The 144,179-nt window shown below is 39.1% G+C and overlaps 5 protein-coding genes across 9 annotated transcripts; 2 read left to right on the top strand and 3 right to left on the bottom strand.

Annotated features, from left to right (window-relative positions):
* Positions 1 to 43,700: 43,700 nt before the first annotated feature.
* Positions 43,701 to 49,247, bottom strand: lg16h3orf38 (linkage group 16 C3orf38 homolog). Its single transcript, XM_085249913.1, has 4 exons — positions 49,015 to 49,247; positions 48,615 to 48,790; positions 47,280 to 47,482; positions 43,701 to 47,092 (listed from the first exon to the last, which is right to left on the bottom strand). The coding sequence occupies exons 1-4, from the start codon at positions 49,139 to 49,141 to the stop codon at positions 46,729 to 46,731; spliced, it is 870 nt and encodes a 289-aa protein (XP_085106039.1). The 5' UTR covers positions 49,142 to 49,247; the 3' UTR covers positions 43,701 to 46,728.
* Positions 49,248 to 49,289: 42 nt separating this feature from the next.
* LOC146556983 (uncharacterized) lies at positions 49,290 to 59,951 on the top strand. Of its 3 annotated transcripts, none has more exons than XM_085250489.1 (11): positions 49,290 to 49,303; positions 51,270 to 51,517; positions 51,651 to 51,768; positions 54,743 to 54,895; positions 55,017 to 55,205; positions 55,975 to 56,048; positions 56,359 to 56,556; positions 56,649 to 56,786; positions 56,869 to 56,958; positions 57,173 to 57,316; positions 57,446 to 59,951. In XM_085250489.1, the coding sequence occupies exons 2-11, from the start codon at positions 51,278 to 51,280 to the stop codon at positions 57,572 to 57,574; spliced, it is 1,473 nt and encodes a 490-aa protein (XP_085106615.1). In that variant the 5' UTR covers positions 49,290 to 49,303; positions 51,270 to 51,277; the 3' UTR covers positions 57,575 to 59,951. The 3 variants fall into 3 exon arrangements, with proteins under 3 accessions (XP_085106615.1, XP_085106614.1, XP_085106616.1); XM_085250488.1 differs by lacking the exon at positions 49,290 to 49,303 and adding an exon at positions 49,689 to 49,857; XM_085250490.1 differs by lacking the exons at positions 49,290 to 49,303; positions 54,743 to 54,895; positions 55,017 to 55,205 and adding an exon at positions 49,691 to 49,857.
* Positions 59,952 to 60,036: 85 nt separating this feature from the next.
* Positions 60,037 to 77,022, bottom strand: LOC146556982 (zinc finger protein 654-like). Of its 2 annotated transcripts, XM_085250487.1 has the most exons (12): positions 76,653 to 77,020; positions 74,496 to 74,641; positions 73,885 to 73,966; positions 73,538 to 73,673; positions 72,619 to 72,821; positions 71,294 to 71,430; positions 70,285 to 70,426; positions 69,739 to 70,023; positions 68,256 to 69,593; positions 62,522 to 63,297; positions 61,280 to 62,355; positions 60,037 to 61,173 (listed from the first exon to the last, which is right to left on the bottom strand). In XM_085250487.1, the coding sequence occupies exons 1-12, from the start codon at positions 76,776 to 76,778 to the stop codon at positions 61,169 to 61,171; spliced, it is 4,452 nt and encodes a 1,483-aa protein (XP_085106613.1). In that variant the 5' UTR covers positions 76,779 to 77,020; the 3' UTR covers positions 60,037 to 61,168. The 2 variants fall into 2 exon arrangements, with proteins under 2 accessions (XP_085106613.1, XP_085106612.1); XM_085250486.1 differs by lacking the exon at positions 60,037 to 61,173 and having other exon boundaries at positions 61,266 to 62,355; positions 76,653 to 77,022.
* Positions 77,023 to 78,896: 1,874 nt separating this feature from the next.
* On the bottom strand, positions 78,897 to 107,615 carry htr1fa (5-hydroxytryptamine (serotonin) receptor 1Fa). Its single transcript, XM_085250491.1, has 3 exons — positions 107,520 to 107,615; positions 82,106 to 82,228; positions 78,897 to 81,702 (listed from the first exon to the last, which is right to left on the bottom strand). Exon 3 carries the CDS (start codon positions 81,699 to 81,701, stop codon positions 80,502 to 80,504), a length of 1,200 nt encoding a protein of 399 aa, XP_085106617.1. The 5' UTR covers position 81,702; positions 82,106 to 82,228; positions 107,520 to 107,615; the 3' UTR covers positions 78,897 to 80,501.
* On the top strand, positions 93,819 to 95,872 carry LOC146556981 (uncharacterized). Of its 2 annotated transcripts, none has more exons than XM_085249435.1 (4): positions 93,819 to 93,951; positions 94,769 to 94,915; positions 95,324 to 95,498; positions 95,643 to 95,872. In XM_085249435.1, exons 2-4 carry the CDS (start codon positions 94,861 to 94,863, stop codon positions 95,791 to 95,793), a joined length of 381 nt encoding a protein of 126 aa, XP_085105561.1. In that variant the 5' UTR covers positions 93,819 to 93,951; positions 94,769 to 94,860; the 3' UTR covers positions 95,794 to 95,872. The 2 variants fall into 2 exon arrangements, with proteins under 2 accessions (XP_085105561.1, XP_085105562.1); XM_085249436.1 differs by lacking the exon at positions 93,819 to 93,951 and adding an exon at positions 94,059 to 94,311 and having other exon boundaries at positions 94,814 to 94,915.
* Positions 107,616 to 144,179: the final 36,564 nt, after the last annotated feature.

Raw genomic sequence — 144,179 nt, 5'->3', positions numbered from 1 at the left:
TCAAAACATTTTCGACAGTCTCTATTGTTATGGAGCCTGACAGGACAACACGCTGCAGTAACTGGTATTATTTTCACCTTGTGGGTCTGCCTGTCATTGCATGTTTGATCATAGCAGAATGTGGTCCTGGACACTTGTACGATTGTGGGAAATACCACAAAGGTCACTTTGAGTGATACAGCAGGTGTTTGTATGTTCAGATGTCTGTAAAGACATATTGTTAAAGCAGTAGTGTCACAACTGTGCAAGTAAACATCAGAATATATGACAGGTTCAAAGATGGTCATGGTCCAAGTATTCACTGAGTATTTATGGGTCAGAATCACAACACGATGACATCCATTGTAGTCGGTGTACATTTACAAATATGAAGAAACAGCAAGTCTGCCTATAGGCTCAGAGAGGCAAATACTGTGTACGGAGGGATGCTTCTTCCTTTAAAGTACAGCTACGCTTTTTTTTTTTTTTGTTATATTCTGTTTGTGAGCAATGAATTATCCCACCCACTGTCACAGTTGTGTCCAAACAATGATGTGATGCTCTTTGATGATACATGGATTCTCTGCCAACTTTCAGTCAAAGAAAATTAATTCAATAAGAGGTAATTTGTGGTAGAACAAGCACCCAGATTCACCCCTGCCAGTGAGTGGAATCATTCCCTCCCAGTTATATTGTAATCACATCCAATTAGCGGAATGACAAAGCAGTCTTCATTGTTTCGGGGGGGAGGAGATGTGTCATCTTACCTTCTGTATGTTTTCTGGGGATAAGCTAGCTCCATCATCCCTATCGTCTTGCCAGTGTTTTCCTTTTCACCCCACCCCCTTTCCAAAATTTCTCTTTCCAGTTTTCCTCTGGCTGTCTGGCCAAATCTTCAGAGAGCAAAGCATGGGAGGAAAAACTCAACCATATTGACTACCCTCTCCTGGCAGGGATTGTGATCCAATAAAGGGTATACACAGTCATATTTTGGGGGATGGGGTGGTAGTAGAGGGTCTGCGGTTACGTCTTAATTTTTTTTATAGATTATGAATGTTACACAGTCACCAATGCACTGTATAAAAATATAGCCAACATTTATGTTTACTGGAATTTTGTCTTCCTTTATGAAACTATTTCTGGATTTTATGAGCTATAGCTTTTATGTTACAATTTCTAACCATCTTTAATGGGTCATGAAGATGACGCCAATTTTTACAAGAAGGTTTTTAGCGTAACTGAAAGGTAATGTGCAGATTTTAAAAACACTGGATGATGGGAGAGTATAAACATCAGGCTAAATTCTGTATAAACAATTTAAATCAATATTTCTTAGAAAAACAATGGACAAATTTACATATAACAAAACAAAATGAGGAGAGAGAACCACAGAACCTCAACAAACCAAGGTCTCATCTATGGTAAAAATGGCATATTGACTTCAAAACCAGCAGCATATCATTTTCAGGGTCTTTGATGAGCAGTTCACACACAAAAAAAAGCCTTGAAAGCTTGAGATTCCTTTCAGAAGAAGAACTGGCGCACGGAGAACGGAGCGAGAGCCAGCCAATATGCACACCTACAATAACCCGCATACATGTCAGGCACACAAACTGAAAGGAATGTGGATATTTCACAAGTCCTACAGTATTACTGAACAGCTGTATTGAAATATATCGACTAGAACGCATACACACACTGCATTGGCCTGCTGTATTATTGATGTAAGTCATTGTTCTCCTCTCAGCACCGTTACTCCATAGACAACCCTGGCCAATAGGGGTGCTGTTGGTGAGACTTTAGTGACCCCATCTGGCAGAGGATTGGTTCAAACGTTCAACCAAAGAGAACAGAGTATAAAAACAGATAGACCACCCACCAACGACAACAGTTACGATTGGATAATCCACCCCTATGTCCAATTGTTAGTTATCTTCCTCACTCAAACAAGTTTGCCTTTGTTGTTGAAGGGTTTCTTGGTAGTGTGTGGGCTCAAGTGTGGAGCAAAGAGGAAATTGGAAACTGCTGATCTCTGTCTGGCAAATAAAGAGCAGCAGTCTACATCGGGCTGTCAGCTTGGTTATGCCACCCACTCTGATAGCACTGCCTCTTCAGTTAAGAGCAGACTTTCACTGAGACTGAATTTGAGGCCTTCGGCTGGATCAAATGTAAGATTTCTGAATGGTTTTTGTGTATACACGTGGTTGTGGATATTTATGAAGAAGACTGAAGTGTACACCATGTGCTTGTTTACATTCATATGCATATGGAAATGTGTGCTTATGTAAATTCATCATCTTCAGTGGTTCTTTGTTTAGGGTAGTGTCTTGATGACTTGCAAAATAAATTCAAATCAGAGCAACTCCAAATTAAGTAGTTGCCTTCCTGGAAAAGTTGATAAAACTAATTTAAAACAATTCATACAAATCCTGCACTCCTAAAAGCCTACATAGTAACGTCTGAATTAGGACTCATCAAAATGTGACAAGATAAATGTTAAGATGAATAAAATAACAGGAAGGAAATGGAAAAATCTTTTTACTGCATTTCATGGTTAAAAAATAATACTGCATTCTGTTATTAAGATACAAATGAAATAGAATATAATATAGGCAAATGACTTGTACCAAAACAGAATTTTTCCATGAATATTGTCAAAGTACTTTTTAGTTTAAATACATACATTGGGGGGGGGGGGGGGGGGGGAATAGACTAATCTCTGTGTTTGCATGGCTATGTGCTGTTCCATGCATTTTTCTTCTTGTGTATTTAGGAATTACAAGTACATTTAAAGAATACGCCTACTTTTATGAATGCACATATATCTGAGGGCAAATGCTATGGACAATCCTGCCAGTGCAGTTAGCTGGCACTGTGACTCTGCTGTGGATCAGGAAAGGTTGTCTGAAGGTAGAGGAAGGATTAGAGCACTTCAAAGCAATGCTCACTTCTAAGCTGGCTGATGCAAAATCCGCTTTGTGCAAATGGACAGCCGGCACTCCAAAAAGAAAAAAAAAAATCCAAGCCCGAAGGAGTTGAGGACAACTCGGCTATATTCTCAATATAGCGTAATGCTGACGTTACTTGAAACAGATACTATTTGAAAACTTATGTGTGAGTATAAATTTTTTTTTTTTTTTTTTAATCATGAACTCAATAAGTTTTTTGGTTGGATATAATTTTGTACTACTATTAAAATGTTTCTGCAATTAAGGTTTAAAATGACCAAAATAATTTTGCAAGAATTTTAAATATCCTTAAAAATCAAAGTTTTTGTGTTTTTTATTTGGCAGCATTGGAGCACCACGTAAGAGTAACCAGACATTGTGCAATACAGTTTCAGCAGGTGATAGAAAGATCCTGGTCAGAATACAGTGGCCAGCAAGGCCGCTTCGGTAAGTCTTAAATCACTGGGAAACAAGACCGCCGCTCTGATGGATGTGCACAGCACACCCCGAATCAAAAAACCTCTTATCTGTCTCTAAGAAGAGATGCTTAAAAACAGACATGTGGGCTGAGTCATGCATACAAGAAGTGCACGTTTGCATGCATGCAAATAAACATTTGCACAAAACTACACAAAGAGTCACACGTGTAGTAAAAAGAGGAACAAAGCATAAGCAAAACAGTCCAGCAGATTTATGTGACTAAAGGTGCTGTGGTCAGGTGAATAAATTGGTTAGCTGGCAAAGTGGGTGGGTTCAGTAGCTTCAGTGGCCAAGACAAACCTTCTAATCATTCCAATAGACTGGCAGATTTATGCTGATAAATTATATCTGGGAATAAAATGCATGTGCAATAAGAGTCCTGCACAACTAGGCGAGATCAACAGTAAGGGTCCAAAGAAAAGCAGGAGGACGATGGTTCCAATGAAAGAAGCAGTTTACTCTTCTCCCAATAGAAATGCAATTAAAGCAAAGGTCTCTCAGCAAACTTTACCACATTCAGCAATTCCTGTTTTTCCCCTCTCTGTGTCTTTGTGAGTGCTAACAGAAATATTAATGTTGGGGACATAAAGATGAGAACGGTGGTGTTTAAGTTTTATGTTTTTTTGTATATTCACTGAATTTTTGTGGCTGTATCAGAAAATGCTTGGATACAAAATTAGATAATTGGTAATGATGTACAGAGGCTATAAAGTCAAATATTGATTTACTCGTACACTTCAGCTGTAACACCCTGTATTAACCAAACCTTCAGTTCTGGTCCCAGTCAAATCCTGTAGGTAAATGGTATGTCACTAAAAACAAAATCAGTGACCAATTTACTTACGAGTTTTCCTTTTTCCCCACTATCCCCAAATCTGAGCACCTGCAATAACAAATAAGCAATATGTTAAACTATCTAGTGTTGGAGTACCTCATTCACATAACAGAATTACACTGTAAATGACTGAAAGTGAACTGTATCACAATAACTGTATTAAGTTTAAAGCGAAAATGTCAAAAAAAGAAGAAAAGTAATAGAAAAGTGCTAAAGTTCCATTTTTTAAAAAAAGAAAGAAAATATCAAAAACAAAAGGACTTTAAAACAAGCCAGGCCTGGGTTTTGTTTTTTGGTGCTTTTTTTCCAGGTGAAGATTTTTTTTCCTGTGCTTTTTTCCAGTGTGAACAAGCTGGATCCTTGCCAGGCCTTTACAGTGCTGTGGTATTTTGGACGAAGTCAATATGGAGTAGCGCTTATGCATGTTGTGTTTATCCAAACAGATCTGATTTCTGCCAGATTTTCCCTGCCAGCTCCTCTCTTTTTATTCTGTACTTTGTTTTTTCAGTCAGAATAAGTTAAAGCTTCTTTGTGGAGCAAACTATCCCATGCAGACCCAGGAAGCGTCTTATAATGAGCATAGAGCCACAACAAAAACCTTTTATTTAAAACAAATATTTCAGTCTGTTAATAATTATAGTAAACATTTTAGTGTTTCTCCATAGTCCCAATTAAGTGTGTTTTATGATTAAAACATTCATGACTTTTCTGAAGTTGGATATTTATTATACTTTCAAACCCTTCCATGATTTGTTATTGTGGTGAACCCTGTGTATATTCCCTGTGGAACCATAATGGCTCGGTAACCCATTGATTAATTGTTAAAAAGGAGTATCTATAACACAATTTATTTATGTTTTTGTACTCACGTAAATCAAGCAGGGCAGAACCCAATAATTGGGTGAAATAATGTTGACGCTGCTGAGTTAACCCAAAACTCAGAAATAGCATCACATCAATAGAAATGGGCACACTAACTTACACAAACAGTAGACGTAGATTAAAAATGGTTCATGCATCGTTGTGATCTGCATGTTATATGTAATGGCACAGTTTAAATGAAAATTGACATTTTAGATATATATGCAAAACTATAACAGTAAAATTCTTCTGTATTCCATTAAGGCATATTTATTGACAGATCAATCTACAATCAAAGATGTAATAGCAACGAGTAAACCATTAAAGAGACAAATTATTTTATGCTGAAATATTTCATATACCGTAGGTTTTCACTCAGGATTCATAGACTTTGCATTAAAATACAACTGATTTTAGGTTCTTTAGTTTTCTTGAGTTTTTCTACTGATCAGTACCGAAAGAGTCTTAGATTAATTACATGTTAATTTTCCTCTGAACTCATGTGTGTATAGGAATACGATTTTTTTTTTCTCTGATTTGCTTTTCTAAAAATGTGCGTTGTGTTACAAAGCCTGACCAGTTTGAACTGTCTGAGACAGCTGGCCGCACCAAAGCAATCTCAGCGATCACTGGACATGTCGTCATCATTCTCCTTATGTCAGGCCCCAGAACGAAGAATCCGTGGGATTAGCGTGGTTTGTATTTGTTGACAGACCAACGACAGGCCAGATCGAGAGGCAGGGTTTTATACTCTTCCACACCCAACACTGCACTATATTTGGTCTTTGAAGGGTGAGTGATTCCATATTGAATGAATATACTATATTTTCTTGCCAAAAGTGAGTGGAAATCCCCAAATATTCTCAGTTACTGTGAGCTATTCATGGCCAGATGGGAACTACAGGCTGTTATGAGGAGTCAGTTGTTCATCCAACAAAGAAAAAAAAAGTTTTTTTTCAACTGTCCATCAATAAATTTTTTCTTTTTCCATCCATTTCTTTTCTAAAATTATTATTTTTTGGCATTTTGGCCTTGACAAGGGATCATACTTATAGTTTGTGTCTTGTATTTTTTAGGGCACATAAATAGTGCTGCGACATGTAACAAAACCAGCATCCAGTTTAACCCTTAAGACTACAGAATATGACACGGAAAAATAAGTGGCTACACAATAAGCAGGGCTGTAAATATACAGTAACTACAGCACGCACTGCATTGTATGCAATAAAGACATATAACACACTTTCCCCGTGATTTATTTTGTCACTTTCAAAATCTTTAATGGAATTGGAACCACTTAAAATTTTTCAAATGCCACATGTCATGTTCATGACAACACATCAAAGAGCAATTATAGTAAATGTGATTTTAAACAGTTGCAGATGTCACTTTGTATGACACTGATCTATAGTCCTGCTCTGTGCTACCAGCAGGTAGGCAGCACCAACCTTTAACTGAGTCACCGTGTGCATGGCTGCATTGATTAGGTGTGACTACTCCGGTCAGGGGCCAATTTGGGGTCGCCAGAGGGTCAAGCGTGTTGTCCAATATAACAGCGGGATCTCTGGACTGGAATGGGCCAGTATCCTGGCAACAGGCACCTCCTCCCCACCCCGAACCACGAGAGTACCCATCCCGTGGTGATTGAGAATGCAGGGCTCCATTCTCTTTTCATCAGCTTCAGTTCATCTGTTCCTATAACTTGGCCCAGATGAATTAACCTGAACAATGGAGGCAGAGGGTCAGTAAAGTGTTCGACATTGTCAAAGAGCGCAATTAAAGTGAATGTTCAGTTTGTACCGTTTTTGTGTGAAAACACGTTTAATGCTTTCCCTTTGTAGTTGTACTGTGCAGAACAATGAAACAAAATCAAACTGACATTCATTTTTTTAATCAATGACTGTCTCCAAAAAAATCCGTTGTACAGATGCCTTGTGCCTAAACTCTATACAAAATGTACAGAATACTTTGATGCCATGTTTTCTTATTCCACAAAGAAATATAAACCTGACCTAGAATAAATCGTTCCACCATACATGTGTGTTTTGTTTGTGTCTGCTTTGTAAATTGTAACTCAAATCTCAGCGAACCAAACAGCCACATTGCATCACAGGCCTGTGCACTTATAGACAATCGCTAAGTAAACTCAATGCAGTGCCATCAAAATGTCCCACTGATTTGTTTTCAAGCTACTCAAATAAGTCATTATATTAGAATAACATATGTCTTGCTATCTAATAATGTCAAGTGAATTACAAAGTGATTTGAAATGAAGAGGAGTCAGCAATTCCAGGATTACATGCTCAGTTGAATTCAATAAGCCAGTGTGTACTGTAATAGGAAACCACAGAAAAATCCATACTTACCGCATCATCTGATAAAAATGTCTGCTTGCTGCTCTGCAGGCTTCTGTTAAAGCCATTAAATACCTTGGTTTTCCTGCTAATTCCAAAATAATATTCTGAATACAAAAGAGCATTAACAGACAACAGACGTAAATGATCTTGCAATAATCAAATATTTATTAAAAATGCAATTAACTACAGATCATTAACACTGTCTGCCTGGCTGGACAACAATATGAGAAACAGAAGGATAAAATGCATTCGTTTCAGTGATCTTTCCACACAAAAGGCTGTAAAAGTCAGAGGGAGAGAAATATGGGACTTCAAGGAAAACTCTATATAACCAGTATAACACCTATGACTATTTTTAGCTTATTACTGTTAAACTAACAAAACTAAACCTTTTCCAAAGACGTGCATTCTCTAAATTTGTTCTGTGAGGCACAACTTTTAATTTGAAAGTCTCCAATTCCAAAGTGCATTGTTTGGCTAGTAGTTAGCAAGTATTTGCAGACAAATCCAATGGGCAATTACTTCCATCCACTTCCATCCAAACGATGGACAATTATGGCACCCAGAATTAACAACAAAAGGACTCACAAGGAGGTTTTTGGCACAGCACTTTGTTTGCGACCAATTTCAACTGGTCACTAGCAGCAACCTCCAGAACCTGCTTAGCAACATTTCAAAGAATACATGTTTTCTTTCCTAGAGAGGATGATAAGACATCCTTGTGATAGAGTAGAAACTCCCACAACACGTACATGGACCCCTAGTGAGGGACTACACCAAGCACAAAGCCTGACCTCTTGGAACACTTGACCAGGAACAACCAGTCCCTAGTTCATGATACTAATAAAGCTAATGTCTGTCAGCTGGTTTACACAACCATAAGTGCAACCTATCTAGGCAACCCCTTGTTTCCAAACGTCTTTACAGCTGTACGGCTCTTTCTTTGGCATCCCCTTGAAGTCTGTGTATGAGTGTGTGTGTGCGTGCGCAGATAGACGAGTTGCTACATCTGTATAAAGACTGTGATTTGCACTTCTTTATTCCAAATATTTGCTCTCCCTGTATCTGATAATAATGACTATTTTCTCCCAGTTCCCTCAGATTGAAATCGGGTGTGTTTGACCGAGTGTGTAACTTGAATATGTGCGAGTGTGTGTCCAAGTTAGTCTCAGTAATTGGGCCGGCTCTGCTCTCCCGGGGAGCTCCCGAAGGTAGAAAAACTCAACGTTCCATTACATCCTCCTGTTCGCTCCTTTCATTCAATTCGTCACACACCTCCTCTTCACCCTGCAAGTGTTTGCACCTGCGTGTATGTAGTGTTTGTGTACGTGTGCCTGGTTATTGAGTGTGTGTATGGTTATGAGTTTGCTGAGAGTGGTATGTCCTTGTTTGTGCGTGTTTTTTGGGGGTTGGGGTGTCTCATAATGAAGCCATATGGCCTGTCTGTTAGCATGCGAGCTGCCAGCACTCAGAGCTGAGATGCTGGCAAAAAGCACTAAGATCAGACGTGAGTGGCATACTCCTGTCTTCTTCTCTTTCCCATCCCTGCTCTTCTTCTTTACCCTCCCCTCCCTTCTTCTTCTCCTCTCTGTGCTCCTCCTCTTTCCTTCTGTTGTTTGCTACCCATCTTTCTGTCCCTATCTCGTCTCGTGCCTACTCCCATCATTCTTCTCATCATCTCATATGTACTTTATTCATTTGTGCATATCCCCAGTTTTTTCCCCCCTCTATTTCCATTTACTCGCATCTTCCCTTATCTTTTTTGTGCTAACACCCACTACTTAGTTCTCCTCTTCCCTCCTTTGTTCTTCACATTAGACCCTGTTGTTTTCGCGTCTCCCTCTCTCTCTTCCAATCAGATTAACTGGTGTGAAACGATCCATTTCCACATTTTCCTCTGAAGCCTGGAGAGGAGACTGTGGTCTGACCTAAATTTACATGTAAGGGAGGGAATCTAGATGACAGCACATGAAGGAGGGAGAGAGAGAAAGACCAAGAGATGAGGAGTGGGTGTCTCTGTCCGTCAGGGACTTTCTCTGGACAGTAAGAAAAGTTTTATACTTCTGTTGAATACCTTCAATCAAAATGTCAAAATAATGAGTCAAAATAATGAGTCCAACACCTGCCAGTTGTTCTATTTTAATATGAGCTCGTTAACTGAGCCTAATGAATGTATCACATTTTAATTGTAGTAGGAGAAGAAATATGATTAGAAATTATTTTAAAAATAGGGTAGTATTATTTTAACTTTTTATGTCTAACTATGTCTAACTAAATGAAAGCATTAATATATTGTAACCTAAGTTAGAATCATTTTTTATTATTATTAAAATATGTATTTAGTACGTTTGGGATCAAAGGTGAGAAACAGCTTACATTTATTTACCTTTTGTAAATAAGAATCAGAAAATAATAATCCATAAAAACCCTCAATAATATTTATCATTACTTATTGTTACTTGTTGTAGGGTTTTACCTTACAAGATAAATCCCGTAAAACGACCGATGTTCTGATTTGACACTAAAAAAAATTGAAATTAATTAAATTGAATTGAACGGAATAATTTTCAGCCTGCATTTTCACATAAGTGGTCGTATTTATTTGCACAGAGTAGTTGTTTTAACTTAAATTAGAACTTTCATTTGAATATTTTTTTTCTTTTGATTTGACACGTTTAAATTGTGGCATGGAGGTGAAAAAAGAGAGAAGCAATTAAAAGAAATGTTACATCAAACAAGAATGAGGACCCTTAAGTTTAATTTTGAAGGAGGGCAACCTCTTTACAACCAAAATTGTTTGTGCATAAAGAATTTAAAAGAACAGAAGATATCGATTTAGGTTTTATACTTTAATAATCTTTTACCTGTAAATATTTTACTTTTTCTTCTGGGGGATGTAGTTTAGATTAATTATTATTAATTATTATTATATTAAGTGGTATAACTGTTATCAGTGTACATTGTGACCAACACATAACATTAAAAAGTTTGCAGTTTATTACTATTAAGATATAACTTTATTGTTATAAAATTTATTTTGACTGTACGGGTTAAGCTTCACTTTTGAATCCAAATTGCAGAAGAGCAACTGAACAGTTTTAGAAATGTATACGATATTTTTTGGTGGAGAGAAAATTTAACTCGTATAGTTAATTTAATTGTTTGCTTGTTTTTTCTAAGTCTGTACCAAACCTGTTGCAGTTGAACACTGCCTATAATTATGTTTAATATTAGTCAGGTAAATATCAGTTGATTGAATCACATAAATGTGAGTTGATCTGTTGAAAATATCTTTGAGTAAAGCTTTTAGTAAAAGAAAATACATATTTATGTATTTATTGGTGTAAGCTAGAATAACAGGATTTAATTCAATTCTTAGTGACAGAAAAAATGTGAAAGTTAACCTAAACATCCATCCCATAAGACTGGAAAATATGTCCTGTCAATCCACAATGTATTTACAATAAAACACTTAAAATGTATGAGGTGTGATAAATGTATATGTTATGTACAGTGCAAGTTTTTTTGTGTTTGTGTGTTAGTGTGTGTTTTTAAGTGATGTACCTCGTGTGAAGTACTGTTGTACAAAGCAAGAGAGTTATTCAGAAGAAGAACTTTATCCAGGAACTATCTCTGTGTTTTCTTAATCTGTTCATCTCGGGCTCTCCCTCTTTCTCTATTTTTGTCTGCCATGTGTTCTCCACAGGGAGCAGGGGAGGTAGACTGCTTTCGCATGCATGGGTGTGAGAGGAAGATTCAACACCCCTTCACTTGCTGAGACACACATGGATGACTTAGTTTGTGTGAAAAACCCTCACGCAATGGAACGAGACAGTCTGTCCCAGAGTCAGAGGAGAGAGTGGGCCTTCCTCTCTGTACGTATGTTGACTATTTGTTAGCATAAGGCTGCTACTGTATGTATGCATGTATGCGCCTGTGTGTTTCCTTTTCAGCTTCCTGGCACGAGCAAGGCCCGTGTTTGCCAGTGTTCCTGTATGTGGGATGACTGCAGCTTGCGTGATCAGAACAAAGCAAGAGAGCATGACAGAAAATCCCTCAATACCCGGCCTTTAAAAAATGCAGGAGGCCAACGCACGCAGAAGCAAGTAAGGTAAATGTATAAATTATGGACCAAAAAAGTCTGCTTCAAAAAGAGGGAGAGATCCCCCACATGAGGCAACAAACTTTATTGCATGTGAAGACAGAGCACCGACAGCTGCGGAGTGCTTGCTAGAGTTCCTTCACTCCGTCTTGCTAAATAATGAGCCAGCACCTTTCTAATAAATGGACCGTGTAGAGCTCCTCTTGCATATTGTTGGCATTTAGCCAGTACAGTTCACATACACACTGGCCTGCGAGAAAAAGTTGAAATTTTGAATGTAGTTTCACTTTTGGCTATTTATCTGCAAACTTATAAAAATATGTTGTTTATAGTATTAATAAATATAACTTTACATACAGAAATGAATCTAAACGGAATATTTTTTAAAGCTTTGAACTAAAAGAAAAGTACATTAAAAATATATATAAACCGATTAGAAAAATCAAAGCAAACGTTATAAATATATATGTGGGGCTCGGATGTTTTTTAAGCAAAAAATAAAAAGGTTCCTATTTTAGTCTTTTAATATTGGAGTTTTTAACAATAGTATATAACATTATATTGTGGTGTGTCAAAGAAAAGTGCTTTTGAGTATTTTGCTGGTAATTTGCTGCCTTACCAGTTTTTTTAGGTAAGTATTTAAGTATTTTATTTTTTTAAATTCTGTTTTTTTAATCTTAAAAAAAAGAAATATAAAAAAAAACACTGTTAGACCTGAAGAGAAGGATTACTAAAAATCTACCGATAAGAAAATTGTTGTTAATGTTAATTTTCTTTTTAAGACATTATAAGAAAATAACATCTATTTCTGTATTTTAGAGTAGTTGTTAGTAGTTGTTTGACTTTTTAACTGTTTCTCGCAGTGATGGTCGACTTCTACATTGCAGAGTTTCATATTAGAAGAGAAGAGACTGGCTTGTTGAAATCAAATTAAAATTCATTTTGTTATAAAATATATTTCTAACTAAAATATCGTTTTCTGATGGTAAAAAGGTCCTTTGCTGTTACTGATCAATGTTCCTGTCTTTCCTTTAACAACTAATTATCCAAGAAATTATGATTGCTGTAAACCTTTTTTACTACATGCGCTGGACAATTTATTTTAGTAATTTTACCTTAGATGAAGAATTCTTAAATGTACATAAAACTGAAATGTGATCTTTAAAAAACGAACAATTTTGAAAAGCATTTTAGGGGAAGCCCTTAACTACATCACACACTATGTTGTAGCTTACACAGGGACTTACATTTACCCATTTCATTTGTACAGAAATGAATAAGGGGACTGCAGTATAATAAATGTATAACTATTATTATATTCGCTTTTATTAGCTTTTATTAAGAGCCCATAATTTTTCTTTTCTTTTGGGAGAAATTGTTTTTTGGGGCATTTCTTTTAAAAATTGTAAAATGACTATGTTTATGAATCAGTACACAAAAAACTGTTCTGAAATCACCTCATGAAAGCACATAACCAATGCTTCATGTCAGACTAGCAAATGATGCAGCCACTTTCCCTTTATGCTCTCAGAGTCTGTGTGTTATTTTGTGCAAACGTGCAGAAAATGTGGGTTTGTCCGTGTATGCGTAACGTGCACATGCGCATTGGACAGGCTTCCTGGAGTCCTCTTTAAACTGTGCATCAAAGCATGACTAACAAGTCAGCACACAAGTCGGTCCTTGCCTGCCATGACATTGTGGCGTCATCGCTGGGATTTAGATGTCACCTATCATCGTTCAGGCAGGGTCGGAAAATCTTCACCATACATTTGCATGGCAACATACTGTAGCAACTCACTTTACCATTATTACTTGTGGTAAAGAGATTCATCTCAAATAACATTCATCAACACAGTAAGTCAACCCAAATCTAACTGTATTTGTCTCATCCTCCATCACAACCTAACAAATAAAGAGCACCTGAAACAAGAGAAGAAGAAAAAACCTATATGTATTGTAGGGATATAACTGAATTAAATAGACATTATTAACATAAATGATTGTAATGTGTATGCAAACCATTTATTAGGATATTTAGGAAATTTAACAGTAAAAACAGGGTATTTACAGTAAAGTGTTGCTTGGAGCTGGACACAGGGGTAAGGTTATAAACAATAACAATAACGATTTCACTCCTATGGTACTTAACATTGTGCAGAAGTTCTCTACTCACCTTTCTGAAGGTGCAAGTTGCAAAAATATTTGTTTGATACGTAGGGCTGTGAATTATTCAGGAATTATTTAATAATGCAGAGAAGTGAGGAGGAGACTCAAAACCATGGCAGTAAAAACTGCTCAGGCTGGCTGCCTGTAAGCTCTTGCCACAGATACAAAATGTATTGCCCTATCTCTTTCTAATTGGCAGCAATACCTACTCTTTGCAGACATGCAATTTTCACTCACACTTCATTTTGCACTTAAATAGTCTCTTACACATGCTCCATTACTAAGCAAAGTAGAAAAAATGCAAATTTGCTCATTTGCTTTTCCCATAAACTGGATGTCCCCTGAATGCACCAGGAATAACACATAACTCAGTAGCACTAAGTGCACAAATTGCATTTAAGTGTGTGTGTGCACTTGTGCGTGCGCGCGTGTGGGCATCTGCATTAATCTGGGGATCCTGCAGATACCGCTTTGCCGACAAGCGCTATCATTATACAACAGCTGTACTTGTCACCAAACAGAAAAGGCCCAAGAAAAGTAAAGCTAAGATGATAAAACATCCCCTCCCACATATACACACACGCATCACACATATATACACACGTACACACACACACACACACAACTGGGTTGATCTGTTTAGGTGAGTCACCACTTCTTAAAGCAGCAGTAGGTGGTTATGGCAGCAGCTTTAAATAGACAGCATAAAGCCCTGAGTCAATTGGTAAAGTAACAGAGAGTGACAGAGAGAGGGAGAGGGAAAGAGAGAGAGAGAGAATTAGACAGTGAACACAGGAAAATGAGAGATTGGGAGTGTATTTGAGTTGTGCTGAGTGTGTCGTGCTGAGCTCGAGGGCTAGGAATCATCTCACATCCGTCATGGAGGCTGGTTGTAGGGTCAAACTCAGTACTGTGGCGAATGGCCCTGTTATCACACAGCTTTACATTCGCTGCGCTGCCTTTTCTCAAAGGCAGCAAAACAGGGCTGGAAGAAAACCAAAAATAGAGACGCCCAATTAGAACTGTTCCCAAAGCTTTGATGGAATTAGCAGTGAAAGGAGGCTTGCATAACCCACCCTCCCAAAATGTGCAGACAGCATATGCAACACTTGTCCTATTTACTGGAAATGAGTCCTGGGTCAATTTTATGGTTCTGTGAAAAAAAATTACATAAACAAAATGTGCGGCAGGTAATGCCACGTTGTTGTCGTTTAGTTTTGTGAGACATATTTTGTCTATTGTAGCATTACCTTTGGCCTCATAAAATGCTGACCAGGAACTGGTGTAGCTTACAAATATAAAGATGTGAATCCTGGTGTAGATCCTGCTCATCAGCAGCAGCTTGCCTGGTTGCCTCAGGCAATATAGCCTCAGACTGCTGAAGAAAGAGGCTCACAGATATTTCATCAGATTCATTTATATATATAGCACTTTTAGCCAAGGACTAACACAAGTCTAGGCCCAGGCAGCAACACTTTATTCTACAGGGAAAAGCAGGAATCAGATTTATTAATATAAAAATGAATACTGAAATAGCATATTTGAAATCTGTGCATAACACCTTATAAATAAGCTTTCGCACACCGAAAAAATCTTTCAATTGAATGAAAATTTGCAGAATTAAATTTGTGATTATAAGGCATTTTTGAATGCAACATAAGTTGATGAATATTGAATGGCTGTTTACATTTTACAAGGTTCAACAAAAGATGTTCATCCACAAAGTGACACATTGTGCACAAGCACACAGACACCAATGCAAAGACCTTAGGGATTTGATCATAACTCAGAGGGCAGCAGATTGTATGATATATATATATTCCAGTGGGAGTTGTAAAAGAAATACTTTTTCAATCTATAATAAATAAAACTGATGATAATGATCAGCTGGAAGATGAAGGTTTTTCCCATGATGTATCGTTTTTATAGATTTTCGGTGGCTTGTATAGTTAAAAAACATGTAAATGTACATTTTTCTTTTTTTACAAGTGTAAGAAGTAACATGTATGTATCATGAAATGTATTAGTAATCAATGGGTGACCGCTGACAGGAAAATAAACACGACCATTTACAGTTGTGGTCAACAGTTTATCAATATCTGTTGACCTTTGGGAGTTTTAATTATTTCTTTGAACTCTTATTTTTCTGTGGTGGAATGATTGTACAACATGTTTATCTTTTAAAAACAGAGAATTGGATGTGCAGGTTTGAATTTATTCAGGATTTTTATAAGCTCAGAGTTCAGGTAATGTAATCTTTTTTTTTCTTTATTAAATGTTTCAGTTACTTGTATTTATTTTTTTATTTGAGACCATCCCCAACTTTCATGACAAGCTGGTAATAAAGGTAACGTGAAAGGGGCCAACTTGCTGGTGTAAAGATTGGACTTGATTAGCCCAGCAGAGGCCAAATATGGAGACATATAAAAATGGAAGGGTGAGGAAAAAATAGGGAAATATTACAGCAAATAACGGGTTAAGTTTGAAGGGGCAACTCCCCTCCTCTTCCCTACCCAAGCAGACAAAAAGAGCGTGAGGGAGCAAGAAAATGAAGATTTTTGGGGGGCATCCTCCTCCTTTTTCCAAGCAAGGAGTTGGATGTGGGTGGTGGAGGTGGAGCAAGTCAGGGGGTGGCGAAGAGCGCCGCCGAGCATGCCTAATCGGACAGGACAGTTCCTGCTTATTATAGAACCAAGCACAGATAATAAAATCTGAATCAAACTGCTAGCTGAGAGCCGCGAGAGAACCGCCTCCTCTTCAATTTTTAAAGTTATGGCAGCGCTTGACACTGGGGTGGATCGTATAACACCAGTTTGCGTGCAAATACTTACTTAGCGAGCCAACACAGCCCAAATCTGCAAGGCCGACATGCAGGTGAGCGGCACTACAGCTCTCTAATTACACCACAGCCCCAACAGCTCTCTTCTTCGTAGTTTGTCCCATCACTCCCCTGCCTCACCAACTCACCAACAGTCACGATTTGAGTGTTGACAGTTTATTACCTTCTATTACTTTTAGTGAGAGTAGTGAATCTGAGGATGAATTCATGTTTCGGTTGCTGGGAACTGGTAGCACTCGAATAAACACTGAAGTGCCCAAATATACAAGCAGACAGGGCAGAGGAGAGCAAGTAAGAACAGAGGCACAAACAGTCAAGGGGAAGCTGGCAGCTCTGTGTGAGTTGCAAGCCAACCTTTATCTTTTTTAAATTATGCTCATATGCAGCTGATTTAAATTAGCAAAACACATTTTCCGAAAAAATGTAAAGACGCCCGGATGAAGTTGTTCATCTGCATATCAAACCCAGCTAAATCTGCACTGCCAAAGCTTTTGAATATTTTTTTTTTGTATAAATTGGTTGTGGCAACTCTAGTATGTTAAAGATTAGTTTATACTGTAGGAAACCAGACACAAATTTGGATTGCTATGTAATGCAGACAAACAATTTGTACAGTCATCTACAGGCGCAATTTACACCCATCTCTTTTACTCCTTACTGCTTACGGGACAGTTAACATGCATATGCTCTGACTGTTATATATTGAAGAGTAAAAAAGCAACTGAATACATGAAGGGACGTTATAATTGGACTGTCCTGCAGAACTGATTTACTTCAGGGAATTTTATACATGACGAGTTAGGCATCATAACATCTTTAAGCTTAATAGTTCTGAAGTAATGTCTTATGTACATGAGTATGGGTTATGTAAATCCCTATAAATAGTAGTCTTTGCTAACCTGGACTAGATCCACTTTTTCCTTTGCTGTAGTGCTAAGTGTTATTACAGGTCTAATTTATGACATAACTCATCAGTGAAGCTCAGTGTATAGTTTAGAGGTATAGTAATTGTTTCCAGTTTGTGAATAGAATTTGCATAAAAATCAGACCTTTTATTTCAGTCTGTCCTTTATTCAAGGCAGTTAAGCCCAAACCTATGGAATATATTTTGTTTTTCTGTAAATGCACGTCTCATCAAAATCCTCATGCTGCAGCTCTCTTTGGTCTTCAGCTGGTGACTCATTCAAACTTCTCTTGCTTGTAGTGAATTAAGTTTAAAAAGTAGATACCTTGTATTATTGTTCTGAGTGATGTTTAAGTGTTAACTTGAAATACAATAGAATGAAATAGAAAACGTGTCTATGAATTTATTATGAATCTTCTTCTTTTTTCATTCCCATTCCCTGCTATCATCCATTGTATTCAACAACGGCCAACTTTTTGCTCTCCTGGTGGTGGGTGGGTGTACCAACTGTGGATCTGCCATCAGCTGCAGTGCTTAGCCAGTCCCAAACTATACATTTTGTTTTTCATCATCTCTCTTCTGCATATCCGACTGTGTGTCTGTTGGTATATTGTACATTTAATGCCAGTAATAACTGCCAGAATCCACAGAAACTTTTGTTTTTGGTGCTAGATCTGAAGATGTGCCCCCATGCAGGGCTGTATGCATCTGGTGGTATAATAAAAGTTAGCTACAGTGAGGGTCGGAAGAACATTCAGTGACTCTTAGTGTGGCATCATAAAGGATACTTTGGATGTTTATAATTAAAATAATGACAAACTCCCGCTCATTTTCTTGTGCCATAGAAAAATCAATATCTGGTACGCGCTTCAAAGCACTCAAGGGTGGGGATTTGCAAGGGGTGAAAACTGGCAAACAAACACGGCATTTAAACTGGGTTGTGAAGATTAATCATGTGTTCAGTATGTATTGCACTGAAGACAAAAACTCTATTCATGAGTTACTGAAGAGACGGAAATTTCGGAGAGTACTTATTTCATAGTGGCCCAACTGGAAGTGTTATTGCTGTAAATTAGGACAATGTAGTCGAATACATATGCAAATAAAAGCTGTTTATTTGTTTGTTTGTTTTTCTTTGCAAACATAATAAAAAAAATGATGTATACACGATAAAGACACAGCTGAAAAATTCTATGCTAATACGTTACATCGATAATTTGTTGGACAAACTTTTGCAGTTTTGTAGTTTTCCTTCTGTACATCACCACAGCAGATTGCTGTCCCCCACAAAATTAATTGTATAATTGAGTGAAGGCCTGTTGCCTCAATATATTACTACTATATTACAGATATAACTTCTGGAGTTGATATCTGATGTCTTGAATTTGTATTTTATAGTTTTTTCCACTGTAATTTTTAAAAAGACACCCAAAGAGATGGCAGTGCAAGTGATTAGGCTAAAACAAAATAAACCTTACAGAGAGAGAGAGAAAACAATAATGAAAAACTGAATGCAGAAACACCCACAAATAAGCAGCCACTGAAGGTGGCTACAGTAAAGGTCTGGCAGTGCATTTGATGATAAATATCAATGGCTGCCTAACTAGGAATCATTGATTGCAATGATTCTCATCCAGGTATTAGAAACAATCCTTATATATACAATTATGTTAGTTTGAGTCTGAAAATATAAAAATTAAAGGTGAAAGCCTGCACTTCAGTTACACATTGATTGTCAGGTCTTAAAATCCATTGTGGTGGTATACAGAGGCAAAACTATAAACATCTGTCTTTGAGCAACAAATGGGCCCAACTTTCTGCAGACTTTGGAATTAATCAGCATTTACATAATACAGCTATTAGATTTAACAGAGCTTGAGATGAAATGCTACATATTCAAATTTAATTGAATCTGCTCTCAGCAGATTGCTACACAATGCACTACCATAACAATCCATGTAAGTCCCATGCATGCCAGTGCAATAATACACAAAAGCACCAAGGTATGTTATTTTACTTGCTCTATGATGAGATCAAATGGTCAAAATGTCAGGATAATGACAAGTATGAGCTGTACAAAACCCAGAGATGGATAAAAAAAAAAAGGAACTAAGATATAAGGAAATGAAAGAAACACACACTCCTTTTAGTGTCTTTTTCCATGTGCAAAGTGGCCAGGTTTTTGATTGCTATGATAAAAAAGTTACAATGACTTTTACAACAACATTGCATTGGGAACACTACTCTCACACTCTGGAAGACCTATAACACAAAATTCAGTTCACACAGATAAAAATGAGCATCCTCCGAGCTCGCAATTTTGAATTTCAAACTAAGTTTACATTTGCAAAATAAACATTTTTTAAAATGGTACTCTGAGCTGTTCTTTTTCACTGAAACTTACTCATCCGTGCAGATCCCAATCACTGCCACTTCCCAAACTAAATGAAGCACTTCACACTAATATAGCATTGCTGACAGATTACTTTGAAATGCCAAGAAAAGCCAGTGAGAGCAGAGGTGGCAAAAGCACAGTCATTTTTCACTTACATTAAGTAGAAGTACAGATCCTTGTTTTAGAAAAGCTCAAGTACTTATTTGACTTCTTTACATAAATAAAAGTCAAAGAGTACTACACTACACAAAACTTAAATTCTAATTCTGTTGAATGTACTCAACTTAAACATCTGTTATGTAGAACAAAAGCAAAGAAAAATAAAGTAAATTTTAAAAAATGCTCTATTTCTTGTTGCCTGCATTGTAACTGTTTAGGTGTCAGGGTTTACAGTTGGATTCAGCAGGTGTGGGAACCCTACATTTGGCTATAGTGGTGCAGCCTCTGGGTCACATTAATTTCTACTATGATCAGGTAAGCTGTGGATTTAGTCAGCTGGTTTAACAGATATTACAAGAGCATTACATGAGCTATCATGGCTGCTTTCTCTCCCCTAGACCATATAAATCTAATATAAATGTGAGTGAATCTAATCAGAATCATTACCTTAAATTTAATTTGATGTCTGCTACCCTTCACGAACACCATATCTGATCGGCACCAGTCCAACATACCACATTATTGTAAACTTTACAACAGTACTGTAAACTAGCCAGCATAACCTACATTGAACTTCCTGGTTTCATCCAGTCCTTGAATAGTACAGAGTTAATATACTTAAGTTTGTTTTGCAAGACACAAAAGAAAACATAGTTCAATAACACATCATGTATAGTTCCAGTACCTGTTCAAAATAACTCTAAAGTAATTGAGGGGATTATATGTAGGCTTTATCTAACTTCCAGTATTAAATGTCACCGAGCAGTCCTAAACTTTAACAATAATCTCTCTTCTTCTTCTCCTGTACTGACTTTCTTACATTTTTCTGTATCACTGAGTGAAGTTATCTCTTGCTTATTTCTCCCTGGGAAATTCAGCAGCAGTACCTTTAGCTTGCAGACTCACTCTGTGACAAAGTGCACAAAAAACCCCTGCTTGCTGATATTTTTTGAGTTGTTTGAAAGGCTGCGTTTGAAATTATCTGACACTTAAAGTACGTTATTCCCTTTATGCTTGCTCCCTTTTTGTACCACTAGCTATACCCAAGTACTGTGACCACAACTTATGGACATATGTAGGAAAAAAGCCATTCTGGAAATTCTTGTGTTTAGTGCAACGTGATGCATGAATCATATATTTTTGCCTATTTCATCTTGTTGTTTGTGATAAGCTCTGGTGTTGGATACATCAATAGGATTGTCTTTTATGTTATTGTCCTTCTATTTAGGTTCAAATATTTCAAGGTACACAGTGACAGGATAAAAGTCATATCAGATGTCTTAAATATAACACAACAAGCCTATTCTGAAAAAAAGGAGTAGCAAGTGTAGGTGTTTGTGTAAAGAGATTTTTTTTTTTAAAAAGTTGCCAGAAAAATAAGTGAGTATAAAAATCGTGATTCTCAGATTTCAGATAATCAAATCTCAATTCAGGTCATTAGTCCTGAAATGAATCAATAAGACAAAATAAATGTAAAACACAGGTTTATATAATAAGCACAAAGGAGTAGAAATTAAATGGGGATAATTAAAATGAGAAAGGAAATTTACTTGGCTTGGTTGGATAACGTGCCTAGAGTGTCTTACTATTTGCAAAATAAAACTAAATGAGGCAAAATGAGATGGGACAAAATTAAACACGGAGGCTGCAGCCCTGTTAAATTTTTTTTTTTTTTTTAAAGCTCACCGACAACTTGTAATCACATATACAAAATTGAGGAGTCAAAAAAAGGAATGAAGTCAGAATTAGACTAGATGAGAGGCGACAAATCAAGAAGAGTCAGAACAAGATGAAATGAGATCAGATGAAAGAGCAAAAGAGGATGTAATCTCCTGCAGGCTCACTGATCCCTTAATAAGCGAGATGACAATAAATAAAACAAGATTAACCAAGGTGACATGAAAAGAGAGAGACACCAAAATGAGGACATGGCTCTGAGTGCCTTTGCAGTTACCTAATGACAGAAAACAGTCTCCAAGAAGCCAGCAGATCCTTATCAGTAAACTGCGTCCTGTCCCCCTAATCACCGCAGATGTGATAACTGAATTATCCGTCTCCTCTGATCTTTCCATCTGATAGAAAAACTACACTTCCTTCTCTCCGGGGCACAATTCAATTCAAGTGAACTGCCACCATTTCCCAGCCTCACATCTGCACCCCATCTCTGATCATATCTTCAGAGTTCAGCAGGAGGAAAAGAGAGATCACATAGAGTCAATTGCCTGTCATGATACATTGGTTAAGAGCCAGCTGTGAAGACCAATGGTTTAATGTATGTCATGGCTCATAAGCAGCACACATCTGAATCAGAGCGTCACAGTGGTAAGTGGTCAGAGGAGATCAAAGTAGTGAGCACGAAAGGCATAAATATGCCTCCAAGAAGAAACAGAAACAGATTTTACAAACGAGCTGAGGTTATCAGGTTAGCCAATAAGCACATTATTATCAAAAAATTCATCAGTGAGTAAATATATAATACATAGAATTAGAGGGCAGCACCTCTTCATTTTCTTAGGTTTTTATTGTACATAGACATCAGAGCAACTAGTGTTCATGTCTACTATTTTGACACCATGAGTGGTGTCAAACTTAATATCTGACCTCCATGATTGTCTGCTGGAGAAGCTACACAATCTTAGTGCATACAAGACTTCCAGGCCTCCAGATGTTGGAATCAGCTAATGCTGGAGGTCAGCAAATAGGACATCAGAATTGATGTTTAAGGGAATATAAATGCAATGAGCAGGTCAAGTTGGATTTACTGGATTTACTATTTCACTCACTGACTGTTTAAACTGTTTTTTTTAAGTAACAATTATGGATGCTTTCCCTTTAAAGCTCATTGAGCTGAGATTAAAACCAGATATAATCTATATAGCATTCTCTGTTGTCTAGTAGTGCTTTGCCTTTTAATCCAATTCACAGTCACAAGGTAACGCTGTCTGACACCCCCTAGTTGTCTAGGGCTTTTTGTGATTGAGAGTAAGCTATGCTCTGCGATGGATACATATTTGCCTAAATAAGCTCTAAGCCCTCATTTTTTGATCATCTTCACTTTTAAAACTAACAAAGGCTTCTTGAAAACACTATTAATAAGGCATTGATATTTGTTTGGCTTACTGTCAAAAAAATTTATTTTCTATCCCAGAAAACATCCAAGATTGTTGACAATAGGGCTGCCACAATTAGTCAACTAGTCACGATTACGTCGACTATCAAAATTATCGACGACTAATAGTCAACGCGTCATTTGAAGCTTTAAAAGAACCCAAAAGACGCAGGAATAAGTAGCAGGATTTAAGAGTGTAATAACGGACTGAAACAGAAGATGGCAGCACTGCATGTACAAGGATGCCAACTGCCATTAAACCCCGAAGAAGAAGAAGCAGTGTCGTAGCTGTGTCCAAATTCAGGAATCACATCCTCCTGTGCCCGCATCTGTAGCCCGATTACGTTACAGCAACACGACAAAGACTAACCAAATTCGAAGACTCCGATTTGAAGGATGGGTTGGGTGTATACTTCGGGGCCCAAACTATCCCAGAATTCATAGCGCAGCCCTGCTCAGTCGCCAACAATGGCGGCAGCTAGTTAGTTTTAATATTACTCTTATTATTCTTTCTGGGTCACAAAATAAACGTTTAACATATTTTCAGCTGTGTAAATTTCAAATATCTGCTCAGTTTATCAAAACACCACATATTTTCAAAAGTGCTCCGATGTTTTCAGAGACGTCTGTTACCCACCAGCTCGATAGCTAGCCGGGGTTCAAGGCTCAATAGAGCCAGTGAGAACACCGGACTCCCGGCACATCGTTTTCAAACCCACCGCCGTCTTTCGATACTCAGGTTAAACATGATATATAAGTCACTTAGATAACTTGAAAATGTTATTTTTGGCTTTTTTCAGTATTTTATTTGTTCCTGAGTAAATCGGTTTGGCTGAGATTAAAGTTATAGTTTTTACACCGCTGAAAAAACGTCGAGCAGACAACTGATTATCAGAAGTGTGAGATGCTCGAGAATATACTCCGGTGTCCTGTTATATTTTAGATAGCAAGGAGCAGACGGCTGAGATTATTAAACTCCACTGAAACAATCTGCAAATTTCATTATCATCTTGTCTTTCTTTTTAGTTAGCACATACCTTAAACACTTCAAGCTGTTAGCTAATGATAGTTATATAAGAGCAGATACATGCTGGTACAATAAGCTGTACGTTTTATGTCCAATGGATGCATGATCTGATTAGTCGACTAATCGCAAAAATAATCGGTGACTAGTCGACTATCAAAATAATCGTTTGTGGCAGCCCTAGTTGACAATAAAGCACGATGAGGAATAGGGATGGTAAATGATAAGAATTTAGCAATTCCAATTGCATTATCTATATCAATTATTGATTTGATTCATAATCGATTCTCATTGGGTTTTTATTGGATCCGCTTTGAGAGTTACCATCATTGCTAAGAAGCATTTCAAAAACATTATATTCTGCAAATTAACTGCATGCTGTGTGGTCAACCATTTGTGCATGTTGGAGGTATTACCCCTCCTTGTTGTCATCAGTGTTGGGTTGTTACTCAAAAAAAGTAATGTATTATAAATATTACACAGAACACTTTTCTTAAAAGCAATGCAGTAAGTTACTTAATTACTCCAAGCAGAAATTAATCTGTTAAACTACTGGTAACATTACTTTTTTCTGTACGCTTGACCTGAACGCTTTGTCTCACAATAACCATTTAACAGTATAAACCTATAGGCTACAGTCCCATACATCAATACATATTCCTATCCTAATGAGGACATATATATGATCTTTCCCTTAGTTTTAGGTATGAACATAAACCGAACAGCACAAAGCAAAGATGAAAACTAACAAACAGAGACTTCAAAGTAATTGCCACACTGATTCTATTTTAGAAACATAAACAGGTACAAAAGGAGGCGGCAAGCCTGACTGCTCATCAGTTTGTTACCTGTTGTTCAGGGTCTGGCTGCTGGGCTGTGGTCGACATTCACTCGGCTTTAACGTCACACTGGGTTCTTGGCTAACTTAGCGTTAGCATGGGTTAGCATGCCTGCAAAGAGTCAACATTGTTTCTGTTCTGGACGCAGTTTGTAGTTTACTATTGCGCTCTTGTCCTTTATGCAACATTAATAAACGTAATCTTCATATCCACGCTGTAGACTGTGCAACTATTTTCCTCCTGAAAACTAAAATCACGTGATTGTAACGCAAGTGCAAATGGAACTGAAAAGCTGAATCGACAGGCAAGGAGACTAACAATTCCAACTCCTGGGAACGGGTTCAAGAACCCACTCTCCATTCCCAGCCCTAGTGAGGACACAGAGGCAACAACTGCAGAGAAAACAAACTCTGTTGCAGTACGATGCTTTCCAGCTGCTAATTGAGCATCTAATCAGAAATTAGTTTACATTCACTGCAACTATGACTGTGGGGCCATTTCCAAATTATTTCTTTGTAAGTAACATCAGTAAAATGTGCTTATGTAATAAATTATATGTTATAATTAATTAGTGAGATACAGTAGTTACATGGCAAACTGTTCTGCATATTTAGTAGGTCACTTTCAAGAATTAAGACCACAAATATAACCTGCATAATTTTTACTTTTTGAATTTCTATTCATAATATATACATCATACCAACTAGCGTTATTAATTTTTACTACTCAAAATAATATCTGCAGATATCTCGGACTTCATTATGACTTGTCTGATTTGTTGTGTATGGTGGTCTTCTTGTGAAGCTTTCAATTGAATCTAAAGCAACGAGTCATTTGAACAGTGGTGTTATTAACAGAAGCAGCTGGGCCAAAGAAAGATCATTAGAAAATGCCATGAAATACAAAGAGCCTATTATTAAGGAATCTGTTGTGAGGGGGAACCTCATTCTGTTAAAAGCTTTTCCCCATTTGCTCCAGCTATGTCATTTAAATTCATCTAAACTCTAAATCATAATGTCTGTAATCACATTTAGACCAGGCAGGAGTACACTTAAACGGTAACACTCTATAACAGATAGCTTTGATTAGTCATAATTAAATCCAGGATATCTGTCTACATCACAATGACTTGTCAAAACTTAGCATGTGCTATCTAATTACTGCAGTGACAATATTACAAATTCACATCAGTTCAAGAGATCTTGAAGTAGAAGTGTGAGCAGTTAGAATTAAACTGAATGTAGCAAAACGACGAACTCCATGAACAGATATGGCAAAGGTGACGCCATTTCTCCTACAAAGGACGAAGCTCTGCGTGAAATCAGAGTGGTGGTTTCAATGACAATAATTAATCAGATCTAAAAATTCCACAATACATGTTTAAAAAGCTTCATAAACAGCTCAAGGATTGCTACGTTCTGACACGATATGGGCATTGTCACTAATGAAAACCTCGGTTCAAGCGAAACATCACAATGATTTTTACTCTATAGTTTGAATTCTGTAATCAAAATCTAAAAACATGTTATTCAACTTGCTTATTTCTGAGCAACTTATTGCTAACAAACCTCAAAATCTTAATAGAAATAAAAAATAATAATGACCATATAATTATTGACATCACTACCAATTATCTGCTTATGGATTTGCATCATAGCATAAAATAAACAAGTTAAAAGACCCAAAGATAGGGACCGTTGTCCGATCCTATCTTTGTCAACTTTACTTGCATGTGTAGAATGAACTGTGTTCCATCGAGCAGGCATAGCTAGTCCACCATCAAATATCACTGAATTATCTGCAACGTGCATGCCAGCAGAGCCAAGAAAAAACAGTTTCCCTCTCTGCTTGACAAGTTCCCTTATAGGGTTTGTCACAACATCTTCCTCCATCTCACCCAATCTCTGGCATCTTCTTCTGTCACAAAATTTTTCTGCATGTCCTCCTTCACTACATCCATGAATCATGGGAAAGAACTAAAGTAGATCTCTAAAGTGAAGCATGGCGTGAACTTTCTAGAAGCATTATTATTATTAAAGATCGTGTGTCTGTGAATGACAGGCATCCTTTAAAGTACTGGGACCCACTGACCTGCTTTGAAATCCAGAAGTTTGCCTTATTGAACCTCATTCTGCTTTGCTTGATAAAAATGCCACTGCTGTGGTACAGAAAATTGATTATTGCCACATAGCCCTCCACCTCTCTCATCCCCTTCAAAAGAAAGATGCAAAATGATAACAGATAGGCAGTTAATGAAGCATGAATGATTAAAGAGCCCCACAGGGAGAGGTTGTCAAACACTGCAGACAGTAAACCTTTTTTTTTTTTTTTTTTTGAGTCATCCTCTGTTCACTTTCACTTTCAGCTGGGGGGCATCAGATACACAGAAAATACTAATACAAAAACAGAAAAGCAGGGTGCCACAGGGTGAACTTCAAGAATAGCAATCAAATTTGCAAAACAAGATGAATTAAAAGAATAAGAGGCAACATAAAATATTTTTTTCTCACTAGCAAGTGCCAAGTAGGAGGTTTAGACCAACTAAGTCCTTATTTATAGTGGTATACTCAAAAGGCCTTGGTAAATGACCTTTAATATGAGTTCAGAATGGCATGAAAAACCAAACCATTATAAGCTTTTCAGCTTAATGCGAGCCATTAGACCCCCACAATAAACTCCCCCACATGCGCTTACTCTATTAACCCTGCGGATCCTTAAACAGACACCTACAGTGACTCAGCTTTCCTAGTCTGCTACTTCCCCTTTATTTTACGTCTCTCCATGAGACCCTCGAACTCTCCCTCCTTCCTTTGATCAGGAAACCTTAGTAAACAGGGGCAGGATTTACATCAGTGGAGGCAAGCTGCTTTCATCACTTTGCACTTTGCTGCCAAAGCTTTTTCTATCAGCAAAGCATTTGAGGCACCCAACAAGGAGGAGAATTACATCAGCTCTTAGGGTGCAGCTTTTCTGTCAGCTAGACTATGACTGTTTCTCAGCGCTAGTAAATAACTGCTCCTTATTTGACCTCAGATTGATTATAATAAATAAATCACATTGCTGTCCACATGAGAATTGAAACATTATAATGCACAAAAGCAGTCTGTTGTAGCTTAGTAGGTGTGTTTATGCCAAGAAATCAAAACATATGATCAATGAAACATAAATATAAATCAAACATGGAAACAATGAACAATAAAACTGGCTTTGCGATTTTTTTATTTATGTTTGCAGTCCCCAGTTATTAAACTAGGAGTTGTATTTCCCTTTTACACAGCATGTTATGTGGCCGTAATTTAAAGCCACTTTAATTTTCTTACCGTTCACTTAGGAAACTGTTTAACTATCAAGTTTTACAGGTCTGTTTTTTCTTTTTTGGAAAAAAAGCACTCCACATGACCTCGGGAAGTGTCTTGTCTTATCAAACAACAAAGATACTAGTGCAAGTCTGCATTTTCACTTCCAACTTGTCACATAATGACACATGAACAGTACCCCTTCTTGTCATGTTGCAACATTATGGATACTCATTTAGCTTCATTTCTGATGCACAGGTAGAGCTCTAGAATAGCATGTTGCTGAATGAAAAAGTGAATTAGGAGTCAGGGTTTGATTTAGGCACCAGAATTGTTTGGTTTAAGGAAAAGATTTGGAATTAAACGAAATTACACGCTTTCATAGCATTTGGTACATATTAAGGAAAACTTAATGTGCACTCAAAATGTACCATATCTTAATATCTGCAACACTGCCTTCTCGATGTTCTTTGTTAGTATGAAGAACCGTGACGGGGATAACATCAGCAAAGAACATTTCGCTACGGTTTCATGTAGACAGTTTCAGACATTGAGAGATTGTTAAAAAAATTATATTGAACATTCCAAGAAATGCTAAGTCATCCTACCCACACTACATGAGCTAAACGAAAGGTGATGCTCTACACCACCCCTGCTGGATGCCAGCTTGTTCCCACACTCACCCAGCTATCGACATAATGGAGAAGAAAATGCGATTCGTGAGACAAGCCCTTTTCTATTGCTTCCTCTCCAGTTCTGGCACTGGCATGCCCATTGTAGGCACATTCAGCAGCAAACAGGGCTCAGCATGGGCATCCTGACCAGTAAGCTGCTACACAGCTCAATACAAGCTATGATGCATTATGCGGTACTCTTTTTTTTGTCAAGATTAAAGTTTTTAACAGTTTGTGCTACGGTAACTCTTCTGTGGCACCACATGGGCAAGCTTTTCCGTTCACATGCACCATAAATCACTCTGTTTACTGATTATCCTGCGTTTGTTTCCTGCTTAAAATACACAACTTCAAGAACCTAATAAATTGCTGCGAAATTACCCAACCATATGAAAGTTGCCTTTACTATAGTATAATCTGTTTTTCTATATATTTTGCCTCTAAGGAGTTTTAAATCTTTGATCAGTGTATATGCACAGTATATGGGGAAATGCTGTAATTAAATTTATTAATTATTTCTAAAAGAGGACCTTTTGTTTATTTATCTATTTTTGGTTATTTAACATATTGGATGTCTCTTAATATAAGTACTGTATGTGCACTACATCTGTTCTATATTTTTAGCAGAGCAGATGGTTGCAATTCTGCTAGGGCTAACTAGCGCGGAGCGATTATGTGTGATGATAACTTGCTTCTCAGTTGAAAACCTATCATTAGGGCTTTAATTAAAGCAGTAGCCAGGGTGGGTGACACGTCTGCCGCAGATTCCTTGTACCCATGGGGGGAGAGGGGCGTCTCACAGTCACTCGTTTTCTGTCAGAGCCACGTGGTGCACATGTGTCCCACATGAATCTCTTTTTCCTTTTGTGCGAGTAGCTTGATATACACAGACTCAGTAGCACACAGACACACATACACAGATGGCAGTGTCTAAGACTAGGGGGCAGCCAGTGTCGCCTTGTGTGGTCGAATGTCTAGACGTAGTGCATGCCCTGTGGCATTTATGAAGGAGATGGCTGCACAAGGACAGCAAAAATTCCTATGAATTAATGCAGCTTTTTACTGTTGTTTTCACACAAGTATTGGGAACTAACTGTAAATGTGTTTGTGCAATACTGTGTTGAAAACTCATATTGATAGAATGTGCATCCATATGGCAGATACTCAGCATCACAGCGCCCATCTGAAGGCCTTACTTCACTTCCCTCTTGTTCCCCGGATAGACAGTTCTCAAATAAGGCCATTTAACGAAAGTAGAAAAGCAGACAAAATCATAAACATGTAATACTATCCGTACAAAGGACAAGAGAATAGTCTGAGCTTTTTGTAACTGGCCTAGTTTTGGGGAATGCAGATGGATTAATAAAACATAGCTGGGAATAGATGTCACACCCTAGACCTGATTGGAGAGTCAGAGGAGGACAGAGTTGCCTTTCAGGATTTTTAATATTTTTGGCTAAAGGGCTTTGATCCCACAAAACATCAAATGTAGAAAAGATTTACTGATCAGTAAACATCTTTATAATATGTACTTTTTTTTACCTGCTCAACACCAGACTGAAAGCAAAATTAAAGATGTGAAGACCTGTCAAAGTGTCTATTGGTTGTAGGCTTCAGCTGGGACTGTATTCACTGCAGATGTTGTGAAGAATCCATCATAAAAATTTCTTCCAATTATGTCAGCAATATAAATTCCATGGGAGTTAGATAAAACCATTTCACAATACAAGTAGCAGGAAGGACTTTATTTTCCAAGGTAAAAATAATAAATGTGTCACTGTCCAAACCCTGTGTCCCCAGTGAAAAGACAGTAAATTGTTTTAGAAATATCACATCATTTATTTCTGACCTTCTTTGTGCCTCTTTCCCTTTCTCTGCATCCGACTGTTAAGATGAGAGCCCTTTAAAAGCATGAGCCATTTGCCAGTATCCACGATAAAAGAATATGCAGTTAACTATAAAGCCATCAATACCACTATATAAAGTGTCAGCATTCTTGAGAGGCAGGGCATCGACTGGTGCTGGGATAAAGTGATTTAAACCTCTGTAGTATTCAGTTGTTGTAGAAGTTACTACACAGATACTCTAAGAATACTAAGAAAAGGCATGTGAAGGAAAAGCTATGATTACATTTTATAATGCGAAAGAATGTGATCACTAAAGCTTCAATCACAGTAAGTGATAAACACAGGTTAACCTGATCCCTTATTGAAACAAAGTTTGACTGATGGATGCCATTTCCAAGCTCTGAGCTGTGTTTTGACTTGAATGGAGCGTTGTTATCCAAACACCTCAATCTGTTTGAATTAATGCTGTACTGCACAACAACCACCATGAGAAAATGAAGACGGATGAGTCAGCTATGAAAAACATTTCATGGTCAAAGGCCACAGAACACCCAACAAGGAGTTTCCACCACCGCCAAGACGCAATCCATTCTGACAGGCGCAATACGAATATAATTCTATCTGCGTGGACTCTGTAGTGCCTTGTTACATTTAAAGGGTTTCAACCAGTAATACAAGACTGTAGAAAACAAAAAGGCAATGTCAAAGATGATGTCATGTGTTTGTGCAGTTGAGGTTTCTCTTTTAACCCAAGCCACTGTAAACTTTTCTGTATCTGTATCTTGTGGGAAGTAAACAAAAGACATCTAAAATGTTTCAAATCTAATTGCATGTAGAGTAATTCAGTCAAGGTCATCATCTCTGCTATTGCCACTGCAGCTTTTGAAATGAAATTTCAGATTCATCTTGTCCTCCATTAGTTAAATTCTAGGAAAGGTCAAGGCAACATGTGTAAACTTGTTTTACTCTCCTTCTTGTCATGCAGAATGAAGAGATGCACCTTTGTCCAAGATGCTGGGAAGTTAAACGTTGCTAGGGACTGTGCATGGAAGTTACCTGCTACTTATTCGGATTCTGCCTCTTCACTTTCCTCATTTGTCTGTTTTGTTCTCTGTCTTCCTTCCTGACTAATCCCCAACTGCAGTGTAGACAATTGATGTCTCCAGTTTGATGATATGAGGCCCAGAAATGTTTGGTTTTCCAAATGGCCATGATATTACTGTGATTTTCAGCTATTAGCAAAGTGTTTCGTGTTTACACTGCACTTTAATGCCTAAAGTGCATAAATATTGTTCACTTCTGTATTAATGTTACCGCCGTGGGCTATTATTGCAAACCACAGTGGCTTGGATAGCATCACTTAACAGAACCGTTACTGAGCAGCAAGCACAGCCACCACATATTTGAAAGACACACTGGCTTCCCTATGTAAGCACATGGGCTGTATACTTGAAACCTCAAAGGTTTTCATGAACCTCATATTTTCTGTAGAAAAGGGGAGACTTTTAAAGTATTTCTTTATTGTATAGTCAAAGCCTCACATTTTTCCCTTGAAGCTCCACAAAGATAAAACTAAATAATTCATACACTACATTTATATCGAAGGTGTATAATCCTATGAAACAGTCGCTTTGCTCTCCAAACTGGCTATAATTATTTTGTCAGCACAGCCAGGTTTGGACAGAAAATGCTTAGGTCTGCTTGCAGAGCTCCACCCTCCTAAGAGTTCTCCCTCTTAAAGAAAACAAGCACTTCCTCGAGTGTCTGTACATCATTGCAAGTACCTCTCTCTCACAACAATTGGGAAACACATCATGGTGTGCTTGAGTTATGGCTTAAAGTGTGAATACAGAAAAGACTGTATCCCGCAATGGATATTCATTGGAAAAAAACAGTAATAAAATGGAGATTGTTTTGCTGACACATCTGCAGCGGGTTACTGTGCTGCCAACTGGCAGCTATGATGATGATGACATATTGACAGAGGCTCCACAGAGATACTCCCAGCTCTATCACTTTCTGGGCTTGGGGCAGGAGATTTCTTCTTTAGGGTTTCATCTGGGGAAATTTTCGACGGGTCTGATGACGCCTGCAGGTCTCTTGGATGAGAATGGATGAGGACACTTGGCTGTCAGTACATTGAGGAGACCTATCTGGCTCTGTCAAGGGTCCGCAAGGGAATGAGAATACTCCAGGGTTTGTGGTCTCAATAGGGTAATGTAACCATCCTCCCAAGCATTTCTCAGGGTGGAGTTTGTGGTATGTCTCACATACCGCATACCCAGAATGTTTATTTTTTCAGAGGAATTCATTTTTCTTTGTCGCAGATAGCTACTTCAGTGCAGTGGGTGCTAGCTTGAAATGTCTTTAACAAATCACACTTTTTTTCACTGGAGCTAGGTGCAAATAGATGTGCCAAGGGAGCCACTTCAGATGATTGGGAAGAACTTATAAGAGCCCTTGGTGAGAAAGCCATTGATTTCACTGTCTTTCTCTGCCTGTCTGTGTTGTTCAGGGCCTTCAGGCAGCTGTCTGGTATCCCACAACAAACACACCATGGGGGTTGAGCAAGCCACAGCTCAATCCACAGGGTGCTTTATCAATCAATATGACCTTCTAGAGCACTGATTCTTTTGCCTCACCCTTCAGCATCTTCATCCCCATAGCATACTCTTTCCACTGGGTAGTGTAGATTTTTCAGCACCCACAGAGCTGATGCAATCTGTGCTCATTATCTTGGTGCCCTTTAGAAAGATAGCAGCCCATTAACAATGATGTAAAGTACTCAGGCTTGTCTGCAGGATTCTGAAAAGTCAGTAGTACAGTATATTTGTCAGCCCACTGCCATGATATTGAGTTGTTGAGTCATTCCTTGGTGAACCATTACAGCCAGTCCTAGGAAATCTCAGGAAGCAGGTGAAACAAGAAATGTAATATTGTGGAGGTATGTAACAACGACAGGAGAGGTCTCAGTGTCTCACTCCAACAACTTTATTAACTGACAGAACTTCACACTTCGAGGCTGGTGAAGGCGAGCAGGAAAGGCAGGAGGAGGCTCAAACGTTGGTGGTCCGGGGGTAGTCCTGGGGGGAAAACCAGAGACTGTCAACCCCAGCGCAGGAGGTCGGCCACGGCGAGGGGCCTGGGCCGGCACTACATCACTGTCCGGAAGAACATGTGCTGGTTTAAGTCTGTCAACACACACAGTCTCCCTTCGACCCCCAAAATCCAAAACAAAATGTTTCTGGCCCGGTTCAATAACCCTGAACGGGCCGTCATACAGCGGCCGCAGCGGTGTCCTGTGGGCATCGTGCCTGACAAAAACAAACTTAGCAGTCTCTAAAGTCTTTGGAACAAAGGTGTCAGGCACGCAATGGTGCACCGGACCAGGAACCCGAAGCGAGTGCAAAAGCGGGGTGAGAGAGAGCACCGATGGATCGAAGCAGGGAGGAGGATTTTCAGGCAAGAATTCTCCAGGCACGCGGAGAGGCTGACCAAACACTAGCTCAGCTGGGGAAGCGCCGAGATCCTCCTTAACCGCAGAGCGCAGCCCAAGCAAAACCCACGGGAGGCGGTCAACCCAATTGCCATCCTTTAAGGAGGCGCGAAAGGCAGCCTTCAGCGACCGGTGGAACCGTTCACACATCCCATTAGCCTGCGGGTTGTATGCGGTTGACTTTAGCCCCCAGTCCATCAGCCATGGCCGACCAAAGCTCGGAAATGAACTGGGGGCCTCTGTCTGACGTAATGTCCGCGGGTGGGCCGAAACGCGAGACCCAGGTCGACAAAAACGCCTTGGCCACCACTGCTGCGGTAGTGGACGCCAGGGGGACCGCCTCCGGCCACCTGGTGGTCCGGTCAACAACAGTCAAAAGGTGCGTAAAACCTTGTGACTGCGGCAAGGGACCCACCAGATCGACATGCACATGATCGAAACGTTTGCCGGGTATGAAGAACGGCTCCAGGGGCGCCTTGGTGTGTTTATGAACCTTCGCGCGCTGGCAGGGAATGCACGCCGACGCCCATTCCTTAACAGATTTGCGAAGGCCTGGCCAAACAAATTTAGAGCTGACCAGTTTAACAGAGGCCCGGACCCCTGGATGAGAGAGTCAAAAACTTGACGACGCCAGGAAGTGGGAACCACAGGGCGAGGGCGGCCGGTGGAAACGTCACAGACGAGGAGGGGACCACCGTCCTGCACGGGTCTGTCCTCCAGTATGAGGCCCGTCTGGGTGGATTTAAGCGCGAGGATGTCAGGGTCACCGCTCTGATCGGCAGCCATGGCGGAGTAGTCTATGCCGAGAAAGACGGGAGAAACCAGCGCACGGGACAAACAGTCAGCCACATGATTGGATTTACCAGCCACGTGCCGAATGTCCGTGGTAAACTCAGAAATGGCTGCCAACTGGCGCTGCTGGCGTGCACTCCATGGATCGGAAACCTTGGACATGGCAAACGTCAAGGGTTTGTGGTCCACGTATGCGGTAAAGTGACGACCCTCGAGAAAAAAAACGGAAATGACGAGACGCCAGGTGGAGCGCCAGTAGCTCCCTGTCAAAAACGCTGTAATTGCGTTCGCTGTCACGTAGCGTACGGCTGAAAAAGGCGAGCGGTTGCCAGACACCCGAGATTCGCTGTTCCAGCACCGCACCCACCGCTATGTCCGACGCATCAGTGGTCAACGCAATCGGCGCTGAGGGGGATGGGTGGGCCAGAAGGGCAGCATTAGCTAATGCTGACTTAGCATCAGAAAACGCTTGGATGCTGTCCGGAAACCAGTCAACGGGGTCATTAACTTTTTTACCCTTTAACGCCCCATAAAGGGGCTTCAGCAGATGTGCCGCTCTGGGGAGAAAACGGTTGTAAAAATTCACCATCCCCAAAAATTCCTGCAGTGCCTTAACAGTCGTGGGACGCGGAAATTCCGAAACAGCTCGGACTTTGTCAGGCAACGGAACCGCGCCCTCGGCGGAAACACGGTGCCCAAGGAAATCGAGAACGGGCAACCCAAACTGGCATTTAGACGGATTAATAATCAGTCCATGCTCCGCCAAACGCTGAAAAACCTGACGCAGATGGAACATGTGCTGCTCCTTCGAGCTGCTGGCCACCAGTATATCATCAAGATATACAAAAACAAAGGGCAGCCCGCGCAAGACCGAGTCCATCAACCGCTGGAAGGTTTGGGCGGCACCTTTCAGGCCAAACGGCATGCGCAGAAACTCGAAAAGGCCGAAAGGTGTAATTACGGCGGTTTTGGGGACATCCTCCGCGCGCACGGGAACCTGGTGATATCCCCGTACCAAATCGATCTTAGAAAAAACCGAGGTCCCCGCAAGATGGGCGGAAAAATCTTGGATGTGGGGAATGGGATAACGATCGTTCTCCGTGACATTATTAAGACGGCGGAAATCCCCACAAGGTCGCCACCGACCATCAGATTTAGGCACCATGTGTAACGGAGAAGCCCAGGCACTGTTCGAACGCTGCACGATGCCCAGACGCTCCATGGTGGCAAATTCTTCCCTAGCGACAGCCAGTTTGGCGGGGTCGAGGCGGCGCGCGCGCGCGAACACCGGGGGCCCTACTGTAGTTATGTAATGCTCTACCCCATGCTTCGTCACCGTGCTCGAGAAAGTGGGGACAGTGAGTGAGGGAAACTCAGAAAGCAAACACTGAAAAACGTCACCCGAATCTACTGAGTTAGCATGCACCACGGGCTGAGCACCCCGAGTCAAACAGGGTAATGAGGAAAAGGACACAGCATCAATTAAACGTCTGTTAGCCACATCAACCAGTAGTCCGTGAGCACAAAGAAAATCAGCGCCTATTATAGGCACAGAGCTAGCAGCAACAACAAAGTTCCACTGAAAGTCACGGTCGTGAAAGCAAACAGTCACCAACCTTTCACCGAAGGTTTTGATGGGAGAGCCATTAGCCGCTGTTAGCAATGGCCCGCAACCCTCAGCTAGCCTGTCCGAGCCAGCCGGGGGAAGAAGGCTCTTCTGTGAGCCGGAGTCCACCAGGAAACGCCTCCCCGAGCGTGAGTCCTCTAAGAAAAGCAGCCTTTCCTTGTTGCCAGCGGTCGCGGCTGCTACAGAGCGCTGACATGCCCGTTTCCCTGGGTCTGGAAACTGCAAGGCGGGAGGCAGCGCCGTGCCTTCGCTCCAAAACGCTGGTGATAAAAACAAAGCCCCTTTCCGCGGTGCCGCCGTGCAGCGATTCCGGCCACAGTGGACGAGTCGGAGGGCCCGTGGAGCATCGGTGAGGGGGAGGGGGAAAACGCTGGTGGGTCCTGAATAACCGTCTGGACGCCGAAAGTCCTGGTAGCCAGGAGGATGCGATCCACCTCTTCCGCAAGGGAGCGGTAATCCTTCGTGGCCAATAGCGGGGAGTTGGCAAGGCCAGCGCGCACTGGAGCCGGCAGCTGTCGAAGAAAGAGGTGGGTGAAGAGAAATCCTCCGTCCTCCGCGCCCAGCAAGGACAGCATGCTCTCCATGAGCTCGAGGGCGGTGCCGTCGCCCAGGCCCGCGATGGAAAGGAGTTTCTCGGCCCGCTCAGCATCAGAGAGGGAGTAACGCCGCAGCAGCAGCCCCTTGAGGGCGGCGTACTTGCCCTGGGCTGGGGGATCCCGGAGGAGAGTCATCACACGGCGGGTTGACAGCGGGTCAAGTGAGGCCACCACATGGTGGTATTTAGTGTCGTCGGCTGAAACTCCACGAAGAGCAAACTGAGCTTCTACGTGCATGAACCATGAAGGAGGATCGTGAAGCCAAAAATCCGGCAATTTAAGCGCCACAGCAAACGCAGCCATCGGCGGAGGTGAAGGTCCGGCGGCCGCCGATGCTTCCAGGCCAGAGCTGGCTTCGTCGTCAAGCCTTAGCATGTTCACTACAGGGGTCACCAATGTGGAGGTATGTAACAACGACAGGAGAGGTCTCAGTGTCTCACTCCAACAACTTTATTAACTGACAGAACTTCACATATAGTCAGCGCCAAAATCTCCACCCCCACACTTCCCTTCAACTTGTGTGTGAGTGGAGCCACCTGGTGGTCCGCCACAATATACCAATACAGCCATCTTGGGAATTTGAGTCCGGAATGTTTTCATTTTCTCCTACTGAGGACTGGTTCACTAATTGGGTTACGTGGGCTCAGCAAGGATGTTGTCAAGCTTCAGAGGTTTTTATTTGTGCCTGGACACCAAATCACAGCCCAGTGCAGCGACTCTAGTTATGATGCCCCCACGAGGCCCTTTAAGGTACAGCTGTCTGATGAGTCAGTCCAGAAGCCCCACTTTCCCAGAAAATCCCAAGTTCTGGGGTGATAGGGTGACAGAAGGCAAAAGGCCACACAGCTTGGTATTATGAGAGCTTTATTGCTCCTTACAGATTAGTGGCTGCTGAGGAGTGGCATGGCATGTTAGTTTCCTTTTACAGGGGAAAAAAAACAAGCTGAGTGCTGTAGATTAAATACAGTTTGAAGATAATGTACACAGAAGGAAGCACCTGAATGGAGCCACAATGATTTTGATAACATTTCATCCAGGAAATAGCTGTGTTCTGTTTTTTTTAGAATGGGAGATTTTCTGTGGTTATTAGCAAAACTGGTTTTTTTTATAGAATGTATTTAGATCATATTTTTAAAAGGTGCTGTAAACCTAATTATGCAATAGTTATGTAATGGAACCTGATTGTGTATGGCCTTGAAAATCCAATGGTACATTTTCATAGCTGTTCTGATCCACGTCTGTGCAACTTACAAGGCCACCATATGACTCCAGATGTTGGGTTTTACTGGCTGTGCTCCACCTGCTTGAATGGGGACTTCAGCATATAAACAGCAGCACAGTAACTTTCTTCGTGAGGGGATGTATAAAACAAAGCTACTAATGACATAAAAATGAGAAGGGTGATGCTTGCATCTGTCCATATGACCATTGTGCATATTTGTAGATGAAAGCAACAGCAGTAACCATATTTAGCGTTTACTAATGTGGGAACTGATCAACTGTGCTCTCAAGAGCTCACCTGTGGGAGCTTCTAGTGTAGCCAGCCAATATCTAGATATTCAGATAACTGATTTATGGACAAAGAGATCATCTTTTTTTTTTTAATACTACGTGCACTACAAATACCAGAAACCTTTAGCATCAACAATATTCCCTCATCTACGGGTTCTTCATGTTCTAATATCGGATCATCGGATTATGAAGATAACACTCCATTCATTTTCTTCCACTTATCCAAGTCAGGGTCATGACAGGGCTGGAGTATAGCTACCATGGGGTAAGTGGTGAGGTACACCCTGGACAGGTCACTGCACTTTTGCAGGGTGAATATAAAAAACAAATAACCAGTCAAATCTATGGCCAGTTTAGATGTGCATGTCTCAGGACTGTAGCTAGAAGCTGGAGTACCTGAACAGAGCCTGAACCCAGGACCTTTGTCCTGTAAGGCTACAATGCTAACCCAAACATCACTGTGCTCCCCAAGGATAGACGCTGGCAGACTTAAACCTACACGCGGCGCACATCTGATCTAAAAAACCCTTTTATCACTTTTAATTGTGGATGTTTGGAGCGCTCCATAATCACACTTCTCCTCCCACTCAACTACAGTCACAGTATGACGACCTTCCCCTTGTATTGCAGTATAATTGCAGCATTAGGTATGTGTGCAGAATGAGAACATGCAGGTCTTAAATACAAATTCACACTTAAAACATAAATTTGTGTCCATCAGAATATGCTGACTGTCCACATTGGCTGTCCATAACCATATATACAGAAATATGAAACAGTGTTGGCAGGCTTGCACTAGTTTGAATAGCAAGGGCAGGATAAACACTATGTGAGCTTTGAAATGAAGAACACAGAAGATGAAGAGATCAGATTGACAGGTTTATTGCAGCGCTGAGCAGTAAGGATGATGACGACTGTTAGTTCACTGTTTTCTCTAAACAAAGGGATAAAAACATATGGCAGTACAGTTCTAAGTATATTACACAGAGTGCTGAAAAGCCATTATCAGCCACATACACTTGCACAAATGTTTAAAACATTTAAGCATGGAACATTAACACAGAGAACAAAAGAGCTCATATTTACACACTGAAGCAATCGACATTGAAGCATCAAGCTGCTGGTGATCAGGGGAAAAGAGGCCACACGTGAATCCCTTTCATATGCTGCTCATCAGCCATGCTTCCGGGGCTTTTCAAAGCAGCCATTTTGGCATGTCATCCCAGGGTAAACACAAGGGTAACTGATAAAATAAATTACGGTCTCATTCTATTTAGTGTGTCACAGTCATTCCGATGAGAAAGAATGTACAAACCATGCCCTCGCCCATCTAAATGGAACAAGGCCATAATTAATGTCATTAATTACACCTGTGTTTACGCTGCACTGACACGTCTGCTTTGAAAATGGCCTATTCCAGTCTCCTCCTCGTCCCTTCATTTGCAGGTGAAAGCTGACCCTTTCCTTGCCATGCTTCACAACAATACATGTAAGTGTGAATAAGTGCATAACTGTGTATGTGTGTGTGAGTCTGTCTGAAGGCAGCTACTGTAGTAGGGGCGTCCAGGGGAATTGAAATTAATGAGTGTAATCATAAGCAAACAGCGAGCCAGGCAAGGGCAATTAATACAAGCAAAGCGAGCAGGGCTGCTGGTTTGCTCGGCCAGGCATGGCTGGAGCTGAAGAGATGGAGGATTAAGATGCAACCACAGACAAACTCCACAGCTTTCCCACACACAGCAGATGTCCACAGAGAGAAGGCGCTGGGAGCCTGGCATCAACACGCATCCGCCAACAGGCCACTTGGTCAGCCTGGCCCAATACAAGCTGACAACCTCCTGGCAGCATTTAGATAACACCATCTTCTCTGTTTAGTTTGAGAGCCAAGGGAAGGAACTCATGGGGGCCCCTGCACTGCATACGAAAGGGACTCATTGCAAAGCAGCACATTGGAGCCACTATGTGTGAAAGAGAGAGATAGAGGAACACAAAAAGATAAAGTGAGAGAGAAGTGGGGAGGGCATTGTGTGCAAGCTCAGCTCAAGTACATCAAGTACAATCTGAGGGACATTTTTGTTGCCCCCACACTGCCTCCATGTTTTTCCGATTGAAACATCCTTGAATGCATGCATTCTTTCAAGTATGCATATTTGCTTAAGTATAAATAAACACATCAGATCCAGATGCCTTCAGGAACAGGTCTGCTTGTTGTTTCCTCTAATTGACGCTAAACGAGAGTGTCACGGCCCAGGATCTTTTCACTGAGCCCTCGCTTTGTTGCCTTGAATGACGTTCGTTCCCCCAGCGGTCTCTCATTTCCACTGTTTACATGAGATAATGATGCATGTGTAAGGATACACTGCCAGGCCAAGTGAGGGGTTTGTTATGAACTGTGACGGCTGCCTCGTCAGGTCCAAAGCAATTTGTGTTAAAACGGAGCAGTGATGTCAGTTCAAACATACCGTAATAAAGTCAGATCCTGCAGCGTTGTTCTATAATGGACGCAGAGAGCAATTAATCGCTCATGCACATTCCCAAGAAAGGCTAAAAGGCCACGAGGTCAAACATGACTCTACAGATGGGACGATGTTGTTGAACTTGTTCCTCGTTTGTGTAATGTACTTAAAATGTAAATGTTTCCAGGGGATTACAATTACACTGTAGCAAGAAGTAAGTGGATAAAATGGGATTTAATGACATTCTCATTAGCTTCATTTATTTGGATTTGCATTAGCCACAGCAGTTAGTTTGCTTGAAAATGAGCGAGGTGTACCTGCTTTCCTCTATAAGTTTAACTTCCACACCGAACCAATGCTGTCTGCTGTGGATTTCAGTGATGCTGCTGTTGTGTGGACAAGAAAACTAAACCTGACAGTTGTTATACCTTATTCTGCCTGAGTCTCTCTTAGGAGCGGCAGACCATATCGCTCAGCAATACTGCAGATGAGCTAATGGCATTCTTATAACAAAGGGAGCAAAACAATTAACATTGTTATACCTTTCGCAATTTTCTAAATGATGTTGTCAATATGCTCTGACCACGAAACCCAGTATGCAATTTCTATTCATTTGATCTTATTGACTTCTTTGTATTTTATATCACCAGATATACAGCTGCTGGCTAACCATAGTCCCCTCCCACCAATCACAGATTTTGATTTGAAGGTGTCCAAATCCTATTATTCATATTGACCCAGCATCCATCAATTCCTGCTTTAAGACGTTCGATGATTCAGTGCAGTTATCAGTGGGAGAAAACGTGCTGAATAATCAGCATAAATTGCACAGCTGTGTGTCAGCCCCGCAAAAAAAAAAAAAAAAATGGAACCCTTCCACAGAACTGGATGAAATATGGCGTTGCAGAACGACAGAGTGAGACTTTAACACCAAACAATGTTGACCTCATTTCCTCAGCCTCAAGTTATGTAGCTGTTTCTGTGCAGTTTTAGTGTGTGCAGGTTTATGAAACACTGCTGGGTTGGAGGGCAAGTCCAACAAGATGATAAAATAACTGTCAACCTTTGATTGAATTCTCTTCTAATGTGTTTTGTCAGCAGGAGAAATGTCATTGGCCACTAGTTGATTTTTCTTTTTGCTTTCAATTCATAAATCCTGCTCTTTGTTGTCCAGAGAATGCAGACCGCAGAGAATATTGTGTCAAAGCTGTCTCTTAACACCTTCACCGGTCCAGATAAATTACTGCCTATGAAAGCCAACAGTTCTCTCTTTTAGAACCCCATTACTTTAATGGAGGACAATTCAAGCTTGAAATATTTACAGTTTTCCTCACGGATGCAGCCATATAGAAATTGCCCAGTAACATAAGCTCAGCTTAGATTGCTCTTATGAATTGATTAGTTTCCTCCGTGATCTTAAAAGTCCTATTTTTTTCCTCTGCTTTTTGTGACCTGTGGCTCAGCCTTGCCCTTTTTTTGTGGAGTTTGAGTGCCCCCTTCTGGCCTCATGTTGTCATGAGACTACAAGTGCACTGTAGTCTCTTCCAGTAAAGTAAAATATCAAGATCATTTTTATACATGTATAAAATGCCTGGAACCAATTCAAGGATTTGTTAAATGGTTTGAGAAGACACTGGGAGTCCGTGGGTTCAACTTTAAACATTACAGCTAAAGCCATTTAGGAAGGGAGGGGAAAACACCTGGGCATCAATAAATCTGTAAATCTATCAGCCTATCAGCATTCAGCAATAAATAAAGTCACCCCTAATGAGGTCTCTTCTAGGAGCACAACATATATCTCAACAGTTGTAAAAGAGAAAAAAAATGTAATTACAATTAAAGAAGCAGTTTCTATGGTTCACCACCAATAAGCTATTTCAAATAACTGTGGGTCTGAGTTTTAGCATGTTTCCTTATAAGAAACACACTTCTCTATTAGAGGAGGGTAAAGCGAAAAGTGTGGGGGGGGAAACTCTCTGGAGTCAAAACTCTAACCAGACGCCACTGCAGCGGTATTTTTGAACCCGTGCGTCAGAGCTGCGCCCGTGGCCAAACCGCTTATTAAAACGCAGAGAAGCCAAGTGCCATAAAGACAGAAGGCAAGCAGCTTGTTATTATTCTTTCTGAGAGGTGAACAGGCTGAGATCAATGGCTGCAGTGGTTTCGCCTCGCCACAACTATGGCCCTATAAAGCACAAAGACCCGTGTGGCTCCGACCCATACAGTCACAGATATTAAGTATTCCAGGGGCCTTTGAAAGAGGCTGCCAAGAATAATTTCCCACATGTAACATTTCCCACCAAAGCCACAGAGTCATACTGGCATATTCTGTGCCCCCACTAGACCCCACATGCCCTCGCTAGAGTGACGCAGGAGAATCGATGGAAAAACAGATCCACTTCATTAATAAGGAGTCACGTTTGTCTTTATTTTTTATATACAGATGGCTGAAAAAAAACATTTAGGAGAAAAAAAGCAAGAACTGGATGCTGCTCGGGTGTTGCTCAAATGTGACCCAGTTTTTGTACCATGAGTATTAACGAGCTTTGCCAAACTATTTTCAAAAGTCACACTAGAACAAGCTTCAGAGACAAATGCAAAGAAGCATTGATACAGGTCACATGTTTAGCATATAGCACATATACCTGATAACATGATATCAGCACAGGTGAGTTTGAACGTGTAAAATGATCTTAGGCACGTTGTGTGGAAAAGCGATCTGCTTTCTTCATCCCATCCAGCAAAATTTCAAATCCGCAGCTGTCTGAAGCGGGTCTAGATGAATTCATGTCATGTGCCATTTGGTCCAATAAAAAAAAGGCAAGACCAATAGCACTGAGTTTTCTTTTTTTCCTGACCACAGGTAGTAAATGTATATTTTTATATGAAATGTCTGACCAACCAGTAAAGCCCTTCTAGGGTGGTGTGGCAGCTTGTGTGCAATCAAACCTACTCAAAGAGTATGAAAGTGGCTAAATATGTGGACATTAACCGCTGACACAACATCTCAGACATTAACCCTGTGGAGATTTGAGTTTTAAAAGTTACGAGTGAACAGCAGCAATGGCAGGCTATAATATACTCTATGATAGCCGGCTCTGGCTAGCTGGCAGAGCAAGCCTACATGATTGCACCAATTTTCAACTCATCTTTTTACTCCTGATGCATTCATATAGTACTACTGCATGTCATCAACTTTTGTGTACTCTTTCAAATGCTTTGTTTGGTCGGGGTCTCTCTACATTCTCCTACTCTCTCCGAAACAGATGACTGTCCCTCCCTAAGACCTGTGCCAGAGGTCTCTTCCTTTTAACAGGGTCTTCCTTTCTGCCACTGCCAAGTGCTTGCTCATAGATGATCATTGAGGTTATCTCTCTAATATTCAAGGGCATCACCTGTTTGACTGTCACTGCGGTGGTTTAACCTGAGCTAAATTTGTCTTAGATTCATCAGGCAAACGTTGTGCTGACAAACACAATTCCTAGACAAAAGGGAGCATGTTTTTATTTTGCCCACAGCTGCACTGTTTGGTCACAATTTAAAAATGCCACAAAGCCAGTTTTTCTAAACAAGTGCTGGGAATAGTAGGATGACGAGTTTGGTACCAAAAAACCAGTCAACCTGCAAGTGATTCAGCGGTATATGCATTACACTGAGAGGTGGCAGAGTTGAAGATTTTCATTGGGGCAAGATTAGAAATGAGTACATCAGAGGGAGAGCTCAGGTTAAGCAGATTGGAGACAAAGTTAGAGAAGCGAGATTGAGAGGGTTTGGACATGTGCAGAGGGGAGAGAGTGGATAAGCTGGACAAAGGACATTGAATATGGGGCTAAAGAAGATGACCACAGAGAAGATTAATAGATGTAGGGAAGCAGGACATGCAGAGGGTTGATGTGACAGACACGGAGGAGGGTAGGGACAGGGTGAGATAAAAGCAGATGAGCTACTCTGATTGCCCCTAAAGGAAGCAGCAGAAAAAAAAGTATAACTGTCTGTTCTGGGAGATCCTTAAAACAGCAAAATTAAAAAGCACCATTTAGACTTGTAATTCAGTTCATTAAGGAGAGTCAGTTTCACAGCAATGTTTTCCAATCTCCAACTTCCAGCCATTTAATTAAACTACTTAACACCTGGCACTGAACAGGAACAAATTAGCTGAAATTATAATATTTTTATATGCACATTTGTCTAAATATTAGACTTTTTCTGAACTATGTTACTCTGTTGGTATTTCTAACAGACTGTTTATCTGTAAACATTGTGGGATGAAAAGCCATGAAAGCACACTGCTTGACTTTGTAGTGTCACATAAAGACAGATATTTATTTGTTAATAAATGGCTACGTTGCATCTCAAAAGTTTGTTACTCATAAAACTCCTTTAAAAAAAACAACATACATTCAAAATTAAATTTAATCCAACAGTAAATTATTGAGAAATGTTGTGAATGGCACCGATTAAAGGAATTGCGAACAACTTGAATAAAATGCCTACATATCACACAGGTGCCCATTTTCTACAACCATCTGTTGGGACATTGTGCTGCCTAATGCAAGTTTATGTTAAATCCTTTGCAGTTATGTTGGCACGGATAAAACTGCTGTGTTAGTTTGCTGTGTTCTGTGAGGGAAGATGCATTTTAACAACTGTCAGCATGAAAAAAGCATGAATTTGTTTAAACGAGAATAACCTGAAGAGTTTCAGAAGATATTTGGTTGCTTTTGTTCAGACAATAAAACATGCAAAGGCTGATACCTATTCTTGCTTACTGTTTTTTGAACAAGTATAACTGCTTTCAGTTGTGCCATCTCAGAAAAAAAAAAAGCCTATTAGCATTATAAACCTGCATTAGGCATCTCAATGTCCTGCTGTGACACTGAAATGCTGGCTGCTCTGCATGAACATAGTCAATTAAAAACCATAGTCACTTACAACTCTTTTCATTTTTACAGCTGAAATAAAATTTAATGTGCTTTTCTTTCCTAAAAAATACATTTCTAAGAGATCTTTTGAGTGACAGTATAACTGTTACTATACCACAAATGTATACATTGAACATATTTTACATAAGGCACAGGCTTCCAAAGCACTACATGCTTTGCAAAAAGGTACAGTATATTTAAAGCAGCCCATCCATTTACCTTCTAGGATAATCTTTGAGAATTCTGCTTTGCATGTTATGATGCAAATATTCAATTTAAATGCATCAGTTTGAGTCTACCTTTATATTATTGCATGACGGCCTATAAGTTAGAAGATAGGGTTGTATCAGATGAGTTATTAGATGCAATATGAGGTCCCAAATGCCCAGAAAATAAGTGTTCATGCAAATAAGATGAGTGTAGAGTAGAACCAAAAGGCCAAACCACCACTTTTGGATAAATAATGTGAAAGGAAATAAAACTAATAAATCTAAAACTAATCTATCTTGACTGTCAGCTACAGAGAAGCTGCAGTTCACTGGAATTGTAGGTCAAAGCAGGTGCTGGCACATCTGTCCCACTAAGAGCATCCTGCCCTCTGATTTTCAGGTTGACAAACTTTATCTTCCAGCTGTTGTTGTCCAGAGGAGAGCGGATAAGGCCAAATATTTGTTCAAAGATTCCCAGACAGACTGAATCTCTGTGAATAGTCCCAGCCACAGCCACCAACACCAAGCCATGACGAGAGGTCAAGGCTTTGAGGCCATGGGGATCCAAATTGGGACTAAAGAGGAGACGCTCATCCCTGGTCAGTGCCAAGAATCGACAACTAACCAGATCAGCACCCAGAAACTCCTCCATCTGCTCACTGCCAGCTCTGAGAAAGACATAACTCTGTTATTAGTGTTTTGGGGTTGTTTTACCTTCATCTCTATGCTTTGTAAGAAGAAAATCAGAAGGAATAATCTACCTGAAACAGAGGACTACTCTGAATAAGATTATAAACCAACAACATCAGTATTATTTAAATTCTCATTTGCTTTCACTACTAATGAGGTTCTTACTTGGAGAGGAGACGTAACTTCACATCAGGCCAGAAATGTTGTGGTCCCCAGTCTTGGGGCTGTTGGCCAAGTGAAAGGTTTTGACTGTTCAACAGCTGGAAGAACCACTGACAGAACTGCTGGCCGAGGACCAGCGGATCAAAGCCCATCCCACAGTTCACATCTGAGGAAGCCGCCTCTCCTTGAGGGTTTTCATCCACCACCTCCATAAAGAAATGAGAGGTTGTTGTTACATATGATCTTCAGTCTCTACAAGTCAGAGCACTACACCCATATTAGCTAGAAGGTCAGTTCTTTGATGGAATGGCAACAGGTTCTAAAATATAAAGTCTGAGTAAGGCTTGATTTTAGAGCTGGTGTTGACCCTGAATTTTGGGAAGTACAAATTCTAATATCAATATACAGTGCTGTAAAAAAAAAAAACAGCACTCTCTTCCTGATTTCTTATTTTTTTGCATATTTGTCACAGTTACATGCTTCAAATCATCAAACACATTTTAGTATTGGTCAAAGATAGCCAGAGTAAATACAAAAATGCTGTCTTTAAATGATGTTTGCATTTATTATGAGTAAAAAGCTATCCAACCCTACCTGGCCCTAAGTAAAAAACAAAAAACAGAAATCTTTCTGATTGTCAAGACAATGGAAAATAGTCTGTGGACTGACAAAACAAAATATTAACTTTTTTGGAAAGTTTGCATCCTGTTACATCTGGTGTAGAACTACTACACAGCAGTTCATAAAAAACAAAACAAAAACAAAAAAAAACCCAGCAGCAGTCAAACACTGTGGTGGTAGTGTGATCATTTGGGACTGCTTTGGGATCTGGATGCCTTGCCCTGACTGATTGAACCATGAATTCTGCTCTCTACCAGAAAATCCAGAGAATGTCCAGCCATCAATTTGCACCCTGAAGCTCAAGAGCACTAGGGTTATGCACCAGTGCAGGGATCCAAAACACAACAGGAACTCCATCTCTAAATAGCTCAAAAAATAAAATGAAGTTTTTGGAATGGCCTATTCAATATCAAAACTGCTTGATTGCAGTTCTTGTTGCCAAGGGTGGCACAGTCTGTTGTTCGGTGATTACTTTTTCAAAGCAATATATAAACTGTTATAAAGGTGTGTGAGGACACTGTGTGTGAATAACCCTAATTATGTCTTCTCTTTCCAGGCATACCAACATCAGTGCCATGTCTTCACTTCACTGAACTTCACTATTCAATAAACAATACTTTCCATCCTTTATAAAATAGATGGGTCGCCTTTGGCTTATCCCCAAATAAAACATTTACTGGCGGCAGTGGCTTCTGTTTCTCTCGTGTGTCAAGTTACCTTTACAGAGGACCACAGCTCCAGGGTCCTCTTTATAAGCATGTGTTTCTCGCTATTTGGGGGCATCGCCACACCTTCTGTAGCCAGGTACTTGAATATCAGGTCACGCTGAACCTTTTTCCTCCTCAGGAGCTCTTCGGCATTTTTAGTGAAGGCGAGAATGGTTTCTTTAGCTTCTGCAGTGGAAAAATGATCAGACAGAGTAGGATAAGCTAATCATTTATTTATCTATCCAGCAGAGGTGAGAAAACACTGAAATTGTTCATGCAATTTATTTGTTATTTCTTGGTAGGTATACAACAAATCTCTTGATTAAGGACATTATGTAACTCACTGGGCTCCAGTAAAGAGAAGTAAGCTGACTTCCTCTTTGCCATATGAAATTGAATAAAAGTCTTACCCGTAATGTTTTCCACGACTATCATCTTATTCGTGACCGTATCACTGAGTGACAGTAAGTCGCATTTTGTCATTAGGCTCAGTATCTTCGTAAATCCAGCACGCTCTGTTTCTGATAGTCCTGACATTTTTGGCAAAACGAAAACACTGGGGCGGTTTCGTCCATGCGAGTCCTGCAAGAAATCTCTCCGTACGGAAACAAGCAGTAGTGGGAACGGGATCCGTTCAAAACACTGGTTGCTATGTTACGTTGATGCGTTCGCAATATTTCGGAGGGCAGACAACTTAAGGTATTGTCAACACCGCAATTGTCACCGTAAGAGCTAGAAATTACGATAACAGAGTGAACACGAATGTAGTACAGAAGGGTTTTCGCTGCCTTTAGGTTTGTAAAAAATATGGGAATCTTGATATTTACTTACAGAAAGCAAAACAAACAAAAGACATTTTTTCCATTACTTTTTGCTCTCACTAATAAGTAGGAGCTAGAGAGTGCAGTGTCTTCTGCTGTATCATTCAGGGAAACTGGTGCTGTGTACTGACACGTTTTATGGTAATTATTACGTAAAAAAAAGGGAAGTTTTCTCCATTTTTCTTTGAGTTATTAGAGGCTCATTAGAATAAATACCAAAATATCAATCGTTGAAATTTGAAGTGTACGGTGAGCTCCTGAAGGCATCATAAACCAAGCTAGCAGCTAGCCTGCGCACTAGCGATGCTCGGACGGGAGAGCTGGTCAGCCTGTTTAGCTGGCGTCACGCTATCATATTAACATGCTTTAACGAGGCTAAGAGGATCCGTTCTCCAGTTTAATATCGTACTGTGAAGCTAGTGAACCCGAAAGGTAATGTACTGTTATCATTTGCTAATTTACCCTCAGCTAGTTATCCATTCGTTTAGCTTAGCTGGTATGTTGTTAGTGCAGTGCCGCTTATTTACATGTCACTTAAACATTTAGGCATTCTTGTTAGTTTTTTCAGTTAAACTGCTGGTCCACTTACAGTAATGTTTTAGGGTATGTAATATTATTTTCCCTTCTGTCGGGATTCACATTCAACCACACGTTGGTATTTACTGTTTATCTTTGGTCTTATTGAATTGAACTATCTTACATCTTACAGTTTGATACTTTTCTTGAAATCAGTGTATGATCGTGGTAACGCGATTAGATCTGGAGGTTTCTGTCGAGAGCAAATCAGGGGATTTGACATGTGTACGTTCAATGACACAGAAACGTACCTTAGACATTGACCTGTTCCTGCTGGTTTTTATCTAGCATCTGGGTCGCATAGACAAATATTGATAGACTTCAAAGCTAAAGCTGTCAGAAGGAATGAGGAACTGTGTCATTGCAAAAAAAAAAAAATCATTTCGCAGGACATGCACATCACACTGGCCAGCTTTCAACACAAGGAAATATTAAGAAATGAGCAGGAGGAAGAAACTGCCAGTGTCTAGTGGTGGTAGTATCATGCTCTGGGGCTGGGAATAATGAACGAGGTTGCCTTCAAATTCTTCAACTTCACCTCAAATCAACAGCTAGATAGTTAAAACTTGAATATAACTGGATGTCCCAACACCACCATGGTCCCAAACAAACATCTACATTGTAGCTTGCCATCGCCAGTGTGTGAATGACTGAATGTAGTGTGAAGCGCTTTGGGGTCCTTAGGGACTAGAAAAGCGCTATACAAATGCAGGCCATTTACCATTTACATTCAAACTAGTTTTGAAATGGATTAAGCATTAAACATTAAGCTTCTGGACTGACTTTCCTAAAGCCCTGACCTCAAACTTATTGAAAATGTGTGGACTACTTCTGCCAAGAATAGTGGTCTAATATCTAGGCACAGTTATGCCATAAGCATAATGGATATCAAAAGTGTCTTGTTGAGGTGCAACTTGCTAAGGGAAACTTAACTTAATATTAGCGGCGGTGTATCTATATATTTCAACCTGTGTATATATACTTTTCAATATATATACTTTTCTGTGTTGTTAGAGACAATCCATACATTTTCTTCTGGTTATCTGGGGCCGGGTCACAGGGGCAGGACATATAAACAGTATACACTAGATATATGTACACAAAGCCTAAAACTAGATAATTGTATTTCAAGGAGTTTATTACATTTTGTACAAATTGAGGAGGCCAAAAGTGTGCTTCATGTTGGGTATGTTTTCTGCTTAGGGATTATCTATTTTTGCATACATTCTTCAAATTGTATAAATCTTTCTCTCTTGATTTTCCATTAGTATTTCCGATGGGAGACTATGAGAGCAGTGCTCCTGGGCGAATAACTGTGTATTCAATCCAGGGTTGCCCACACTGCACGCAGGCCAAGACCACCCTTGCTGGCTTGGGAGTGCCTGTATGTGACATAGACCTCGGTAGTCATTCAGAGCTGAGAGCAAAGGTGAAGGAGCTGACAGGACGCAGCACAGTCCCTCAGATCTTCTTTAACAATATTCATGTTGGAGGTAACGACGACCTGCAGAAACTGGTGAGGAAAAGGAAAACATTTCTGACGATACCACTAGTTTACTGGTCCCTAATGACCAGTAAACTAAGAGGTCAAGCAATGTCCAAAAATGGGGGAGAAAAACTAATTTGAATTGATACTGTAATTTCTGTAGTCACCTGAAGAGCTTCAGAGGCTGGTAAGTCTGGTGAAGGAAGAGCCCCTTCCAGCAGATGCACCACCTCTGCCACAACAGAGTCAGTCAGAGCATACAGCTTCAGAGAACGAAGGAGGTAAGGAATTAATTCTTAAGAGTTTTTGCCTGCTTAAGATCATTACTTTCCTTTCCTTCCCTTTACAGTCAAAAATGCTCTTAAGGCACATTTTAATGCGGTTCTTAAATATATTTGTAAAATACCTTCTGATATTTTAGTATATTAACTGCCTATCTTTCAAGAAATAGACAAGCATGGTCTGAAGTCAGCGTGTCCGGTTATGCATAGTCATTGTTGGCTGAAGGTGAGCCAAGAGCAAAGAGTGGTTATGAAATAGCATTGGCTGATGTAGTGAAAAAGCCATTTTTAGGCAACATCAGGTGTGTGTGTGTGTGTGTGTGTGTGTGTGTGTGTGTGTGTGTGTGTGTGTGTGTGTGTGTGTGTGTGTGTGTGTGTGTGTGTGTGTGTCTTACATCCATGCTCCTCTACTCCTCCAAATGCCAACACGGACAGTTGATACAGGAAACCTGAAACTCTGGATAAGCCTAGTAGTGCTGGGCTGCCCCACAGCACCTCATATGTACAGTGTAAACAGTGTTTGTAGAAAAATATTGAAATTTAATGTTAGCTTTTGTGAAGTTTAATTAAAATCAACAGTACGTGGTACTACACATACAGTGGGGCAAAAAAGTATTTAGTCAGCCACCGATTGTGCAAGTTCCCCCACTTAAAATGATGACAGAGGTCAGTAATTTGCACCAGAGGTACACTTCAACTGTGAGAGACAGAATGTGAAAAAAAAAATCCATGAATTCACATGGTAGGATTTGTAAAGAATTTATTCGTAAATCAGGGTGGAAAATAAGTATTTGGTCACCTCAAACAAGGAAAACCTCTGGCTCTCACAGACCTGTAACGTCTTCTGTAAGAAGCTTTTCTGTCCCCCACTCGTTACCTGTATGAATGGCACCTGTTTGAACTCATCATCTGTATAAAAGACACCTGTCCACAGCCTCAAACAGTCAGACTCCAAACTCCGCCATGGCCAAGACCAAAGAGCTTTCGAAGGACACCAGGAAAAGTATTGTAGACCTGCACCAGACTGGGAAGAGTGAATCTACAATAGGCAAGCAGCTTGGTGTGAAAAAATCAACTGTGGGAGCAATCATCAGAAAATGGAAGACATACAAGACCACTGATAATCTCCCTCGATCTGGGGCTCCACGCAAGATCTCATCCCGTGGGGTCAAAATGATCATGAGAACGGTGAGCAAAGATCCCAGAACCACACGGGGGGACCTGGTGAATGACCTGCAGAGAGCTGGGACCAAAGTAACAAAGGTCACCATCAGTAACACACTACAACGGCAGGGAATCAAATCCCGCAGTGCCAGACGTGTTCCGCTGCTGAAGCCAGTGCATGTCCAGGCCCGTCTGAAGTTTGCCAGAGAGCACATGGATGATACAGCAGAAGATTGGGAGAATGTCATGTGGTCAGATGAAACCAAAGTAGAACCTTTTGGTATAAACTCAACTCGTCGTGTTCGGAGGAAGAAGAATTATGAGTTGCATCCCAAGAACACCATACCTACTGTGAAGCATGGGGGTGGAAACATCATGCTATGGGGCTGTTTTTCTGCCAAGGGGACAGGACGACTGATCCGTGTTAAGGACAGAATGAATGGGGCCATGTATCGTGAGATTTTGAGCCAAAACCTCCTTCCATCAGTGAGAACTTTGAAGATGAAACGAGGCTGGGTCTTCCAACATGACAATGATCCAAAACACACCGCCCGGGCAACAAAGGAGTGGCTCCGTGAGAAGCATTTGAAAGTCCTGGAGTGGCCTAGCCAGTCTCCAGACCTCAACCCCATAGAAAATCTGTGGCGGGAGTTGAAAGTCCGTGTTGCTCGGCGACAGCCCCAAAACATCACTGCTCTCGAGAAGATCTGTATGGAGGAATGGGCCAAAATACCAGCTACTGTGTGTACAAACCTGGTAAAGACCTATAGTAAACTTTTGACCTCTGTTATTGCCAACAAAGGTTATGTTACAAAGTATTGAGTTGTATTTTTGTTATTGACCAAATACTTATTTTCCACCCTGATTTACGAATAAATTCTTTACAAATCCTACCATGTGGATTCATGGATTTTTTTTTTTCACATTCTGTTTCTCACAGTTGAAGTGTACCTCTGGTGCAAATTACTGACCTCTGTCATCATTTTAGGTGGGGGAACTTGCACAATCGGTGGCTGACTAAATACTTTTTTGCCCCACTGTACATCTCTGGCACATAACGATAATGCACTGAAGAGCAGAACAAGTCATCAGATTGTAGTCGGTGTAATATAGGTGAGCTGCTTCTGATAGAGCAGTTTTATTTAGTGTTTGCACAGATGTATAGACTATTGGAGTACTTAGTTTTGCCTTTTTAACAATGACACCCTTTACATATACAGTCAGAACCATATTATACAATACGTTCCTTATACCAGATTCTAACCATCCAAATGTTGCAGAAGCATGCCTAAAAGACTTGTGTTGCTGCCATGAGATTCACTGATTCCATATTTGCATCAATGAGCAGTTGAACTGGTGTACCTAATTAAGTGGCAGGTAAGTGTACAATATAATGGGGGGGGGAGAAGAAAGAATGAAATTGCCATTTGTGCGTGTAAATATTTCTTTGGAAACATGATTTGTCTCTGTGATCCCTGTCAGACTTTATATAATAGACAGGACTGAGGTCTGATGCTTAAAAAAAATCTTAGTAATGCTTGTGCCATATATACACAGTTACACATTTACTTAATTCCTCTTCAGTAGTGTATATTCCAAAAATCTCATTTACAAACCAAAGCAATGCTGCTGTGTTGAAATGAAAGAAGCCAGAAGTTTACCCAGCTCAGGCAATACCTTTTCTCACCAGCGAGACATTTTTTCACAGATGCAGAACTACATCGTTTATCAAATTCTTTCATACATGTGTGAACATGATTATATTTCTGTGTGTTTATACATGTGTGACCTGGAAATTCCACGCGTGTAGAATTTACGTGTGAGAGAGATGAGTTGGCAGACCTAGTGGAAGACCTCAAACATGCCAGCATGATTGGCAGTCATAGGAGGGGGCTGACTTTATACAAAAAGAGCTTCTCAGGAAGTCAGCTGGTTGACTGGCTGCAAAAAGAGAAGGGCATGGGTAAGTAAGGCTGTCAGTGATATGGGTAAAATCTCATGCAATTTTCCAAGCGCCCCTATCCTTACAAAACATAGTCAAATTCAGTTCTGTCAGCACTTGATTGTGGCTATGTGTACACTAGCCAGGGCTGCAGCCTGTAATACTGGACAGGCATTGTTGAAGAAGAAGTACATGATCAGAGTTCATGGCTGTGAGCAGCAGGATGGCAATTTTGGCGAAGGAAAAGACACCATGGATGCACTGTACAGGCTACTGGAGGATGATTCAGCTCTCAACGCAGGACAGACTTCAACCTGCAGTCCCATGCAGGGTACGTCAGGACCAGATAAGGCTTGGAGTGTGCACGTATCGCATTTCAGGTTCACTCTGAGCAGTGTCTTTCAGCACTCTACTAACCCATGTCCTTTCTTTGCTGCTAACTTAGCATATGATCCTTCTGGGTTTGTGGCTTTAAGAGCTGAAATATGGTGTATCCAATAAAAACATCATTCGCTCATTAGCTTGCAACGCCTGCGTGACTGAGCGCATTCTCTGTCTTGAAAATCTATGCAGTATTTTAAAAAAATACTTAAACTCACTGTCTTCATCAGTGAATTAACATAATTTAGCAAATTTAGACTAAATAAATAAACTATATTTGATCATAAATAATGCTTTATGATGATATTATGCATAAAGTGTATCAGGCTGCAAAGAACCTAGCTGGATTTCAATGTCAGCTGCTGGCTGTTTCACAACAGTTTCCTGCTTTGCTGTGGGCTTGGGTCAAATTAATACTTGGTTTTAATTTCCTGTCAGATATTCCTTTACTTCTGCAATGGTGGTGGTGAGTCATATTGGCTGGCTCTGTGTTGGCGTGTTTATACCTGAAAGCTGCACACTTGTAGAACCTGTAGAGTCACACCATGATACCAGCAGGATTTTACCCAGCTTCCTTTTTTTCTATAGCGCCTGATAAAAAGCACAATTTGTTTTTTGTTTTTTCTTTGTTTTGTTTTTTCCCAGCTCTTGTTTAATATTTTGACTCTGAACTATGTTGATTTTTATTTCATGTTTTTCTCTCTTTGTCTTCCTGCCAGCCACTGAGCTCTCTTTGCTTTTACGGGAGATGATTCTGAAATTGTTCTCGGAGCATCTCTCTGCCGATGGCAAGGTAATGTTGTCCCTGATGCTCACTGAGTGCATGTTGCTATTTTGTAAAAGCAACAGTGCATTTGGATCTGTGCCACACAGTGTGTACTGTTGCACTGGGCAAGCTGTGTGTTCATATGAAGTTTCACTTTGGCAAACAGAAAAAACTTGTCTGCAAACATTTCTACTGTATTTTTCACTGCAGGTCTTTTTGTGACCTACATTCAAGGTTGTTTGTCAAGATATTTTGACAGGATAATGCTTCTCTGTTACTTTATCCCTGTACAAACGGTTAAATTAAATGCATGTACTTTGTGTCCATGCTCCCACAGTCTGTGGACTATAAAGGCATGTCAGCAAATCCTGTTTTTGAGCGTTACTGTGAGCTAGCTATTCAGCTGCAGAGGGTGGAGTTGCTGTCGCTTAGCCGGGAGGAGAAGCTGGCCTTCTTCATCAATATCTACAATGCCTTAGTCATCCATGGGTACCTACGCCTAGGGGCTCCCACCAACATGTGGCAAAGATACAGAGTAGGACTACACAGCTACACTGTCTCCCCCAGAATTCCTTTGTAATATCAATAAGACTTATGTGCTGAAATTAGGAATGTTTTGAATTGTAGTTCTTCAATTATGTGAGCTACCTGATTGGAGGAGAGGTATTCACGCTGCAGGACATTGAGAATGGCATTCTTAGAGGGAACAGAAAAGGTGTCGCACAGCTTCGAAGACCCTTCTCCAAAACGGACCCACGACTTCAAGTATTCACATTTTGATAGCTGAATTTATGTGGTGACAGTTTTCTTTAGTTAACTAAAGGTCATGTCTCTTGTTGTCCACTAGGTGGCACTTCCAGATGCTGAGCCACTGATTCACTTTGCCTTGAACTGTGGTGCAAAGGGCTGTCCACCTATTAAAACATACACACCACAAGTAAGTGATTTCGCTTTAGTTTTTTTGATTCTGAGAAGGCTTAGCTAAAATAAATACACTTGGAAACTCCCTCTTCTGTCACAGTTTTTACAGTTGTGAAATTGTCCCATAGATTTCATATCAGGTTTCCCAAGTCTTGCCTCTTATAATGTCTCCCATAATCGCGGCACCCTGAATGGTCAGAAATTAATTCTTATGTGCTCGCCCCTCTCAGGACATTGACAGCCAGCTCCGCACAGCAGCCGAGGCCTTCCTGGAGAATGATTACGCCTGTGTGGTAGATTCTGTAAAAAAAGAAGTGCACCTAAGTCAGATATTTAAGTGGTACAAAGCTGATTTTGGAGGCACGGATGAGAAGGTATTTTTAAGTTTAATAGCTGTATGTGTGCACATGTATGGATCCTGAATTTTTCTTGTAGGAAAAATAGATGAATTGTTTTTTTTAATGTTTTTTTTTTTTTTTGTTGCATCCCCTTCTATCTCATAGCTGCTGGGATGGGTGCTGGATCACATGGGTGACTCACCAAAGAAGACCAGCCTGCAGGGCGTCGTTTCTGCTGGAAAGACCAAAGTCAGTTTTCTCCCTTATGACTGGAGCTCCAACAGCACCCACTGAGCTCACACACAAATGCATTCACACCTACCTGTATGTACGTCTACATGTTTTACGTCCATTGTCTTCTGATTGAATCTGTACAAAATGGAAAAACACTTATTCTTAACCATGCGTATGTTTTATACAGAACATAATGTATGTCCCTGTGACATGAGGAGCACATTCTGCTCTCATTGTAAGCTCCTACACCCCATCTTTTGATGCTGTGTAAATACTAGAGAATTTGGTAAGATCATCTCAGTATTTTCTACACATGAATGGTGTACTCCAGCAGCTTGATAGCATCAAATGCACACTAAACATATTTTATTATCTGTAACCATAGTTGTGGCTCTCCTTTCCATGTCAGCCACTCAGGACTCATAGATGATCCCATTCCTCTCTGTCCAGTTCAACACTGGTTGAGCTATTCATGTGGTGCGTATATTTATAGCAGATGGAAACGATAACTTGGCTTATCAAACATACTGCTTTTATAAGCCATAAGAAAACCTTTTGAACTTTAAAGAAAAACACTCATTCATGTGCAGCAGACTGCACCTTCTTCTCTCTGGTCCTTCATTTAAGCATTTTGCAACCTACATATTTAAATGGTTTGGTTTTCCATTCTGTGGGGAAAGGAAGGATTAGCTGCTGCTCCTTTTATCTTTTAAATGAAATCGAATATAGGTGTGGATATTATATAGTCACAACTCAGCTTGTGGCTGTAGAATCTGAAATGCAAGGTGAAGATTTTGTAAATAATGATCCTTTTTGAGTTTGTTTGCGGTTAACAACCTCTGAGCTTTTTTTTTAAAGGGGACAAATGAAATCTGGATGTGCTGCTCTTATTGTCCTGGTTGGTCAGCATAGGATGCACTCAATGAGTAGTTGATTTACGTCAGCAAAGGGAGCAGCTTCTGTGTGCACTGTGTAGAACACACAGACATATCCAGTGTCTGCTGCTTAGACTTTATTTAAATGTATGGATCAGTTTGTCTTCCTATCAACCATAGGTAAACTTATTCTTCCTCTATGCATGTTAGCCTATGTGGCTTTTCAACCCTCTTTTTAATCCAGGTATTCCACTGTAAATTGCAGAAGTGCTATTACTGTGTTTTGGGTTTTTTAGCACAGTTATTTGTTTTAAAAAGAAAATTATGAAACATTTATCAAAACCAAACCCGTTCGGGATGCACTCTGACACTTTGCATGTTTTTTTTGCCTACTTATGCTACTGAGACATATTTGTACTTTTTCACAAGGTCGCTGTTCTGTTTGTCTGTATGTGACTAATGTGCTGTTGATCCAGCTTTTTATTTCAGCATGTCTACAGAAACTGGACAAAAAAGTCTTTAGAAGTGTACATTACCAAAATGTACCAAATGTACACTTGGTCATTAATTCAATAGGATATTAGTGTATTTAGTTTCACCTTGAACAAGTTTACAGAAACTATTCTTATTTAGGAGTTGAGCTTTTCTTTAAACTTAGCCTTTCATGGGGTTTTTTTTTTTTTATTAATTTTTAGTATGGTGCTTCATTGTACATTGCATAGCAGTGCAATAACGTTCCATTAAGTTTCTATAATGTGTCACATCGTCTTAATTAAGATTTTCTTATCTCAGGTCAAAGCAAAATCTGACACCAGGTTGTTTGATGTCATCAGTGCATCGTATGCTGCATGTTGTTTTCTAGTCTTAGCATTTCTGTATAGTTTGTATTTGTTTGCAAAATCATTTTCAGCATTTGATTCCTGCACACTGCTGTGTTTTTGTTAAGGCTACAAGCAGCACCAAAGCAAATGGTTAAATTAGTCTCAGAGCTGGAACACATTTGCTGCATGAGTTAGAGGAATACCCTTCAGTCTTGAATAGTAACTTTAACAGGACTGCCTCTGCTGGCTAGTGTTTTGTTTTTTTTCTTTCTTCCCCCAGCCTGTGTGCTTGGCTATAAGAACTGCTTGGACCTAAAATGTCAGATATCGAAGTACACAAAGTAAAAAACCACATCTGATAAAAGTCAGGCATACACTGATTACTGCGTATAGACTTGAGGACACCAGTCTATTTAACAGACTGTAGTTTTTCTTTGAATGCAGCCTTCAGCAACAAAGTGCACCTTTGGCTTTACTATATTAGTGTTAAGAGTGGGAGACACTTTGTGGACTAAATTAAACAACACAAGATTTTTGTTTATAGATGTTCCCCGTTTTTTTTTTTTTTTTTTTTTTTGTTTTTTTTCCCCCCAAAAGATAAACATACCTCATGTATCAGGAAGATGTGATGCAAAAAACTTTTTTAAACAATTCTAATATCACTGTTCCTCTTTCCTAGGATTGACAACAAAAAAATTTACATCCCTAAATAAATAAATAAATATGCAATGTTGACCTATATGCGTATACTGAGTTTGTGTTTTCCTTTACTATACTACCTCACAGCACGCAACCTAAGCTTTAAAGCAGATCACACTAGAGGGCAGAGGTTTAGTTTGTTTATTCAAACAAATTTCATCACTTTTTTTCTTTAAGAAAAATAGATGGGGAATCAATACCTTTACAAATCCAATCTATTGACATTTGTACATATAAATAAGCAGGTTTAAGTGCATCGTCTTATATAAACATTACATCAAAAAGGTATTAAACAGATCAACCACCTGAAAGGTTCATATATGATAAATGTGAAATACTCTACATAAAGAAATGCACAATCATTGTTTAAACCAACTTAAAAGAATAAAAACTTTAAAGCAAGCTGGTACTGTATTAGTTACATGGTTTTTATCATCCTACAGTGTGAACACTGATTCAGTCTTGGCACTAACAGAATTGTGAGTAATGCATACGCTGTACAGAAAGTTTGACAAAATGAAGGCAGATTTACATTGTTTCAAATGTTTTGGCCACGGCCCTAATACATAATTGTATCGCAACTAGAGAAATTTAATAAAGGCAACCCCAGTCCCACCCAACTGCTACCCACATGATTTTCTTAGTTTAAAATGTGCATTTGTGACAGGGGTTTTAAGGACTTATTTAGAAAATAGATTTTACAGTGTACAAAAGTTACGATGATGCAGCCATCTGATATCCACCTTTACAGTCATGTCTAGTAAGTTCTCAAGTGCTCTACGATACAAACTAAGTGGTCTATGCCTCATTTGGAAGACCACAGAACATGTTGTTTGCACACTGCAATTCACACCTCCAATGATGAACTGTGTGTAGAATTCATTCTCTTATCCAGTCTCCAAAGACTCGTGAACACCACAGCAGAGGGAATGGGTCCATTATTCAGATTCCCGTTACCTGACAATTAGTGTATTTCCCAAATTTACATGGACTTGACAAAGTCAGCAGGTCAAATTAGCTTTAAAAAAAAAAAAAAAAAAAAAAAGGGTGAATAAATATTGTGTGTAGTTTCAACCCAAATTTGGTTTTTAGGTACTTTAGGTACTAGGTATTTTCTGGTTTACATCTCCTTTGCCTTAAGCACTATGACTGATCATTAAGAAAGGATTTTAGTGTTTAGTTGTCATGAAGGACCTTCCTGAGCCAAGTAACAGAAATAGCCATTCCAATTGCAGCAACTCTTCACACTCCTGCAAATATTAACCTAAAAAACAGCAAGGGGAAAAACAGTTACTGGTTGTTCAAGGTAATAAAAAAAAAACAAAAAACAAAAAAAAACAGGGTCAGAAAATGGAGTTAAGCAAACTTACTTTCATCATCTGAATCAAAGCCAAAGAGGGAAGAGCACGTGTTGAGGGCTTTGTGTTTCTGCAACTCCTCCAGACTGCTGTAAGAGGAAAGGCATTTATCACAGCGATGTCTGATCTTATGCTCGGGGGCCACATCCTCCACCTGCTGCTCCTTTTCTGGATCAGGGTCCTTCTTTTTCTTATGACTCCAATAAATGATTTTCTTGGGAGCATCATCAGTGGACCTCCTTTTGCGCATTGAAAGCACAGATTCATCCAGGTAGGTGGATGGAGGTGGCCGGATGAAAGGGGCCTTAACAAAAGTTGCGTAGGAGGGATCTTCGGGCTTGAAGGTTTTGTGCTCAGGAATGTGTGGCTCTGCTATATTCTGTTGGACTCCCTCGGCCAAAGTAGAAATATCTTCAAGATCTCTGACGTTTAAAGGGTCTACCTCGACAGTAGTTGGTCTTTTTCGACATCTTTTGGTGGGAGTCGCTGAAGCAGCGTTAGTGTGAGAAGTGGACATGAACCCCTCTGAAACATTTCTTTTCACATCTTCATATCCATTGATGGTAGGTTTGGTATCATCTGTGTGCTGATCTGCAACAGTTTTCTCTGAATAGTTATCAGACTTAAGAAGATTATTGTTTTGCGCATTTATTCCACCAGTCTCACCATCAGTTTTGTTTATTAGTGTGAGATCCTCAACACGAGAGGCCTCACCATCAGGAATGGGACTCTCCTGCTGCCCCTTTTTACTCTGTAGCCATATCTCCTCGACCTTCACTCTCTGTTTCCATGGAGCTTCAGCGCTTTCCTTTATCAGTTTGCTGGGTCCCAATTCTAGCTCGTCTTTCTGCGGGACTGGGACATAGTGCCTCCATTCATGGTCATATAGACCCAGATAACTTGAGAAAAGTTTCTCACAGCCACTGAAAGGACACTGAGGTCGGAAGGGCTGGTGGGTATTTACGTGATCCTTTAATTCCTGCTGTGTCACAAAGCGCTGCTTACACTCTAGATGGTAGCAGAAGTGTGGAAGAGGACTACTGTGGCTCTTCATGTGGTCCTTATAATGCTGAAGAAACTGAATCTGCCTGTTGAGAGAGAAAAAAAACCGTGCGCAACATGCTGAATCAACTTCCCAAATTCAAACCCTTTAACTGTACATGTATGGAGTCTTTTAGTGTTTTACAATCAGTTAAGAGACCGTTTTTTTTTTGTTTTTTTTTAAATATCTGCAGTTATTTAAAGTTCTCTTACCTGAGGCAGAGGGTGCACTTGTGTTTGGCCCAAACAAAAGTCTTCTCTAGCACCTTGTCTTCAGTAATATGGCATTTGATAGCATGCTTTGTTAGTGTGTTGGTCATCCTCAAGAATACTCTATCGCAGGAGTCAGACGGGCACAAGTGGTATGTGATGTCTGCACCACAAGCATTTTCTCCCGCAGGCGTCTCCTGCCCCTCTTCTTCAATCACAGATGGATTACTTACAATTACCAGGCCTTCTTTAATGATTACCTGCTCATCCTTAAAGTCGATCTGTTTGAATATATTTGTGTTAGGTTTTTTGCATTTTTTGTGAAGCACAGATGTCTTCTTGATGAGGGTACGGAGGTTCCTGATGATTCGTTCTTCCCTCTTGAGATGTGACACTTTAGCTTTGCTTCCGGGTCTCTGTCCAAAAGTTTCGCCCTCAGAAATAGTCTGTTTTTTATCCCAAGGCTTACACTTATTTCCTGCATTGTCTATTACTCCATTAGCAGCTTGAGCATTTTCAATGGATGGCTCCTTATTAGAAGATTTTTGTTTGCACATTGTATCAATGTGCTCAAGAATGTGCTTTTTGGCAAAAGGAAGCTGTTTGAAGCGTTTTCCGCAGAGAATGCATTTTAGTTTCCTACTTTTGAGGTGCGAGAGAGCATGTCTCATAACATTCAAGCCTTTGTAGTCTTTGCCACAGAATGTGCAGTAGTGGGACAAATGAGAATATTGTTGAGTACGGAGAGCCCTGTCCTTCCATGTTCTCTTAACTTTTACCTGAAAAAGAGAAAAGTCAAATCAGAGCTGGAAGCAGCAGAGCATCAATTCACATTTCACTGCATGCAAAACTGTACTTCTCCTGAAGTGTATATGTGCAATCAAATGCAACCTAATATGAAGAAAAGAGAACATACTTCAAATATCTCCCTGTAATAATTGACTTTCATAACAACATTTCTTAAATTACAGTACTGTGCAAAAGTCTGTGGTCCCCAGTAGGGCTGCCACAAACGATTATTTTGATAGTCGACTAGTCACCGATTATTTATGAGATTAGTCGACTAATCAGATCATCATCCACTGGACGTAAAACTACAGCTTATTGCACCAGCAGCATCTGTTCTTATATAACTATCATTAGCTTACAGCTTTAAGCTTTTAAGGTGCTAACTAAAAATAAAGACAAGATGATAGTTTATTAATTTTTAATGAAATTTGCAGATTGTTTCGGTAAAGTTTAATAAACTCCTTGCTATCTAAAATATAACAGGACACCGGAGTATATTCTCCAGCATCTCACACTTCTGATAATCAGCTGTCTGCTTGACGTTTATTCAGCTGTGTAAAAACTATAACTTTAATCTCAGCCAAACCGATTTACTCAGGAACAAATAAAATACTAATAAAAAGCCAAACAATAACATTTTTAATTTATCTAAGTGACTCATATATATTTAACCTGAGTCGCGAAAGACGGCGGTGGGTTTGAAAACAATTTGCCGGGAGTCCGGTGTTCTCACGGCGCTAGTGACCTAGCCCCCGGCTAGCTATCGAGCTAGTGGGTAACAGACGTCTCCGAAAACGTCGGAGCGCTTTTGAAAATATGTGGTGTCCTGATAAACTGAGCAGATATTTGAGGTTTACACAGCTACATTCTCGCCTGAAAATATGTTAAACGTTTATTTTGTGACCCAGAAAGAATAATAAGAGTAATATTAAAACTAACTAGCTACCGCCATTGTTGGAAACTAAGCTGGGCCGCGCTATGAATTCTGGGACACAGCTGCTTCTTCTTCTTCGGGGTTTAACGGCAGCTGGCATCCTTGTACATGCTGTGCTGCCATCTTCTGTTTCAGTCCGTTATTACACTCTTAAATCCTGCTATTATTCCTGCGTCTTTTGCGATCTTACAAAGCTTCAAACGACACGTCGACTATTAAATCAGTCGTCGACGATTTTGATAGTCAACGTAATTGTGACTAGTCGACAAATCGTGGCAGCCCTAGTCCCCAGCAGTGATGGGATTAACGGCGTTACAAGCAACGGCGTTTCTAATGGTCATTAGAAAAGCCTACCAGATCGTCTACCAGAAAGTGATTGGTGCCCGCGGGAGCGCGCGCAGCTGCTTAAGATTACAAAGCAACAAGGTGATATGTACCAGTTTTTAAATTGTGTTGATAGGCCACGCACAAGTCTGAGTCATGATAAAGAATATATATGCATGTTTTTTCCTGAATAGTTTCGTCACGTTAACGTCTAAGGACAGCGCTAGCAAGCACTCTCTGCTTAAGACCAAAAAAACAAACAAACAAAACAGCCCGTTCGTGTTGGTGGAAAAATGCACCATGTCGACCAATCAAAAATGATATGGCAAAATGACATTTGGTTTAGGAAGATGGAAGTTTTAGGAGTGTGTTGGGATGAAATATTATTTTACATTCATAATCTAGGTTACTAGTAGAGCTGGGCGATAGAACGATAACGATATGTATCGCGATATAACTTTTACTCGATAGAGAAATTAAGCTATCGCGATAGACCTCGCCGCTCTTGTCCTCTTAAAAAAAAAAAAAAAAAAAAAAAAGTCAGCCAATCCAAATTAAGTAGCACAGAGCCGAACCAATCACAGCCGCAGCGTCACGTCGCGTGACTTGTTACTTACAGCACAAGTGCCAAGCCGCACATGTGTTTGTTTGGGAAGCAGCCAGCGGGTAATGGAGAGAGCGCGTAATGGAGGAAATGAGTGTGCCGACTAGAAAAATCAACCGAGCGTGACCGAAGAGAAAACAGATGATGGTTCCAATGCCGGAGAGATTGTCGAACGGAAGAGCCATAGAAGTTTCATAGTGTGAAGGTATTTCGGCTATTTCAAGTCTGACAAAAAACAGAGTAGCGTGCACTGTAAATTGTGCCGAAAGCAAGTCTGGAAATACAATAAACTGGTGCATGCGTCACACTGTGCGCCACGTTATTGTTTCGGTGAAATGAATTTCTACAATACTGTTACTGTTAATTCTACTCTCTGCAGTGTTTAAATGCTTACATATACACACAGTTACTGTCTGTCCACACATACGACTCGGTTCTGCTTCTATGCCCCAGCTTTGTTTACTTTTTCCCACCGAGGCTTCTAGACTTCTGATTGGCCAACATTTCTGCACGGTTAGGATTCTAGCGCCACCTGCTGCTTTGGCATGTTCATAGCAGCGTTTTCCTTCATTTCTGCCTTTATGTGTGGACGGGATTATTTTTTAAAACGAAAACGGAAAATCTCCGTTTTCAAAAATACCCGTGTACGTGTGGACGTAGCCTCAGTCTCTGACTGGAAGCGCTAATTCGTCATTCGGCTTTTGTCAGACTAAAGTAACTGTTAAAACTGTTTGAAAAGCTCAGCTATACAACAAGGAGAGATTGAGAATTTCCTTTTAGTTCTCAGTTTATTTGATATTGACAAAAGTTAGTCAGTTTTGTCTGTTCTTCTGTAAAACAAACTAAGATTTATTTTTAGAATTAATATTTTGTTTTTAAGTGGAATTGACAATTTAGTCTGTTTCATTTGTTCTATTTTGAAACTTAAACGCTTTAGTGGCTGCCTTTTGTGTAGTTTGCAATATTTGCCTTTATTTATCTGAAAAAGTCTCATGTTCCTTAAGTACATCTACCCTGTTGAACTTATTATGGGAAATAAATATTTAAATAAAAACAAGCTGCTGATTATTTCACATTTTACTTGTGAGCAACGGCACATTTAAATCTTACAAATATAGTTATTTGGCTTATATCGTGATAGATATCGTTATCGCCTGAAATGAAAAAAAACATATCGTGATATGAAAAAATCTCATATCGCCCAGCTCTAGTTACTAGTCATAATCCTTATTATTACTGTTGCATCACTTATGATTTATCATTATTATCATTTCATTGACACATTTAGTATAACTACATTATATTAATAAATAATAACACCTGAAATACCGACTTTAATATAACTACATTATATTAATAAATAATAACACCTGAAATACCGACTTTAATATAACTACATTATATTAATAAATAATAACACCTGAAATACCGACTTTAATATAACTACATTATATTAATAAATAATAACACCTGAAATACCGACTTTAATATAACTACATTATATTAATAAATAATAAATGTGTCAATGAAATGATAATAATGATAAATCATAAGTGATGCAACAGTAATAATAAGGATTATGACTAGTAACCTAGATTATGAATGTAAAATAATATTTCATCCCGACAAGTGACGGCGAGAGAGACGGAGGGAGAGACAGACAGACAGCAGAAAAAGAGAGAGAGCGAGTTTTGAGATTTCTGACATTTAGCATGTTTGGAGTGTGTAGTTAATGTGTTGTCTTGTGTAGTTAGTGTGTAGTGTTGCGGATAGTTTTGTGTTGTGTGTCAGAACAACGAGGTGACTGCTATCTCCAGGTAGAAAACAGGAGTGATACACCTGCTGCTGTCAGACCTGCAGGTATCAGGCTGTATGTTCTCCTTTATAATGGACAGAAATTATTTTTTTGGAGTGGCACAAATAATTTGTGTGGCATCGTATTGAATGCAGAACAGCTGATTGTTCTGTCAATAGTTTGAAATGGTTATTTTAAAAAAAGAGAGTAAAAGGTAAAAAGCTGCAAATAACTTGTTTGCAAAACTTGTGCATAGGCTTTTAAAACTGACAATTTATATTTGCATTTAAAGTTATGAAATATGATTCAATAAACATGTTTGTGGTTGTTACAATAAAAAATATAACTTTTTCTACTCAGATTTTATGTTTTATGTCTGATTTTAGATCAATTGTGTTAATATAGTATCTCAAAATGAAAGCATAACTGTAAATTCAGACACGTGAGGTTGTGCTGGAAAGAATGATACAAAACAAGGCAAATAAATAGTTTTTAAAGGTGAAATGTAGAGGGAAAATCAAAAGTGGTTAAAATGGCTAATTATACCCTGGACCCCAGAGGATTAAACTTTTTTTTTTCTAAAGTAGCAATAGTTACTTTTCAAGTAATTAATTACTTTTAGAATCTTGTAGCTCAGTTACTTTTTTGAAGAAGTAACTAGTAACTATAATTAATTACTTTTTAAAGTAACTTGCCCAACACTGGTCTCCAGTGATACTGGGTTAACTGTCAAAACTGATCCTATTATAAATGCAGAAAAGTCTGGTCATAGTTTGAGTCATCATACAATACCATGCAGAAAGTATCTGATTGGCAGTGGCTTAATTTTCAGCATGACAATGACCCCAAACACTCTGTCAGTGCAGAAAAGTGTACCTGACTAGAAAAAACACTCAGTGGAACACTATCAATCATGGATTGCCTTCTCCAGAACCTGGACGTCAACATTATTGAATGAAGTGTAGATCATCTTGACAAAGAATAGAACAAAAGGCAACCACCATCCAAAGAGGAGCTTTGAATGTCCTGGGAGAACTATTCCTGAAGACTACTTAAAGAAACCACAGGAAAACTTGCCTAAGAGAGTTCAAGAATAGAGGTGTTCATACCAAATATTGACTTTAATTGACTTGCTAGAATTGTACAAACTTTGTTTCTGCCTGTATTTCCATGGGTGTGCATGTTTAAATAAATCACTGCATCCCTTTCCTCTTTCGCATCCCAGCAAAAAACAAAATAAGGGAGGCTTGAGACACTTGCACAGTAATGTAAATATGGAGAAATAACTAACCTCAATGTTTGTTGTTTCTGTTTCAACTGACGGATGGGGTTCCTCTTCATTGCTGCCATTAAGGTCCTCAGATGCTGTAGATTCTGGCGGTTGAGGATTTTCACTGTCAGGTGATTTGGATTTAAAGGAGTAACTGTGAAAGAGTTCTACTGGACAATCCAATAACTCCAATAGTGGACCATCAAGGTCCACAGGATCAGCTTCAGCAATACCGATAGCAGCTTGATTCTCAATGGGTGGACCTTCACAAAGTTTGGATTCCACCTGTGTTTGAGATTCCTCTTGGGATGGTTCACTTAAAGTGTTATGACAATCAAGGCCATTATGTTCTCCATTTTCTTTCTTAGGGCCCATCATCTTCTCGAGTTGATACGCTCTCTGTTCGCTTTTGATTTCAAAGGCCAAATCAGGATGTTCTCCATTCTCCTTAAAGTCTGTCATCTGCTCAAATTCATTGTCTTTCAGGTCTTTCATCTGCCTATCATTCTTAATTTCATAAAACAAATCATTATGTTCTCCATTTTCTCTGTTCAAGTGCCCAAGTTGGTTCTCTTTCTGGTCACTCATTTCAAGCTCACAGTTCAGTTGAGGCATATTCTGCTCTTTGTCTTCTGTGTCCATTTTTTTCTCAAATCCATACTCCTCCTTGTTAAGGTATATTTCATTATCGGGATATGAGAGTTCCAGTTTTGATAATGGCTTCCTTCCCCGTTTTCTCCCTCTAACTTTGACCTTTTTCTCTGTCACTGCCTGTACCAGCTCCAGTCTTGGAAGACCTTGCAACCATCTTTTCTTTTGACCTTTTCTTTTCAAAATTTTGCTCTTAACACATCTAGACAAGTATTCCCTATTGCGGTTCAGAGGGAGACTTACAGAAGAATTTTCCTTGTTAGTGTGATTGCGCCTTAGTGAGTACACAGAGTTATTACCTAAAGAGGTTGATTTGACATTGTATTTGATCTCTGGATCATCACCTATTTCAAACTCATCATCAGACCGAGGCCGTTTTCTCCGTCGTAGCCTTTTTCTCCATTTCCTCCTCTTCAGAGAATCATTATCCGACAGTGCAACACGTTTTCCAGCCTCTCCATCTACAGTTTGCTCTTCTGGAAGGTTCACAAATCCAGCTTCAGTGCAGTTGCAAGAGATGGAGTCTTGAGTGCATGACTCATTTACACAGTTACTTTTTAGTAGTTCTTCACTATATGCCTTCTCCTCTTCCATCTCGTCGAGAACAGCAGCAGTCACAACCTTATCATTCATTAACTCTAAACAATGTGTCCTAAGGGTCAGGAAGTTCCAAAATTCAGGGTCAAAACATAGGCGCTCCTTTAGCATCTGGGAAAAGAAAAAAAGAAAAAAAAAAACAAAAAAACAACAACAATCATGCAAAACACAGTTGTAAACAAATCACACAGTTATAATATCGAAATATAGCCCATATCAGATAAAGTTCAACATATATCGCATCACCCCCTCTAACCTGAAGAATATGAAAGCGAACACAGGTCCGGACAGGGTTGTTGTGGGGATGCGGCTCCTGATCAGGATGCATGTAAAGCAGGGAGACAGTTCGGTATGCCTCCAAGCTTCGTTCCTGGCAAAACACAAGAAGGGAACACGCTCGACAGACCTCCAGGTCATGGGGCAGCAGGAAGGCAATTGTCTTGCAAACGAGTGACCGGGTTACAGTGTCAGCCTGCATGTCACACAGCTGCAGGGCCCTGGCGCAAAGCTCCACGCAAACTTGAATTCCATCACCACCCAGCTATTCAAAAGGAAATAAACACAGATGAATAAATCTGATTAAAACAGATATAAGAATCAAATCAAAAGGAAAAAAATATTCAATTGCCAATTGTAAATGTCTGCAGTACTTACATTTTTAACAGTTTAACCAAAGCATTTAACTAATATTTAACAGTATTAAAAACACAACTTTAAACTGTTTCTGTACACTATAGACAGTGTACAGAAACTGTTACGATTTAACAGGGCAACAAAAGATGATGCTGCAATGACATCTCACCTCTGTAGTGACCAATTTTATGAAGGGGAAGATGGCTCTGACATTGGTAGCAGAGGAGGCCAGCTGCAAGCACTCAGCTAAGAAGCCTTGTCTGGAGGGATGGGCCCTAAGATACAGTCTGCTCCAGATAAACACCAGGTCCCTGCATAAAGACATATACATCTAGTTCAGGTATGATTTTAATCAGGCAACAACTATGATATTAAGTCAACAAACAGAGAGATGCTAAAGCATTTAAAATAATTAAATAAAGTCATGCACTGTAATGGGGTTATCACTTCAACAACTCACATTACTGCCATATTCAAAGATATGCCCTATACCCAACCCTGCATAATCTGGCTGAAGAAACTGACAGGAGAGAGACACACCATTGTAGTAAAATTGCTATTTCTTTCACTCTATAGTCAATAACCTCCTGCCCAAAAAGTAAAAATATGTTTAAAATATTTCTACTTTTTGCTGTGGCACACCAAAATGTATAATCAAATCCCTTACATTTACTAAAAAAAAAGTTCTGTCAAAGGAACTCTCTTAAGAACTCTAAGACTTCTATAACGGAGATGTTAAGAGGGACAGTCAATAAAAAGTTTTTAATAAATGTAAAGCTTTAAGATTTTCCCCCTCACAAGCGCTCCAGAGCTTTTTAGTGCCAGATACAAGGAGACTGGTCAAAAATAAGGAAAGAATAAACAAAGCTAAATTCAGAAAGGGGGCTGGAAAAAAAGACCTGCACAAGAGACCTTAAGCATGCAGTCAAGACAACAGTGCAAGCTTTACTTTCAGTACAAGTTTGATTGTCCTTGAGTGTAACAGAAACCTGAGACATGGTCCCATAGAACATATGTTAAAAGACCCAAAGATGGCAGTTTACAGATGGTACCCATCCAATCTGACAGATCATGGAAGGATCTGCAAAAAGGAATGGGATAAACTACTGAAATCTGGCCTGATAAGCCTATAGAGGGTCTGAATATTTGCTGAATCCTTTATATGAGGTCACACTTACCAGATGTAATACATGTCTCCATTGTGTAGCTGCTGTGTAAGAAAAGCTTTACACAGTGATAACAACAGCTCATCTTTTTCAACACTCTCTGTATTGCAGATTATCTCCACTGCATCACGACCATCTATCTCTGCCATCTAAGGAAGAAGTTAAGAAAATACACATATACATTTATTTATTATAAAACATGTATTATAGTTAATGTATGGCATTCACAAAGCTTTTCATTTGCAAAATGGTCACCTATTATATGTGATACAGTTACATCATATTTACTAATATACTATCCGGTTGTTCAGTCTGACGTCACTAGCCATGTCTGGACCTAAACTCCGCTGCAGGTCCATATATCAAACGATCACTATGGCATTACTGAGAGTAGAAAAACTGTCTAAAGTCTTTCATCTTTAATAAAATGATCAGCGTTCTGCTCTACCAGGTGTAACAATTGAGTTTAACATCCAGGCATCCATGAAAACGGAATTTATGACATTTAACGGAGTTAGAAGTTAGCAGGGAGTTAGCTCGCTAGCTTCTATCTAAATACAATATAGCATGTCCTGACTGCGGGGTTTTGGAAACAAATTAAAACGTACAGCTCTGTTATCACTTCCAACATCAATGAAGACAGAAAACTAAACAGCAGTGACGTTTGTAGGGTTACTGAAGTTGGGCTAGCTGGTATATAATGATGTGCTACGTGACCGCTAGCGACACAGCTATGTTAGCATAATATAAACAAGCTAACTTTTTTTTCCACTCGATAAAAGTTAACGTGAGTGTTCTCGGTGGTCAGGAACAAATGTAATCGCATGGCAGGATGCTGTAAAAGGACCAACCTTCAGCCAGGAGAACAACTGAGATAATCCATCCACAATACGAGGTTAGTCATTCATATACTGCTGCATGGGCTGGGCTGTAGTTACATCCTAAGGTTTTAAAAACTGAGCTTAAATAAATGATTAGCGGTAATAAAAGCCGAGAGAGGTCAACAGTGATCACTGACTGTTTTAGGAGCTTTTTGAGATCAAATAGAAGAAAATACATAACATTAAACATGTTAACAACACAAAAGCCATATTAAACGCAGACTACTTTAGACCCGGAAGTAGGATCCGTCGCGTCATCACTGAACAACCGGATAGCCTTAACTATTTTCCTGTTTTGGGTTGATTTGAACATAGACTTTAAATACATAGTAGATCAACAAATAAATAAGACTAAATAATGCATTTTTCCCCCCTTTCTTATTCATCCATGTCCATTTTTAGAAACGCCTATCACTAATTCTTTCAAGGTTACTTGTTCTGCTCTTCAATTCTCACCTCCTTGTAAAGGTTTTCATGCAGCGAGGCTTTGTAGAGGCAGGTCAAGTAGGCCTGATGGAAGTATAGATGCTTTCCAGCCTCACGATTTTCCAGGCAGCTTTTAGCAAGAGCCATTGCCTCCTGCATTCGTTCACAGGCCTGCAGATATCGCACTCGCAGCTCCAAGAACACTGGCAATTCTGAGCTCACGTAGTCCTCAACTGCATAGAAGGTAATTACATGTGTTAATGTAAATCTCATGGGATGGGTATTAATATGAACTACCTGCTGAAAATAAAGTCATTGCCTATATTTATATATAAGCAATGACAGTGCAATGTATTATTAAAAACGTGATGATAGATATAATGGTGTATTGAGAACGAAATGTGGTTGCTTGGGGGTGGGGGGTGGGGGGGGGGATGATCATGACAGAAGATGACTGAAACATTTGGTAGTTTAGTAACAAAATTTGTTTAATAATGAGTGTATCAGGGTAAGAAGGGGTTGAAATGGGGTTTCTTCAAGAGGCCAGGTCAAGTTTCAGTGATATTACATGCCATTTTCTTATCGTATTCCAAGATGACATACCAAGATTCATCCCACTTAATTTCTTAAGAAGTGATTGCATGAAAAATGACTCCATGCATGAAAAATGATTTTTATACATGGAGTGGTCATCACAGAGCCAGAGAATAACCCTGATGTAATCTTTGGAAGATTTTATGCAGTGGTCCTTTACCATCAATACAAGATCTGGGCAAAAAACTTAATGCAACTCTGTAAATGTGGTGACATTGCCCAAGCTTATTTGAAACTTTATCACAACTTATGTGTGCCTCATCAAATCTAAAGGCAATGCAATGAAATATAAGCATGTATGACTTCTTATTTTGGACAGGCATTGTATTATTTCCTATATGTCACATATGCCTACCGTCGTTTGGTGGCAAATCATCCTCCTTCAGGATTCCCTGTAACACAGGATTTTCCCATGGGCCTCCTACTTTAATAATCTGCTTTACATGCTGAAGGTAGATGTTCCTGTGCCTCATGAGGCGAGTGTGGCAAATCTGCAGAGAAGACGTTCATTCAAAATCTTAATGTTATAGAAGGAAGCTGAGTTAGTCACTATTTTCAATCATAAAACATTGGTGCAAGAAGAAACTGGCAGCAGTTTTGAGACAAGTATTGTTACCTTTAGTTTAAAACTCAGCACCTGTAAAAACACCTGGCTTTTACAAAATTGTACTGTGAATTGACAGTAGGTCAGTTTTTAATCACCTGAAAAGAGTCAAGGATGTCTTTTAAAGGCTCTTCCACAAATTCTTCCTTGCTGAAAAACAGCATGAGTTCAAAGAAGCTCCTGCAAGACAATGACAGAGACATTAGAAAAATATCTCACACCAAGGTGACAACCACCAGAACATGAATGCCTTACAAGTGCTAGTTTTAAAGGAGAGGTGATCAACTCAAAATTGTGCTGCTCATTACCAAATGATTCAAGTTAAAACAATATGTGTCTTTTTCTATTTCAAAGACAGGCAGCAAATACAACTCTGCTATTCCTTTTGGACACGGAGCTCCAGCTCTTCCCAACAGATAAAAAAGGGTTCCATGAATTTATGGTTCACCTCTATTTAAGCTACAGCCTTTAAATTTTATCTGAAAGCATCAACAAACACTGATTTACAGAAAATGTTCTGTACTATTTTCAACACTGATTTTTCACAGTAACTGTCTCACAGTTTTGTTTTAGAAATAACATTTTATGTCGTGTCTCTGCTAGGCAATTAAGAATTTTCGAACCAAATACGTGGGTTCAGCTATTCAAATAAATTTATTTACAATCAATACAGCACATTAAAACAGCTTCCAGTGAACATTGCACTTACAAGGCCAAACTGCTGAGAACATACTGGATGTGCTGACAGTCATCTGTAAAGGCAGTGGTGGCTTTGGTAAAATTGTAGAGTGCGGTCCGCAGCACCTTCAGTTGCGGGAGAGGAACTTGCCATTGCCCTGTGTACTCCTCAACAAGCTGTCCAGGAATGAAACAGAAATGTGAAAGACTTAAATGAATCCTATGCATGACAGCTAAAAGCTGTATGTTTTTCATCCCACATCTAACACAGTTTACAACAGAAAGGTTTACGCTGCCAAAAGTTAAAAACAAGTAATATATAGAAAATAGTGATTTGATATGAAATGGTGGAACTCATTATCCGTCCACACTGCACATCAGAGTACTAATGTTTTAACAATACACTACGATCAAAACCAAGAAGAATTCTAACTGAAATTGTTTGGATAATAAAGACAGCTGGTGGATGTGCTGTGTGAATATGAACACAAATTGGATCTTAGAACCAAAGTATAAGAACGTAAATAAGACACACTGTAACACAATCAAATAGAAATGTTCATTAGAATGCACATTTCTATTTGACATCTCCATTAGACATTTATTGTATGGATGTCTAACACATTTGTTAGACCATCACCCAATCTAAGGTTTGTGCCACAGCTCTCATAACTTAACAGTATTCATAATTATCAAAAAAAATAAATGTTTCTGTAATGGTTAATCCACAAGTATGGCCAAACTCTTTAATTGAAATGATATTTTGTAATGATAAAATATAACTACTGTTATCCTTGAATTTTCAAATTTAGCTTGTTGGTCCAGTGAACCACTAGTGCACCTGAATCAAACAGGCTCTCCTCCACACAGTGCTCATTTATAAAGCACAAGCCCAAACAGGTGGATTTTCCTGGTTCAGTGCAGCTAGCCAACAACAAAGAACCACTAAGTGGGAAATGGAGAGTGAAAATGAACAGTATATCCATGTTTTGTTTTTAAAATAAAAGTCATTGCTACAGACATAGGCAACAGTGACCCTCATACACTGCTTTATAGTTTGTACAAGGTTATTAATTCTGTCTCTAGTTAGCTAACATATAGGCACAAGTGGTTCTACAGATGATCTAAAAACTGAAACTTTAAACACTTATTTCCTAAATCCGCTTTCAAAATAGTGTTAAATCTATGACCATTTGTAGAGTGAGATTCCATGGTGTAAATTAGCCTTAATACGTTTAGTGTTTCATGTCCACTTTAAAACACAGTTTTAGATTACTCATTTCGCAGACACTATAAACTTGTATTCCGTATTTTTTTTCTTTGTTTTAACCATGTGTATTAATTTCAGTTATACATCATACACCTTTGAGTATAGGTGCCATGTGGTAGTTACAGTGTGCCATTTTATTGAGGGATGTTTCTTTTATCCTAAATGTGAAGCATTTTCGCAACTGCGTGTTTGTAAGTATAAGTGCTATAATAGTAAAGTTAATCAACTTTATTAAATTGTAAACTTTAAGTACAGCTACTGGTGGAACTTATGGATTAATTTACGCAATTAAAGCTCCATGCTCTAGGATAGTTAAAAGCCAATTCATCCGACTAGCTATCCAAACGTTTGGCTCCCAGATAAACGCATTCCAAGTGTGTATATGTAAAACAGAGTACTGTTATTCTGGATAGTGAAACAATTCAGTTGCGATTTGGCAGTCAGCTATGGTATTTTTTTCACTTCGAGGGCACCTTGCATTGTGAAAGGAAACCACGCTCCTGCTTTTCCCTAAAAATAACTTACCATTTGTCAGTACGTACGTCTTTTTGCATTTTTATCAACTGATGTCAACTCTAGGCAGCAAGGGTAGAAACTGCTCCATTTCCCTCGTTCATCAAACCTTGTTAAGCCCACAACGTTAATTAGCTTAGCTTTACTATCTAGCTATAAAGCTAACGTCAAACAAAAAAAAACAAACACTAATACAAAAATAAGACACCCAAAAGTCCAGTTCGTACCTGTAAACTCTGACTAACTAATTCTGCTCTGTCTCTGATGTGCTATGCCTCCGCCTTAAACACATAACTGCATTAAAAGAGCTGCTCAGGGGCTAGCATTAGCTCTCAAAGCTAGCATCGTTAGCGATAAACAAACGCCGACTCCGTAAATCACAGGATATAAATTCACCCGACATACCTCACAAAACTCAGAGCAATACTCTTTGCTCTTCAGTGACGATTCGCCGCTGCAGTGTTTAGCACACAACGTGTCCAGAGCTAATTCAAGCCCGTCTGTTTCCAAATCACTTTCGTTGTCCGCCATACTGTCTGCCGTATCCAGCGCATACTCAAAGTTGCCAGGTTGGTAAGAAAGCGTCCTCCGATTCCTCACGACAGGATACTAACTACTTGGCAACCGCGCAATTATCCTTGTCACTAACCCTTGTACGTTCCTTGTACGGCTGTTGCCAATAGGAAATCCGGTATGAAAGATGGTACCCACTATGACTTAAAATAGTATTAAATAGCTATTCACTTGTAATAGGGGACTTTGCATAAATCAGTATTTCTTATATAATATATATTACATGTCAGACTCATCCAAAAAAAAAAATTGTAAAACGTGGCTTAAATAATAACAATTACCCACATTTATGACAATAATCTTTCTTTTTTTTTTTAGAATTCCTAATCTAATCCTTAGCATGCTGCATCATCAGACAATACATTTTTACAGCTTATTAAGTGAATCTTTAATCACAAAGAGGAATTCGGTTAGAAATTCATAATTAAAAGAGAATTGAGAAATGTCATTAATTAAAATAATACCTGTTATTTCAATAGGAAGAATGCAGAATGGGACTTAGTCCTACTGCACAGGTGTTATTCACATATAGGTAAATATTACTTCTTCTTTTTGCGGCTGTTCCCTTTAGGGGTCGCCACAGGGCATCATCTGCCTTCACTTCACCCTTTTCCATACCACCTTTCTCCGTCCAGTATATCCAGTATCCCTCTTCTGCACATGTCCAAATCATTGCAGCCTTGCCTCTCAAACTTTTCCTCCAAACCACTTCACCTGAGCTGCCCCTCTGATATACTCATTTCAAATTCTGTCCATCACAATCAACCCCATTGAAAATCTTAACATATTTAGCTGTGCCACCTCCAGCTTGTCCTCCTGTCTTTTTGTCAGTGTAACAGTCTTCAAACTATACCTCACATGGTGCAGCTGCTTGGGAAGCACAAGTCAGTGTACTCCTTGCTCCTGTCCCAAGCCCAGATGAATTATCCAGATGGAGATTGCATGAGAAAGGGCATCTGGCATAAAATATGCACAGTACCAAAATACTAGAAGTAAAGTGACTAAACTTAATTCAGCCTTTATGGTGTATACTCGTGCTTTTTGTACTACAACATGCCAAATTTACTTGTACTTTTGAAATTAAAAGAACTCTCAAAAAAGATATTTTATGTAGTATAAGATAAATGGTCCCTACTTAACACCTTTTAACAACTTAGTGTTCCATAAAGCCCTATCAATGTTGCTCTCACACACACAGACAGGCGGGCAATGTTTCTTGTATTGCTGTTCAATAAAATACTGCTAATAACATTAACATCAGAAAAGCCCATAGAGGGTCAGGCGCAGTATGTTGATATCCTTATTAGTGGGCAAATTCACTAATCCAAAGCCCCTGATAATAGTTCTTTTTTTGCTTAGGTATAGGATATGAAAGTAGAGTATATTATACCTTGTCTCTGCCTTATTCCTGCACTGGTATTCCCTATTTAATGAAGCAGCTGTTATGCTGCAGCTATAGTTAGAAGAAGCTCTGTTCATAACCAACAGATGTGGCCTTTGTCTTTTTGTGAAAAGCACTTCAAATGCCTTTGTCTGTATGGACATGGGGTACGTTATTGCAGCCTACAAGTCTACAAGTTTAATGTGGAAACTGTTGAAATAAATTGGGCAAACCTGCGACAGGTTCTGTTTGAGGAAAATGCTATAGTGCTTGTAAGTGAATACAACTGGCGGGACTGACAATTGGAATGCCCTGATGTTCTACTGGGACACCCACTTGCAGTGTAACGTAGTCCATCTGGCAGGAATTCTAGCTTTATCAGCTCTCCCAGTGAGACAGTGCAACTCCTCACTGACTGACACACACACACACACACACACACACACACACACACACACACGCACGCACACACACACACCGGAACATAAATGCATGTAATTTTGAAGAAACAAGTGCGAAAAGATGCCATTTAAACATGTTCTTTCCTATGCTTAGGCAACATTTAAACATGGTCTTCATCATGACATGAACAGTGTTTATGATGTAAGTAAAAACATTATCCACAAACATTTGACACAGAGAGAACTTGCACAGCAATGCTTATTTCTAATTACTTTTATTTGTTTGACCGATGAGAGTAAGTGAGCAGTATTTTCAGATTCATGAATCTTGTTGCTGTAGCATTGAAAGACAGTACTAACCAATCAGAGTGTCTTTCTTCTTGCCACAAGGGGGCACCATCAAATCAAAATATGGAAAATATCCACTCTATTCACATTAAACAGTAAGCAGACTGATGTAATATAGCATAATAACATTAATTTACACATACAGCTTATCATTGGTATTCCTGCTACCATTTTCTCCATACATACAGGGAATATGGTGATACTCTCTCCTTAAACAATTACTTAACTCGGAGAAGAACAGGAACAAATATTTCAGCTGTGGACCATTTATTATTGATTATTTAGGCAGTGAAAAACAAAGGAAGAAACAGCAGACTGGTCATACTGTCAGAGATCTATATACGTTTATGGAATGCCTTATATTATCTCATTGGTATACAGTACACCCTCACACTTGACTCATCCACATCCATCAACATATCATGTGCCCTCTTGAAACCAATAAAGAAATAGTAGTTCTATTCCAAGTACTTGAGTGGGAGTAGTATAATGAGGATTTCTCCACCAGTGACTCTCACCTTCAATTAATCTAATGCTAGCTATGGTGTGGGAGTGAAGCTAGATGGGGTGTTGGTTCCACTAGATAAATAATATATAAATACCATAGGAAATAATCAAATGATGTTGAAAAAAAATCAATAAAAGTGGCAGTGCTTTGTATAACTTGTAACAGTAGACCTTTTCAAAAGTCTTAGGGTCAAGTTTATGTTGGTACCCCAGTATTTTGTTGTTATTTATGGTATGACTTAGCCCTAGATGTTAAATTTTTTTTCTTTATATTAATTACATTTTACGCTGTTAATTGTAAACATTTAAAATATTATTTGTTAAGTTCAGGCATTGACATCTTATGAAAGTTAGACCATATCTTCCCATGTCTTTTTAGACTGTCAAGTAAATGAAGCCAGTACCTGTACCATTAACTTACAAGAAGGTCAAACCATCAATCAATGGAGGTTTAATATTTTTGGAATGTTTTGCAGGGCTAAATATATACTAGTTCTGCTAACAATCATTGCAACAGTCAGAAAACAAGTCACCTTTCATAACATCACAGCCACAAAAAGCAACAACTTGGTATACTGTGGTATTTTACACATGTCCAATATTTAAGCCAGCAGCGTGGACTCGGCAGAAGGGAGGTCATTAGATGAAACAGACATAATGGTCAGCTATTTCAAGACGTATAAATGGGGCTGATCACTAATGCTCAGAACTCAGGCCTCAAAAAAGGTCAGTGATGGCACATTTTCTCAGTGTCCCTTTACATACTCCAATTAACATCAATGAGGTCTCAGGCTCTTCTATAAATAGCAGGACTTGATTTTCAATTGGGAACTCGCACCATCTCATTGCTGAGTCGGTGCCATTTAGGCTGCTGAAGTGGCTGATGAAGTTTCTTTTCCAGTATCAATCCTTTTGCTCTTTTAAATTATTCTTTTTCAGACATAATAACTCAGTTATTCAGTCAGTATTTTTGACCTGAAGCCATTAATTTTGTTTCCTCTCATATATAGATGGTGTACAGGTTTGATCATGCATAAATAATCATCAGAGGTAATGACTGCACCTCACAAGTTTTTGGAAGGCTTTTTTGAAGTCTTCATTGAAGATGGTGTAGATCAGAGGGTTGATCAGAGAATTAAGGTAGCCCAACCATGTCAGGAAGTCAGCCATTTCCCCTGAAGTACTGCAAGAACCGCAGGTGTTGACAATCAATTCCTTGACAAAAAACGGCAACCAACAGACGACAAAGGCCCCTATTATCAACCCCAGCGTGGATGCCGCTTTGCGCTCTCGTGAGCCCGAGATTCGAGGTCCTTGGTATAACTGACTACGACGTGATTCACTGCGTGACTCGTGCCGTCGTGACTTGCACTTAAAGGCCTTTACAGACACACGGACCCGTTCACGTGGAGTTTCCTCTGTTGAGGGTTCAGAGAAAGACTTTTCCGGTGGGCTTACAGGCTCAGGACTTCGAGGCCCGCCATCGGCATCACCATCTCCAGCAGGATAGGTAGAGGGGATCATGCTGCCATTGGTCATGCATGAGTGACGGCTAGCCCGGCTAGCCTCCCTCCGCATATATAGGGTCTGAGCGGCCAGGTAGATTTTATAGTAGAGGATGAGGATGAGCAGCAGTGGAATATAAAATGCTCCGAGTGTTGAATAAAGGGTGAAGGCCATGTGAGGATGGATGATGATGCACTCATTTTCATGGTCATTATTGCCACTGTAGTGTTGCCACAGTAGAGGAGGGAGTGAGATGAGGATGGACAGGAGCCACACCACTGCCACCATTGCACCAGCTCTGGCTCCTGTACGTTTGCGAGAGTACTCCACTGCGTCTGTGATAGCCCGGTAACGGTCAATGGCGATTGCAGCAAGATGCAGAATGGAGCATGTGCAGCAGGTGACATCCACACTTAACCAGAAGGTACACACCACCTGACCCATGACCCAGCTCTTCTTTTGGATGTAGATGATACTGAAGGGCATGACCAGCACAGCCACCAGTAAGTCGGTCACTGCTAATGAGCAGATGAGGTAGTTGGCTGGGTGGTGCAACTTGCGAGTGACTGCAATAGCTGTTATCACCAGGCAGTTGAAAAATGTGGTGAGGATGGCCAGCACAGACAGAGTTATAGTAAGCAGGATTTCACTAGGGGGAAGTTCAGTGGTCTCCAGTGAGTCATTCCTGCTAACGTTGCTTGTGGCAAACACCCCTTCAGTGTAATTGGGGAAATCCATTCTGCAAGCAAAGAGAAAATGAAGAGAGTGAGACATCAAAGGGGCTTAGGGGAAATTGTATTTTACTAAATTCCTTTTCAAGAAAGGCTGCGCAAGTCTAAATTTATTTTTTGCCTGCATGTATTAATTGTTATTAAGCGATAGGGCTACAATCTCTGACGGAGTTTAAAGACTTGCACTATTATTTTTCTTTTGAACTATCAGTCAATTTTCTCGCTTTTTGGACTTCATAAATTAAAGATGTCAAAATGAATTAAGTCAGTTTTCTTTTAATTAAAAATATGCTTTTAAAGTCTGCTAGGGTCTTGAAACATTACTTGGCTGAGAAAGCTTGGAGAAACAGCTGCCTTGCCCACAAAAGTCTGGCCAAATCTTTCATTACATATATATTACTCCAGTCCTACCTGTCTATGCTGTAACGTGTTGCATCCAGGTGGTTCACTGTGCAGCAGACAGTCTGCTCTGATCTGTCTAACCTGGCAGACCTGCTATCACATCACTTCTGTCAGTCATCAACTCATCAACACCTGGGACACAAAGAGAGGGAGATGGAAATGTGAAAAAGGTGAATATTGAGAGAGAGAGAGAGAGAGAGAAAAAGACCCCAAAACAGTAGAGATGCATTTCAAGACACTGCACTTTTTTGCACTTTTTAAAAGTACAGTGAATTACACTTTAATATAATCATGTACAAAATATCTGTAGGTTCTCAGTCATCCAGGATACAGTAGTTCTCAGTACCTAACAATCAATTCCTAAGCATTTCAACCCCCCATTTACATCTTTCCTATCTTAATAGCTCACATGATGGTGGACTGGAACAATAATGATGATGGGAATGACCCAAATTTTTTTTCACACCTTAGCTCATGTGGCAATTCACGCGATTAATACTAGGTCAGAAACTCTCAGGACCCCCTCTAGGGGAACACCCCCGACTAGGGTTTAAATACCTGCGACTCTAGGCTATTTGTTTTAAAACTGAACAAGCCTCATGGATAATAAGCGAACCTTCACAAACCTAAAAAAATTAAGTTGCCTTCTTATCAAGCACTCATAATCATGTACAAACATGCAACAACAGTACCACCAATGATTACTACAGTAATATGGTTCAGTTCATTGGTTGTTAATATGATTAATTTATGTTTCATGTTATGATTTGTTAGTGTATATGTTGTTATCAAGGCTTTTTAAAATTAATGTGATTAAAAAGTTTTATAAAACATAAAAAAGCACCAGCAGCATGATCAGAGAGTTGTAACCACGATCAGCAACTTCAGTCCAAATGGAGGCCTATTTGCAGGTATGACCATTACACCCAATGTGTAATGGTCTGCCATTAATTTAGCAACAGCCACTGTGATTAAATTAAAAAGCATAGATTTGGCTGCCATTGCAGCTCTCCTCCACCAATTGCTCAGTATCCCAAAGACGAGAGTGGAAACTGTTGCTATAGAAACACAAGAAGTACAGTACTTTCACTTAATGTGGTAATCAGCAGAGGCAGCCAAACTCTGACTGTCAGGTCTCTATTGAGACTGTTCGATTCCCAGGCGGTATGTCCGGGGCTCTGTGGGTGGGTGAGTGGGGTGGCAAGACTATATAATGAGTAAATGAGATAAGAGATTTCAGTTCACAATACCTCAGTCTTACTGACTTAGCACAAAATATTTTCAAATGTGTCTTTACCTTGTCCATAGTTAGCTCTTACTGGTGCCATACTGTAATGTAATCTAGGTGAAATCCCCATAAAGATATAATATGTAGGTGAAATTCACTAAGAACAGTGCAGAGGCAGGCTTGTGCGATGAGTATTCTTCAACTGCAGCATCCTCCAAGGTGTGGGCACTGGCCATCCCTTAGTCAGACTGTGCCACTGCTGCTTAGTGTTATTGTTTTACTGCATAAGATAAGTACAGATTTCTATTGATAAAGCACACTGACACAAACCCCTTGTGAACTATAGTTATTTTATGACAAATTGTGTACACCTCATTTTTGGTGGAACAGAGTTTGAGAAAACAAATTTTGCCACACTGACTGAAAGTAAATCCTGATTAACTATGGACAGATTTTGTCCAACGAAACTGTCACAACTGTGTAAGACACAGTCATGAAACTTTACAGGTGTGTAGCTGATATCAAAAATGATGGGTGGGCGATTTGACTCCTTAATATAGAGTAGCTAATACCCCCAGGCACTAGTACGAACCTTAATTCATCCTCTGTCCTCTTGATACTTTTCCTATAAACTAGATTTGTCTAGTAAATCAACATACAGTGATGAGAAAAACAACATTTTCGCAGGAATCTATGCTGTCAAGAGGTTATACCATACCATAACGTGAAGTAGTCTTTTAATCAATCATTGTGGAAGAATTTTGGCTCACTCCCCTTTGCTAATTAATTAATTAATCATTTGATTGTCAGTCTGGCTGCTACTTCTCTTCTTAATTCCTATGGAAGCATTAAGAGTATTCTTAATTTTTCACAGGACTGCGTAGGGTCTTGTGGAAACATTCTTATTCACATGACTGTATATTTTTTTTAATGGTGGTCTAAAAACTCACTTGCATCGCAGCTGGTATAATCCCATTACAAGATGGTCTCTACTTCCTTCACACCTTTGATATCAGTCTTTAATGGCAATGAAATTTCCTTCCTCTGCTTAATGATGCAATTGTACACTCCTTCCCATTTACCCACGGATGAGTTTGCAAGAAACCCTAACAGTACTTAATATGCAGATTACTCAGTTAGATAAATGATAATTACCGCTGCACTTCTGTCGCACTCTGTGTTACAGCACTGCCATATTTTCAGCTGTGCATCTGAAAATAGTTTATTTTTTTCAGTGTCTTTGCAAAAATGTATATTTAGACATAGAGTATGGGCATTTCTGTGTGCATGCACAATGGTTGACGTATGCAAAAACAGTGTCAGCCAGTTATTATATGCAACAAAGAAAACATCTGCTTTTGCCTTGAAATGTTCTATAAGACAGGCTTTCAGTCCGAGGTCATCTGAAGATAAGCTCCAGTGAGCCAGCATGAATCTAGTCTGATCTGCTTTGTTAAAAAAAAAAAAAATACCAGTCCCTTTGCTTGAATTTGGCAAACTGTAGAAATAGCAAACTGCAGAAAGAACTTAATTTACTGTATCACAGCCACATTGTTTCAAAATTACATAGTAACTTTTTAATCCATTGTTTGCCCTGTTGCTCCATTATTTTCGTTATTTACTTTCAGTCTATATATTATGAATAAGTTGCGATAAGATATAAGAGACCCAAACACTGCAAAGTTACTTTTAATGATCTTTACATTTGCTAATATTGGACGATTTACACAGCACCCAATTATTATATAAAACTGTGCTCCAAGATTATTGTACTCTTGCAGTCTACTACATTCAGGATGTAGATTGCTTTGTCACCTCGAGGCTGACAAAGCAGAAACGCGCTAAAATCGTTCTCCAACTTTCACAGATGATGTCATAGAGATCAGTATAATCCAATCTTAACCAGAGTCTTTCAGTAATACTTAAAGACATACGGTAAAAGCATTTACAAACCAAAACAGTCAGTGCAGTATACTATATGTATACACACAAACATCAACTTTTAAGGATGGCAATCAGTGAAAAAGGTGTCATTCCCCTGACATTCAATCCTTCTCTTCTCACTCTCTCTCTGTTTTCTTCTTACAGCTTCATGGAAGCTGCATTTACCATGTGGATTACAATCTCTAAAACACAGTTTGGCCCAGGCTGGACATCAAGCTGCCAAGTGTTGTTGTGAAGGATGAGAGTTGTGAAAAACCAGATTGTGTGACTGACAGCTCAGGAAAGATGCTAAATAAATCACTATGAGGGCAGAGCAGTATCTGTCTGTTTATTTATTTTCTTGTTCTGTATCTGTTTAATTTTGGGGTTGAGGTAAATGACAGAGTTAGCCAGAAGTAACGCTGCAAAGGAAACTGTTTAAGGAGGTTAATTACTGCTTTTATTGCTGTTTGTTTATTTGTTTCTAAGTTGAATAAAAGTACAATTAAAAGATTAATTCTGCATTCTGGGACAGAAAAATACTTTCCACTACAATATTATAATGATAAAGTAACTTACTAAGGTGTGGGACGGGGCTATCCCGGCAGACTTTGGACAGCATTGCTGGGCACAGCCTGTATAGCTTAGGGCATTGAACTAAACTAAACAGCTCTAGCCTTATTTTTAATCAAGTGACGAGACTTTTTTATTTAGATAAAGAATACCAGTAAAAAAAGTGTAACATTCAGGATAACAGTGACAAAGACTAAAGGACATTTTGTGCCAGCTACTAATGTGATCTAATTCATTGATTTTATTTTATTTATTTTTTTGAGTACACTAAATTACTGTCATCTCTATTTTACAGCAGTGTTCTCGCTCACTGACCTGTGTCCTCCACGTGTCTCGTGGGTTTCTGTACACAAGCGGATACACACCATGTCACCGGCAGCTCTCCCTACCTGCTTCATGGAGATAGATGTATTACCTGGCAAGATGCCCACTGAGGACTTAATTTGATGGAACTGGTTCAGCACTCACCAGAGGCAAATATAGCTGCTGTAGTGCATTTGTTGCTGTTGTTTTCATTTCATTTGGCAGGTAATGCAGTATTGGTTATTTGGTGTTCACTGTTACAGATCACCTCCACACATTTTTTTTTAGAAACACAAACAAAATACACCGATAGGTACAATAATTTGTGATATTACCATCTTAAAGTACCTCATATATCTACTCCTTCTCCTTCATTGGACAATTCATGAACATATGACCTTGCAAATATAATTCACACACTCACGTCTAAGTGTATGTGTGAATATATATGTGATATGTGAAATATATTATGTGATCAGGTTCAACTTCTGAAGTGTTGGCTTGGAAGTTAAAGTGTATATTATGGACTTCCTTTTATATATACATTTTAGAATAACCCTGAAATACTTTGTTGAGCATCCATATCAAGTAAACATGGCAGCTTGGGGCCCATGTGGGGCCACTCGGTCTGCACACAGATGGTTAAATGTACTGCACATTCTAGCCCTACAATGGGGGGCACAGGCATGCTCCAAATTTCACAATTTGTTACCTACAGACTTTCCTTATAGGAACCCAAACAGGCAAAACTAGTTGTAGACTAGCCCCTACTTAAGCCATATACACTCTCTGCCCTAAAGGGCAAGATTGCTACCTAATCATAGGAACCTGAAGAAGTATTTGTAGCAATAAATGCCAACATTGTCTGCACTTAGTTAAAAATGAATGGGTCATTTCTACCTGTATCTGTCAGTTACAGTTTATTGTGAATGAAGGTAATCCATTTCAGGAGATTCAGTCCCTTTGAAGAACACATGGCTAGTAGCACGTTTTATTGGGGGTGACGAAAGTGCACAACAAATGTTTAAAATGTTTCTAGTATCTTCCGCTCACAAAGATACTACAAAACAACTACACAAACATCTGAGCGTGGGGGAGCGACACAAGGCCTCATGACAATTTACAGCATTTTCCTGTCAGCATCACTGAACATCCTGGCAACACAACCTTGTCTGCCCAACCCTCCTCTTTGGTGTCCTTATCCGAATTAGAACGCTACTGAAGGAGACAATTAGGTGAGTCTGTCACTGTTATTAGTTTATGAGGTAAAGCAAATACAGTGTATGACATACCTAAATTGAGCACTTCATTAATACAATGACAGGAAGTAAACAGGAGAGCAAGTGGGGGATAATACTTCTTTTCCTAGATTTAATGTCAGAAACTGAAGACTGACACTAGTATTTACTTCAGAGAAATCTAAACTTAATGGCGGCTTTGTTAGGTACGCCTGTTCAACTGCTCATTGATCAACTAATCATATGGCATCAACATTTTGGTATGTAGATATGCTCAAGACGACCTGCAGAAGGTCAAATTGAGAATCAAAATGAGGAAGAATGGGGATTTTGAACATGGCATGGTTGTTGGTGTTAGTGCCAGTAGCGCTGCTCTGAGCATTTCAGAAAGTGCTAATCCACTAGGATTTTTTCCACACAACCATCTCTACAGTTCGCAGAGAATGGTGCAAAAAAAGAGATAATGTCCTGTGAGCTGCAGGCCAAAATGCCTTATTGACACCAGAGGTCGGAGAAGAATGGCCAGTCTGCTCCAAGATGACAGGAAGGCAACTGTAGCTCATTGTTAAAACCAAAATATGCAGAACATACAACACATCCACCCTCAAAGCAGATTTAATTCAGACGACACTGGGTGGCACGCATTACTATTGAGAACACAAAGCCTGAGGCTAAAATTTACATAGATTTACTAAAAATTTACAATGTAAGACAGAAAAAATGTTGTCTGTTCTAATGTATCATGTGAAATTTGAATCTTAGAGTCAGAATTTAAGACACAAGCATGGATCCATCCTTCCTTGAATCAGTGGTTTAGGTTTGTGGTGGTGGAACGATGTGGGGAACATTTTCTTGCCACACTTCCTTCATACCAGCTGAGTATCAGTTAAATGCTACAGTCTACAGTTTTGTTGCTGACTGACGATATGCATGCCTTATTCTCCACATCATACCCATCTTCCAATGGCTGCTCTCAGCAGGAAAACTTGTGCAATTTCACAAAACTTGAATAAACTCAAAAGTTTTTTTTGGCCCACCATCAACAGATCAGAAATCTAAAAGAGCAACTTTGGGATGTGGTAGAACAGATTTGCATCGTGGATGTGGAGCCAATAAATCTGCAGCAACCGTGTGATGCTATGATGTCAATATGGACCAAAATCTTTGAGGAAAGTTTCCAGCACCTTGTTGAATATGTGCCCCAAAGGATTAATGCATTTCTGAAGACAAACAGGCATCCAGCACAGTGCTGGTGAGGTTCTAATGAAGTGGCCAGTGAGTGGATTTGCCTACAGCTACTGCCAGGAAACAAGAGTGCTTATCTCTCATCAATTTACAGCTGAAGAGCCAAATGTTATTTGAGCTGATGAGAGCATTGATTGAAAAAGTAAACATTACTGGTGAGTAGTTACAACAAAAAAGGAAAAAAGTTATTCTTATTTCACTTATCACGCTGTGGAGAAAAGCAAGATTAGAAAACTCTCAAAGAATATGCAAGCAGTTAAACTTTTTTTTTTCTGGTTTAATTCCATTTAGAGTGGAAAGTACAGCACTGTGATTGTTAATGTGTAACTGATGACTGAAGTGTGATAACTTTCGTCTCACCAGCTTTTGATCCTAAACATGATATGTGCTGATTATATTTACAAACTGCAGAAGACTTAGTACTACTTGGCTTCTTTGTACATTTAAAAAATACATATTATTATGATATTTTATTGCAGTACACAATTTTAAAATTTATGTGACTTAAATGACTTTTTTTTTTAGTTATTTAAGCCTTGAAAAAAATATTTTAAATGAAAGGCCAGATAAATTTAAAGTTAGTCAGCATGGTTAATAGGGCTGTTCGATATAACGATATATATCGGATGACGATATAAAAACATCTATCATTTCATATTACGCTACCGTTTGTTTCGTGGTGTTGCAAAATAAACTGTTTACGGCAATATTTTTTCATCGTTTTGATGGTCACTGTAGAATTTCTTGAAGTTCTCTCTTTTTCTTATATTTAATATAACCACACTACGGACGGACAAGCGACTGTTTTTATGCGTTGTCGTTAGCAACAATGACAGTAAATCCATTGCGTGGCTCCGCCGTCCGCATCTTTATTTTCCACATAAACCTTTCACAATAGATTATGTTGAGATTTTTCAAAATAAACGTAATCACGTGAAATAGTATGCAGAGTGTTTACGGATGAGAAGCTAAAAAGAGCCATCAGGTGCTAACCCCCGTAGAACAGGCTTTTTTCCGCAGCACGCCGTGAAATAAATACTCACAAAGAAAATTTTTGCTGTTTCAATGTATGTAACACTAAACTCCAGGTACAAGACGCCCAGCTGAAAACACTTCACGCAAGTTGCCCAAGATTCACCGAATTTACAGAAAATGTGGGGTTTTTTTGTCATTATATATCGTTGTCGGGATGATCAATGTTGCGCAGTCCTAATGGTTAAAGAGGTTAAACACATTTTGTTTGTGTTTAAGTTTACAGCCACAGTTAATCAGTCTACAATTTCACCACCTCAGTTCCTGCCTATACCCTTGAGTAAAACACCATGTAAGGCTTTTATTTTGAATCCTGGTGGGGGTGAGCCTTTTCTAAGATCTCTCATGCCATTTTCTGCACTGCACAGCTAATTTGGTGAGAAATTCAGCATAGAGCTTTTAAAGAGTGCTTATGAATTTGTGAACACTTTGCCACATATGCATACTGAATCTATAACTATATTTAGATAATTAATAAGTAGCTGTAATACTGCATAATCAGCCAAATGAAATGAATCCAAGTGCATTCATAGTTCCTCAAACCAGCAGGAGCTAATATCCTCCGCCGGTGTTCATTAATTCTGCAAGAGTTACCTTCTAACACGACACAGTTTAAATGGACCGGGTGGGAGATTGGAAGCAAATGGCTAAAGTGATGGGAAGTCTTTGAGAAAAAAGTGTTCATGTGGAAGTAAGTTATTTAAAGATATGTTGTCCTTTTTCTAACAATGGCAGTCTTGACTTGTTTCATACTGATTATTAAATTTTTTTTTTTTAATTTAAGGCATTGACTTTTTAATTTCAAATGTACATTAATACAACAGCACAACTAAAAATATGGAAACCACATTTTTGACAACATGAGAATTGGTTTGAAAACTGACCAATCATTTCAATAAGATTATTGTTTTTCCTATAGATCATGAATTAACTCCTAATTAAAGAGATCTATTACAATCTATTACTGAAGTACCAGAAGTGGATAAATCAATGTAAAATTATTTGTACACTTTATACATGACTATTATAGACACATTTCTTGAGAGATTGATGTGTGTATTAGTAATATACTGTCAGAAACACATGAAATTACTGAAACTTCCATCCTGCTGACTCAAACTGCATGTTCTTCACTGTTGAAAACAGACAAGTGATTTGAGACTGCAAGGTGAAAAAAAAGCTTTGAATTCTTTTGTATGCAGCTTTAAAATCTGAATACAGTATCAAAAGGCTGACATAACTGTAGGGGGTTCAAAAATTACTATGATTAATAATATAACTCTAAGGTGTTAAGCTTTCAAAACAAATTTTCAAGCAAGTCAGGGAAAAAAACTACAATATTTAATCACATATTCTTGCCGTCTCCAGAGTTTTGAGTGGTGAATTACTAGGGTTAATTTCTGCTGAGTACTAAGTAAATTGGGTGTAATTTGAGGAGACTTTTGCTCATTTTTAATTTGATTACTTTTGGAGTTTTAAGTATTGCTTTTGCTGGAAATGGCACTTGTATAAAAAACAGTGTTAAATTTGTAATATGGGAAATCAATTGTGGATATGTACTTGTGTAAAATATACAATGAAATTTAAATGTATTGTATAATGGCTCTTCTATTTACATACATTAGTAAAAACCTCAACAAATGAATATTTATTGTGACCCCGCTTTGCCTTTAAAATCGCAATAGTTTCTCTCAATACTTGACAACACAATTAACACAGTTCTTCTGTGGATTTATCCTGCCTCAGTTTATTTTAATTTAATGCCATACTGACTAGGTAATGTGGAGATCAGGGCCCTGTGGGAGTCACACCATCTGGTACAGGACTCCTCACTCTTCCTCTGCTTGTTCTCCGTGGCTCTGGCTGTATTTTTGTCATGCTGCAAAGTGAATCTGTGAAAATACTCCATATATGGCTCTGTGTAAATGTATTTGACCCTTTTCTTATCACTCTCTTTCTTTTTGCAGTTTTTGAAAAATATTTTTACACATGACACACTTATGTTTCTGATGATCAAACAAGTTTCAATATTATACAGAGATAACACAGGCAAATACAAAATGCAGTTTCTAAATGTTGATTTAATTAAATCTATCCAAACTTAAATCGCCCTATGTGGGGGGGGAAAAAGGGTTTGCCCCCTAAACCTAACAACTGGTTCTTCCCACCTTGGCAGCAAAAACGTAAAATCAGGCGTTTGCAGTAGTTGGCAATGAGTGTTTTATATCTCTGTGGAGGAATTTTTGCCCACTCTCCTTTTGCAGAATTGTTTTAATTCAGCCATACTTCAGGGTTTTCAAACATGAATGGCCTGTTTAAGTTATGCCAAAGAATCTCAAAGGCATTTATGCCACTTTTGACTAGGCCACTCCAAAACCTCTATTTTGTTTGGTGGACTGGTGTACTCTGGATCATTGTCTTGCTGCATAACTGGGGGATTTTCTTTTTGGAATTTCAGAATTTCCCCATACCATCACACTACCTCCATGTTTGACCATTGGTATGATGCTGTTTTTATAAAATGATGTGTTAGTTTAATGTCAGATGTAATGGGACTCACAAAGTTTTGTCCCATGGAATATTTTCACAAAAGTTTTGGGAATAATCAAGATGTTTTTTGGCAAGTGTGAGATAAGCCTTTCTGCTCTTTTTGGTTAAACAGTGCCTTTTCCCTTTGAGCTCTCCTATGGGTTTTTGCCAAGTCTCTTTTTTATTGGTGAAATAAACAGACCGTAACTTAGAGAAGTGAGTCCTTAATTTCTGTAGTTCTTTTGTGACCTTGATAAGTTGTTGATTTGCTCTTGGAGTAATCTTGGTCTAGCCAATCTTGGGAAGGTTAATCACTGTTTCAAGTTTTCTCCACTTGTGGAAAATGGCTCTCACAGTTGTTTGCTGGTGTACCAAAGCCTTAGAAACCCTTTGTAACCCTTTTCAGACTGATAGCCAATAACCTTGTTTTCTCAGTTGTTTCTTTAGAGTGTTGAATGTTCCTATTTGAGATCTTTTAGTCTATTTCACTTTGTCAGAACAACTTGTTTTTAAGTGATTTCGTTATCCACATGTCTAGCAGTAATCAGGCCTGGGTGTAGCTAGTGAAACTGAACCCAGCTTTCCAAAAATGTGTCTCATCACAGCTGATTCATGAATTAACAAGGGCAGAGATTTACTTCCCCCCCCCAAATACTGACAAAGTTCTATTACGAGACTATCACTGTGCTCTAAACTGCTTTAGTGGGAGGAGGCTTTCCTGCAGACTGAAGGGTGTCATATCAAATGTAGGAACGTAATAAGATTAAGTAACAATATTTCTAAGAGTGCAATAGAATCTTTTTATTTGTCTTGTTTTCAACTAAATGCTAAAATATTTAAAAGAATGTGATGAATCTCACGTCTACTCACAGCAGCAAGCAATTGGTTTATAGACACACATGCACTTCCTGCTGTATTTAATCAGTTCATGATGCGTACACTGTTAACCTTTGCTGTATTTTTCACAGTAAAATACCACAAAATGCCCAGTAACTAACCTGAAAACATTTCTACAGTTAATTACTGTAATTTGCTTTGCATTATGGGTATATTAAGGTTATTTACATTTACTTACTGTATTTTTTAAAATTGCGGTAGTAGTTATACCTACCGTTAACACATTAGCAGTAGTGCTACTGTATTATGTGATTTGAATGGTTCATCATACTGTTTGTGTATTTTTACTCTTTCAGTGGTTGGTTGCAATAGTGCATTACATTTTAACTCTTTCACTGCCAACCATTTCCAGATTTTCCTCCAACCTATGCCATTTGTCAGTATGATACCAGTGAAAGTATTATGGTTTTGACTTTTTAGGGGACTTGCCTGTGTGTAAGGTTCAAGAATTCTGATCATCTAATCTGCTGCATGTAGTTGTATGCACATGCACAGCTGCTGCAAGTGTGTGCTTGCCACTGCGTTGCCAAAGGCGAACTTCAGTCAGTGGAGAATATTGTAATAATTTGGCGGAGGCTTCTCAGTCGAGCAGTAACTGAATTGCTCATTTACTGAACGTGCAACATGTACAGAACTCTTCTGGGAACTACTCAACCCAACTTAGTGAAACACACACTGAATGCTTGCTGGCCCCGCCCACCCAACCACCTCTACCAACCACCACTCCATATCCTGACTGACATGACCTGTGATCCAGTGATTGGCAGGAGAGGAAAGACAGGCCAACTTTGTTAACTCTTCGTTACGATATGCTCGAGAGGACAAAAGATTTTGCACCTCGTTATTGTTGGACCTCTGTGTGGAAACTGTAAACGGGACGTCATAAGGTAATGCAAAGGACTCTCCTACCTAACATACTCGTTTATTAATTCTTAAGAGCATATATATTTTTTGTGTGTGTGGGAGGGAGGGGGGGGGCTTAAAATCGGTGTTAGCTTGGTCGGAATAGCACATTAGCTGAATTATTCTGGAAAAAATAGGTTGTGTGTGTTTTTTTTCTTTTCTTATTTAAATATATATTTAGATATATATTTTCCACGGGGAGGGGCGAGGAACACAGGCGCAACCACAGTCTTTGTCTTTTTCCCGCCGAGTGTGGTGCATTGTCCTCCTGCGCTTCTGTTCTATGACTATTGAGAAGCTGGCCATGCTAACAGTGGGACATTTAGCTTCAGCTAAAGCAGCAGGTAAAAATACACATTTAATGAGAATAAAGAAAGACAACTTTTTTTTTGGAAATTTAGAGACTGCTAAAACAATCTTATCCAGTTTTGAGCTTGCTCATGTAGGTTAGCCTGCTTTATTGAATTTTGTGTGAGCTGCAGTACACAACATTAAAAAGTTAATATAACATTAGGTTGGTGGCGTGAGGAACTCCAACCTAAGTTTAATATTTATTATTTTTTTAGGTGGGAAGGGGAGCATGTTTTTTTTCCTTTAATACAACGTCTTCCAGGGTCTTTTTCATAGGAAAACCGTGCAACGTCTGTGTTAGGTTGGTCAAAAGAGCAATTAGTTGAATTATTCTTGAAAAGATGGGTTGTGTGTTTTTTTTCTTTTATTTACTTATGTAAATATATTTTTCAAGGGTTAAATAAATGCAACATTAAATTAACAATTGTCTCTCTGTCTTTTCCTGCCCAGTGTGGTGCATTGCTGTCCTCCTGCCCTTGCTGGCTGCGCTGACAGTGTGATGTAGCCTCAGTGTTTGTGTTTTAAAGGCTTTTTCCACCAAGATGTCTGTTGAGAGAGAGATGACCTTACCTATCACACCAAGGGTAATAGCGCTTGGTAAGTAAATAGTTTCAATCCTCTTGTAATATTTTTGTAAAAAATCTATGTAATTATTGTGGTATTTGTACCCACAACAACTTACTTAACAGGGGTTTGTCTGTTTTATATTGTATAAAAATAGAATACACACAGTTTGCTGCTGTTTCTCTTATTATTTATTATACACAATGACCAACAGGAAAAAACAGCCTAACATTTCAGCACAGGCCAAAATGCCAAAACATTAGGCAGTTTTTTCCTGTAATTGATCTTAATTTTCATTACATAATAAATAATAAGAGAAACAGCAGCAAACTGTGTGGATTCTATTTTTTTACAGTGTGAGGCCTGCTATCCAGCATTCTTGTGGAAACCTTATTTGTAAGGGTGAGCACATTGTCTTATTGGACTCTTGTCTGTTTTTAGGGAATAATTTCATGTCTGCAAGCCGCTGGATGATCAGTTTGGAGGGCAAGGTATTTTATGAGCCTGAGCAGATGCATGACTTTGCCAGCACCCTTGCTGTCTTCTTTGCGTCATACTACGTTTTCAACCTTGAGTATCAGGAGTCAGCGTCCCTCACACTGGAGATGATACAGAGGTAAATACTTTACACCATTAAAGCTTACACCATTTAAGAATGAAATATATGTGATAGCTTGACTACAGTTGCAGAAACATATAGGTGATTGCTGTAATGTATGTTTTAATTTTGAAATTAAAGCAGCCTTTTTTCCGTTAAAAGGTTCTTTGTGAGGATCAATCCAGACATGGAAACAAAATGCCCTGCAAAACTTGGTACAAGCTGCAAGACAGGTCGTGTCGTAAAGAGGAAGGTTACAAGCATCAGCCCTTGGATCACCACCTTCCTCCAGCGGCTCTCTGAGTTTGAATGAGTTTTTTGAGTTTTATTCAGTTGAAAAATGTTTTTCTTGTTAAAAAAATATCAACAATAAATGTTGGTTTAATTCACTATTCTGAGACTACTTTATTGAATTATATTGTTTTTTGTAAATGTTCTTATATTGAATATGAATGTTAATATTATTTTATATGCTGTAAAACACAATTACAGTCTAAACAAATTATACTGTACACAATTACAGTGTTATACCATAAACCACATTTGCAGTACAGTGATACTATAAAACGTAATCACGGTAAGTCTTTCTAACTGTAAACCACGTTTACAGTAAAGCTGTTATACTGTAATATATGTTTACAGTAAAGTGGTTGCCTATAGGCAAACTTTGAGGTTACAGAAAACAAAGCTTATCAGAATACATTTTATATCCCTGTCTTTTATTACTTCTTTTACTGCTTATTAAAGTCTACTTTGGATTTACCAGAGAGCACATCACTGGTAATTGTTTCTGGGCTTCTACATTCAAAGCTACACAGAAATAAGAAGTTTACACCAGTACTACAGTACACTGTGCTTCACGCCACACTCAGACGTAATATAAAAAACAATTCTGGATACAGCTTAAACTTTTGTGACACAAGATTAGATTACTTTTGCCTTTAATGATTTTCACCGGTGTAATGATGGATACGGATATTAAAAAAGATGAAGATTCAAATACAGAGATTAGTCAGTCCCTTGTAAAGCCTAAAGCCTACACCCCAGAGTGATCTAAATGCCCTTTTTATTTTACTTTATTTTGATCTGTGATCACACCCACCTGTTATTCAAACAATTTTCTAACAAAACAACCAGTTAGAAGAACACTGGCTTGAAGGGAGGGTGGCCTTAAACACATAGCAGCTAAAATAGCTTCTTTAATACAGTGGGTGAACTGAGGGGGCCGCACAGAGGCCCAGAATGAGATAAATCAGGACTTCTTGAACAGCTATACTCTAGTAGACACCAGGAACAAACATAAGATGTTGGCTACGTTTCTATTTTAAACTCATACTAACGCCAAAAGTCAACACAAGTTTTACATCGACAGTATTTTATCCAGTGCAATGCAAACTGAATTTAAAGATTTCTGTTCTCAGTGAAAATGACTAATTTGATAGTTGCTGTTAGTAAAAACAAAATGTTTGGGGTCAGGAAAAAAGGAAGCTTTAATAAGGTCAGAAAGTCATTTATTATATCAGTTTTCAGTATCATCAGTTTTGAATAACTGTGACCTGCAGTTCAACATTAATGGCTCAGTGTCACTGCTTCTTTTTTGTTTCTAATTATCGCTGATCTTCCAATCAAAAATGAAAAAAGGACTACACTCCTGTTCTGCACCTCAGATGTCACATGATTATGCCATATTGAAAATCAGTTTGTTTTTCCATCCGTACATTTCCACAAATTTCCCTGCTCTGACCAGCCCTTTAGAGGCATTACAACCAAGCAAACACTTGCATCAGTGGACATGCAGAGAAGAGTTACACCAACTTGTATACACCAGAACCTGAAGATCTAGTTCAAACATTTTCTTTCAGGGCGAGCTGGAGCCCTTTTCCTGTTTTCATGGGGCAAGACGAAGGGTACATTGGACAAGTCACAAATTTGTCATAGGGCTAACACAGAGACGCAGACAACCATTCATGCAGCCAAATGAGAATAGCCAATTACCTAAAATGCTTCTCTTTAAACTGCAGGAGGAAGTCAGAATACCCAGAGAGAACCCATGCAGAGCCATCTCATCTACAACACCTCTGTGGTAAAACCTTTTAATGTGTGTGTGGACTGAAACCTTTGATGGAAACATCCCTACAGACAAATATGGTAATTTTAGATGCAGTTACAATTTTGTTACCTTATTTGGAAAAAGTGACTTAACAGACATTTATGTAAATTAAACTTTTTGAGATTGTCACATCGGTCACTGTGGGCTGCAGAATTTGCAGTAGAGAGCTGCAAAAACAGAAATATCATGTATTTTAAAAAAGTGTCTTGCCATTACAGTCCTACCAATACATTATGTTTAACCTTTCATGTCATAACAAATGAATTGCCGAGATAAATTCTCTGACCAATTTTGACATCAGGATGCTCAAGTACATCGGTACAGAGCAATCAAAATAAAAGCTTAGCAAATCTTGGTATGCATGTTTTGAGCCTGAGACGCACCGACAGCACACAAATCCATTGTGCTTTTTGATCCTTACTCTGAAGTATGCACATTTCACAAGCAACAATACTCACAGTTACAGTGTAACTCACAAACACCTAAACACACAAATAATAATGCAACATTATTTTACTTTCCTGCATCTACAACCCTCCCACACATACAAAGTTAACAGCTCTGGAAGTTGCTAGAACGAATCGATGAGGTCACTGCCAATTCTCACTGGAAGAGTAAAGGACAAAAGCTGCACAATCGGATCACAATCAAAATCATTTCAAACACCCTTGCATCAGTGATCTGTCCAGGGTGTACCCCTCCTCGCCACATAACAACTGGGATATGCTCCAGAGGCTCTGTAACCATGTAAACTGAACGAGCAGTTAAGGGATTGGATGGATGAATTTAGTTTGAAAACAATCTCACCAATGTGACTCAGCTGGATACTAATTTAAGCCACATTGTTTTGGTAACATCACAGAAAACACTCCTGTTTTTCTTTTTTAATAAATCAAAACTTCGTGATTTATTTAACAGGTTTGTCCTCAATGAAGAAATCCTGAACCGACACACAACTTGTGTTCCCAGTGGTGAAAATGAGCTGAAATTGAACTACAAGCAGAGGGAATTATTTGACCTTTTAAGTGGAGGATGTTTCAACCTGAACTGAAGAAAACCGCTAGGGAAAAGCCAATTAGAAATTTGTATTCAGACTGCTGGTGCCTGGATGAACAGCACTGAAAATCCCTTTAAGCTGCATAACTTGCAGTACATACCATTCAAGGCTCTACTAAAATGCTGTACCCCTTTACTCCTGTCTGGGTCCCCAATTCACAAAGCAATAAACTTTTAATGAAGATTGTTCAATTCTGCAGGACAGTGTGGCTAAAACCACTAAAAACCAGGACTAAATGTCTTTGCAATGTTTTTCTTCCGAGGACGGATGCTGTCGGCTGTCTTAGACAGAAGCGTTTCTGACCCGAGCACTTACAGTTATTGAATGCATCATAAAAGAAATCTAAAGATTGAATTTGATGCTATCAATAACATTGTTTCATCACCCCACTCTTCTCTACAATGCTTCTCTGTCCATGGCGATAATAAGTTTTTTACTCTTTTCTTGATAAGGTTATGGTTATGAGGAGCAGTATTCGTCGTGTGACGTATCAGCTTCATCTCTGACTGTTCAGAACTTATTTCAACTTATCAGCTTTCAAGCTCTGATGCCATTGATTAGCAAAATGAAGTCATCTTCTACTAATACTGTCCTCTGTTAAAAGTTTTGTCAGTGTTGGCCCTGCTAGAGTAGCAGTAATTAAGCCCTCATTGTCAGGATTTACCTACCCCTATTTTACTTAAGTAGTAGCCTTGCTTAGACCCTGCTGTGTCCTTGAACTATAGCCAGCTACAGACAGGCACAATATTTATGATGATATTCAGCCTGGCTTTTGGAAAAAAGGTACTTTTCCTCATGAGAGATCTGTAGCTGCTCTTCTGAGAATTTAAATGATCATTTAATATCCTCTTATCCGCGTGATTGTTCTGTGTTAATGCTACCTGACCTCTGCATTTCACTCCTGATTATGAAGTTTGCAACTGGTTAGCATGTCAGGCAAAGGTATATACTGGTTTATTTCTTATCTTAAAAATCTGGGGTTTGCTATGCATTTTTTAAACTTCACACCTCCTAATTATCTCATAATCAGAATTAGAATCAGAATACTTTATTGATCCCTGGGGGAAATTATTTTTTGTTACAGTGCTCCATTTTAAACCAACATTAAGACAAGACAGACAATACACTAACTAAGAATAGTACAATATATACATATATATACATACATACATACATAAGTCACTCATAAATAAATAGTTGGAAAAGAAACATGTGTAGCTGTAGCAGCAAACAGTGTGTTAAGTGGATGCGTTGTACAGGGAGATGGCCACAGGCGGGAATGATTTCCTGTGTCGTTCAGTGGTGCTTTTCGGTAATCTCAGTCTCTCACTGAACGAGCTCCTGTGACTGACCAACATGTCATGGAGTGGGTGGGAGGTGTTATCCAACATTGTCTTTATCTTGGACAGCATCCGCCTCTCCGACACCACCTTGAGGGAGTCCAGCTCCATCCCCACAACATTGCTGGCCTTACGGATTAGTTTATTAAGTGCAGTATTTGCACATAATGTCTAGCAGAGCTCAGTTATTGTCTTTATGTTTGCTGGCCTTGAGACATGTTGTAGAGAGTTTTACAATATGATACCACTTTGATTATATTTACCTTTTCCTTAAGGGGAAAACCTTATAAAGCTTAGAGTTCATAAAGGCTCAAGTTCTTTAATGCTGTCAATAAACAGGTGCCACACAATTTCTTAGAGCTCGCAACAGATAATACAGAGGTTTGCCAGTTTAAAATTCTCATCCTTATGTGCAAATACTGCATCAGCTCCTGTGTATGTGGTCACACAGTTTGCCTAAGGACCCTGGGTAATCAAGCTTTTGAGGCTGTGGGATCTGAACAGTGGAATGCGCTGCCTGCATCTCCAAGGTTTACAGTTCATAAATACATAAAACCAGAACTGGTACACAAACATTACCCAAATGCCTGTTTGAGCAGACATGTATTTAGGAAGGATGTTTACGTTTTAGCTTTTGATTTACTTTCATCACTAGTTTTATTCATTCTTTGAATAGCTTTTAATCTTGGGTTAGATTTTTTTTTAATTTCTCTACTGTTTTTTAATTTCAGTATTGTGTAATGGCTCTTATTGGATCTCTCTGACTTTTATCTGTCTTCCTAGATTTTTACATTATTGTGTAATTTTAACTATGTAAAAATTGTAAGCTCATGGACCGTGAAATCATCACAATTATTTGACCTTAGCTATAAAGAGTCATAAAAGTCTCTGTATTTTGGGTCCTTAAACATGTTTGCATTATATGCTTTTCAAAATAACATGCTTGTGTGTTGGTGTTGCATCTTCTCCCTCCCTGTGTGTGTCAGTGTGGCACAAACACAAGAGCGGAGTAGACACATGGAATGGATGCCTTGAGAGACAGGTAAAGTAAAGATAACGCTGCTGAATCTGACTCTTTACATTTGAGTAAAAGCAATAAAGGCTTTCAGTATTTGTTAAGCTGGTTATGACAGTTCTGTTTAGGTTCAACAGCTACCATCTAGGGATGTTCCTGGAGACTAATTTATTGAAGTTAAACAAGAAAATAAATAGACTAGTCGACTAGCCTAAAAGACAGAAAAAACGACAGAAAACATTTAAAACTGAGCCCAGTCTAATCACTCGAGTTAAACAATGGTTTCTTAGTTATATTCTTACACAGACTATATGCAGCCACATAAAAGTACTACAGAAGCATGCCAGTTGGCAACTTGAATTTCTGGTGTCAAACAGCAACATTTTAATGTAGAGTTAATTAGTCGCACTCATCCCTACTATATCTAGGTGTTATCCAAAAAACCTGTGGCACTGTCGGTGCTTTGACGCTTCCCATGATTTCTTTTCTCACTTGACCCACTAGAACAACACCCTCACTGTGTACCGGAACTCCCGATTTCCAAAGAAAGATACTTGGCCAAGCATTGTGTCTTTTCATCCTGTTAGTGAAGTGCTCAACATGGTTGTGTGTTGGTACTATGCAGAGCTTAGCACAGCATTGTCTACATGCTGTAGCTGTGTACTGTCCGTCCATCCATCCATCCGTCCATCCATCCATCCATCCATCCATCCATCCATCTGTCATCCATCCATCCATCCATCCATCCATCCATCCATCCATCCGTCCATCCATCCATCCGTCCATCCATCCATCCATCCGTCAATCCATCCATCCGTCCATCCATCCATCCGTCTGTCATCCATCCGTCCATCCGTCCATCCATCCGTCTGTCCATCCATCCATCCGTCCGTCCATCCATCCGTCCATCCATCCATCCGTCTGTCATCCATCCGTCCGTCCGTCCGTCTGTCCGTCCGTCCATCCATCCATGTCTAGCTCACAAAGGCAGTAGTCTAAGCAGAGAACCCCAAACCTCCTTCTGCCAGGCCATGTCCTCATCCCATCTCAGAGGATACTGACGCAAGCCTGCTAAGAATTATTAAATTCTCTCTTAGAAAACCTCCCCCAGCTTCCCAAATGACCAAACTCCTTATCCTATTGATAAGGGACAGCTCATCCACTCTTAGGAGGAAACTCATTTCTGCCACTCAAATCTGTGATCGAATTCTTTCCATCAGTACCTAGAGTTCATGGCCATAGATGAAGGTGGGACCATAGACTGACCATAAACCTTAACACTCAGCTCCTCTTCACCTTAACAGACTACTACAGCATCCACATCACTACAGACGGCACCAATCCATCTATCAATCTCCCACTTCACTCTCCCCTCACTACTGAGTAAGATCCTGATGTATTTAAACTCCTCCACTTGGGCAGAAACTTGTCCCTGACCCAGATTCAAAGTAATATTTTTTCAGAGTTTCTTCCTCTTCACTTTTAATTTTGCTGTCATTACCTTACCCGTACATGACAACTTTTCAACAGTACAGCATTCTACCTACATAAAGCATCAACGCTGTGGGCTTACATGTTGTATTTGAGTTGGAAGACTACATGCAAGAACATCTGTATTTACATAGACAAACACCTTTGCAAACGTATACTAAGGTGTAAAGCCTGCGGGAGGCTTATAGATAGGGAATGTTTTCACAGATAGCTGTCAGAGTCAAATTTAAGCAATTTTAGGCTTTGAAAGGCATCAGCAGTTATCTACAGGCCACTTTGCCCTTTGTTTCTAATGGTGATCCACTTTTAATAAACCTATTAGAGCAGATGAAAAGGGAACAGCAGAATGCAAATGCAGCGTGAATTTCTTTATTATATGGTACTTCCAACAAACAATCACCCCCACTTCAATAAAAACATGTCTACCACCATCACTGTTTCATAGTGTATCATCAAATGTGTTTAAGAAAATGAACCAAATAGTGCTGTTTGCTTGCCTTCACCTTTTTCATAGCATGTCCACATCATAAATCTGTTTTTTAACATTATCAATAATATTATTGACAGGAATGTTATATAATTTATATAAATGATACAAAAATAACTGCACCTTTTGGAAGGATAAGTTAGTGACGCTTTGAGTTTTCAAAGGGAAGAACTGGCAGAAAAAGGGGGAACTGTGCTACACTATTCCCTTTGGGATGAATGCAAGGATTCTGTGAGACTTTCAGGTCTCCAAAAGACTTTTTGGGCTGTCTCTTTGATGCAGCCCCCAGAAGATATGCAGGCATAGAAAGAGACATAGAATAGAATTGAATACATGGATGGACATATGAGATCCTGTGGTCTTTACTGCATTGCTCTCAGAAAACAAACCTAACCAAGTGATATTGTTACATAAGCTTTCAAGATGAGCATATAAGTATGATGAGTTGTTTATTCCTTAAAACACTCTGTGTAATGGACATTACAGCCTCTAGGTGCCGCTAATGGGTCTTTATGGGTCCTCCCCCCCTGTTCCATTAGGAGTCAATTTCATATAAGATGCCATAGGGGAGACCATCTTTCAAGGTCCAGGGCAGAGTCCACTCAGTTAGATATGACCAGATGATGGACTCTTCAGGGCTAATAACAAACCCCTGTTTTTCTTTTCATTTTGTATTTTTCTTTTAGAGTGTGCATTCATCACCCTTGCAAAGTCATTTAATGTCTAATGGCTTCAATTAATTTTTAAGAATAAAACAAGTAAATAGGTGGCTATTTTATTGTTTCTGCACACTTATCTATCTCTCTCTCACACACAAAAATGAGAGTGTGCAATATTGCTATGTTTGTTCTCTGCTGTCATGGTTTTGAGCATCGCCTTCAAAAATCCATGAAAAAAACAATAAGAGCTGTCAAGATTTCGGTTTCTTTTGGCAGTTAATGTAGGCACAAGAACCCTTAATTTGAATTTTCATCTGCCATGTACTGGTGACAATTAATTAAACATTGATTCGGGGAGGCCTTGGACTTTTTAAGGTAGCTGGAAAGCAGTAATGCACATCTTTTTAGGACAGGCAGAGCTATGAGACAGAGAATTCAACAAGATATATTTTCATTGTCTGGTAGCAATTGGTCAGATGTGTCTAGACAGGTTTTGATTGAGGCTCTTGATTCTGTGACATGTGTCAGTGAAAAGATGTACATCAGCTATGTGGCTGGGCTTTGTTAAGAGCCAGAGGGAAATGGAAAGAAGACAAGATAATGCTTGTCCCAGAAGTCTTTCTTTAAAACGATTTAAGCCATTACATTTATGAAAAATGTGCCAGCCCTCATCTGATTTACTTGGATCAGCTGAAAGAGAAATCTTAAAAGCTTCATTTCTCTAATAAAATTATGTTTTGAGGTAAAAGACTGGCCACAGGTAAAGGATAACATGTGTATTTAAGAGTAAAGACAGCAAACAAATACCCCTTCAGTACAAACAATATAAGATGTTCTATTTTGCTGATATACTGTCTTTTGCACTGCTGATACTATCAAATAATTCAAAGTGTAAACAGAAACAGCAGGTCTTGTCTGCATACCAATCACAAAACTACAGATATTACATACTTTTAAATATTTAAAGAGTCTTATGTTAGATGAAGAACTCTCAGCTAAGCACTGAAATCCACTGTGATGCAAAGAAAACAAGTTTATCGGAGCATGACATAAACAGAAGGGGAACACAAGGTAAATATCATTTTTGTAGTGAGCAAACACATCCGCTACACCTTTTGGTTTAGTTCATCTACTCAGTGCTGTTTGCTAGTTTCCTTTGAGGGGCTGCAAAAACTCAAACTGTAAAATATTCAGAGCACAATGCATCAACGCACAGCTTATTCAGTATTGCCATAGAGCTTTGCTCTTTACTGCTCATCCCTTATGGAGTAATTATAATAATAATCCTGCAGCCCAAGCTTACAGCCTAAAGTTTACCAACATTGCCTCTCAGAACTTCTCAGAGGCATATTTTTCAGCTACCTTTCAGCGTAAGGGAAATATTAATGTTACATTCACATTTACATAAAGTTGCAGGGATGCTTTTATCATTTCTTACACAGAATACCGTGATGCACTCTGGGTGAATTAGCAGAATGTGTGACATGGGTGTCTGTTTTATTGTTGAACCCTTGTCATTTTGTGTTTTGTTTGCTTTTTCTGTTGCTAAATGTTTATATATATATATTCTGCTCATTTTCCATGTTTTGTTTGCTTTTAATGTTTCTCTTTTTATTGAAGTCTTTGTAAGTCTCTCCAAGCCCACCCACCTCCTTCCCCGAAGGTCCCTAAACCCTCGTTAAGAAACACAGAAGTAGTGTAGTACCATTGCTATTAAAACTGTGACTATTAAAATGGGATCTCATAAATTTCCTATCTGTAAATTTGACCTTTGACCAAAATCAAATGTGTCAGCTAAAGATGTATGAAGCTTTAATAATTTAATGAGGTAAATATGTTCTTGCAGAATCAAGCATGATCACAAGTAAGGATGAGGTAGGACAAACTGTCAATAAAAACTAGCCTCAGGCAAAATTGATTCTATTGCTGTACTACTGCTCTTATTGATATTTAAAAAATAAAATCCTACTCTGTCTTGCAGTATATGTTGCAACATAAATTTTAGAATGGATTTTGCAATGACTTGGATCTTTTTGTTAAGCATGAAATGGATAAAGCATCACTCTGGTATGTGATATTGTATCTATGGGAATCAGTTAGCATGAGCTACACTAAATACTTGCTACTCCGGGGCCCTCAGACCATCACGAGCCACGACGTGTCCTTGGGCTGACTCTGCTACTCATCACTGAGGTCCATTATTTTTCTTTCCAAGATAACTTCGCAGCTGTAATTAAGTTCCATAAGTAAATGTGTCACCTTGACCAGAAAAAGAGCCCAGCGTGGAGACCTTCTCAAATATTTCATGTCATTTAAATGAAAGAGTCCTTAATACTGTCCTCAAGCTTCTGAAGGATGGTGTGGCACTTTGCTGTGCGTGCACATGGACCACTCTAGTATCCTGGGAGTTATATCCATATGTACATCTTATCTCAATATTAATGTCAGTGGAGCAAGATGTATATCCTTTATAACGAGGCAGGAAGTCAGGGGTGGATGAACATTTACTGTGTCCAACTGACATGTAGCCAGGACAAGCCCTGCGATTAGCATTGATATTTCCATATCCTGAAAACACAGACTTTCACCATTAGCCAAGTCATTGTATAACCTTACTATAAAATAACCTTGCCATATTTTCCATAAAAAGACTCAGCCATGTGCACACATCAGGGAAGAAATACTCTTTTTTTCAAATGTTGTTAGTAGATATAAATGTTGCCATTTAAGTTAATGATGCATTTTTCCAAATTGGCCCATTAGGATATTGACATTCACATCTGCAGATGTGCATGAACATGCATGCAGTCAGATATGTGACCATGCTTGGTTCTCACAACTATATGAAAAAGCAAAGCCTCTCCTTTGATGCCATCACTGTTTCTCACTCTCTCTTTATCATACCAGCACATAATCCTACACATATGCTGTAATACGCACACAAACACATCCACACTCCCTTCACATACAAGGCTCTGCCTGTCTCTACCACACATCATCCTCCTCCTTGAGCACACTTGATGTAATGCTGTAGGTTTGATCTTCCATGGGTTGGTCCAGGAACACCAGTGAACCTGCTGATGCTGCTGGTCAAAGAACTATTTCATTGCAGCAAAAAAGCCTTGTAGCTGAATTCCACCAGGTATTTGGAAACCTGATTGCCTGCTATAAAATGTCCTTCTGATGTGAAGCACATTATGAGCAGCCAGAGAATATGGCTGTATTATATATTCACAAACACACATGTAGCAACTCGAAAGCCTTTGCTTTCAGAAGAACATTTCAAGACAAGATGGTTTTTTTTCCCTCATCCTTTTTCACTCTTGATAAGCCATGAAGATCCAAACAATACTCAGTCAATGCAAAAACAGCCTGTACCAGGAGCAGGTACATTAATTTGTTGCTGTCTCTTATATAATTAAAACCGCACGCTCATTATGAAGTCACTGTGTTAGATCTGAGAGGAGGGTAAACTGAATAAAAGAAAAGAAAACGAAGGACTGTAACTTTATCAAAAAATAGAAAGGTACAAGTGTAAAGATGGTGCATCGTTCCTGAGTCTTTTTGAACATCCAGTTCAGACTTTATCGAATTATAAGCGTGGAAATAGTTGTGCTTTGCACATATGTGGAGGCAAAGTGGGAGCTCTGCTTTGATTTATACATGTACAAAGACAACGTTGCAATATCTGAGTGACATTTCAAAAAACAATTAGGGTACCAAGACTATATTGATGCCACATTAATTAAGCTTAATATGCACTTGGCACATAGAGATCTGTCTCTGTCTAGAAAGTCCTTCCTAATTTCGGTCCATGAATTCAAAAGCTGAACACAGTCTGTCTCTCAATAAATGCACAACCTGCAGAAAATAAACTTACCCACTCTTCCGCTGCAGCGATTAAATAACAGACGAAACCAGTCACTGAGAGAAGTGTATTACATTCCCCATTAATGTCCATTCACAGCTCAACGACGCTCACGCCGACACCCGTCCGTGTGCCGACGGAAGGGGACGCGCAAGCGAGAGCGCGCCTCTTGGCCAGCATAGACAGAGCTCTGAGAGATGCGTCAGTAAGGAGGAGGTGTGAAGACAAGATAAGAGTAATAACAGCCCTCCAGTAATGAAGAAAACGAGTATTATTGTGGCATTTTGTATATAACTTTGCCAGATGCGCAAGAACGTCGCCTAGCCTGCTACTGGTTCGCTATGACCTTAGTGTAATGCAGCGTAATTGGGTATCTTATACGATGGAAACGGGGTAGTGGATACAAAACAAGGATGTTTGACTGCTTAAATGTGTTGGAGCCACACGCAAGTTGTGAACATGCATGCATCAGGTGGAGTACAGAATGGTTATAACTTCTGTAACTTGAGTTTTGCACCAACATTTGTGCTGAACATAAATTGTTAAAATTAACATGGGGAATTTGTAGCAGCAGTACACAGTGCCTAGAATATGCATCATTGGTCACATTAGCAAGAAAACTCGCTGTATTGCAGAAACACACTTATTTTACAGAGAAAGTGTGAAATCTGTGCAGGTTTCATGAGGAGGCGATGAAAGCCTTCATTAAAGAATGCAAACAAGTATGAAGCCACTAGAAAAAAATAATGGAAAAAGTAGATGTCATTTTGGTTGTGTTGGTGGTTGAGATGTTGGTCATTACTAGGGAATTGGAAAACACTGAATATAAAATGAGCTGGCTTGTGATCTAGAGCTGGAGGTGTGTGTTATCAATCTCTCAACTCACCTCCCTCTGAGCACTGCAGCTCTCTGCTGTTTATTTAGCCGGGTGTTATGTAAATGTGTAGTCACTATGTTTCCTGTAAGAAACCATTGGTTGATGTTTAGTCTCTTATGATTGACTGGTGGATGTAGATTGGCTTTATAGCTGTTATGGCAGGGTGTGGAAATAAAATATGGCCACTTTGTGATGTGTTGCGTAGGCTGATCATGCACTATGGACTTGCATTTGCTTCATTTGATTTAATAAGAAAACATAAGACTGGAAAATGAAAATAAATTGGTCTTAAATTTTCTGCACTGCAGTCTACTCGGCTTGGCCACAGTGATAAAGAATTATCATTGCTGCTGCCTACAACAACACCTGTGAGAAGCTGAAGCTCCTGTTAGTCACTGAGAATAAAGTATTGGTTGCCAAATGATACAAAACCTTTACTGAATCACATATAGACAGAGTGAAAAATTTGGTTCTTGTAAGTGTTGACTTTTGGATAAATGTTCCATTTCCTTAGAGATAAATCTGTGGACAGCCTTAATCTCTACAATATCTACATCAGGTGATTCTATGCTCCTCAAAACAAACACTGGCCACATGTAACAAACCTCCTTTATCTATTTAAAAAAGCTCATTTGTGAAACTGACATTTTATTTGATATGCTGGCTCTTGGGTTTCTCCAGTGGAGCGATCGTGGCTCAAGAGTTTGCACTTCGTCTTGTAATCGGAAGGTTGCCTGTTCGAGCCCCGACTCCAGCAGTCTCAGTCGTTGTGTGCTTGGGCAAGATACTTCACCCATTGCCTGCTGGTGGTGGTCAGAGGGACTAGTGGCACCAGTGTCTGGCAGCCTCGCCTCTGTCAGTGCGCCCCAGGGCAGCTGTGGCTACAATGTAGCTTGCCATCAATGGTGTGTGAATGGGTGGATGACTGAATGTAGTGTAAAGCGCTTTGGGGTCCATAGGGACTAAGTAAAGCGCTATACAAATACAGGCCATTTAGTCTATGCATAACAAGTGGCCTTCTGTGGGAAAGGAGAAATACAATTAAGTAATTCTGGGAAACCACAAGCCTATTAAAGTGGAAATGTCCCTTCTTTTAATAAACCCTCCGGAAAGTAAACCAATTTGATCAAAGTGTTGAACCTTTGGGGGAAGCCATCTATGTTGTTATGTTTAGGTAGTGCAACCTGCAATGAATCTGCAGTGAATTAAGGCAATTCAGAGGCCAAAAGAGGGTCCAACACTCATACTGGTAAGGTGTACCACTAAAATACAATTGAGTGTATATTATGCTGTTTTAATGCTAAAACAATTAATGGATCTATGAGAATGCAACCTTAAGTGGATATAATTTATTGGAATTTATTGGCCTGGGAGCTGCTGCCATTCCCCTTTGAGACATTCTACAAACCGCAGCCTCAATTCATGCTCAAGACATCTGCCATTATCTACTAGAAATGGTGTCAAACCTAAAATGAGGATCTCATCCCAGGTAGTGAACTAAAAACAAAAACAAAACCTTAACTTAGCGATCCATTTCAAAGTGTTCAGCTTAGATGTTCAAAATGCAGGGTCAATTCCCTAATTTGTGCACTCAAATATTCTTAAAACAAGTGCGTACACAAAATTATCAATCGGCGAAACGTGTTTATGAGCCAAATCAATTTCAGTTATTCAGTGTAGTGAATTAGAATGATTCTAAATCAAGAGCAACATGCTCACTCTTTGCAATCAAAGGCTCGGGCTGCAATAATTAAGGTGTTGAATGTTGTGTCCCCTAAGGCAAGAACTGTCGCCGAGGAAGGAAGCAGGTGGAGGACAAGAACCGCCTGATCTGTCAAACCAAGATCAGAGACTCAGTGCAATAATTTGACAAACCTCCATAACCTAGGTCTTACAAAGAAATGAGAGTGAAAGTGATGAAATCCAAGGATGGAAACTGAATAAATTTTATGGTTATTTAACACATTTGAAAGCTGATACAAGCAGTAAGGGAACTAATGGTATTAAATGTTGTTTTCAGTCAAATCCCTTTCAGTCATTGTTTTAATATGCTTTATATACATTCATTTAAAATATATGTTTTACTATTTGGGGATTCGGTATTTGTCCATATTACACAATGTGAAAAATTTCACACAAGAAAATATTGAGTAATCCCGGATAGTAAACCACAGATTTGTGCGTACACAGGTTTGTAAAAAAATAAAAATAAAAAAAGATATGGGCAACATTTTCTTTACCATTACATCTACATGCACATATGTGTCCATTTCATTAGGGTTTAATGATATAAGCTGGTAATTCTGTGCTTTCATATGCAAGCAGAGTGCATGAACAGCACCATGCAGGACAGACGAGCTCTACAGAGGGTTGTGCGGTCAGCTGAGCGCACCATCCGCTCCGAGCTCCCTGACCTGCACTCAATCTACAGCAGGCGGTGCTGGACCAAGGCCAGGAAGATCGTGAAGGACCTCAGCCATCCCAACAACAGACTGTTCTCTCTGTTGAGGTCAGGAAAGCGATTCCGCTCCCTGAAGACCAACACAGAGAGACTGAGGAGGAGCTTCTTCCCGCAGGCGATACGGTCTCTCAATCACACCACCACACAGTACTGACCCACACATATGGTTCTTACACACACACTGGACTTTCTGGACTTTGGTTTTGCACAACACTGGTCACTATATTCTTCATTTCCGGTTAATACTTGTACAGCTGCTGTTATTGTGTATATATTTATTTAGATTTAGATTTCTTCATACATTCTTATATAGTTCTATATTGTGTATTGTGTATTTTGTTGTACAGTTATTTTATTTTCAACTTTAATTTATATATTTATCTTTATCTTATTCTTCCCAGTTAAATTTACCCTTCATTCTAATTTGTGTTGTACAGTTATTTCATTTTTAACCTTAATTTATATTTTATTCCTTCCTAGTTAAATTTACCCTTTTTAATTTTTCATATTTATTTCCTATCTTATTCATAGCCTTTTCCTTTTTTGTTCTCTTTAGGTCACGAGCAGTTGTCCAAGCATTTCACTACATATCGTACTGTGTATGACTGTGTACGTGACAAATAAAATTTGAATTTGAATTTGAATTTGAATTTGAACGATTTACATTTGAGCAGGCTGCTCTTAAGGGTAAACACCAATAAACTGCTTTCTAATTAAATCAATTTCTAGGGAAAAATGTAGGAGTCCAGTTTCAGGTACCTGCAAGCGGAGGCTCGGGAAGTCTATATTTTACGTCTATTGCTGTTGTCTATCTATCGAAACCTAATCTTCCATCATCTTTTTTTATCTGCTTTAAATAACTAAAGCTTCATATTTAAACCAGCTCAGGCTCCTATTTTTATTCCGCATTATAGAGAGACTTTATAAGGAGCTCTCAGTAGAGAAATTACAATCACAGTTGTTGTTTTTAATTAGCAGTGACTTTTTTGCCATCTTATCAGTGTGAAGATTAAACTGAAAATTTAATGAACCTTCATCATGCTTTAGTCATGTGTGTCTGCTTATTGCTGTCTTCGACTGCAAAATCTGCCACTTTTAATGTTGTCTTGCTTGTTAACGATCATACACAGCAAGTTAAACAGAATAACGTTTCTGAACAATTAATATTTTAAGTCTTCACTGAATTTAATATAGTATCTGCTGCATTGTCTAATCTTTTATCTTTCTTTTATAAAAAGCAGATATCCATTTAAAAAAAAATAACACTGGCAATTATTACAAGCTTGCCACACTTTAAAAACACCACAACATCCCAGTGTGCTTGCTTGTCTACGCCTACTACTGTACAACCTATTTTACTCATTCTTTTATGTCGTCATGAATGTTATGTAACAAGGTCAACAGATTTGACACACAAATTCGGCAGGTATTCTGAAGGACTATAGAACTGGTATGTTGTCTGCCATTTATTTAGTCACGATGGGATATCTAGAAAGCTCAGAATAAGCGGAGGTTACATCAGTATGGCCTTCTCACTGGGAAAACTTGTGTTTTATTCAGTGTTGTTTTTGTGGCCATACAATGTATTTGTATATTGTTACACATATTTAAAGCAAGAAGGTAGGAAAAACTGAAAAACTGTCTCAAATGGCACATGTAGCACATTTTTGGTAATTGGGTATCACAAAAAATAAGTTGTGCGTAAGATTTTTTTTTAAATCTAAATGGCCACATTTACTGTATTCTTGTACTCCTGCAATCTTATCTGCTCACATTTGTAGTAAAATTACTAAAATGGGGAAAAAAGTTTGCATTTAAAATTCAGCCTTGTTTGAAAGGGGGGGGGAGCCAAATTAGAGCACATGTGTTGGATAGTGTGTTTATTCTCTCTTTTTTAGAAAAAGACGCAACCTGTTCTTCAAATGCACGACTCATCTCTGGCTTTGCTTAACACCTGTTCCAATTTTCTGAATTATAATCACTCCAACTGACTTCCATGTCTTCAAATTAAGGAAAAAAGGCTTACAGTAAGAACATAATGTTTGCAGAGTAGGGACAAAGGTTTGAAATTTGCACTGTTCTAACAGATATACACTCCCCCAAATTTTTTTTTTTTGTTGTTTTCTCTTTTTTTGGTTTACTTAAAAAAGTTATGCCAAGCGGTTTCATACAGCTGTGTTAAGTAACTCCCAAAAAACATTTATTTTAGTAATTTTCATTATTTCAATATAATACAGTGTTTTGGCAGTATCTCAATGGCTTTTTTATTGAGTCAGTTCAACATATTTGAATAAAACATAACCAGTTTATTAAGAGTTATGTAACACAGTCGCCTGAAACCTCTTGACATAACTTTTTAAAATAATTCAAAAAATAAATACTTTATTCATGGAATCCAACTAAAGATGATTCTTTAAAATCACCAGTCGTGAGGTTACTTTTTGTGTTTTGAGTGTAACCGAGTCAAATTTTTAGTGGCTTTGCAAAAGCTTACATTATTGTTGTTTGCTGTCTCTTTCAGTTTAGTGTTGATATCACACTCGCTCCTTGGGTTTCAGAGATACTTCAGGCAAAGATCAGTAGAAGATACTCCAGATTTGATGGCACCCCTGCAGAGATATAAACCTTTGCTGTGTCACAACATAGATCCACTGGTGATTGCAGCTCATTGGAATCATCAGAGTGTGTCGCGTATTCTATCTAACATATCTTTTAATTTAAAAAAGAGAGAAAAAAAAAACAGACAGCGGAACATCTGTTCTCTGAACTTAAAGTTATTTTTTTCTTTTTCTTTGTGCACACTTGAATACTCCCACTGCCTGCTTTCGACGAGATGCAGTGCTCTTCCACTACAAGAGCAATAAATTGGAGGTTTAAGGATGAAGGAGCACTTGGTAAAAGAGCGTTCAAATATAATTTTTCCTGCTTTACTGAACTGCAGTCCATTATTTCCAAAACAAATCAGCTATTTCACCACCCACACAATTGAATATCAAGAGCAACACAAATAATTTGAACCAAATGTTCTGTGCACAGCGTGGGAACTGTAGTGAAGGTAGACAGTGCGAAACAACCCCGGGTCACACTTGTATAACATGCCAATACTCTATTCTCCACCATCGGCTATTAGTCATTTAAGAGAGACAGATGGATGGCACGGCTTCTTTAATGTCATCACGACACAAGCATTACCTAATGATTTCCTGCCCTCGAGTTTACAGTAAACAGGCACAATTAGGGCTGGCAGGGGCAGCGATAAGTGAGAGCAACCTGGAACAGTCGTATTATATTATTGCCTGAGAATATTATGGGAATGATTTTGACACTCATGTTTCAAGATTCTTAAACAATAACAAGCACGGTGTTATTCTAAACCACCTTTTAATTATTTTCCATTCACAACAAATGTTCTCATATTTTCCATCTTCCTTCCGAATCACCAAGCCCTCTAATCACTGTGGAGAGGATGCAACAAATAGCCTAACAAAGTTGTTTCAGTCTTACATCTGGCATCCTGCATGCTCTGACAGAACAGCATTGTAGCACAATTCAAAGGAAATGTAAACTAGTTGTGGGAGTAAACTGTCACAACACAAAGTATATTGTACCCTGCTGTGCATGAGGCTGCGTAGCCACAGATCAGTCAGAGTACCCATGTCAATAAACGTCTACTGTGCCTTCACAGGGCATTTCTACCTTGGAGCCAAACAAGCTGTTTTTGACAGCTGGGTATGTTTACACAAAATAAGCCCAGCTACAGCCAAGTGTTTGCCAATGGGGAATACAAAATTTTCTCTAGTGACCACTGGTTACCAGGGGTCTCTGTGGCAGTATCGCTGGTGCCTTGCCTCAACAGGAAGTAGACAAGTGTCACGACAAGTTGATGTAGAAACAGATGGAAATGTTCCTGTATCAGTTGACCCTTAAACATGTTGTCCTATTTAGCACAGTAATGCTGAAGACGTTTAAGATTATTTTTTCTCAAATGGCAGATGCTGCTTTGAAGTAATTGTAAAACTGAATTAAAGGGATTGAAATTTAAGAGATGTATCTACAAGCATTTCCCTGGTACATGTTTTATACAAACATTTGTGGTGAACATAAGTTACAAGCTAGCAACCTTTTCTGTTTCATAAGTTTCTGCTTTCTGTTGCTACAGCTGCTTAAAAAGACCTTAAATTATAAGCATAAAAAAATATAAAACTGCAGTTCAGTTATGTTTGTTAAATTGCAGTCTTTGTTGGAAAATGGAGGTTTTCACTGCTTAGTCACCTTGGTTGGTTCCTGCATTGTGTTAGTGCTTTCAGATACAAGTTTATTAACCTTCTTTTTTATTAGCGATACTTAAGCTGTGGGAATATTGACATAAACATACACACACATAGAGAGAATCTGATACAAGCATATTCTTTTTTAAATTTTTAATGACAACAATCTTCCCAAATATACTGACACTTTTGCCTCAAGATCCAACAGAATTTGTAAAGAAGAAGTGGAGGCAGGTTCTAGCCAAAAGTGCCGCCGCTGAAAGAGCTTTTAGTCATTATCACAAATATGTGTGTGTCTCAAGGATTTTAGCTATGAATATAATGTGTAATGTTCAGGAGATTTCTTTTCTCTAGCAGCCTTCATTCTCAGGAACACCTTACACATCAACACCACCACCACAAGCTTTGAAAATGACCAGCAAGCTGAATCACCATCACTCTGGCACAATCTCAAGTGACAATAAAAGATTCATGAAGCAGAAAAAAATTGGTTTGACAGCATTTGATTTTGGTGATATCACGTGTTTGTGTTTAGATATTTGGTACAGTATTTGGCTGATGAGAGTATTTTAATTGTTTTTAATGTGTTTGGTGAAATGACCATTATTTGCATTCTTTTGCTCAGACTTGTAACCATTGTTTGGTGAGCGTTTTAAATCATATCCATGGACTAAGCATTTTTTTAAGTCACCATGCAGTAAACTAATCCATAAATACCCCAGTTTAAACAAGAAGTGGAAGTTGTTCAAACACTGTAACAGCAGGGTTGTCAACGCTATCAGCTGTTGTGCTTTGAAGCATGCTAAAACCCTCCCATTAACAACATAACACCACCAAAATAACAATTGTAAGTGCTAAATTGTACATTTAGGAAAACGTACATTCCTTTTATTGTTGACGGTATTAATTGATGCTTTAAAAGATTAGATTTATGGCTGGTGGATTATATAAGTTTTTACAAGTATGCCTTAATGCTACCAACCTAACATACACCTACCATTATGATCAATGAAACAGGACATCTCAAACTATTATATTCTAAATCTGAAGAGGAATATGTCAGAGGCTAGTCTTAGCAATCAATTTGACTCAAATGCCATCTTATTTTAATGAAATTAGTGGAAAATATTCCAGCTACTCCATATATGGAACACGAGCTGGTAAATAAATAACATCAGCTGGCACTGAATTAATAAACTACGTACTCGGGCAAACCTGGCAGACATCTGGGATCCATCAAAGAGGGTCTGCAGGTCGGAGTGGTTGGCTGAGGAGGAAAACTTTAGTCCTTCAGTATGTCACCAGTAACAAGGTAGCATCTGCTACATCTTTCAGCTTTCTGAGACATTTTAATGTCATTATTTCTTACATCATGTTCACACAACATGCACTGCCAACACTAACGTGGTCGAGATATTTCAGTCTGGACTAAAGTAGTCGACCAACTGTCACTGCCATCCGTCATCCCTAGAGGCATGCTGCTTTAGCTGAAAATTTTTTTTAAATACATAAGACTGGGCTCCAAACATAAATAGTGGAAATTCTCCAAGCTAAGCCAGTTTCTCATTGCCAGTTGTGAGAAAGGTTGTTCTGAACATTTTATCCCACAATAGTACCAAAGCTCACTCTGGATGTATGGAACTGTGTGTGCAGCCTCTGGGTCACACTGGTCTTTGAATGCAACTTAACCACTGCAAACAAAAGTTTTTCACAATGTGAAATTTTTCACATTGTGTAATATGGACAAATACCGAATCCCCAAATAGTAAACAAAATCTGTCTTTTACTGGCATGTCTAAGTGTCCTGTGATGCTCCAAAAGCTGTTTCACATCTTGGCCATGAATCCTTGTATTTTTGGAGTATAAAAAGTAAAATCCAAGGTTATTGTCTGTCAGTGCAAAAATTCTGGCAGTCGCAATCTAAAAATTGACATGGGTATCAGACATCTGAAAGCACTTATCAGTCAAACCCTGTAAAGGTCTGTGCCAGTCTACACATTACCGCAGATTGAAGTGGGTTTGGCCTCCGCCCAGTGTTCCCTTGGTCCAGCTGAACAGCGTAAGTGATGGAAAGTGCCATCTGAGGGCGAGCTCACAAACAGGATAATGGAGGATCCTGGCACACGCTAAAAAGATCATACACATGTAAACACGTGCGCACAAGCCCACTTGAACACAAGCAAAAATATGTGTCTGGTTCAACTAATATAGCCAAGGGAAGATGTGTCACTCTCAGAAAAGCAGTCACTCTCACATCTTAGCGACAACTGAGGCGGCGCTAAAAAAGACAAGCAGATACAGATAATACCAGTCCTATCTGATAAACAGCAATGACAATGCACGCTGCTATTAAACACACTCGCATAGGCTAACTCACTGAATGGGAAAATGAGGGCATCTTTGCTGATACGTTATAATGGGCAGAGGAACACACAGTACTGATATGAGACAATAGATCCTGAGAGAGATGGTTGGGGTTTTTTTCTGCTCTGCAGGAGAAATAATTATTGTATAAGCCCAAGTCAAAACCTGGCACTCTTTGTTTCTAAATCTGGTCATTGGCTCAAGTGACTTCTACCTCTCAAGCTTGATGTCCTTGAGGTCTTAGCCAAACTGTCCATCTTGTCATTGAATTAATAGAAGTGAGGTTTCTTTTATTATTTTTTTTTTAATTTTGTTTTTACAGTGCCTACATAATTTAGAGCCTGTTTGGCTTTTAGTTCACTGCTTGTCTATGCAACCTCTATGCAATGTTATCTTGAATTAATGCTCTTAAAGAAAGAGGGTCACAGCATTGTGGCATGATTGTTTGCATTTAAAATAGCACATCGCACTAAGTGTACAGCAGTGATTTCTTTTAAAACAATGTGTTATTTCAAGGTGGAATAATATAAAAGAACAAAAAAGTGTGGTGAACTTGCAGTTTCTGGATTGTTTTTCCAGTCTGTGTCTCGCAGCCAAAACTGGTCAGTAAGTTCCCTGATTGGGATTTGTTGTGCCAACAAGCATCAGTTCTGTTTGTGGCAGCTTGGGCAGATTAATCCCCAAACTTGCCAGCAACTCTGTGTTCTCTTATTTTCCTCCAGAAATTCACTTTCCCAGCCTAATCTCTGTTCATTCATAGAGTCTTACAACAGCAGAGCTCTAGTGGAAATTGAAATATTTTGGATGTTCACGGTGTTGTTAATGTCTCTTTTTCAGAGCTTTTCAGATTTATTGGTGGGTTTAGATGAATTGCTCCCTAGGCTTGGTTTCAACAGCAGCATTTAGGTCTTATTCATGAAAAAAAAAGCTTTAAAAATCAGCTGTATGCTGCCTGCTCATAGACAAAAATCAGACAAAGATAGCAGCCAGCTGTGGTGACCATAAGGGTCCAATTAATAGCCAGATATTTTTCTCAGAGTTGGTGGAGATCAACAAATAATAAGAGCCACGCTGGACTAAGCCAGTCATGTCCTTAGATGCTGAATGATTGCCCAAAAGGTTTTAAAAAAAAAAAAAAAGTGATTGCGGGTGTAAAAGAGATTTGGGGATATTTAAAAAAGACATACAGGGAGTGCAGAATTATTAGGCAAATAAGTATTTTGTCCACATCATCCTCTTCATGCATGTTGTCTTACTCCAAGCTGTATAGGCTCGAAAGCCTACTACCAATTAAGCATATTAGGTGATGTGCATCTCTGTATTGAGAAGGGGTGTGGTCTAATGACATCAACACCCTATATCAGGTGTGCATAATTATTAGGCAACTTCCTTTCCTTTGGCAAAATGGGTCAAAAGAAGGACTTGGCAGGCTCAGAAAAGTCAAAAATAGTGAGATATCTTGCAGAGGGATGCAGCAGTCTCAAAATTGCAAAGCTTCTGAAGCGTGATCATCGAACAATCAAGCGTTTCATTCAAAATAGTCAACAGGGTCGCAAGAAGCGTGTGGAAAAACCAAGGCGCAAAATAACTGCCCATGAACTGAGAAAAGTCAAGCGTGCAGCTGCCAAGATGCCACTTGCCACCAGTTTGGCCATATTTCAGAGCTGCAACATCACTGGAGTGCCCAAAAGCACAAGGTGTGCAATACTCAGAGACATGGACAAGGTAAGAAAGGCTGAAAGACGACCACCACTGAACAAGACACACAAGCTGAAACGTCAAGACTGGGCCAAGAAATATCTCAAGACTGATTTTTCTAAGGTTTTATGGACTGATGAAATGAGAGTGAGTCTTGATGGGCCAGATGGATGGGCCCGTGGCTGGATTGGTAAAGGGCAGAGAGCTCCAGTCCGACTCAGACGCCAGCAAGGTGGAGTACTGGTTTGGGCTGGTATCATCAAAGATGAGCTTGTGGGGCCTTTTCGGGTTGAGGATGGAGTCAAGCTCAACTCCCAGTCCTACTGCCAGTTTCTGGAAGACACCTTCTTCCTGTACCACTGCTTGAAGAAGTCTGCATCCTTCAAGAACTGAACCCCATTGAGAACCTGTGGTCCATCATCAAATGTGAGATTTACAAGGAGGGAAAACAGTACACCTCTCTGAACAGTGTCTGGGAGGCTGTGGTTGCTGCTGCACGGAATGTTCATGGTGAACAGATCAAAACACTGACAGAATCCATGGATGGCAGGCTTTTGAGTGTCCTTGCAAAGAAAGGTGGCTATATTGGTCGCTGATTTGTTTTTGTTTTGTTTTTGAATGTCAGAAATGTATATTTGTGAATGTGGAGATGTTATATTGGTTTCACTGGTGAAAATAAATAATTGAAATGGGTATATATTTGTTTTTTGTTAAGTTGCCTAATAATTATGCACAGTAATAGTCACCTGCACACACAGATATCCCCCTAAAATAGCTAAAACTAAAAACAAACTAAAAACTACTTCCAAAAACATTCAGCTTTGATATTAATGAGTTTTTTGGGTTCATTGAGAACATGGTTGTTGTTCAATAATAAAATTATTCCTCAAAAATACAACTTGCCTAATAATTCTGCACTCCCTGTATTATTAGTTATTATCAATCTCTGGTTCTCTTCTACACAATGTCTTTGTGCATCCTTCCTCTGCTCATCCTTAACTTGTTGCTGCAGATGGCTGCCCCTCTCTGAGCCTGGTTCTGCTGGAGGTTTCCTCCTGTTAAAAGGGAGTTTTTCCTTCCCACAGTCGCCAATGCACTTGCTCACAGGGAGTCATATAATTGCTGGGAATTTCTGTTTTCTCTGTATTATTGTAGGGTCTTTACCTTACAATATAAAGTGCCTTGAGGCAATCTGATTGAATTGAATTGAACTGATTGTTAGATTCTATATTAAAAGAAAACCCCTCAGTATAACATAACAATGTGTAGTTTTAAATCTATCTGTCACCTACCTGTTGTAAATGTACTGCTTGTCCCCGAGAGGTTGCCAGGCTATTCTATCAAACTAACATATGAGGGTGAGCTAATGCTTTAAGGTTCACCTGAATAAAGAAGGAAAAACAACATTTTGTTTGCTTTTTCACAGTCGTGTCACTCATTAAATGCTCAGTTTACAGATGGGATCAAATGCCATTGTCCCACCATGGTTTTAATTCTCTAAATAGGCCTCTGCTTATCTTGTACCCTTGCCTACCTTCTGCCTGCACAGATCTGTAAACAAATATTGGGTCATGCAAGAAGAAAGAAAAACTGCACCAAAATAATTTTCTCTGTCCAGTTTCATTTAGCTCATATGCTATGAAATAATGGAGGCACAGATAATGCCTGGTGAAGAGCAGACAGGATTCTGGCAGGTAATTTGTTTGCTTTGTTCATCTGACACTGCCTTCCTTTTGTCTGATGCAGGGTAAATAATCATTTTCAACTGTAGCAGAAATCTGTATGAAAAATACAAAGACTACTGTATATGGCACGTTTTTCACGTCACTGACCCCGTGTAAGATTTAACCTACTCGATACCCCGGAGAAACGCTTTGCCACCCATTCAAGTGTTCTCTTTTGGTTTCTACCATGTGGACACTGAATAGCATGGCTCTAATTCCCCTGATCAGGCCAAATCAGGAGTAGCAGCTGCAGTAGGCTTTTATCACAGGCATAATTATTGAGGGATTGCTGCTAGGTTTGTGAAATAATTGGTTTTTGAAGAACACAACAACCTAAGGCCAAGGGAGAGAGTGACTCAAGTTTGGAATGTGAAAATATGAAAACCTTTTTGAAACCTGGTGAGCTGCCAATGTGTTTTTTACCATCAACCACTTTTTTTTGTCTCAGCAACATTGAATGAATGTTAGGTGAGTGTCAGTAATGGTAATGCCTCAGTTACTGTTACGAGACAGAGAAGTAACAAAGGCAGAATTCAGGTATGATTTGCAGAATATTGAAACTGGAGAAATTTTACCAATCCAATTTTGCAGTTTTGTGTTACTTTTAAATTTGTATAAGGAAACTGACAACACAAAGACTAAGATGTTGCATGAGACAGACATGTAAATACACTAACAGATATGGTACTATTAGCATTATTTCTTAATGCAAATGTTTATGTGACCACTAAGGGCAAACATGACCAGACAGAATAACTGCGGCTTCTCATGGTTTTCAAATCTATCGCCCAATTTATGTTCCGCAGAAACAAGATTGAGACGCTTTACTGAGTCCTGTAACACTTATTCAAGGATGTGCATTGTACAGCTGCTGAGTGCGTGGTCAAGGCTTCCTGTATTATTCATTACAAACCCACTGCAGTTCAGAAAATTGCAGGAATATTGTAACTCATTTTGTTCGAGCACAAGTAAGTCTGATTGAGGCTTCAGTATACATGTAGGTGTATGCGTTTGGGCTGTTCATCCCTTAAACTAATGCTATTGTATAACATGTCCTGTTGTCAAAAAAACCCCCACAAAACCCTAACTTTAATTACCAACAGATGCAAACATGTCAGACTGAAATGTAATACTTGTTTTACGGTTAATTGAGAATGAAAAATTTAAAATAAGTCCCCATTATTCTTCTCAGCGACATGAAAAAGAACTCCAGCAAGTATTCACAGTTTTAGTTTCTTACTTTGCTGCCTAGAGCTGTACTTTTGAGAGCAAATAATACCTTTGTAACAATGAGCCATTAAACAATGATGTTCTTGAACCTGTCCCAATTCGATGTGACAGACCTGAAAGCAACCCATCCACTCATCCATCCATCAATTCATCCATGAGGAACATATAGATATATATATGTGAGTGAGCTCCTATGAGATGCCCAGAAGGCATCCTAGTCACATGCCTCGTCAGTGAAAATTTTCCATGGTGCCAGATTCAGCCACCATGTACCGCCATCTAACACTAGCATTAGAGAAAGACGAACCCTTAATCCTTAAACTTTGACCAAGCAAAGTACTGAGAACCTTATTACTTCTAAAAGACTCCATTCTTATAGCAAATCACTGTCAGCTCTGTGAACGACTTACATGGTATCCCAACTTTTCAGAAATAGGCAGTCATGCTAGCTTAACCAGTATTATAATCTCCTTGCAAGCATATGTTCATTGCTAAGACAGAAGAAGAGTAATTCTGCAAGTCAGATTGAATAGTTTTGAATAAAATTTAATTTAGACCTATCAAACAGATAAATCACTTTATTGGTTTTCAGAGGTGGGAAGTAACAAAGTACAAATACTTCAGAAAAACTGTGTACTATAGTCAGGGGTTAAGGTGATGTGAAACAAGTGAAACATGCTGCTAAACAAACTGAGGTAGACTTACTGTGTTATTTAAAGGTTGCATGAGCATAGTTTGCTGTACTGTGACAGATATAAAGTAAATAACAGTGTGTGGCTGTGGTTTCATGGTCAGAGTTTGGTCACAGAGCCTCATAGCAGAGATTCATGTGCATTTTAACCGATGATGCTTAGCTCCATTGACTGAACTCAGCTTTATGCCATCTAGAAAAAAGATAGCTAAACAGAGTACTGTCAGTGTGGAGGATGGAAATCAGCCAGGACAACTCGTGAAACATCTGCTGACATCTGCTTGAATTCGGTTGTGTAAATCCACAGAGAGTAGCACGTCAGCTGATCACAGCCTGTACACGAAGAACATCTACTGAAGCACTCAGTGGTGACTGTGAGTCACACTGAGCCATTACAGCTGATTTTAGGGGTCCCCTACCTGCTGAATTGAAGACCTGCTATTAGCACAAGGTTCACTTTTACTTTTTCACCTTGAGTACATTTCAGAGCCTGTACTTTTTTACTTTTACTTGAGTAAAGAAGTTGATTTAGAACTTCAACTTTTCCTCGAGTATTTTTTAACAATAGTATTTGTACTTCTACTTACGTATAGAATGCCTGTACTTTTGTCAACTCTGCTGGTGTTGAAATGCTTAAATAAAAATCAAAGCAAGTACTGTCAGAATAAGATGTTGCTTCCAGTGTACTGATTAAAAAAAAAAAACTCACAAAAATCCATCCAAGTTGAAATATTTCAATTTGAACGCCAAATGTCAAAAATGCGGTTGCACATGATGAAAAGTCAAGGCATCTCCAAATACTCTAGAGCATTAGTGTATGGGCATCTGTAGTTCGAAGGTTCCATTTTTCATTATCTTTAAAGGGAAAGTGTCTACTGGAGTTTTGAGTGAGCAGCTGCACATGAAAGAGGTGTCTTGCCAGAAAAATGAGTCTGTAGATCCTGTTAAATCAGCCAAGGGTGTGAAAGAGTACCTGAAGATGTGATAAAAAAAAACGTCCCACATTCTCCCACAAAACATGTCACCAAGTGACAGCATGAACAAGTGAAATTATCCATTGTGGATAAATTAGTCATTAAGATGATAATGATGGCATACAGAAGAGAAAAACATATATTCTTCCAGATTTAGGTCCAATTAAAGTTGTTCGCCGAGGTCTCTGTCTGACACTAGTTCGGTGGTGAGGATCTTAAATATTCTTTGTTATTTCTACTGTAATTCACTTAACTGATCTCTCACTCTGTGTGAATTGTAGCAATTTTCCTTGTATTTGATTTATTCTTTTCTCATCCATGATTAATTCATCAAGCACTCGGGTTGTTGTCCATGCAGGGTTGTGTGGATCTGTCAGAATTTATGGCCACGTTGGACAGTGTCTGTCCTTCCTCAGAGGACTATGACTGTGAGCCAAAAACATACTGCCAGATTAACCTCCTCAAAAGAAACAGAAAAGACAGCCTCTTTATGGAAGAGCAGACAAATGCTTTTGTAGAGGAGCTTACAGTGGAAAAGCAACAAATACACACAGGTGAAACGCTAGGATAAAAGAAAACTTGCTGCCTTGGATATTGACATAACACTCTTTTATTGTTGGAGGGTTAGGCAACCAGAAGGGGCAGGTGATGAAAACAATGATCATCCTATACTATAAGATGTCTGGGGATATAGCGAGCCCTGATTATCAGCACACAGAGTGTGTATTTTGTCATTTCCACCAGTGCACACTCTGTGTGCTGATAATCAGGGCTCGCTATATCCCCAGACTTTCTGCTCCAGTCTCATTCCAAAAGAACCTGTATTAATTTCCACAGTGCCTATTACCCAGAGAAAGGGAATGACACAACCTAGCAATTACAGAAAAAAATCTTCAAAGCCCAGAGGAGTAACTTTCTGAAACTGAACATTTCTTTTAAATTTAATTTATCCATGGCAATCCAGCCCTGGATCATTACTGTTTTTCATCACAAGTGGTTACAGCCTTTCCCTGTGCATTTTTAGTTTTTACAGTGCAATGTTCTGCCCAAAATATTGCCCTATTACCTCAGTACTGATAGTAGTAGTTGTTACAAGGCACTGCTTTTCGCAGAAAGCTAGATGTTGAGAAAGAGCTGAGAAAAAGTGTGTGTGTTTTTGTTTGCTTGTTTGTATGTGAGTCTGTGGGCCAGAGGGAGTTATTAGAGTCAGGCCATCCTTTTTACAATCAGATGCTATCAGCTCTCCAACAACAAAAGCAGACTCACATGTACACTTTCCCACCTTCAGTTGGTCTAAATGTCAACTAAGGGCGCAGACGTAGAATGGTATTTCATGATGTCAGGAAGAGGCTGGAAGGAAATGAGGTGCACATACAAATGTCCATTGCTGGATTAGTCAAGCTACTTTTCCATGCACAGTACGGAAAAATAAACCCCCACCAAACGGTTTATTGCATTATGGCTATGAAAATTGCATTATCTTTAAGTATCTTTAATGTTCAATAATAGGGCAAACTGAAAATATTTGTCTCTCGCTCCCTGTTTTGTCTCAGAGCAGCAACAAGAAACAAAAAGCAGAACGCATTTCATTTCTACACAGAAAACACTCTAATTGGCCGAACATGCTGTGTGTTGTAACATAACAGTGAGCATGAGCTAGAGCTGTGGTAACTCGTTGTTAGTTGCACTGGTCTGCTGTGCTCATTAGAAAGCCCACAGTGAAGAATATGCCTCACGGCTGAACATGTCCAGATTCAGTCACCCAAAACCGGCTTCTTTAATCTAAACCTGGCAACGAAAGCAACTTCATGAACTGCAACTAAAAGTATTTGATTTTTAATTGGTAAAATTTAAATAAAGCAAACTTCAATGCATGAACTGACAAACTGCCTGTAGCAGATTCCTGTTTGTAGTTAAAAAGTCTAAATTCCTGTTGTGCACTGCCTGCTCAGCACCATGCAATGGGCAGGCGGTCTTCAGGGGACAATCTTGTGAACATAGCGGAACATTTAACAGCTTAATAGCTAGAGTGAACACAGACAGGTGCTTTAAGGAGCAGAATAAATTCATCGCATCTCCTTCTGTTTGAATTTACTTAAAAAGAAGTTTGTGATGGACACAAAGTCTTTGTAAGTGAGTCCTGACTTCCAGTGGATGACAACATCTCTTGGAAGTCACTGTCGTCTTCACAGAATCAAACGAGGCTTAGCCATCTTATTTAACTTTAAAAGTAGCCCCTTTCCTCACTGATGCTTAATTGATTGATCTCAATATCAAACCTTGTGTCTTGATCATTTAATAAATATGTTCATCCACAGAAATATTTGAAACATTTCAGTCTGGTTTACAATCATTGAAGGTATACAACAATCTCCTCCGTGTTGATTCATGGTCTGGTGGCGTTTTAGTCATGCCCCATGTTAGCACAAAGTTTGATAGTGTTGACAATATTTTGTGACTCTGCTTTGTTGGTTGGCAGAGACCAATTTCACACTGGTTTCCTTCCTGTCAGAGATAGAAGCATCTCTGTCAGAATACAAAACTGTTCTCCATCCCCTGCTTTCATTAAAGGTGGCATCCCTCACGCTTTAATTTTAGCCCCTCTTATTTCCTTTATACATTTTTCCTCTTTGATTCTTTCAGAAACAATGTTCACTGTTGCAGAAGATGCTTAACTTAATCTACTCAATTCACCTAAAGTCTGGACTTACAGTGCTTAACAAATTCATTAGACAACTCGTCATAAAAACAAGAAAACAGAAATATTTAGAAATCTGACAAATATAGATTTAATGCAAATATAAGATTTTCTGTTGGAAATGCCAGTTTCTAAATGTAAAATGTGCTTTATTTTGTCTGTTTTCTGTAAAACTTCATGAATAACCACAATAATTAGTTTTTAGCATTAAATATTTGATCAAAGGGTTAGCACATGCTGCTGTATTAACCTTTACAGAAATATAAAAATGGATTTTGGTAATATCCAGTACTGTTAATTTAGTGCAGCTGTGGCATAAACCTGAGATTAGGTGCTAGTCAGATGTAGATGTTAAGTACTGTATTTCAACAAAATGAAAACAAAACTTAACCAAATTACTCCACCTCCATTCTGTCATTAAGCTAAAAAACTGGTCCTCGGTCCCCTGTCCACATATCCACAAATACAGTCATTAAAAATCTTGGAGTTTGCCTGACATTCAATGAGAAAAAGCTATGTTTTTAAAGAGCAGCTTTTCACCAACCTGTAAAAAGGAGACAAATTATAGATATTTTCATCTAATAAGTACTCAGAGACAGTTTCCCATATGTTTATCACCTCTCAGCTGGACTCCCACAGTTTCCTCACTGAAAGGTTACTCGATTCTACACTTTCTAGAGCCTGGTTCACAATGTAGCCATCAGATTTTTAATCACTCCATGCTTTAGAGCCTGCTGATCTGAGTCAAGGTGTTATTTGCTATAGAAACAGCATGTTCCCAGCAAGTTTTATAATCATAGCACATTGACTAAAGAATCATTACACTACTATGACAAAAACAGATGTGGCATTATTAAGCATCATTTCTGCTGCATCAAACCTGGTGCAGTTTAGAACTTAGCCAACACCGAAGTGAGTTAAATTTTTTTAGACCTTTTAAAAGGTCTTAAAGTGTACAAAAAAGAGCACCACTCAGTCTTACTTAGTCATAATTCAAAGGCAGAACTGACTTAAAAATGTTCCCATGCCTTAGCTGCCAGGTCACTTAGGTCATCCTGTTACCTGGGTTAAATGGTAAATGGCCTGTATTTATATAGCGCTTTACTAGTCCCTAAGGACCCCAAAGCGCTTTACATATCCAGTCACCCACCCATTCACACACACATTCGCACACTGGTGATGGCAAGCTACATTGTAACCACAGCCACCCTGGGGCGCACTTACATTGTAACCACAGCCACCCTGGGGCGCACTGACAGAGGCGAGGCTGCCGGACACTGGCGCCACCGGGCCCTCTGACCACCACCAGTAGGCAACAGGTGAAGTGTCTTGCCCAAGGACACAACGACCGAGACTGTCTAAGCCGGGGCTCGAACCGGCAACCTTCCAATTACAAGGCGAACTCCTAACTCTTGAGCCACGATCAGGTTAATAAGTCTCTGTTTACTATTGTAACACTTACATGATTTTTTTTAAGGGGGTGGTCTGGTCATAATCACCTCTGAACTCTGGAGCAAACAAGCCTAATGAAACTGCTGAAATTTGTCAAAATAAACAAAAAAATATAAAATTACAAAATTAAAACTTAAGAATGGATGCTTAAAAAAAGAAATATAAAGCATGGGAAAAAATACTTACCCCTTGCAGTAGAACAACAGACAACTCTTGTGCATCCTTTTTACATCCCACTCAGTCTATACTCTGAATTACCTTCACCCAGGTCACCACTAGGATTCCCCTCTGCATACAAGAAAAACAACTGACTGAAACAAACTGTACTAGCAGGTGTAAAAATGTAAATGCAGTATATCTCAAATGCCTGCTTCATTCACAGCCCAGTACACTGGAATCATTGAGGAATAACAGCTAGAGGGAATGTCAGCGTCAATCACCTTCAGCTGCCTACTTCCTCCACCCATTAGCCTCAAGGTGAAATAGCCTTTAAGGTGAGACACCTCACCAAACTCATCTCAGTCTTCCACTCTTGCCTTCAAGCCAGAGACTCCAGACTCCATATTATCTGAGTCTCCCCTTGTCCTTGGTCATGTCATCCTTCATCCCTCATAGTTGTGTGTCCTCTTGCCAAATGTTTTCCAGACTTCTGTTAGTAAAATAATCAATTCTCTGCAGTGAGAAGTCCCACCATAAATACAACCTGGTGTTAACACTAAATCCAATTAAACACTGAATGTGGCTCAAATCCAACAACAAAACAAAAATCTGCCATTACTTTTGCTTTAGTTTCTTATTTTTTCACAACTGTTGGAGAAGTGTTCAGCAGAGAGCGTCACCGGCACTCTCGCTAGCACTCTGACCTGATGTGGCGTTCTGATCCAATACTCAGTGAACTGATTACTATTTCTAACTGCACCAAGGGAAGATGCAGTAGATGACATCTGGACAAAAGAAGCACTAAGCAAGCCGTTGTGAACCCCGTGGAAGCTTGTTGCCATGGATTTGTAGCCTCACGCACCATCAGTTTACTCTGTGAGTTTTAGGATTGCAACTTCTAAAGCACCCAGTAAAACTCTGGATTTAAAGAAAAGACACACAGGTTGGAAAACTTGCAAATACACCTAATGGTAAAAAAAATCCTAAAGTCAGACATTGTGAAACACAAGGGGGAAGTTATCCTATTTACTGTGTATACACAACTGTGCTTTTCACAACTCAAGTTACCACCTGCCATCTGTTGCAGACTCTGTGAAAGTGTCAAATAAACAGAGTCTCCCAGTAGATGAGTGAAGACTCTATTTTAATACTTGGGTAGTTTCCCAACCTTTCCAGGCTCATGACCTATTTTGTGTTCCCCAAATTCTCTTTGCCCCAGCAATGAGAGTTTCCAAGCTGTCATGTGAACTAAAAGTATGACCAAAATAGATCAAGAGCAGATTGCATGGATACATTTCATCAGATTTATTCATTTTATAATAAACATAAATCAGTTCTATATTAAATGTCTGTGATAGAACAGATACCATGTGGGCCCTGACTCTGAGTAAGAATATATAAATATATGCATCGCATATGACAAACACAAATCCCAATGCAATAAATACATTTGATGGTCCATATGTTATAAGAGTATGTGTTAAAGACAGACCAGATGCCAGTTATTGCATTTTATATATAAATAATATTTAACTCAAGTGAAAAATTGGCTGTATAATATTTACAATACAACCCCAATAGGAACAAAATATCAGACATTATCCGACTTAAATCACTAATCACACTTTATTAGCAACATTAACTTGATACGGCAAAAGCAGGTAATCATTTTAAAAACATGATTCATTTTTTTTCCCATAGCTGTTGTGGGAGGTTTCTGTTTAGGTGGACCAAAAAAAACCCTTGCTCTAACACTGGTTAAATAAGGCACCACAATAGGACAGTCACCAGGCAGATGGTTATGTAATTAGCTTTAAAAGTGTGTGTGTGATGTTCATTTTCTAAAAAAAATGAAAGCCCTCACTGTCACATTAAAGGGGTCTTTTTAAAAGGTTCATAAAGCAAGTATTAAAAAGAAATATTGTTAGTGTTACAACAAGAAGATTAAGCTTATGTCTGAGATGCTGTCACGTAGTTTGAAAAGATTAGGTTTTTTTCCAAGTTAAAATAAAGTTGAGACATATTAGATTGAACTCTGTGGGGCAGAGTATGTGCTTTGTTACCCCTGTGTGATTGAGATATATTGCCTTTCTTACATAGACAGATTCATGCTGATGGTGGAAGCTTTCAGTCATGTGAAATAATGAGAAACGGTTGCACGAAACGATCCCACAAGGAGCTGCATTTGAAATTTGTCAGTCATGGTGGAGGAGAGTATAGACGTACTGGAGCGTTCCCATGCTCATTTTCACATTGTGTTTTCTGACAAAGCAGCAAACACCACAGTAACTGTGTGTTTGTGCATGTGTGAGTGACTGTGCATCATCCAGCTGAGCTGGGAATGGAGGCGATTTGCCTCACAGTGTACCTGCACTGTTGGAGCTCAGCCCCAATTGACTTTATTTCTAACACTGACTGTGATCATTTTCTGTGTGTGCCACTTGCAGGAGGTTGAACAACCAGGAAAAGAGATTTTGCTTCTTTCTTTTTTTCAGTTTCATCCCAATTACCTAATTTGTGGAATTAAAAGTTCCCTGCTGAGTTTTTTTGACCACTAGTAGCACAAATGAGCAAAACTTTCTAATTTTGTTTGAATTAAAGATATAAACGGAAACTCCTGCTGCTATTTCACTGCTTTTTTCAAATTGACAGTTGTCTGATGTGACAACAGTGTTAAAGAAGAAGACTTCAAGCTAAAAAGCACAGGAAAAGAGGAACAAACTTTATAAATACTTGTGGGTAAATTATCAAGAACCAGTAATTGGCCCTAAGTATGCTCTTCTGTTGCTATAGCACATCTGCTTCAGTGTTTGATGTGTTGTGCATTCAGATATGTTCTTCTGCACACCTTGGCTGTAATAAGGGGTTATTTGAATAACTGTTGCATTCCTATTGGCTAAAAGTAGTCAACAATCATCAACACAGCATTTTCACTCAGAGAACTACCACTGGCTGAATGTTATCTCTTTTTCAGATCATTTTCTGTCTGAGAGTTTGTTTTAATGTCACTATTAGGCTGTAGACAAGGGTTTCTTTGAGCTTACTGCTAAAGTCTGACATCAGCATAATAATCTTTAGCAGGTACCAGCTATGGCCAGCATATATTTAATGTGTAAGCACCCTATTTCTTAACAGTGAACTATTTGAAGTAAATGTTTATCTGCCAGTGGTGTCAGTTAAACAGGGGGAAATAACTTGTTTCAACAAAATAAACAAGATCAGTTTATCAGTTAAATGGATTCATCAGTTTGTGATTTCCTCTCAAGTCCCACAAACCCAGTGAGAACTCTGGAAATTTGAACAGAAAAGGACAAAGGAAATGCATTGTGCATCGGTCTGAGTCTGTTCACAAAGCGCAAGGTATGAAATCAAGCCGGATGAAATAATGCGTAAGAAATTCTCAGGGAGGAGTGTTTGGTATTGCCACAGGAAAAGGAAAGAAGAACATCTTTCAGTATATTTCTGTTTTTAACTGAAGGCATTTTGCTCCACCACCAGATAAAGGAAAGTGTTGATTCATCTCAATCCCTGTCAGTCCACCCCCATGCGTCCTTTTTACTTCTTTTTCACCATTGTACCAGGAACACCCCAGGAAATATAACAGTTGTCATGCACATTACTGCAGAGGCTGCTGTGGTGTGAGTCCTAAAGTACTTGATGATTCTCAAGCTTTGCTTTATTTAAATGTTTTCTTCGAGCTGTTAAATTTACTTTCTTGAGGCAGTTATAATGGCTTTTTTGTGTGTGTTTTTTTCTGTTTGTTTTACAAAGCTACTTCCAGCATGTTACCTACAGTACCATGCATTACAATATTTCAGTAAGTATATTAAAGTTACAGGTAATACATTAAATGATTCCCATTACCTCAACATGAATGCAAGTTGTCCTTTCACACATGTATGCTTCCAATCCAGAAACATTTAGTTTTACTAGGATTCTCTTTTGGTTTAGTTGATGGTGTCTCCTGGGTCGAGCATACTCTCTGACTACAGATCACCTTGACAATTACCGCCTCTATCCTTACATGCCAGCAACTGGGCATCATACAGACTTGGTACAAGAAACTTGGGAGCAGCTGGTGGAGACCAAGGACACTGATAATAAGGTGAAAATTAGACTTACATTCACCACACCACCACTATATTACCAGAAGTATTCAGTCCACTCCAAATCACTGCATTCAGGTGTTCCAATTACTTCCATGGCTACAGGTGTATATAATCAAGCACCCTAGGCATGAAAACTGCTTCAAACATTCGCGAAAGAATGTGTTGTTCTCAGGAGCTCTGTGAATTCCAGCGCGGTACCTGTGCAACAACTCCAGCTGTGAAATGTCCTCTCCGCTAAATATCCATCAGTCCATCCATCGATTCTTTCACGGGGGCAGCAGCCTAAGCAGAGGAGCCCAGACCTCCCTCTTCTCAGCCAACTCCTCTACCTTTTCTGGGATGCTAACAAAGGCATTATTTCACAGTTATTGGGATTATAACAAAATGGAAGTGATTGGCTCCCATTTTTGTGGAACACTTTGATGATGGCCCCTTCCAGGGCACATCAGTTCCCAAAGCAAGGTCCATAGTGACAAGGATGAGTAAATTTGGGGTAGAAGCACTAGACTGGCCTGCACAGAGTCCTAATGTCAACCTGATAAAACACCTTCGGGATGAATTAGTGTGAAGACTGCAAGCCAGGCTTTCTTGCCCAAGATCAGTCTTATCTCAGAAATGTGCTTTTGGAAGAATGATCAAAAATTCCCATGAGCACACTCCTAAACTGTGTGGAAAGCCTTCCCCCATATCAAACCCTGTGGATTAAGAATGGGATGTCACTCAAGTTTAAATGTTCAAAAGTTCAAAAAGTTGTAAATGAGACATTGAGTCTCAATGGGACTGGCTGTATAAATAAAGGTTAAATAAAAATAAAATATGGGTTTGAAGACAGACGAGCAAATACTTTTGTCTAGAAACCAAATTACAATTAGCATTAAGGGGATAACATCATATGTCTACAGCTATGGTAATATGCAGGCATTTCCTTTATTTCTTTATTTATTTGCAAATGGATTCATTACAATTAAATATCTTGGGGGAATTGTTTATATAGGAATTGATTTAACAAGGCCCGAATTTATATGCACCGAGGCACTTAGAGGGTGTGACATGCAAAATATTGATGAAAATGTTGTGCATTCATCTTTGTCAGAAGCTATCTCTTTGGTGCATTTTTGATCAGCTCTCTGACGAGGGATGTCTATCATCTGTTCAACACAGTGTTTGCTGTTATTTTCTTTCTCTAGTTTCTTCCAGTTTTTATTAAAAATACAATCGTCACAAAAGAACAGTTCAGCTTGGAAGTTGCCACGTATAGAATAATTAGAAGCATACATGCTTATATGTTCATGTAATGATGCAGGCCATTTGCTGGAAGGACACAGGCAGAAAGTAATCTTGTTAAATACTTTACATTGCTATATTTTCCTTCCGATTGGTTTATAAAAGGTTTTAGTATCGATCAGTTCAGGTCTGTTCCAATCATGATGTTTACACTGTGTGAAGCATTTTTATCTTTTGGTGCTTTTTAACTGATTACACTGCGAATGCAAACATTTGTTCTGCTCACTCTGTGGGAAAAATATCTGTTATCGATTGTGTAAGTAAAAGAAAGTAAATGCATGCTATAAAAACATTAATTGCCAGACATTTCGGTCTATTTGACCTTGACTTGTAATAGAGAAACTCTCCGATGTACAGCAGCTTAGAGAGAGAAACACAGAGAAGGAGAGAGAGAGAGATTATTTAGGGGGAAAATGCCTTTTTTATAATTGCATATTACCGTGAAAGATAGAAATGCAGCTGAATGAAAGGGAAGCTTTGCAGCTGGCACAGAAACACAATTAAGTTATATTATTGTAAACATGGAGAGGGAACAATCCAGATTTATTAAATACAGCTGTTTGGTCTACACTGAGTCTGAATGTGCCATGTTCACCACCTCCATTAGGCTGCAACTGCAGTGGCAACTGCTTAGTCGCATTAGTCGCAGTCACCAGACATTCAGAGTTCTCTCAGGCTTGTTAGATTGTGGGTCTCTGACAGGCAGCTGACAAATAATGATGAACCAAGTGAAGTGGGACTTAGGCAGTTGCTGAAGCACACACGCGCGCACAAAAAACATTGAGCCTCTGAAGCAGGTGGCCTTGAAAAGATTCTTGAATGCTGTCAAATGATCGAGGGAAACTTCGTTCTGCCCAGACTCTATACATTGAGGAAAATAAGAGACTTGCTGATCTCAAATGCAGAAAAAAAGTTGTACACCAAAAGGAATACTTTGAGGATGTCCTGAAATCCAGTGACAGTCTGTCTGTAGATGAAGCAGTGTATGGGAACGAAAGGGACGACTGGATAAAAACTCCAGAGTTCTTTTATTTGTCATTCTGTGTTTCACTGGGTGCTTCATTACAGTTCTTTTTCCTGCCACTAAAATATTCTGAAGTATAAGAAAGTTCCTTTTTCTTTCATCCAAAATATATCAACATCAGTTGCAGTCTTCCTGTGACATTTCTTCTTCCACTTTCATCAGTGCATTGTTCTCATTATCTGCTCCTAGATTTGTTTTCTGGCTCACTTCCTCTCAGCGTTACATTTCCAATTTTCCTTCCAACTTCAAAATATGTCTTCCGCTCCTCTCCTATTCCTCTCACAGTCCTCTTTTACACTTCAAAGTCTCCTGTGCTCTTAACTATTCTCATTTTGTAAATCAAGTGCTCTAACAATTTCCTTCATTGTCATAGCTGCAGATTTGCGAGAAACAATGATGCCTCGACAGGGACCCGTGTCACTTCACATGAATGGACAGGCTAATCAAAGAGACATTTTCTTTGACTTGCGCTCAACGTGTTTATATGCTTAGGATGCAAAATCATTTTATGCAAATTACAGCAAGACCATTCTTTTGTTAGCGGGCAATTCTAATTCTGCTGACACCGATCTCAGAAGAACTGCGGGTGTGAAAACTGTTGCAAGAAAAATGCGAAGATTTTGAAATTATACACAATATATGGTGTTTAAACACAGGCGCAGGTTCGTAATGGAAACGATTTAACAAAAACTTGTAGTTGCAAGAATATCATCAGGATATGTGATTCTATTGATCAAATGCAGAGAGAACAAAACTGCAGGGCCTTTCTTGGTTTTCTCTTAAGAGTTTTATTTTAATGCAAATTGTTTTCCTTGTTGCACTTCCTTAGATGTTTGGCGATCTTACTCCCTCTCTGTTCTTTTTCCTCAAAGATTCTCTTCTAATTTATTCCATTATCTTCCTGAGCTGAATCACCCATATAATTTAAGTACTCAGTAGAAGCAGATACAGATACTTTTACACAAAACTGTTTTTTTTTTATCTTTTAATATTTTTTCTAACATGTAAAAATTATGTTCGTGAGTGGAAAACAATCAAAATTACATTTATAGATTGGACAGCCCTATTTTGACAACTTGTAGGCTCTTTCACCACAAAGATGCAGCTTGCTAAGAGAGCAAAGTTGCATGTGGAGGATCATTGATGAGAGCTGCATTTCTGGCTACAACTGAACAGTTCTCAGCAGTTTCCAGTGGAAAAGCCCATATTTTGCAAGCCTGAAGGAAGCGGATGGGGTTCTGTGCTGTGAAATGGTCCCCCAGGGTGAGACTGTCAACGTGGAGCTCTGCTGTAACATTGTGGGGTGTCTGAGGGAGAACATTGAAAGGATACAATCAGAACTGTGGCGCGCGCCAGCTCAGAGAGCATTGAGAATGCAGGAGGTTTGTGGCCAGACAAACAGTATTCCCTTACTTCTTCATTCACAAAATATGTCTCCCTGCAATTTCATCCACTTCCTGAAAGTTAAAGAAAAGTAGAGCGATTGCTGCTGAGAGATTGATAGCTGGAAGAGATATTGCTAAAGCACAACTGACATAAGAGGACTTTCACTGAGATCTAAACGCAGCAGCCATTCTGAACACAGTCCAGGGACCAAAGAGACGGTCAACATTTAAATCAGGCCAGTTGTTTTCAGAGCTTTTTGATCATTTTTATCATGACATCCACCCATCCATATATCAGCTTGATCTCTTATCAAACCAGATTCTCAATGGAATGGAGGCAACTCATAGCTGACATTGGATGAGGAGAAGGATAAGCCATGCAAGAGTCAATTACAGGGTTAACAGAGAGAGATACACAACCATTTACATCCATAATCACACCTACACTCAATTTAGGACCTCAAATTATCACTACAACCACTAAGGCAAAGGCACTCTAGAAAAGCCAGCCAGCCACATAAAGTATGCAAACAACAAAGAGAGAGGTCAACACTCAAAGGCAGATTTGACCTGAAACCTTCTTATGAGGGATTTATGGTACCACATTTGTGTCTGTTTGCTCAGGTATTTGCCTACGCAGCTCAAAGGATTATGGGCATGCAACCTACACAGATGGGCTCGCACACAGTCCTTTAAAAGACCAACTGAACTGTGAACTGTCTAATGCTGGCTGGTTGAAAACTGTTGACGAAAAAACATTTAAAAAAACCATCAAAGAGCAAAAAAAGTGCACAAAAAGTACAGACAGTGTGGCCGCAGTGCACAGCTTTAACTGGTTTAACATTAGATTTCACTTCAGCTCTTTGTAATTAATTAGAGCACTAGCTGGTTGCTTGTGACACTGCCCCCTGGTGACAGTAAATGGCTACATGTACATGTGAGTCTGCATAGGTGTGGCAGTCTCTGTGTGGGACCAACACACAGCCATTTTTAAGCCTTTACTGTGAAGTGGCAGAACTAACAGAACTCGCCTCTGTCAGTGCGCCCCAGGGCAGCTGTAGCTACAATGTAGCTTGCCATCGCCAGTGTGTGAATGTGTGTGTGAATGGGTGAATGACTGAATGTAGTGTGAAGCGCTTTGGGGTCCTTAGGGACTAGAAAAGCGCTATACAAATGCAGGCCATTTTACTTTTGTTCTCTGGAAAAAAAGAAAAATGTTGAAATTTCCCACAAAAATGGCTCAAATAGTGGATTAGTGGTTCCCATTTTGGGGCGGATTTAGCCGATATGCAGTAACTTACATTCTCACATGAAAAAACAAGAAAATATGACTTCTGCATATGTAAAGTGAAACAGTAATTCAGTCGGCAGTCTTATCAAGCTACCAGGACCATTAGGATTTCTGCATTTCTTAAAGAGAAGAATTACTATTGGCAACATTTTGCAATGTCAACAATTCCATCTATTTATTTAATTTATTTCCCACAATGTTTTCCAGCTCTTTGATGGAATAGTTTAATACAATTTACCTACTTATTGATTACATCAATAGATAGCTAAAAAATGGGTTATCTGTGGAATATTAACTCGTAACCCATCCAAATACTAAGAAGCAATATTAATCTACTTTGAAAACAAATGTTTTATTATGTTTGTTTGTTTGTTTGTTTTTAAAAATTGCCTGTTGCTTACAGTTCTTGTTTCCAGAGGACCTGCTGTATTATGCTAGACTGTTCTCTGTCCCCACGCCAGCAGAGTGCAGCTCACACCACACACTGATCTTTGCAGTCCTGGGTCAGGTCTTGACTGCACTGTAACATGACACACTTCCTAAGCCCATTGCTTCAATATTCAACAGGCCTTGGTCAAAGGTGTGGGAGCATTAAAAGCACTGTGAACTGATAGTAAGGTCCTAACCATGTTTCTCATTCATCTTGTCCCTTTTTGCAATTTTTATCATACACACTCTTACAGCTTTCTCCTAGATCGATAAGCTCTTTCTTCATGAGATGGTTTGATTGACAAGCGTTCTGCTACTGCGCTATCTGCTGTTGCCATGGTGACGCCAGCATAGTCCATCGAATCTGTGGTTTTGGTTGCTTCCTTATTTCTCAAGGCCAGCAAGTCGTATTTCACCCTCTTAAATTATTTCATTTGTAAATCAGGAGATGTTATGAAACTTCATGGGCGCGTGCACAGAGGTGATAGCACAACAGCAGCTGCAACCCCATAGCAACTGGTCAAACTCACATTTTAAACATGGTTTAGCCACGAATACCACGCAGTGTTTCACACACACAGTGCAGGTGACTGCTATTCATAAACAAAGCTAAAGATTGCCCTGACCAGAAAATCTATAAAAGTGTTATTGCTCAAAGGCTTAAAACAGCTTATGGTTATGTTTCCCTGACTACTGACCTTTCACTGGAAAACCTTTTAAAGAAGGGGTCTAGATGAATGAGTGTTGAGAGTGTGACCATGGCACGTGGCACTGCTTGCTTCTCTCCTCCTACACACATTTTCTCATTGGTTTCTTTTAAACATGATCACGACCTCTAAATCGGTGGTTTCAGTTTTCTAACATCTCACATTTGAGCACTTATTGCAGATCAGAACATAACTGTATTCATAATAGTGGCATAATATCAACTTAAAAAAAATGATGCTATGTATTCGAAAATGGATTTCCACTTCCAGCCTCCAAAGAGCAAACAACTGCAAAACAAGCATTTAACATAGTCAAACTGCATTTAATTAATAGTATATTTAGAATAAATAATAACATAAAGAAGAATAAAATAAATAATGTTTATTTTATATAAAAAAATGTTTTTATATAGTCCTGTGCAAAAAAATATTTAGCCTCATCTCATGTATTTATATTTTGTCTCCAAGAAAGTTATTATATTTTTTAAGTGATCTTGAGAAATAGTTCTTCAGGCTTTGGATGATTTTTTTTTAAGTTTTTCTTTGGCTACTTTTTCTTTACCAAGAACATAAATTGTACTTTTTAAGGGCTTTAATGCTAGCAGCCTTGTCACAGAAACACATAATTCGTTCCAGTTGATTTAGCTGAATCAATGGAAAAAAAGGCCAAAGATAACACAGGTTAAAAGCTTAAAATATTATTTTTGCACTGTAAGAAGTTTCCCAAGAGCCATTAACCAAAAACCTAACATATCTCAGAAACAGGACCTGAAAGATGCATCTCCCCCCACAGTCGATCAATTTAAGCATCAGAAATGGTCTCAGTGGAAGGGAAACAGGGAGAAGAGCAAGAGGTATGCCAAATTACATAAAAAATGGACTGAAAATCATTGGCCACAGGTCTCATGGAGTGATAAATACAAATGTAAAATTTATGGTTCAGATCAACACCGACATGTACAGAAATATCAGGAGAAAGGTACTACAGTGAGTGTTTGAAACCGTCTGCAAAACACGGTGACAGCTCTGTCATGGTTTTGGGCTGCATTCCAACCAGTGGTGTGGAGATCTTGTCAAAACTGACGGAAGTATGAATGTAGAAAATCTACAATGCAGTACCATCTGGAATGTGTCTGACAGGCTTCATTTTTCAGCATGACAGTGATCCTAGACACACTGTCAATACAGTGAACGCATACCTGAATAGAAAAACACACAATAGAACAGTATCAATCATGGATTGGCCACTCCACAGCCTGGACCATGTTATAAAGCATTATTATTGAAGCAAGGTGGGATCATCTCGAAAGAGAAAGCAATGAAAGGCAGCCAACATCCAAAGAAGAGCTTTGAAATTCTTCCAGGAAGCCTGGAGAACTATTCCTGAAGACTACTGAAAGAAGAAAGCTTCCCCTAGAGAGTTCAGGTTGTGTTGGCCTTACTAACAATTGACTTTCAAGCTCATTGGAATTGTACAACCCTCTTTCTTCTTTATATACTGTTCCATGTATGTTTGTAAATGTTTCAATAAATTGCTGCATTTATTTCCTATTTTGTATTAACGAAAAAAGACAAAACCATCACTAACATTCTTGTGAAAACAACTTCATTGAAAACGTTTTTTTAAAACAATAAACAAACTGCCCCTTTCGCCGTCAGTACAAAGCAATTCAACTGTGAAAACAACCAAAAAACTTCTTATGTTTGTAAAATACCACAACTGGAAAATACAATGGGATTTGTTTGAAAATAAATATGCAAATTATTTCCATATTTCTTTTGTGCCTGCAAAAACAAATAAAAAGAAAAAAATCCTGAACAATTCTGTATTTACTGGTATGCAGTGCACAAATGTGCGTAGGAGGAGCCGTGTTTGCTGTTAGCTGCTGTGACAAAAAGAAAAAAAAGCAGTTAGTAGGTTCTAAATTCATCATTTTATATATTTCTTTCACATGCTGGTTAAAACATACTACAGCAGATGGGTGTAGTCTGTGCTGCATTCATTCTCTGAACTCACACTGATGCAAGAGCTCAGAGTGATTCTCTGTCTGTCTTCTTCACAAATCACAACCAAATACTGGACGTCTGGAAATATTCTTCCAAGCACATGATGCTTGACCAAATCTATCAGTGCCTGTGCAGTAACATTGCAGTCGTATTCTAAAGTTCTCGGGTTATCCAACACTTTGCAGTCAACAGCTTTAGTGCATTCCAGCCATTCAAATCAGTTACTTTGAAACACAGTTTTGCAGAGGCGGCCTTCAAGCTGACAGCAGCAATGAAAAGTAACTGAACTGGAATATGTAAGTCTGTGACTAATATGAAAATATCTTCAAAGGCAAAGATGCAGTTTATTGTCCAGGCCCTTCTGTGGTGCACCCCGATTATCTGTGTACAATCACACAATCTGACCAATGATCTCGAGTTCACGTTGCCACTCTTTGAAGCTTTTTAGGTACGGTCTAGATCATCAGCGCAAATTAGCCTTTATTTGTTCCTTCTCTCTGATCTTGGTGGCTCGTCCTTTCCTCTCCGTGTCAGCCCTCAGAGACCTGCTCTTTTCATCACTACGACCGTTTGATCTGCGCTGCTGAGATCTGGTCTTTACAATACAGAAAGAGAGGGGGGGGGGGGGGGGGGAGGATGAGAAAGAGCATAGTCTTTTTTTACTATGTTGCCCATTTATCTACAGATATTTGTGTTGTCATGGGCACAATTATCACACCTTTCAATTTACTTGTTGTGCTGCTTTAATCATATCAGCTCTTTGAATTGTGGTGAGAGTACAAACAAAGCATAATACTTTGTTATTCATTCCTGTTCCCTTTGTCACTACAGGCAAGAGCAGGCCTGGATAGCAAACCCAGAAATGTCCTACTACTCTGTCTTGTCTGGTGCTTATCAGCGTACCAGTGACAGACCCAGTGCTTGTCAGTGTCGTCCTTTCGTATTTGATCTGCTCCCTTGGCACCATCAAAGACAGCCAGGAGCATAAATGGCCTATAGGCCCACTGGCTTAATTAATGTTGGTTTCCCTTAAATCCTCTGCTGGTTCTTTTATTGATGCTGTCAGTTAAAAGAAAAAAAATACTTTATTTTTAGAAAGGTCAGCTTTTCAGGTTTTAACAAATTTTCTTGGGTTGTTCTGCTTAGTGAGGATTAACTTCTGAATTGGAGAATCTGAAGGGATTTAAAAAGATTAAAAAGGTTTCTGTAAGGGCCTAGACATTATTAAGGTGTTTTAGAGACCTTAATAATATCATTTAATTTATAAATAAACTGGAAAAGAATTAGGTTCAAAATGCCAGCTCCCCTTGATGTACTAAAATCATCCCCACTTGGTAGGAAGATGATTGAATAAAGATTTATAAATGTTTTGACCACTCCTGAGTCGGGGTTTCTCTGTGCTATCACGGGGATCAAAGAATCGGGTTTATTACCATCTTGGTAATGCCTCTGGGTACTTATTTAAGGAGTCCCTATCCTAATGAATAAGGACTCTTGTTAAATTCCAGAGGGAGACACAAATCCAGCATCAGGTGTCACAAGCTAGTGTACTCTCAGTGTTGATCCCAAGACAAATGTGTAAAAATCTGTGCCAAATCAAATATGCAGATCCAGTCACTGGGGGAGAAATATACGTGCAAATAAATACATCTGCCTATTTAAAAGCATAAGGAGAGAGCCATAGCTTTCCTTTTAGCAGTCACTGGGACAAAAATAACACCCACCTAATCACCAGTGAAATACTCATAAAATGCAACTTAAAAACATTTGTATTATTACCACAAAATATGGTTCAAAATACTTTTTACCTACAAGCTGTACTTCTTCTTAGCATGTGTAAAGGTACAGCTTCATTAACAATCTATCTAATCTCAATCTAAAGTACTGACACAGTCTTTTCTAGCATATCCCACTAGAGGACACGCCCATGCTAATTTACACTATGGACACAGTAACCAATACTCTTTTATGAAATTATTATGGTTAGCATTTGACATGCAGTCGCCATGATCTGCTTTTTCCCATTGCCTTCCCTCACAAATTGCTTGTGGTACATTTATTTTGAAGCACTTTTTATAAGTGCATTAATAGTTTTCCATTAATACAAAGTTTGTAGTGGGATAATTTAGTGGTTAGTTTTCAAAAAAAGTTAGAAAATAAGTTGACGGCTCAGCTGGTGTATAAAGAAAAGGAGCCTTCCCATTTTCTGCCTGCGGTCTATTCACTCCAAAGCCAAAAATGTTCAAACAGCTCATAATAATTGAGATGTTGGAGGGGGGGGGGGTTGTTTTTTTAAAGGTGCTGAAAATGCAGGGTAGCACTTTTAGCACTGCTGAACTGTTTTTTCCACACATGCACTTGTTTCTTTGTAGCTCAGCAGAATGACAGCAGGTAAGACAGGTAATCAGCTCTTACAGCTGTGTCAGACTGTGTTGTGGGAGTCTAACAGGGATGGATAGGCATGGCTGGGAAACTGTTAAGCCTTGTTTTATGCTTAACTTTAATGCTCCTACCTGTACCTATTGCATTGTCTTTTATTGCATGTGAACAGCTGCCAGGTAAGTTACAAGCCTGAGTGAATCCACATAAATAAATAACCCAATATGACGCTAACCAGCTTATCTGCCAGACTGTCAGGAGCCTGTCATCAGCTGAAATGAATTCAGCTTCAGCCTGGCAACAATGAATGCCTTGATCCCATGTAACGATTTCCCCCCCAACACCAGCTTTAATTTATCTGTGTAATGCAAATGAGGCTGCACTCAAGAGGGGAAGAGTGTCTCTGCTAAATTTGCAGCTGGGGCTGTGAACATATTGAACAGAACATGGCTTAAAGGACTCTGGGGCTAGACCTGCATGTGGGGTGGGGTCAGAGCATCTCTCTCAGTGTTGTGATTGCCCCTGTGCTTGTTGTGGCCTCCTGGTGGTCAGGTAAAGCAAAATCACAAGGAAGCAGACGGTGATATGCAATTTTAAGTCTTGCTGCAGATGCTTCATCTGATGGGTTGTAAGTAGACCTTAGGTTTAAGTAGATAATATGTCTAAAAAAAGATATACATAAAGTCAAATAAACTTCAATGTCTGCAAGATTTAATTTGGCCTACAAGCAGTGATCCATACATTAAGAAGACAGACAGGTAACAGTACAGCAGATGTGGCAACCCTTAGAGTCCATAGATCGTCGTATTGAAGTTATCCTCTCAGTTTGTCAATCTATAGAAATTAGTGTCAAAGTGGTACAACTTATGGCAGTGGAGACATTTATTCCACCTCATAGGTTTACTAATAACAGTAACTGAGCATGACATGCAGAAAAAATGGGTTTCTCTCCCTAGCAGCTTTCATTTGTGGACACCTATGGGGCACAGCCTTTTTCAGCAAATGAAGAAATAAATGGAAACTCATAAAGCCTGTAGACTTACGGGGCAGAAGAGTAAACTGCCCTGCCTCGGTGCCTGTTGCCTAGCTACTGCCTATCCATCCTGTGTAAAAAGAAATTTCTAGTTTGTTTCTTTTTCTCATTTTTCCTTCCACGTGCAGAGCCTTGGCTTGAATAAGGCTGATTGCGCTGCAAGCAAGTGTACACGTACGCCTCAGGTACTGCACATCTCCTTATGTTATTTTTCCTTCTTCCTCTTTTGTTCCCCTCTTAATGCTCCCATTTACTACAGATCTATAAGAAGGTTTTTAGATCACGGCCTCAAGACAAGATAACACGAGGCATCAGAGACAGGCTAAGTTTTAAAGTACTGCTGATGCAGAGCACATAAAGGCAAATGTTGACCTTTATGTGATGAGACAGTTTTTATTTTTCACGCTGTAAAACAAGGCGAGCACACT

This window comes from Mchenga conophoros, linkage group LG16 (assembly GCF_057382185.1).
Source record: "Mchenga conophoros isolate Kocher_MC1m ecotype Shallow Benthic linkage group LG16, M_conophoros_male_GT1.1, whole genome shotgun sequence".
Taxonomy (NCBI): Eukaryota; Metazoa; Chordata; class Actinopteri; order Cichliformes; family Cichlidae; genus Mchenga; species Mchenga conophoros.
This window is presented reverse-complemented; position numbering and strand designations above follow the sequence as displayed.

What these genes read in the sequence shown, in the direction of transcription:
- lg16h3orf38 (XM_085249913.1), bottom strand. Translation starts at nt 49,141, where the DNA reads ATGTCAGGACTATCAGAAACAGAGCGTGCTGGATTTACGAAGATACTG. An exon ending in AGTCGTGGAAAACATTACGG is followed by an intron (nt 48,791 to 49,014) that starts GTAAGACTTTTA and finishes TTTCCACTGCAG; the next exon opens with AAGCTAAAGAAACCATTCTC. An exon ending in AGCTGTGGTCCTCTGTAAAG is followed by an intron (nt 47,483 to 48,614) that starts GTAACTTGACAC and finishes TTCTTTATGGAG; the next exon opens with GTGGTGGATGAAAACCCTCA.
- LOC146556983 (XM_085250489.1), top strand. Translation starts at nt 51,278, where the DNA reads ATGGGAGACTATGAGAGCAGTGCTCCTGGGCGAATAACTGTGTATTCA. An exon ending in AGCTTCAGAGAACGAAGGAG is followed by an intron (nt 51,769 to 54,742) that starts GTAAGGAATTAA and finishes CCACGCGTGTAG; the next exon opens with AATTTACGTGTGAGAGAGAT. An exon ending in AAACGGACCCACGACTTCAA is followed by an intron (nt 56,787 to 56,868) that starts GTATTCACATTT and finishes GTTGTCCACTAG; the next exon opens with GTGGCACTTCCAGATGCTGA.
- LOC146556982 (XM_085250486.1), bottom strand. Translation starts at nt 76,778, where the DNA reads ATGGCGGACAACGAAAGTGATTTGGAAACAGACGGGCTTGAATTAGCT. An exon ending in GTTCTCAGCAGTTTGGCCTT is followed by an intron (nt 73,967 to 74,495) that starts GTAAGTGCAATG and finishes ATTGTCTTGCAG; the next exon opens with GAGCTTCTTTGAACTCATGC. An exon ending in TTCGCTTTCATATTCTTCAG is followed by an intron (nt 69,594 to 69,738) that starts GTTAGAGGGGGT and finishes TTCTTTTCCCAG; the next exon opens with ATGCTAAAGGAGCGCCTATG.
- htr1fa (XM_085250491.1), bottom strand. Translation starts at nt 81,701, where the DNA reads ATGGATTTCCCCAATTACACTGAAGGGGTGTTTGCCACAAGCAACGTT.
- LOC146556981 (XM_085249435.1), top strand. Translation starts at nt 94,861, where the DNA reads ATGTCTGTTGAGAGAGAGATGACCTTACCTATCACACCAAGGGTAATA. An exon ending in ACCAAGGGTAATAGCGCTTG is followed by an intron (nt 94,916 to 95,323) that starts GTAAGTAAATAG and finishes GTCTGTTTTTAG; the next exon opens with GGAATAATTTCATGTCTGCA. An exon ending in ACACTGGAGATGATACAGAG is followed by an intron (nt 95,499 to 95,642) that starts GTAAATACTTTA and finishes TTCCGTTAAAAG; the next exon opens with GTTCTTTGTGAGGATCAATC.